The 108,283-nt window shown below is 40.8% G+C and overlaps 5 protein-coding genes across 6 annotated transcripts in view; 4 read left to right on the top strand and 1 right to left on the bottom strand.

Moving 5' to 3' along the window:
* Positions 1–29,479: 29,479 nt before the first annotated feature.
* On the bottom strand, positions 29,480–46,785 carry LOC310942867 (polyprenol dehydrogenase; the record flags this gene model as incomplete). Its single annotated transcript, XM_083908311.1, has 7 exons — positions 29,480–29,659; positions 30,336–30,543; positions 31,910–32,117; positions 32,585–32,686; positions 41,492–41,560; positions 45,265–45,372; positions 46,683–46,785. 7 exons carry the CDS (start codon positions 46,783–46,785, stop codon positions 29,480–29,482), a joined length of 978 nt encoding a protein of 325 aa, XP_083764437.1.
* A 15,003-nt stretch (positions 46,786–61,788) lies between these two features.
* On the top strand, positions 61,789–67,882 carry znf148 (zinc finger protein 148; the record flags this gene model as incomplete). Of its 2 annotated transcripts, none has more annotated exons than XM_083908334.1 (7): positions 61,789–61,892; positions 63,591–63,916; positions 65,079–65,204; positions 65,312–65,435; positions 65,555–65,638; positions 65,727–65,845; positions 66,224–67,882. In XM_083908334.1, the coding sequence occupies exons 2-7, from the start codon at positions 63,614–63,616 to the stop codon at positions 67,880–67,882; spliced, it is 2,415 nt and encodes an 804-aa protein (XP_083764460.1). In that variant the 5' UTR covers positions 61,789–61,892; positions 63,591–63,613. The 2 variants fall into 2 exon arrangements, with proteins under 2 accessions (XP_083764460.1, XP_083764459.1); XM_083908333.1 differs by having other exon boundaries at positions 65,079–65,210.
* A 5,267-nt stretch (positions 67,883–73,149) lies between these two features.
* Positions 73,150–85,579, top strand: slc12a8 (solute carrier family 12 member 8; the record flags this gene model as incomplete). Its single annotated transcript, XM_083908471.1, has 13 exons — positions 73,150–73,281; positions 73,369–73,515; positions 74,589–74,780; positions 74,858–75,089; positions 79,679–79,792; positions 79,870–79,957; positions 80,243–80,330; positions 81,119–81,265; positions 83,202–83,850; positions 83,935–84,032; positions 84,120–84,237; positions 84,866–84,926; positions 85,411–85,579. 13 exons carry the CDS (start codon positions 73,150–73,152, stop codon positions 85,577–85,579), a joined length of 2,235 nt encoding a protein of 744 aa, XP_083764597.1.
* A 1,276-nt stretch (positions 85,580–86,855) lies between these two features.
* On the top strand, positions 86,856–98,889 carry heg1 (heart development protein with EGF-like domains 1). The gene is made up of 15 exons (XM_083908332.1): positions 86,856–87,283; positions 91,515–92,712; positions 93,480–93,970; positions 94,482–94,595; positions 95,094–95,207; positions 95,286–95,408; positions 95,504–95,607; positions 95,708–95,763; positions 95,886–96,046; positions 96,420–96,554; positions 96,649–96,691; positions 96,780–96,817; positions 96,915–97,002; positions 97,643–97,820; positions 97,911–98,889. The coding sequence occupies exons 1-15, from the start codon at positions 87,013–87,015 to the stop codon at positions 98,052–98,054; spliced, it is 3,258 nt and encodes a 1,085-aa protein (XP_083764458.1). The 5' UTR covers positions 86,856–87,012; the 3' UTR covers positions 98,055–98,889.
* Positions 98,890–103,847: 4,958 nt separating this feature from the next.
* Positions 103,848–108,283, top strand: part of kansl1l (KAT8 regulatory NSL complex subunit 1-like) — a gene marked incomplete at both ends in the record, with an annotated part of 9,837 nt that continues 5,401 nt past the window's right edge. The window contains 2 exons of the mRNA XM_083908470.1: positions 103,848–104,755; positions 107,780–107,921. Of these exons, the coding sequence (XP_083764596.1) occupies positions 103,848–104,755; positions 107,780–107,921 (1,050 nt within the window). The remainder of the gene's footprint in view (positions 104,756–107,779; positions 107,922–108,283) is intronic.

Genomic DNA, 108,283 nt, shown 5'->3' with positions numbered 1-108,283 from the left:
GTGCTCATGTCTTAGCCAATCCAACTTTATTTATAAAGCACTTTTAAAAAAACATCAGAGATGAATAAAAGATGGGAACATAAGACCTTAAAGACCTAACAAACAGACAATAAAACAGTTAAGTACAGATTGTGTCCACATTTCAAACTGTTAGATGTGAATCGTATGAAAACAGAAGGTTCAGGCTTAAATTAAAGCTGACAGTCACACATTAAATATGAATGTAAAGTGGCTCATTGCACTAAAAGTAATAGAAAATGGAAAATGCTCGCTCATTTCTGCCTTTGGTGCAGCAGAACAACCTGATCACGTTGTTCTTAGACGATTTAAATGACCGCATACCTGAATTACATCTTTACTTTGCCATCCAGATGTTTTTAAGTAAAGGGATTTTTAGTACATTAACCTTTTCGTGTTTAATTCGGTTAAAATTTTTATTCCAGAATAAAATTGTTGTAATTTTATCATTTCTGGACTGCATATAACGCATCACATGGCGTCGCGAACTATCGCGCGGTAAAAGGTCGGAGGAAATGAGAATGAAATGGTGAGCAAATGGAACAATGACCTTGGAAACAGGACTGTCATCACATCTCAGGCTTTTCATGACACCAGCCTCTCTATTTAATCCGCAGTTCATTTCCATCACTGTTCAAAAAAAGAACAGAGCCCCCGAGTAGTTTACTGTGAATTCTAGCGTTCGTCTCTTAACGGACACACACACACACACAAAAAAAAAACAACACACATGCTGACGTCAACACACACACACAGAGCGTTGTGTGTGAAATATGAAAAGCTTATTCCAGGGAAACCCATCTGATATCTGCTTCAGTTATTACTATGATAATTGGCACTTCACTGCACAGAGTAAAAGCCTGCTGGACTGGGGTAGAATAATAACAAGAGACAAGGAAGGAGGGGGCACAATGCAAGAAAATATCACAACAGGTCTAATATTCACACTGACGGGATTTTCTCCTCCTAACTGGAGGAAACGTATAGGCTGTAATCATTATTCTCGATACAAGAACAGTTTGAGTCGTCTCATAAATGCCATTGTTTTTACGAGCGTGCATAATAAACGCAGGTCACTTACAGGGAAATAGAGAGAGAGAGAGGAGTCAGTGAGGATCTGCTGAGAACAACCAATGATGCTCCGTTTCACGCTTGCACTGCTTCAGCTCCTCTGGCTGACAGCCATGCAAATCTGTGCTCCTCAGAGATCTTTTCGCTGCCATGTCACAATGTGAGGTTCGCCCTCGCACACACACACACACACACACACACACACACACACAGAGTCTCACAGAGTCTCATAGAGAATAAGGCCCAGTCCCAATTCTCTCACTTGCTCTGAGAACACTTGCTATGAGTTCCCTCCACGGTAAAGTCCAAATGCAAGGGAAGATTTTCCCCTAAGAAATGGGACACCACTAGTATGCAAATTAGCGTAGTGAAGGTGTTCCCTATGTCACGCGCATCGTCGTCTGGAACACACACACAAACTTGTTTTTATATCTTACCGAGGACATATCGTTGACACGCTGCATTCTATAGTCCAGGGGTCTGCAACCTTTAGGATGAAAAGAGCCATTTTTGTCACCTCTCCACCCAAATAAAATTATTTTGGAGCCGCAAAAAAAACAACAAAATGAAGATAATAACACGTATAAAGGTTTTTATACAGACATACTATATACAATAGTAATAGTCTCTTTCATTTATTATATATTTTCATTTTTTAGACATTTAAGTTTATACCCAACCTCTAGACCCCGTAGACCTGATTCTTCCATTGTTTCATTGTTTGTGGCAAATTAATGAAATTAAAATGAACCCACTTTGAAATAAATGAAGCAAATATTTGGATTGTATGTCGTTCGTGCTCGAGAAAACGGTATGTGGATCCAAAGATGGACAGGACACATCCAAACGTTTACTGAATATTGCATTTTACATCGACGTTGGATGTGATGCACAAGATATTAAAAGACTTTTATTTGTCGCCTTGATCTCTAAAGCTACAAGGAGCCACTGCAGAGTGGCTGAAGAGCCACATGTGGCTCCAGAGCCGCAGGTTGCAGTCCCACTGGGCTAGCCCCTAACGATAACCTTAACCATTACAATTAAGTGCTTAACCCTAACAATTACCCTTACCCTAAACTAAACCCAATTCGAACTAACCCCCTAAAAAAACACTTTAAAGTTGTGGGTACACACACACTGGTTTTGGAATCTTTGTGTGGACACTCATGGACATAATGCTTTCCCTCGCCCCTTACCCTAACCTTAACTTTACCCATCACAACTAATCCTAACCCTAACCTAATTAAACACTTAAAACCAGATCTTAAAAAGCCTGTTATGGTTGTGTGGACCAGGCACAATGTCCTCGCAAGGTCAAAACTATAGCGACACACGCTGATGTGGACATTTCCAACAAGTCGTCCAAACCCAAACTGCCAACTTCAAACTGCTTCATTCACAAAACTGTTATTTATGTGGTGAAGATTAGATCAACAGCCGCCTCTTGTCCAAGGTTTTATTCACATAAACAACCCACCTGTCCACATTCCATCTTTTTTCCCCTGGCACACAGCAGTAAGTCATACGACCATGATGTAAGTTTTGTGCAGTAAATTTAAAAACCCAGTCTGATGTTTGCATCGTCCACTTTGTTGTCAGGAATCAGAAAATATGTTTTGCTGCCTACTTTTCATCAGACCTTCCTATGATTTTGTCTGTCATCGTCAGCCATGGCTGATGCATGTTCGGCTGCAAAGTTGGTTAACTTTTCCTCTCCAGCAAAATCACTTCCTAACATCTTTAGTAAAGAGGCAAAGGTTAGCACTCAACACACCTTTTTGTGCTGAGTGCCCTAACAGAGCCTGAGTTATCAGTGAGACAGCAGGCGGCTCACTGACAGCTGCAGTGTGTGTGTGTGTGTGTGTGTGTGTGTGTGTGTGTGTGTGTCACTGACTCAGCAGATGTAAGGAGACTACTAATGACGCACAATGAGTTGCAAATCATTTATCACATTAGGGGAAATCACACAGACAGAATTCTAGTTGAGGAGCGAGGGAAGTTTGAAGGTGATTGGTGTTAAACAGGACACTGAGAAGACCTCAGTGACTTAATCACATCAGGCTTTTACACAATGATAAACAGGGACAGCTCTAACAAGGGTAATTGTGAGCCTGCAATGATATGGTGCAGCATTAGAAGCCTTAACACACAGGGGTTAACCCTTAGAACACAGAGAATTTAAGCTAATTTTCTTAATTACCATGTTACATTGTACAGTATATACAGAGGCTTTAAGAATGTGCAATATAGTCTTATATCCTTTTTTCAGCAACAATATAGGCAATCTGATGTTGATGTTTTTTCATTTTCACCAACTATATAAACACACCTGAGCAAAAAGTACTCAACATTTTTAAAATTGGATTGAATTCGTGAAATTTGGAACTACGTCACAGTTAGATTTCTGCTACTTTATAATATGAACTACCAAAAAGTGTGATATAAAATGTAAACTTTGACTCAACAACACATAAGTTGTGCCCCAGGATTTCCACATAAGGAGCTGAGTTTTGTAAGAAAAGATACACCATATCTACTCAATAAAAATGAGGCAACAGATTACAAGCAATATTATTAATTAAATTTCACAATGTTTGGTATTGAGTAAATTTTAATTAAATTAGACCCTTAATAGTTACCCATTTAATATGAGTAGATCTGAATAGAAAACAGTACAGAATTAATTAAAATCTAAACAAACATATTGAGTTGATTTGAAAAAGATAATGTGTAAATTGTACTAATAAAAATGTATTTAATTCTACATATCAATGATATATAATTGATTAATAATCAACTACATTTATCTGTGCATTAATTTGAATGTATTCAATCCAATCAATTAAATATAAAAAAAATATTTCTTAGGAATAACTAGTCTATAGCCCAGAAAATACAGAACTAAACAAATACTCAAATAACATGTTTATTAACAATTAACAGCTGTCCTATTCTGTCCTATTTCAAACCAGAAATTTGAATAGGACAGAATACTGACTCCAAACTTTTTTGTAAAAACAAAAATAAATTACATTTTACACAGTGATGATGTATTTCCATGCTTGCGCACCTCACAAAGCTACTAAATTGGATTAATAATGATCTTAAAGAAAAATTCTCCAGAAGTGCATGTACCAAAACTATTTGTATGGAGTAAAACACATTTAGAACTAACCACAATAGAAATGGCATTGAAATTAGTGGGATAAGTGTCCAAATCAGTGCTAATTTACAAACATAGCAGCACTTTCAAATGTGCAAATCTCTAGCTCTGTAGAAGCTGAACATAGCACAACATGTAAACTGCAACAACAGTCTCATTTTCAAGCCAGAAGTTGCTGTGCTGTAGTCTGTAATGCTGCAGAAGATCACCCCTTGTTGTCGCTCTGAATCCAAAGACATTACACTGCCATCTCATTTGGCTGCACCTAAGGAAAACACACAGTTTTAGATATGAGAAGTGCTTTTCAGCTTCAAATTTCTGCAGATGATAATCATACCCATGTGAAAACTGAAAGCATTTTATTGAAATGAAATTTCCCCAACACCAATATAAACACCAATGTCAACATAACGTGATTTTAACCTATAATTAATATAATATATTTTCCAGTCTAAAACGTTCATGGACTGAAATTGAAAAATTGAAAATTGAAAAAATCTGTGCCGTGTTAGGCCTCCCCTCCTCCCCCCTGCTAACGTTTAGTGCTGTGGACCGGACATTACCACACTAAAATTAACAGATTTAAGCATGAAAATAAATATAATTGCGGCTCTAAAACGTAACACTGTTGATAAACTTACTTCACGTGTGTTTAGGTAAGTTACCTTCACATTTGCAAGTTGCAACACAACAGCGAAACAACAGAGAGTACTTACGTTAGCTGCCCGGGAAAACGAGCCCCACACAGGAAGTAAAGCTAACGGAAGCGCGTCAAGTGCCGTCCGAAATATAAGATGCTCTTTCAGCGATAACTCCCAATATATCTCTTTATGTTAATGTGTCTAACCTTAACATTAAACCCAATGTACTTATTTACGTCATTTTATAAAAACATACTGAGGATATATCAACACGCAAGTGACGTAGGAAGCAACATAGCAACCATGATAGCGGAATGCTAAGCCGCATCCTTCAAAATAAGTTTGACTTCAATACATGAATTCTTCCTAAATGTATAATGCAGTGTTCATATTATAGCGCAACAAAATCACACTAGGCCTACTGATGTACATTAACATAAAGCCTTGGCAACAGAAGCCAACTTTATGTTGCTGCTGAGTCTCTTTTTCTGTGATAGCTCATTTTATATTGTAATATAGCCTTCATGCGTTCTTCTTACAAGCCAGGTGATAATAAAATAAGTTTTCTTACCTTTGAGCAATGTCGAAGTAGATGAACATTCACTGTCTATGCTCCTCAAATGTCTTGTGGCTAAATGATAGCCTGCTGCATTCAAAAAATGCACACTTTGATAGGAAGTGCTTCTCAATTAAAATTTGCCTGATTACATTAATTTGAATTCACTCAATATTCAGTTTTTTTGGGATTAAGCAAACACAATGCTTATATTTTATTTAACTACAATGGGTGGATTTTATTCCAAATATTTTTATTTGAAATGTAATTAAATATTTGCTTCAAAACCAAAAACACAATTATATTAAATATATTTTACCTGATACATTAATTCAAATCTACATCACCACAGAATCGTTTCTTACAGTGTACAGTAAATTAGCAAGGGTGCATCTGCGGCACTGATCTGTGCCACGTGAGCATTAAGGGTTAAAACACAGGGTTTCCATCAGCCTGTTTTTATGTACATTTTCAACTAGAACCAGAGAATTTGAGGTGGAAAGAAAGTGGTAACATTGGTGTATCATTAATGAGGTGTGAGTTAAATGAGGCAAATCAAGCAGTGCAATGAAAACAGCAGAAACTGTGGAAAGAGGAGGACACATTTGCTTCTGCAGCATAAGAATGTGATCATGTATCAACAGCTATTGACTTTTTTGTCATCAAGTTGTGCCATTTGTCGTGAGACAGACTTTTGTGCCATCGACTGCTTATGGTGAATAATATTTGCTTTACAGCAGTTGATAGAAACACAGATGAAAATGCATTTTCTTTGACGTAATCTTAAAAAAAGTTCAAATTTGTGACACATTTTAATGGAGACTTATTAAGATCTCTTGCAGTGATACACCCACAGATGGGTCTGCTATTTTATATGCTGAACTAAAAAAATGTTCTCCCTTTTTTCTTGATTCAAATGTGTCCCACACACACACACACACACACACACCCTACAAATACAATTAGATTGATCTGGAGCTGCCTCTGTTAATTCACCTGCAGGGAGGTCAACTGAGCTCGTAGTTTATTTAATTCCCCTCCTTGATCAGTCATGGAAATGGCAAAGGACAAAAAACGCAGACAGATGACAGATAAACCACCTGATGACGACAAGATCACCAGATTGCTCCTTAAAGTAGATTCTCAGCTTTGTCGAGTCAGTACCAGAGAACACAATATATTCAGAAACTGAACTAAAGAAACAATCTGACTGAATTTATTTCAGTATGTGAACCTTGTTAATTCCTCTTAATGTATTAATTGAATTCAATGTTATTTCCTCCAACCTTTGTTCTACAATAAGGAAGACATTACTTTCTAGCACTTCACTGAAAACATCTCTATTGTAGATCCAACAAAATGTGTTGTAATGTGGCGACCATTAACTCGATATAAAGAGGTAATAGAAAAGGTCGTGCCAACACACCTGTCGTGTGTGTTGCTATTGTAGGAGCCAGTATTGAGTTCATTTGGTTTGGGTTTAGTTTAAACGATTAATGCAGGATTACTTGCTACAGTGTAATATGTGCACATTTGTCAATAAGCCCTTGCGTAAACAGCCTTATAAGGAAAGGACTGTGGTATTGTGGACCTATTGATGTGATTAGATGAAGAGTTACCGTGGACCCTTGATACCTCTGACAGCTATGATAAATGGACGGATAGGTTGATATATATATAGTAGAAAATATCTAGTAATTTACCTCTTGTAAGCTGTGCTAGGTTTGGTGTAAAGAGGTTTTTTTGACCGATATGTTAGTGTTAAATCAATAAAACATCAGCCACAACCTGGATTATGAAGGGAATATGTCTGTGTTGTTGATCGAGAGAGGCTTGGATAAATAATAATAATAATGGATAATGGATGATTATGGATGGATGGATGGATGGATGGCAAGTGGGAAACCCTTATTCACCATTAACTAGATTCTTACTAACATGACTAACATGCATATAAGTGGCATATTAGCCATTTATTAGAAAATATTAAGCATTTATTAACTTCTTATGTAGGAAAAATCTTAATTCATGTTGTAATAGAGGTAGAATAAAATGTTAATATGTGCTTAATGGCTACTAATAAAGGGCTAGTATGCTACGTATAATATACGTAGCATACTAGCCCTTTATTAGTAGGCACCTCCCCCTTTAAAAAAAAAAAAAAAAAAGTCTTACGTGGGTCTCGATTAGTAGGTCAGAACACCAGATTGATCCCGAAATATCAAATCCCTGTTTGCCACAAACGTTCATGAGGCCTTTTTGCTTGTGGTCATCACCACAGAGGAGCAGCTGACGGTTCAACACTACGGTGCTTTAGGGCTCCAGACTGCTGCTGCTGCTGCTGCTGCTGCTGCTGCTTGACCTTGATAAGAAATTAAAGGGAAGAGTCAGTGACATAAAGATGTGCTGTTGGCTTGTGCTTGTGCTTGTATAGGACAGTTTCCTCCAAGGTCAGGGAGGAGGTGGTGGTGTATGATTCATAGAATTAGTTCATAAATCATTCAGTGAGTGAGGAGATAAAAAGCCAATACCTGGACTGAGGCAGGTTTGTCCAAAAATGCTGCAGGAGGTTTCCCCCCCCCGACTGCTGAAAGATTCCTTTGTAAACACCTGCATAACACTGCCAAAATACATTCCTGGAGAAGCGTGATTGCAGTCTGATTACGATCACAGCTGTACGGAGGAGGCTGGTGTGTTTAATGGAGATCACGATTTGCATTGCATTAAAAAAAAAAAGAAGGAAACAAACATCATGAGTAAAGTAAGAGCGTGAACAGTTATTAGCTCTCTTTTTTAGACTTTTAAAGCTCAGTTTGTGTTTTTCCTTTTAAGTTAAATGTAGAAGAGAACCAGGTTCATCCATAAAACGTACAGATCATCATGCCTGAGACCAAATCTTTGCTGTATAGGTGACACTTTGAGACTAAAGGGAAAATCATGGCCATGACGTCACCAATAAGAACCCGAAATCCCGTTTTGAAGTCTCCAGAATCACGATTTGACGATTGTTGATGTAGGGCGTTTAGAAGCATTACCTGCAACCAGGCTGCTATTGGCCTTATTTGTCATTTATTTTCCTCAAATTTGGACCAATAACTCTTCAGGGAACAGTTTACTGGCCTAATATTGACTCTTTTTATAACAGTCTACAAAAAGAACACAGCATTGACCAGAACTGATAGATTTTCTGATGCAGTCTGATCCTGTTTTTCTTTACGTGAAGGCTTTTGGCCCAGTGCAAAGAATGAGTTTTGACCAGAAGGTCTGAACTCCGGGGGCTGGAAAGCGGCCAGCGCACGACACATATCCTCATTTTTATCCGTCTGACTGCTGTGTCATGTTGTTTGCCATCGTATTCGCATCGCTTCATAATCCTTTCGCAATATCTCTCACGGCACACAGAAACACCGTCAACGTATTGATGGCTAACAGACGTCTGCCTCCGACAACGCCCACCTCTCCATCTTTGTCTCGTTCCTCCTCCTCGGGTCAGTGTAGGATGAAATGCACCTGCTAATTTAGTGCAGGTTGTTTCTAATTCAATCATTAGATGCTCACAATCGCACGAGTCACACCTTCTTCTCCTCACCGAGTGTCTTTGACCTTCCCGACGCTCTGTCTCGGCAATATGTTTCATTACTGCACCATGGGGGGAGGGGGGACTGACACACACACACACACACAATAAATTTATGCACATAGATCACATATAATTGCAGAAAGCACAATACTACTGACAGGCATGCACGATTAAATCAAATTCATAAAGACATAATACCCAGCTGTGCTGCTTCTTCAATGACGCTCTCTCTCTCTCTCTGTCTGTCACACACACACACACCCTCCAAAAACTTGTTTGTATGTCCTAGTGAGGACACATCAGAGACATAATGCATTCCTCCAAGTGTCGACTCCCAGCTCTTAACCTAAACCTAACCCTAAAACCAAGTCTTAACCCACAAAAAAGCCCTTTAAAGTTGTGAGGACCAGACAAAAATGTCCTCACAAGTCAAAATGTCTTGACAAGGTCAAAATGTCCTCACAAAGACATGTAAGTACACGCATACACACACATGATGGCACTGCATTTTTCATGTGGACCCTCAAAGAAATAATACCTTTCCTACACCCTAACCCTAACCACAAACAACATTACCAGAACGTAATCCAAACCCTAACCCTAAAACCAAGTTTTAACCCTAAAAAAAGCCCTTGAAAGTTGAGGACCACACAAAAATGTCCCCACAAAGACATAAATACATGTAAGTACATGCATACACACACACATAATACCTTTCCTAGCCCCTTACCCTAACCGTAACCATTACAACTAACCTTAACCCTTAACCATAACTCAAATTATAAACCTCAAAAAAAAAACTTTAAACTTGTGAGGACCACACAAAATGTCCCTAACCTTACACAACCTGTTTTTAAAACCTAGTGAGGACACATCATAGACATATTGCATTTCTCCAGGAACTTAACCTAAACCTAACCCGGACGTAATCTGAACCCCAACCCTAAAACCAAGTCTTAATCCACAAAAAAGCCCTTTAGAGTTGAGAGGACCATACAAAAATGTCCTCACAGACATAAACACATGTAAGTACATGCATACGCACACTATATCCTAGTGAGGACACATCATAGACATAATTATTGCATTCTTCCGAGCACTTAACCTCAACCTAACCCGGACTTAATCCGAACCTTACCACTAAAACCAAGTCTTAACCCTCAAAAAAGCCCTTTAGAGTTGAGAGTACCAGACAAAATGTCCTCACAAGGACATAAATACATGTGCGCAACTGCATACACACACTAGACCTTTACCCTGTCCTTAACCATCACAACTAAATCCCTAACCCTAACCCTAAAACCATGTCTTAACTGCCCAAAAGCCCTTCAGAGATGTAAGGACCAAAATGTCCTCACTCCCTATGGTTTATACGTGTGGGTTTCTTTTTTTTATATCATCGTCTCAAAGATAAAACATACAAGATCACACACACACACACACACACACACACTGCAGAACATCAGTGACTGACAGACAGACTCTGGAGAGAAAGAGAAATGGGTCTAAGAAGTGAGGAGTCTTGATAGATTTCTGTACACCCACTCTTTCTCCAAGTACATGCCGAGGACAGAAAAACCTGCTGCAGAACTACACTTCCATAAAGAAGTGTGTTGTGATGACGATTGTGCAGGCTGTCAATGTCAAGGTGAAATCACTCAGTAACACCGTTTCAAGACTGAAATGATCAGGGATATATATATCCATTTATACTTCTTTTACAGAAGCAGCTAAAGATCATGTAAATAATACAATTTCGATTTTCTCTGAGCTCAAGCAAATGGTTTTAGATATCAAACTGTCCCTGTGTACTAACAGACAAGTGAAAACGACAAAGAGAAAGCAGTCGTAAAAGTTGTCTTTAAAGTGTGTCAGATAAACACTCCAATGAGTGATAGTTTTAGGTCACGGTTTGTTTTCTCGTCTTTTCTCTATCACTCCTGTCATTTTAGATCCTACCATGCAATGCAGTGCAATGGACTCTATTCCCTGCACCTGGTTCTCCTCTCTCTCCCTGCTCCTCCTCCTCCTCCTCTCAGCTGCAGCCTGTCTGCTCATTAGTCCTTCACTATAAAGACACTGCACTGGTGCGCGCTCGCTTCCACTTGATCCCTGTCAGGGGGTTGTCTTGTGTTTCTTTGGCCAAAGCTCTCGAGCGTTTCTTTGTTCTGTTTCTTCTGACCTTGTTAACTGTTTGGGGGTTTTCCTGAGTGACAGTTCTCCTGCGTAGATTTGACTCTGTTTGATTTTGTTTCTAACTAAGCTGAACTTTCATAGAATGAACCTTTTGTGCCAGTGTACATGACACATAGTTTGTTTAAGGTGAAGCTTTACGGCTTCAGCTCATAAAGAGTTCCATCATGGTTTAATCTATTCTAATTTAATTAGAAACAACTCAGAAAATAGTGTGATTCCCCCCCCCCCCCCCCCCCCCCCCCATCATTACCCATGGCCCAAAGGGAAATTTTAAAATAGTTTGTCTTGCCCTGACAACACTCTTTATATATACTCTGCATTTTAACATTGTCTCAGCCACAACTTGTTGAATGATTGCAGACTTTAAACCACAACTAAAGCACAATTACATCCCTGCTTTTTTAGCTTCCACTCACATAGGTTTTTGTTTTTTTTTACCATCGATTACCGATTTCCCTCCCAAAGCCACTTACATTTATGGCCTCTTCGTCTCAAAAGCACCGTCTCGGTAACTCACTTTAAAACTAAAAGTGGACACAGAGTCTGAAGCCTTGTCTCCAGTGCTGTGGAAAGTCAGCGTTTTGGTTGCTTAATTTGTCATTTCATTAAGTTTTAGATGGATGGATAACAACAGCAAGTGAGAATAGATGAATGTAAAATGCACGAGTAATCCAAACTGTATTTATTTTGATTTTAATGAAGGCGTATTTATTCTGAAGTAGTTTAAAGTCCAGTGAGAGTCGTCTGGGTCCCACTGGAATAGGATTCATGCGTTACCTTCAACACCAAAATAATATTTCACCAGACTGAACGAGTGTTTTGTCAGCTTCCCAGAGAACAATAATTATGTGAATCTTCATATAATCATGCATATTTTACACTGTTGAGATCATTGAGTTTGTGTAATTTGGTGCTGATTTACATCAATTTCCATGTTTTTATTTTTCTAAGATAATGACTCAACAGAAATGTTTTGAATTGTTTGACCTTGGCTCCATGTGAACATCATTATTATCTCTCTTTTTTTTTTGCTAAAACACTCTATTTGAGTAAATATTCTCATGTCAACACTGTTTGTATGGATAAACAACAGAATACACCATTTCCTGTATTTTAACATTGCATTTAAATGCTAAAAGCCCCTTAACAACAATGTTAAACAAGCAATGGAAGCATTAAAAAAAAAATACAAACAGACAACAATAAAATAAAACCGAGCAGTTTTGCAGAGGTGGATTTTAGAGCGCAGGCCTGTGGGTTTGCACTCTTTCAAAGTTCACCTCTATTTTTAAATATGTCAATTTGGGCAGACAGTGGAAAGCAAATTTATCCTTGGATGACTCCGGTGACTCAATCTGAATTTTGAAGGCAAAGCGCCGTACAATTTCAGACTTTTTAAATGTATGTCAATAATTTGCGAGCCGAAATATTGAATTCATTCGTTTTATGTATGATTCAGGTGCTCCCCTTAATTGTTCTGCACAGGGTTTATTATACACTATAGACATTTTCACAAAAAGGGAGGAAGGAAATGTGGAGATCTCATGAAAAGCTGTAGGCCACAGACACATGTCATCAGGGCAGATAACTTTTTGCACCGTTTTGTCCTCTAGGACACAAGCATTCGCATGATGTGTGTATCATGGGATCTAATCTTGGTTTGGCTGAGGATTATCTCTCAGGAATCACACTGAGAAGTCTGTGATGATCTGTTATTGTCGTAGCAGCGAGCTCATGCTGCGATTGCCCCCAAATGCTCAGATATTTGACTTAAGATAAAATAAGATTCACCATTTCCCTTCATAAAGATACACCAGACAGATAAAGATGGTGCGTAGGAGTGTCACTCCATGGCAAAAGTGAGCACATGAACATGCAAATTAGCATGTTTACCGCTGGTCTTATGTTCCCACTGATGCCACTGGAACTTGAAGCTGTTATTTGACCCTGGAGTGAATGCTGATTAAACACATGCTCACTTGTAGAAAACCCATTAAAACCTGGAATTTAACAGGTTTTTTGTGTGACCAGTGGGAACGGGGTATAATGAGAAGGTCATCGAGGCAATGTCCAGGACACTGCTGGGTGTCTGTCAGCGACGCTACAAAGGCTAAAAAAAAAAGAAGCGTCGCGAGAGCTAATCTAACGTCCTTATCGCGCAGACGCACACACGGCTCCAGATGACAAACGGCAGAATGTTTCTTTAAATGCATATGAGATGTGATGTGAGCATATGTGGACAGTGAAGCCCTGAGGATGCGAGTGACTGTCAGAGGTGGAGCTCGTGTTCGCGTAATGACAAATTGGCAGACTGCATGTTCATGCAGTGTCACTCGTTTATCTCTTATACACTTCGCACACACACACTCTGCCAGGTCTCTGGACAGCTTTTACTGTGTGTGTGTGCATTTGTGTCACTATCTAATGGCTTTATTGACCCGAGGCCCAAGGACACTGCACCACAGTCTAACTCAACCAAATGGCCGTTTAATGCAACAGCTCCACTCCTGCTCATTTCAACCAGTGTTCCTTTGTTCCTCACCCCACACGGCAGATGCCAGCGTCCTCCCATCTCCTCCATTCACACCCTTCCTCTTTCTTAATCTCTTAAGTAGTCTTTCGCTCATTCTCAAATTTAACATAAATGAGCAGTATAGAGGAGAGGGAATGATTATTGTCTGTCGACTCTGATGACGACGTCCACTTCTGTCTTTTAACAATGAATCCTCTGGTGGCTAAACTGTTGATGGTGAGTTGGACGCAGATACAGGAGTTTTCAGCAGTGCCGTTCTAATTGAGAGCCAAAATAATGACTACACGGCCAACTTGGTTGGCGGAGAAATTGACCAGAGAACAGAACAAATAGAAACACACAACATCAAATGTTCCCACACAGACTTAAAAGTTGATACAACACAGATGGAATTAAACTACAAAATGAACCCGGAAACTGAGATACAGGAAAAACTTCTGGACATACAAAACGTGCAGGACAAAAGTCCAAAAGTATCAAAGCACATAAGAGTCAGTGACATGGACGGTCCAATCCTGGAGGCACATGGTTCTGTCCCAAGTCCGACATCTGTATGTCCTGGTTGTCCTTCCTTGAGCATTGGGGTTCCATCCTGACATAGCTGCCTTCAGATGTGCTTACAGCCACAATGACTCTGCAGTTGTTGTTTTTTTCCTGATTATTTCAGAATGAGGTAGACGATCACAAAGTTAGTTGCTGATTGATGCACATGGAAGCCTCTCAGGGGCAGGAAGTGACGACAGCTGTAGAGGAGGGTGGTCATGCAGGCACCTTTTGTGTGGAGGTGTTTCAAAGGCTGCCGATGCACATTCCCTCGCCCTTTAGCCTAACCTTACCCATCACAACTAAATGCTTCGCCCAAACCCTTACCATAATCTACCTTTATTCTAACCCTAACCCTAAAACCAGGTCTAAACCCTCAAAAAGCCCTTTTCAGGGGTGACGGATGGCGTTTCCACACAGTGGAACGGTTTGGTATGATACGGTATGTATTCTTTTGCGTTTCCATTCCTTTCCATTTGTCGGTACCTCTCACTCGGGCTATCAGAGTAATGGTACAGAACAGCTCGATGTCATCGCTCATTGTTGGCACACACCGCTACAACATCACGCTTACGTATCTTGCTGACAGGGCCATCAAGCACAGTGCTCACCCCGCATACCAAGTAAAAGGTGTACTGTTCACAGTACAAACCGGAACATATAATGCCAGACCGAACTGGACTAGGATGGGAACACAGCAAGAATTTGAGGACCGGCCAAAATGTCCTCACTTCTTCAAAGATACCCATACAAGGACACACACCTGCCTGAGTTTGTCTCCATAGAGACTTAAAGCATTTTAGGAGAAGCAAAGATTTGAGCGTGTCCTATTCGTGATGGACCATTACTGTTGTTTTGCACAGACATAAGCGAGTAAAAACAATTCCTCCATATCACTAAGCACCCTCTCAAATGTTTTGGACCCTCACTTAAGTAAATTAACCATGACATGGGCACAGTTGCAGAGCTGTGGTATATTGTGGCACACACACTGGGCTGGTACCGTCCACAAAGCAGTGGACAGATATAGCACTTTCTTAGTCTAAATCATACAAAGAAGGGTAAAATCACATCATCTCTCTCTCTGTGTTCTGGTTGGTTGAACAAACAGCTTAACACAAAGGAGATGCACTCTGTGCCACAGGTACTGAAGTGGTAAGATATCTGTCTTTCAGTGCTTGCTTTGAGCATGTTTTATGGCAGTGATCCAACTCGGCCATCTCTTGAGATCTGGCAAAAATGCTCTTCCCTTTGCTTGGTATCTCCACCATCTTCACTTATCAGTACAGCCGACTGGAATTACACATCTTTGGTTTTGAAAGAGTGTAAGGCTTCCTGCCAAAATGGCTCTCAGGTAAAGAACCTTGCGTCCTTACCAGCGTCTACTGCTTTGTCTTTATGACAGCAATTATCACCTGGAAGCACTTGTGACACCAAATTGTATTTGTTGCCGCTCTAAAAAAAAGAAAGTGTTTATTAGTGTAACTAATGAATAAGTTATTGCAATAATTAAGTGTTTGCGTCATTGACCACTTGCAGGAAGTCTCTATGGTTTGCTCACCACCATAAGCATAAATAAGGGTTCCAAAAGGGTCCTTCTACAAGGGCTGAGGTTCTACGAGGAACCATTTGCTTCTGAAAAACCCTTTCTCAAAGAAAAGGTTTTTCAAGGGTTCTTGGTTACACTAATGGTTCCAGTAAGAACCATTTTGATCCAGAGAACCTGTTAAAACCCCTTTCCTGAATAATGGGTTTTGAAAGAGTTCCAGATGGAACCTTTATAAAAAGGTTCTACCTGGAGCCAAAACAGGTTCTCCTATGAGGACAAGCCAAAGAACCGTATATGGTTCTACTTAGCACTTTTATTTCTAAGAGTGTAGAACTGGGGAAATATTAAATTAAATATAATGAATTCCAGGATAGGGTCTCCTGTTTTTTTGGTCTAACTTTTAAAAGAGACACCTTTGGGTGGGTTGTTTCTCTTGAAGAATAGTGACGTTAAACCCCAAATCAAGAACAAGAGGAGGAACGTCATCATTTGCTCGTGTTAAATTGTCGTGCGTAACTTTTAAAACATCAACAAATGTCTATAACATGTAATTACATATCATTTGAATGTTCTGAATTGATCTTCTTATCGGATTATGAGACTTATATTCAACCAACCTGTCACACTGAGGCTGTTATTAGCACCTGCGTTAAACAATTTTTCTGGGTAATTAACCCACCAGTGGTAATTTAGACTAGGCCCTGTATTTGTCATCATCACTAACAAGGCCTCGGCTTGTTACACATATCTTTTTTTCCCCGTGCTTTAACACTGCGGCAGCTGTTGACTGTAAATCACGACTCGCGGACCTCGACCGGACTCCATTCATGTTTCGCGCTGAGCATCGATTCAGGCCGTAATTGTTTATTGACCGCGATGACGTGGTGTTTGACTTGGCATCTTCGGGAACTCCAAATCCAAACCCCCCCCCGGACGAGATGGATTGCCAGATGTGAAGCCAACGCCGCGATGTGTGCATCGCGGGTTTTCAAGGACGACGCCGGGTATAGGCCGAGGAATGCAAAAACGACAAAATATTGACCATCCGAGCAAACGAGAGAAATAAAAAGGAGCGATATACGACGACAGCCACCTGAGAGAGCAAAGGAGATTGTCATTCAGCAGGTGTCTGATGACTGTCAGGCTGTTCTCCTCCACTGCAGATGTGACGCAAACATACACTCCTCTTTTCTCCTCTCTCTCTCTCTCCGCTGTGTCAGTCTCCTCCCCCTCTTCCTCTCTCCTCTCTGTTTTCCTTTCCTTCACTGGCCTTGTCTCCTTCCCTTGCCTTCTCATGTCTTCCCACCTGTTTCCTCGGCACGTCTCTGCTCTCTGAGCATTTCTTTTTGCTCTCTCGCCCTCTCTTTCTCCACTTTCCCCTCCATTCTGCCGCCCACCTCACTTTGTTCCCCTTCTTTCCTCTCCTCTTTATCTCTCAGCAGTGATGAGTGGGTGGAGTGAAACATTGTGCCCTGGAGAATGTTGTGCCATCCGCTTTTCAAACGGGCTAGACCCTGTCTGTGTGTGTGTGTGTGTTGTCTGTGTGTACGTGTGTGTCCTTGCAGAACCCCTTTCACAATGAGAAAAATTGACATTCTCTTTTACTTGGCCTTAAATAATTGATCCAAGTTACTGGTTCGTCGTTGCTGTGCTACAGATACATAAATCTTACTTTGGCCGTGACAGCTTATTTTCTATTTCACTGGCTTTCCTCGCGTTCGTTGATATTGTGCCATCTTTCTTCTCTTTTCCTATTTTTCTTTTTTTCCGATCGCGTTCCCTCATTCTTCTCTTCCTCTCGCGACACGTCCTGCTATTTTTCTGCTCCTTTTCCGTGTCACCGTGTCAGAGGGAAAAACATCCCCCTTCCCTCCACACCATGTATCTTCTCACTTACCCTGCCTGTTCCCCCTCCTCGTCTCCTCCTTCCCTCCTCCACTCTGGCCATTTTTAGACAGTAAATCCCCATCCTCTCCTACAGTGCTCTGTGAGTATCTCTGAGTGCCTGAATGTGTATCTAAGTGTGTGCAAGTGTGTTGTGAGAGGTATTAAGGGATATATGCACACACACACACACACACACACATAAAAGCTGAGCTAGTCACCTTCTTAACCTTAATATTGTAAATGTTTAAACACACTGACTGTGACCTGATATAATAGCTCCACTACCTTTTTCTTCTTCTTTTGTCGAAATTAGATTTGAAATTAGAAAAAAAATTGCAATTTTTTCATGGAGAAACAGATGAATGTTCTAGAATCACCAAATGGCGGATGATGCAGGTGGTAAAGGAGGTTTTTGTGGTTAATTTTGTTGCTGCAGCAGAGGCCATGGCAGGGGCCCGCGGTGCCCGTGGAGGCATATCAGAAGATAAGGAGTGGCTACCAGTCACCAAGCTGGCACGCCTGGTGATGGACATGAAAATCAAGTCCCCCGGAAGAGATTTAGCTCTAATCTCTGCCCGTTAAGGAGTCTGAGATCATTGATTTCTGCCTGGGTTCTGCTTCTGAGAGACGAGGCGCTAAAGATCATGCCTGTCCAGATGCAGACGAAGGGCTGGTCAGTGTAGGTTCAAGGCCTTTGTTGCTATTGGTGACAACAATGGCCATGTGGGTCCAGGAGTGAATGCTCCAAAGAGGTGGCCACAGACTAAGCTGTCAATCGTCCCCTTTAGGAGAGGTTTTTGGGGTAACAAGATCAGTAAGCTCCACACTTTGTGCTTCTCATCCCTGCCCCCCGATGATACTGGCATCGTGTCTAACCCCTGTGCCCAAGAAGCTGCTTATGACGGCTGGTACCGATTACTGCTACACCTCTGCTACGGTCTGCACTGCCACCCACTTTGCCAAGGCCACCTTTGATCGCCAAGATTTACAGCTACCTGACTCCAGACCTGTGGGGTTTGCTTCTCCATTAGTGGTAGTACCTCGTACTTTTTTTTAAGTACCTGCTCTTGCAAAGTGCCAAGCAAGCCAACACTATACGTGGCGTCGTCAGACTGCCGTCCACTGATTGGTTCGAGTGTCTTCACAGGAAGAGGCATGAGCAAGACGTCCGACACAAGAATCAAACCGAACGGACAATGCCAAGCTGTAGATCAGTTAAAAAGACTTAAAAATCCTGAAAACTTGTGTTAATCTCCATTGTTCAGCAAGGAAATGTCTAAAATATCAATATCTGTGTGCGTCGTGTGCTATGATGACTCCACCCATGTTGAGGAGGTACTATACTGTAATGGAAAACCATGTAGAGTACCAAACTGTGTGGAGCTGCCGGGAATAAAGTGCCAAAAGTCTCCCTACCAGGAGTTCACTGACCATCTGCTAGCACCAGCTTGTCTGTACAAAGGGGACAACCTATCCAGGGAGATACCTCCTAAACTTTTTGTACAAAAACAAAATCATTGAATAAATGTTCTGAAACACCAACAAAAAAAAGGAGATGCCCTCAGACAACTGCATGCAAACCAGCAGCTGCATGTTTCTGCAGACTTTTCCCCTAACTCAAAATCATTAAGAGCCTATTCCATGGAGCAATTAGATCATTTTAAAGTAATGCAGCTTCAAAGTCATATTGATCCGCCACTGAGTGTTAATGGCAAGAATAGATTCCTCTGTCCTTGAACTGTGTAATTTGGTGAGCGGGTCGAAATTCTAGTAATTATATATATCTTATTTATATGTTTCAAGCCTTTATTCCTCCTTTCAGACTGGTAAATAAAAACGAATCAGTTAAACTGAACGTGTGATGTTAGAGTTTTCAGAGAAATTCCTAAGTGCAGATTGTTGCTTTAACTTAGATCACCAGAAAACAGACAACAACACTTAAGAGAAGCATACATTGCTGAATCCACAGTAAACTGCTATGTAGTTAAACAAATACGTAATCCACAAATATCTCTGGTGCCAGCAAATGGTATTTCACAGGAAGTACAGAGTAAAGATTGCCATCTGTGTCTCTACTGGCCTCACTCCAACTGCTGCCAATTGTGCACCTGGGTTCAAATTATATAAATCTGTCCATGTGATTGATTAAAAACCACAGAATGGTCCATAATTAAAAATAGATTGATTGAAATGCATAAAAACAAACTTGTCATAATTATAATTACAAATACGAGCTCTTTGTCCTGTGAAGTTGAGTTCAGTGATGTGTTCCCGTAGTCTGAACTCTTCTGTGTCTTTTATATTATCACTTTACAAGAAGGTAAAGACTTGACGTCGTGTGTTGTACTATATCTGTGTTTTGATGGAGCAAAACATGGAGCTGCATGGTGCAGGAACAGCAGCAGCCGTGATTGAACATGCAGATTGTGATTAAAATACAATTGTATGGCATTTATGTTTTGGCAGGAAGACAATGAATGGATGAATGAATGAATTCCTCACTACCAAAGCAACAAAGCGTCCAGAATTGTTTTCTCGTGTCATTGTTTTCACATTTGCTAACTTTTCTCATACGTTTACGGCCACCCTTGGGGCTTTTTGTGTCCTCTCCTCCTCCTCTCATCCACACCTCCATCAACTTGTCATCTTGTCTTGACAAGGTACATGTATCACTGAGCCCTGGGCTGTCAGGCCTTTCCCATAAGCCACTGCAGCTTGGAAGATTAATGGCTTATGTCTTAATGCAACACTAACAACACAGTAATAGGTGGACATGCAGACAGACTTGTCTCACACTCCACAGGAAACAAATTGTCCATTGTTTCCTTTCTGCCAAAAACAGATTCCAGCTCACCTGCTCATTCTTTCTTTTAGCCACGAGTAAACTCCCCATTCTTGTCTTGTTCCCTTTTGACTGTGTTTATACACAATTTTTTACCGTTTTCACCATATTGCTGATATTTTCCAACCCTGCTGTACGAAGGTCAAAGCCCCACGTGCTGAGAAAAGTAATCAGCGCATTAATTAGACATCTGTTAGACACGTTTGTTAAGCACATCGACCTTAGATCAGGAGACGAAACCTTTAGAGGGTTTATATAAAAAAAAAATGGTTGGTGGAGTGTCATTGGTATAAAGCCTTAATAAACACATTACAGATGTCAGTGAGCAATCGCCATCCTTCTCTCAAACAGCTACTTGAAAGGTGCCTTCTGGCAACTCACTGTGTGTTCGGAAAGTGGTGGGTGATGACAAATAACTCTGTGGCGCACAAACATAAGCGCTCGCATTTCTGCATCGAGTAAAGGCGTTAATGGTCTCACACACAGACTGTATATTAAAGGTGGATGACGGTTTCTGCCGTCGGGAATTCAGACGTCACCTGCAAACAGACACCTATTGGATGATAGGGGGTTACCCATGGCTATTTATTATTATAACAGTGCATTTTTAATGAGAAACAAGAGTTTAACTCATTTCCATCGTCATTTATTCAACTAAATGAAATGTGTAAACTGGATCTTGAGTCATAATTCACTTATTTAAGACCAAATGTAAACTGAGTCGTGTTTTTACGTTCTTGTTTGGAACACATGTGACATTAGCCTCCAGTTGTCGGTGGTAAAGTGCGCGGTTATAGTGACGTACGATTCGGTGTCAACAGACGTCCAAGCATCATGTAATTAGTGTGCTTGCTGAAAGGCAGCATACTATTGTCCTTAAGTTTCCTTATTCCTGTCTGCCAGATTATTGGCTCCTAGACCTTTTGAGATATCTCCCCACTGGTCCAATTCTGGAACATCTGGCCGGAACCGGTGTAGTGTGGAAATTGAAGATAGTGTTGCTGACCCGTGTCGTTCTTCCGCTATATTGGATTGAAAAGAAAGCGAAACTAAACTTTCACAGGTCACAAATGTTGTCCGATCTTCTAGAAACTTGACCTCACAAAAGTTACCAGAAGGATTTTGGATTTTCGTAAGTATTTGCCCGTCACAGCCAGACGAAAAACAGGAAGTTGGGTCATACATCAGGAACGCTTTCATGTATCGAAACCAAACTTTGTACATGAACTCAGGACTCCAATATGAGGAAGCACAAGTCTCTGCTCCTGATCTATCTAACCGTTTACTGACACAAGTGCAGCTCTGCCTTGCCAAGCATCATCGGGCTCACATTAGTGATATGCACCCGAGCAAGCACACTCTGCAGTTTCCCCGAGAAATGCATTCTATGCATGAGGTTTTTGTTTTGGTTGTGTTGCGATCGCCGTGTCAGTGAAATAGCGCCGCATCTCGGCTCCATGCTTCTTTGTTATGCTCTCCCCCGTAAAGAGTATGCTTTGGAGTTCCGTTCCGTCTTTTCGTACCGTCTATTTCTACGTTATTTAACATTTAAATAATCGGAATTTGGACGTTCAGAATCGTCCACGTCTGAATCGCGATGCATCTAAGGCTGGCTTTACACGACAACGATCTGAACACAGACCGCAAAAGTGGCGTTGCGTTCCCACTTGTTATTTCACGTTTAGACGAGCATCTTTTGCATTTTCAACCCTTAAGACGGGAACGCGACGGTGGGGCGTTTTTAAGATTTCCACTCTGGAGAGTGGGTTCATTTTTTTTGCCGTTTTTAAGCCCCAAAAACGCTGTCGCCGTCTAAACGAAAGGTACATCTGATTAAATATTTTGTCGGTTTCACCCGGGAGCGTTGTCGTGTAAAGCCAGCCTAAGAATCGTTGTTTTACCCCATGCCTATTGGATGATACCAGCTGTCAATCACACTGGTATCCATTTAGAAAATTGACATCATGTGCTTTTGAAGAAGACCTGAAACTAGTGATTAAGAAATTACCCAGGAAAGGTAAATAATGTTTTAAATCATGTGCGATGTAGGAAAAAGTTTTATTTGAACTATAGGCTGGATTGCTGTGAATTATAATTAGCATCGTGATTGGTTTGGCGTTTGAATGAAAACAATTGTAAAATAACATCTTATTTTACATGACACTGTACGCCTCAAGATATAAAACGGATTTAAAATAATCCCAAGCACTATTTTGCAAATCAGCACATTCTCTGATTACATTTTCAATAATGAATCATCGCCCATAAGGAGTCCTGTTGTTAGCGCCGTTGTGAAACTTTTGTAATGAGGGTATGAGTTTTTCCACAGGTGAGTGACTGTGTACAACCAGGTCCCCCTTTGAATAATACTATGAATAATAATATCTTCCCAGTCATTTGGGAGTAATTAAATAAATGAATGCTTATTAGCCACCTCCTCGTTCCTGAGCGCGCATGCAACGAGTTCATTAAATCTCCCATAAAGAATTTATGGAGGGCGAGCTGCCACTTAATGGATGAATGAGGACCTATTAATTGTGTTTGTAATGATTGGTGGATTATACTCATTTTTATAAAGCATAATTTGCCCCCAAGTATATGAGCATCAATTACTAAGACACAGACTAAATGAGGATGATCATTTAGTCATTTCAGGTTTCTCTCTTTCTCCCGCTGTCTTTTTTTCTCCGCCCGACTGAGCCGAGGCGACAGTCAATTAAAGGCTGTATTGTACGTCCTCACGTAACAAAGAGCTGAAGAGACGGCACCTCGTTCTCTTCAGTGTGTCACAGAGTTATTCTGACAAGACGCCACCGCAGACATCATCCCATCCCATCCTGCCTGTCTGTAACTCAAATGCACCTGACGATGAGTTGGTTTACACTGTTCTGTTGTGGTTTCTGTGGCTTCTGCAGCGTCGCCGCGCCAGCATGTTGGCACAGCTGCCTCGTCGAGTGTCTCAGAGGCACTTTTCCTCGAGACAAGATGACAGCTTTTCTCTGAACTCCTGAAGATAGAGAGAGAGACAGAGATGTAGCAGCCATTTGTTGCATTTTCTCTGGGTTAAGCTTTATATTGAGGATATCAGGGATCAGTCTGTTTTTTTTTTATTATTCTTGTGTTTGTCCTTTCTGACCTTCAACCAAACTCTCTGCAGCTATGTCATCCACCATTAATCAGCATTAATGCAAGCCATTCACAGTGATTAATTCATGGTGTGTGAGTGTGTGTGTGTGTAGGGAGGGACAATGAAGTTTAACATTGAGAGAATAGGACAAAAGATGACCACTGGACCATTATTACAGAATGCTAAAGTGTCCACTACTGTTGTGTGATTTGATTTAACCCTTAGTGCATTGGTTCTCAAAGAAACATTTCTGGCGGCCTACAGTAAATAACATTTGATAGGTTAATCCAGGAGGTACTAGGCTAGTTAAATGTTTATTGGACATTACTGGATACATACCAATAAGTGTAGACTGTAGAACTGCAATCTGATCATTAATATTAACACAAATGGGATTTCTTTCTGTTTTTTGTCCTTTTTTTTTTTTCTTTGGTGGCCCTTAGTCCAACGTTGGGTTCCTAAATTGGCCCTCAGGTATCAAAACTTTGAGACCCCTGCCTTAATGGATCTGTGCAGCTGGTGCACAAATGGTTATTTGCCGTGGGAATAATACACAACTCCTTGGACATCCTGGGGGTGTGTGTGTGTGTGTGTTTATAAGTCACATATTCAGGCTTTATTTCAGGCTGATATAAAGTAGCAAAAATTGTGCAGAAGTGACAAAATAGAAACGTTTTTCTTTTCTTTTTGTTCGTAAAAAAGAGCCGAGTGGTCTTTGAACTGTGACGCAATTTCTAAATTTCACACCGAATTTCAATATTTTCAGTACTATTTGCTCAGGTGTGTTTATAACGATATTATAGTTGGTGAAAATAAAATTTAAAAAAATCAATAGATTGCCTAAATTGAGCAGTAAAAAAAAGGATATAAGACACTCTATGTTGCAGATTCTTATACGGTCTGTATATACTGTGTGTAAATATAGTAATGCAAAAAATCAGTGGAAATGCTCTTCATTTAAATGCTGTGCATGTTGCAGGCGCTACAGTGACACCAGAAGATTGGAATGAGTCAGAGACACGTCGAGTGTAGCCAATCCGAGCATGTTCAGACCTGTCAAAAGAAAAAAAAAAATCACACTGGGATTATATTTGGCCTTTTGGATTAACTGTAAATTGGTCACTGAGTTCAGACTATGGTTGCTAAAGCTGTTTCTTCGCAATTCCCTCCAATTGTTTATCATTTCTGAGTAAAAAAAATGAGCCCACATCAAGATGAAACCCTTTTTAAAATTAATTTTTATAATATTTTCTTTAAATATGAATAATATTCCTTTAGCTATTCCAAATTAACGCTTGAAACGTGTTTCTACTGTATTAGTGCATTGTATAATATTATAGAATTTCGTTTTTTGTTATTGTAAAGGTGACTTTGTGCAAATACGACAAATTAAAGATCTGCCAAAGACGGTTAACTCACTCTGTCGAGGACAAAGGACGGGACAAATACGACGAGAGCGTTGAAAAAGCTTGATTAAGGCCTGAGTCACTGAGTTTTATTTATATGGACAAAGCCTAATCAAAATAATGCAAGAAACGATGTCGTACAAAACCTGCATTAAAGTGTCAGCTGGATTTATTCAAGTCGTTTGCTTGGTGGAGGCAAATATGTAAATAGGAGGCTTACTTTTGTTTGTTTTTTTTCCCCCTGTCTGAAACAACAAGGGCACATGGTTTCAAAGATTATTAAAAAAAAATTCATGTGGCAGAGCTGCCTCCATTTTCAATTTGAAGTGAACATAAGATGGCAAAAGCTTGGCAAGCAGAGCCACGGTCATTTAGAAGATTGTCAGATCAGGTATAAATCCCCGAAAAAAGGCTTCTATGTTGATAAAATGGGGCAGCTGTAGCTCAGATCGTGAAACGGGGGTTGGGTCTTTAAACGCGAGATACTTGTCCAAGTGTCCTGATCAAACAAGACACTGAGCCTCGTTTATTCCTGACAGGAAGAATGTGTTTGCGTCTGCCGACTAATCTTGTAACCTGTTTAAAAATGTCCGAATGGTTGCTTTTGATGGAGGAAAATCGAATCGTAAAAAAGGTCTGTGTCTGTCTGAGTTTCACTGATGGATCTGAGAAACGTCCTAAAAGTTCAGCGAGTGCTCGAGGCTCGTCGTCGTCTCAAACTGAGCATCATCAGACTGACGGTCTCTCACTGACACACACACACACACACAGAGAGCAAGAGTGGCACAATGATATGTTTATTGAGAGGCTCCGGAACAATAGAAAAGGTGGTGGCTGCTGCTGCTGGAATGTCACAACCAGGGACAAAAAACATGGACTTAAACTCCCTAATCTAAACACACACACACACACACACTCACCCATACACACTCCAAAGAGAAGAAAAAAACTCACAGCAACGCACAGGACAAGACCGTATCACAGGTTCAACGTGGGGAAAAAGTCACAGGTTGCACACACGGGAAGGGGCAGGTTTTTCTTCATAGGCACGGCAAAAGCAATCAAATCTCTCTACAACGACAAAATAACAGTAAAAATACAACATTTTACACATTTATTAATAAACCCCGGGGCAGGGTGGGGAGGTTCCAGATGCACTGAGTGTTTACACCGGCTTTTTCAATTGCAGCCACGTGAAAGGTCACACTCAAACCGAGGGTATATGGATACATGCGTTAAAGGTGAACGGGGGCAGTAGTACGTGTTATTTCTCTTCACCGTATACTACATGACAGTTCATCTGGCTCCCCCCCCCCCCCGTGTACATATATATATATATTATCTCTTCATACTATACATATACACATTTAGGATTTGCTGCAGAACTTGGGACCAGAACATTTAATATAAATGTAATCCCAGGTCAAGTCAGAAGAATAGAATGGCTATTAATGTGTTTTCAGTCTACATACAGTAACATCTCCACTGGTCCACACATCCTGTGGCGATGTGGCCGCTTTTAAGTAAAATAACATACGCACGATATATCACAGCACGTCACTTGACCTGTTTTTTTGTTTTTTTTTACTCTTTTTTTTTGTTTTTACTATATTTGCATTTTAAAGGTGCCATATGTAAGAATGTGGCCAGAAACGGTTACTACATTCAAATTTAAAATACCAAGGTCTTTTAGGTTTCGTTTTCTGACGTAACTGGCAACCCGGGGTTGCTCGGCAGCTGAGATTCTACTGCCTGCAATGATTGGTAGACGGCGGTAGGTGGCACCACATGCCAAAACATGATTTCAAAACATAAACATGATTTGCAGTCTGCAAAAGATTTTTTTAAATGCAAATATTTCGGCTGTACTGTTGTTGTTCAGTTTGTTATATGAACATTTTTCCTCAGTCTTTGTGACATATTTAATGGCCATTTGCTTTAGATTTATTACATAATGCACCTTTAAGTTCGCCGTGCTGTCTGTGCAGAGTGAGGAGGAAGCTAAATATATACTGTAACAAGGTAATCATCGATAATTTAGCATCCTCGCCCCCCTCTGCACGTCGACACATCACAGAGACAACAGCGACAGACCCTTCGCACTCCTCCTCACCCGTCTTTGGTGGAAAAAATGTTTCCCGCTCTCGAGTGTTAATACGTTGTACTGTAGCGGCAAAAACATGACAGCTCAGTGACAGGATTTAGCTCACACCATAGCCGTGTACTTTCTAAATGAGTGCAGCCGAGTGGTTAAGCTGGTGTTTTTTCATTTTCTGTGAAGGGACACAAGCACAAATTTGTTTCACTAGGACTAGGTTTGATTGTTTGTTTGTTTTTTTTTGTGTCAGTGTAGCCTCGAGGAGCCACAGTCAAACGAGGAAGCACCGAGGCGATAAACACTTTTGTTTCCAAGCACTTTGACAACACTGAGAAGGAAAATAACACTTAGAAACGTAAGAGTATTGCTGGTATTTAAAGTCCCCCCCTCCCTCACAACTGCTACAACAGGAATGAAAACCCATAAAACTCTTTGAATTGAAATCTTAGATGTCCCATTTGACTCATTTAAAGCTGCAGTGCATAACATTTGGTGATTTGTAAACGGAAACAGTTTTTGGATGCTGTGTCTTCGTCTGACTCTACTGAAAACTAATTATGGGTTATGAGGAGCTGTTTTTTATCATTATTATTTTTAATTTCTGAATTGTCTGGAGTTGCTACAGTACCACGATTGCTTCACATACGGCAACAGTGGTAACTTCATTTTTGACAGACACAGCAGCAGAGAGGGGATTTTAAGCCTAAACTTTTTTTGAATTTAAAGTGTAACTTTTCATCTTCAAAGCTCAAACTATTAATCACAGTGGTGATGGTGTTATGGCTGTGTGTTCTGTGTGTTTGTATACGTGTGTGTGCGTGTATATTTTCCTAATGAGTCTGGGACGAACATGTTTGTTTGCTTTGTGCTTGCCTCGATAAGCCTCTGCCTGGATATACACTACTGCTTCCAATGTTTGAGTGTGTGTGTGTGTGCCTGCGCATGTCGTCTCAGCAGATGGAGTTTGATTCTCACCACTGGGAAATCGCAATCCCATAATGCACTGGGACCAGTGCCAAATGAGGAAGCAGCAGCAGCAGCAATTAGGAACCAATCACAGCTTGAATTATGAGAGACTTTCGTGCCCTCCTTCAGTTGTTGGTCCTGCTGGACCGGCCATTGTTGTGCGCTCTATCAACATGAATTGGGTCTGGACCAATGGTTCAATGTTTAACTCATGTGCATAAAGCTCACACTCGTATCTATCGCAGGCACAGTAAACTGATTAAGACGGATGACAGAGCAAAACGGGGACAGATTCAGACTGAACGGGAGGCTGACTCCACGTCGTCGCCGTTTTGTTTTCGGAGGAGACGGGGGGGGGGGGGGAAGAAACAATATTGTCTGGAAAATCCTGGCGTCAGAAAATAACGACAAAGAAAATCCCCCAGATCAAAAACAAAAGGTGGTGCTACTGTCCAGTCTGCTGAAGAAATAGTTCCAGTTTGGCCCTGCTGTTTTGTAGAATCGCTCCTTTTCTTCGTGGCAAAGTTCCTCCGTCAGTCGATAGGAATGTCGTATCTTGGATTGCTGAGGAGTGCGGAGAGAAAACAAGCAGCTGATGTTTCTCCAGCATCTTCATATGAGATGTAGCTTGGAGTTCCAACCACAAAAACCAGCAGATGCTTCCAGTGAAATGAGTCAGACAAAAATCATGACATCACGTTGACACGCTACATTTAGGTGGGTTCATATTTTGAGAAGATCATTGTGTGACAATAAAAAGCTAAATTTCAGGTTCTAAATTTAGCTATTTCCATTCCTCAAAAAGCTTTTTAATGTTTCCTGATAATTTAATACTTGTACGGGGGGAAAAAAACAGCTTTTAGGTTTTTTGTGAGAGCCAGAATAATGATATTAAGGCAGACTGGAGCACGTGTCACAGAAGGTTTCTGAATGCGTGACAAGACTAGCTCTAATCTTAGCTACAACCGTATGCCCAGTATCTACACCCGCAAAATGACATATAACCCTCCAGTGTGTTTATTTCTGTACGTATGTTAGCTTGCTCACAGTGAAAAACAGAACAAAAAAAAACATGTCTTCCATCCCCTGCAGCCCTTCTTTGGTGGATGTGGAACACAATTTCCTTGCTATAACCAATCACAGTCCAGCGGTGGATTGTAAGACCGTGAATTGCTAACAAACACCTCGATGTGAGGGTTCGGATTAGGAGACAGAAGGTGGCTGGTCGGACCCAAAGTTAAGGGTCTGTAATGTGATGTTTTCTTCAGGGCTGAGTCCCGCTTGATCACCCGTTTATCTCACGCTACTGCAGGCCCAGCAGCTGCAGGCTGGTCTCCCATAGGCTCAGTTGCAGCTGAGGGTCAAAGGTCGGCGGCGTCGTCATCTGCCTGCACCCATCGGCCCAGTAGCCTCCTCCGCACTCCCCCTCCAGGGCTGGTGACAGGGCTGTGTGCAGCACAGTGGCAGCACCCTCTGCAGGGGTCTGTGGACGATATATACACACATAAACACTTACATACATGCACACACTTAAAAGATACAGAGACAGTGGGAGGCTCAGTTTAAGAGATATAAGAATGTGAGCGTGTGTGTTAATTTGTCACTGTATATCATTACCTTTTCTCATTACCCGTCTTTTAGTCTTTAGCAGAGGGAATGTGGGTTTGTTTACGCTCACAATGATTACATGCATGAGTTTGTGCGATGCATGTGTTTGTGTATGTGGGGCAGAAACATCCCACAGGTTGTGCTCGGAGGCAAATCCCTGTGACAACAGATTTGGACTCAAACACACACACACACACGTCACCTTCCATTAAATCCCACAGACATTAAACGCAGCCTGCAGCCACTGCTCTGAGCTACGCAAGACATGCTTTAAATAAAACACACACTGGAGAGCGCTTCCATTTTCAGCTGTTTTCGCGCGTGCACATAAATTAATGTCCGTCTTTCACATTCAGAACGTTATCTGCAGTCGAGTCGATGTTTCAGGTCACCGTGGTGACAGCAGCACTGACAGCTGCAGTTCCTTTCCAGGAAAGCAAGTGATGTAATCTGTAAAGTTACTGACATTTATCAGACCAAATGAAAGCAGGCTGAACTATGTCATCCTGATGTACGCATAATGCGACAGAACAGCGTTTTGTTTTTTTTACCCTCAAAAGAAGACGAGCGAGGGCGTTGTGTGCCAGGCGCAGCGGCGTCCAGAGGTGGCGGTACAGAGCAGTATTCACCACGCCGGGATCCACGGCACAGGAACTAACTGGGAAACCTCCACGCTGCAGCTCCTGGTGGAGGTGGGAGCTGAAGAACAGCTGGGCCAGTTTGCTTTGACAGTAAGCGGCATGGGCTGAGTAACTCTGGCTGCAAAGAGAGGACGCAAGGAAAGAGAGTTAAGATGTTTAAATGTTCAGCTCAGACCAATGACGCAGGTTATATTGCAACTTCTGCCCTTTTTTTATTCTATTGTAGTCTGACGTATAATTTAGGTTTTCCGCCAACTACCCTTGTTGTCACAGACCCTCTAATTGAGTATTTGAAGAAGGATTAGTCAATGCTGTCTGTGCACCAATCAAAGTTTTGTTAGTGAGTTCCAAAACTCATCTGTGAACGATACATCAGACGAAATATTTTAAAATATTTATATATATATGAGGCGATGGTAGCTCAGTGGTTAGGGTTTTCATCTTGAAGGTTGTGGGTTCTATTCCCCAGCTCTACTAGTCAGACCTTGGGCAAGACACTTAACCCCATGTTGCTCCTGAATGGGTGAATGGCAAATCTGTATTATAAAGCAGCTTTGAGTGGTCATCAAGACTAGAAAAGCACTATATAAATACAAGCCATTTACTATAAAGGTGATATATTGGGATATCTCATAGTAATAACAATATTATTGCATGGACAATATACCGTTTTGAGGAGTGGAAATAGGAAGAAAGGGTCAAAATGGCTGAAACCTTGCTTGTCAACTGGTGGTAAGTGATTTAAATACTGGCACAAAACTACTGTAGAATATTTCCATATTGATACAGGACTTGAAATATTATATTCTTATAAATATTATTATGATATTTTATTGTGTTACTATTTTCTTCCATCCCTCAAAGTAGACTGAGCATGAAATTAACTTCAGGATGATGTTACATTTTATGAATCATGGTACAGTAGGAGTTCCAGCGCACCATTTATCCGCTTTAACGTTTTTAATTGCATAAAGATCCACTTATCTCTAAAGCATAAGTCCATACAAACAAGAATATAAAAATATATATGAAATATGTCACGTTGACATTGAAGGTTGATTCACAGCCACAAATACCCCCAAAAGTCCACTGCTCCGTTCTAAGAAGCGGCACAATGAAGACGTTGAGAGGCTGCTGATATTTCTGGGAAGCAGTGCGGCCGGGTTGGCATGACACTGAGCCAACTGGAGGGAAAACAGATGCCCACTAATGCCAGGAGAACCTGAGGAGCCTGTGTTTGTGCACGAGCGTGCAGGTGGGTGTGACAAGTTTGGGCTACGTTGAAACATTCTTCCAAATAAAGCTCCACAGTTCCAAATATTAAAAAAAAATTGATTATAATTTTTTACAAAATGTGGTGTGTGTTTTAGAACCAAATAACTCTTTCTGTCATGAAATTTGAGCTTAAAATGTTCTTCTGAAGGAAACAAAACTGAGTAGAAAAGGTAGAACTAGATTTTCTGTGCGCATGTCATTGAACTTACCAGCTATTTAAATCATCTAGCCTGATCTCGCCGATGCGGTGGGCAGAGGAGGAGACGTTGACCACACGGGAGAAGAGACCACACTTCCCAGAATCCTTCAGTGTGTCCAGGAGTAGCCAAGTCAGCAGGAAGTGCCCTAGATAGTTTACCGCAAAGTGCTGCTCGGTTCCGTCTTCAGTCCGGCCCTCGGGAACCAGCATGACGCCCGCTTCAAGAAATCATTCATTCAAAAACGCTTTTAGTGCACATGTATTGCAACATTTCACATCAACATCTAAACTACTTGGTAAATTTAATGAGCCTTTAGTAGTAATATCACTGTATACCCAAGTGCTAATCGTCTCTATTGGCTCTGCAGGGTTTGTGTTTATAAACGGTAGGAAACACTTGTAAAAAATTTAAAACTTGACCAAATAAAAAAAAAATTAAAAAGAGCCAAAACATCCATTATTCCATCTATGTCGTGTGTGGGGAAAAATGGCAATAATACATTTTATTTTATGATGTGTGATGTGTGTGCGTGTTAAATGACACAGGCACAGTACTTGAACAGCGAATAAAGCTGTGTTTATATACTTGAAATCCTCTTCAATTCTGATCGTGACAGCATCTTAATTACACTTTGCAGACGACTATTTGGCAACCCGCACATGGACAGAACATGACATCACTCACCATTATTGACCAGAATGTGCAGTGGCAGGCTCCGCTGTTTGAAGCTTCGGGCAAACTGATGAACAGACTGCAAAGAGGCTAAGTCCAGTTTCTTGAACTCCACTGGGATGGACACACAGAGAGAAAGAGAGAAACTTGTAAACTGATTATTTCTGCTCGCCATTTTGGCCGTTAACAAGAGAGTATCAGTCATCTCTTACAGCTGGCTCAGTCGGATCATAAAGTGAGAGAGAGGCAGCATCATGTTTCTGTTAGTACTGAACATTATAGCTTACCACACTGGTTTGTCAGGCCCATTATATACTGGTATATAATGGGCCTATTATAGGTAAATCCAAAAGGGCACACCAATGTGTGGTAATACAGACAAAGATACAGAAAAAGAAATGGTTGATCTAAAATTGAAAATGTCAAAAATCTCCCCCACTTCTAATCTTAAGCAACACAATGAGAGCTCATCTCTTTGTCTACTTGACAGCGGTGATATCCTCTGCTTATCATAGCACCACACAAAGCATTAAGCCTAACATCAACAGTGTGAAATGAGGAAGCAGAAGTACCAAGTATGCTTTAAAAGGAATCCTCAAGGACCCTCTTGTTCATTTACTTGATTGACCCATATCTCCAATAAACACAGGGCGAATGGAGCGTGAATCCTGCTGGGCCTTGAATTTTGCTTTTCATATTTAAACAAATTTGACTACTTGTTACAGGAAGTTGACAAGAGGACTAGCTCGTTGCCCCCCCGATGACTGGAAGTGAGTCTGTCGAGGGTCAAATATAACGGACAAGGACAATGTGAGAGGCCTGAGAAGAAGCAAAGGGAAATTAGAGTTGATGGAACAGATAGAGAGGGGGGAGGGGGGGGGGGGAGCCACCATAGCAGATGAGATTGTAGCTGTCCCCGTTGACGGTCTGATAGCAGCCTTATCTCCAAGCCATGCCATTCACCTTCTGTTGAGTGTGCGTGTGTTCATGTGCATGTGTGAACGAGACAGCGGGGGAGAGAAAGATGGAAGGAAGCAGAATGTGTGTGCATTTCAATGACCATATGGACAAGTTTACATGTATGTGTGTGTGTGTGTTTTGTGCACGTCAGTCCTCTTCATCGGCCTCCCTTGAGGTCAATCCTTGTCATACAGGGCAGTTCTATCTACAAAGGCAGCTGGGAGTGAAACGCCATTGATCAGGCGATGCTGCCAGTCCATGGATTCTGATCCCAGGATCTTCTTTAAAGCTCAGCTTCCTCAACTCAATAACCACACACCGACAACAGAAGCCGCCTTTAGAGATACACACTCCAGAGCCGCATCTTCAGCGCCTCTGCAGTGGCTCCCTGTAGCTTTGAAAAAATAATTTTCATTATTTCTTTCAAAGTGAACACTTGGTTTCAAATTTTTGTCCACTAAAATATGCGCCACATCCTCCGTGAAACGCGATATTGAAAACGTCCCAGAGCCCGACAGACTTGTGTTTGAAATGTGGAGAGACATTCCCAGCACTTAAATAAAATAAAAATAAAGTCATTTGTACATGACGAAGTACACATCAAGAGTCCTTCCCAATCTTTGGATCCACATATTTATGCCTGCAGGTTTTCTCAAGCATGAACTAAATAAAATCCAAGTGATTTTTTTGAAAAACAATAATGGAATCCCTAAGTTTTTAGATTTCATAAATATCATAACCTTTATACGTGATCTTATTTTCATTTTATGGATCATGGTTACATTTATTTGGATGGAAAAGGCACACAAAATGGCTTTTTCAATACTAAAGGTTGCAAACCCCTGGACTAGACTTTGTCAAATATGCAAATCCAATCAGATTATACTAGAGTACAACAGAACCACCTGACTTTTCTGTTGCCTAAAATATACAACAAACTCAAACATGGGTCTACATACATACTGTAGGTAAGGTGATGCCCCAATTGCTAAAGTATCCTCGACCCTTTTCTTACTCCTTATTGAAACCAAAAAAAAGTAGAAGAATACAATAAAATAATAAGGAAGCACTGGTTGCTTCTTATAAATCCTCCTCTATCCACCTGGCTTTAACATGCATCTTGTGCCCTGATTGTCACACAGTAGATATTAAGCTGGATTACACCTAAATCTGATATTGAAATGCATGACCGAGTTTCTCTTCTGCTTGCCAACAGGACCCTATGATGTTGCATTACGCACATGTCTTACAATTAAAAGCAAACGCATTGATATGCAATTCGTGTTCTCTTCACCAACGCTTTGACTGTTTTTATTCTGAACACGTCACAACAATGCACAGGATGAAGGAGCCGTCTTCTCTCAAGTCAGCGCTCATGAGACCCCCAACAAGAAAGTATAAATAGTTTCACTTTGAGCTGTCTCATAAAAACAACACAGCAGTGATACTGAAGAATATAACATCTGGGAATTTTGCCAGGGCGACCTTTCGCGGACTTTTATTGAGCTGATGTGATAGAGAGCAGACTGAGCTGTTCTTTAGTGGCATTCATCCGTACACTCTTTCTGCACGCTTTGACATGACTCATGACATTGAGGTGAGGACTGGAGGAAGTCGAGAGCACGGGAGGCGGTGAACTAGGCACAACCCCCCCGACTGCATCACAAAGATGTGATGGTTTTTCTGAGCTGGTTTCGGCAACAGAACAAGCACCGCTGAGTCGTTAGCATCAACAAGGTCGTGATTTCATGGTCAGAGACATTTATGGTTAACTTTCTCCAAGTTAACTAGTTCCCTGGTTTCCTAATGAACATGTCTGTGACATGCTTTGGTCAAAATACCAGAAGGATGAAGCACCACAGCAGTTCTTCACACGTTCACACTTTGCTGACTGGTGGGACCTCCAGAGTCTCAAATATAAGGATTTAAATGATTAAAAAGTTGATTTTGCATAATATGGGACCTTTAAACTGTTCTACATCCAAATCCTCAATCAAACTGTAAACAAACTTTTGCCCAGTACATCCATCCTTGATTGTTAGTACAAGGTTAAACCTTGACCGGGCAAAGAACTATTTTTGGTAACTTCTGAAACAACTTCTGAAAGCTTTACTGTGCGAAATCTTAGAAACAGACGGATTTCAAAAGTATGGTCATACGGCTCGGCCTTCTCCTTCATCTACAATAAAATCTCAAAAACTAATAATGGCAAGTTGATGAAATCAATCAGAAGTGTTGGAATACATGCAGGACAGGCATCCACGAGGACCGGGATTGGGAAAAAACTGTTCTAAAATGTTCTATAATGTTCTAAAATAATGTTCCTTTCACTTTATTTGTCTTTTCCTTGCATATTCTTATACGTTTTGGGATTTTCTTTACCACAGACGGGCAAGGAACCTCCAATAACATGATCGACTGATACAGTACAATAGGTATTTTCTATTTTAATTAGGGCTGAATGATTTTACATAAATTGTTCAGAATTATTCTAAATTTCATTTGAAAAACACATTTAAAATGAGTACTGTGTACTGTGTGATATTTGTGCAGATCTGTGAGAAAAGGAGATGTTTTCTTCAGTCTGTAGAATGAGATGTATATAAGTGAGGACAATATTTAATCTAAAATGGTCGTTTGGCGACACATTATGGCTTTAAGAAAAGTCATTTTAATATATGCACACGCACTGGTGAAAAATGCAGTCCTATTTTTTTCTTTTTTTTGCAAAGAACCTCTGCATAAAAATAAGACATAGTGTAAAAAATACAACTGTAGAGAAAAAAAGGAGGAACAGAGCTTATGTTCAATTTGCAGTCCTTCAGCTGATTCACTCAATCGACAACACATTATTTCAACATTAGCTGGTTTTCGCGTCTTAAATGCAGGGATTTGCTACATTACATGCACGCGCAGTGAACACGTAAAGACTGAAATATCTCGAAATGATTCATCTACAATAAAATCTCAAAAACTAATAATGGCAAGTTGATGAAATCAATCAGAAGTGTTGGAATACATGCAGGACAGGCATCCACGAGGACCGGGATTGGGAAAAAACTGTTCTAAAATGTTCTATAATGTTCTAAAATAATGTTCCTTTCACTTTATTTGTCTTTTCCTTGCATATTCTTATACGTTTTGGGATTTTCTTTACCACAGACGGGCAAGGAACCTCCAATAACATGATCGACATTTTTCATTTCCAAATATTTCACCCTACAGTACCCTACAAAGGGTTGAATTACATCCCTGGTGCTAAGGAAGAGGAATGATGAAGCCTGATCTTGGTATCTGTCCAACTGATGAAACTCACCAAGAACAACACAGCATATGAGAGTATACTTGAGGTAACAACGTACCTGAGGACAAAGTGGGCGTGCTTACACTGTCTTGACAAGGGAGAATGGAGTAGGTAGATAATGAAAGGGAAAGTACGCAGAACTAGAGGAGGAGTGCTGGAGAATAGAGCGTGATGTTCACAGTGCATGCCCAGTGAAGCTGAGGGGGGAAGAAGCTTCACCGGACAAACTCTGTGGAAAGCCCGCAGCCTCCTGTGCATGGTAAACAAACCTGAAAACTAATCTCTCCTGGTTCAAGCTGAAAACACACTAACGACCCAATGACCCCAGGTACTGTCAGACATGGTTAAAGAGGCTGGCGGGCGTCAGAGTCTGCAGTTGTGGAGGACCACACTACAACATAATCCCAAGGTCATTAGCCCCAAAATAGCACATTTACAAAATGCCCTGACTCTAAAGAGATCAAGTATTGAGAGATGAAATAAAATAGTGAAATAAAAACATATTTATGTTAGTAATGTAAATAACATAAACGATACTGCAGAGCTCTATTCATATACACTTGGTGCACAGGTTGGCTCAATCCAAATTTGATAGAATTAACAGCATTATATCTGTGGAAATCCCTTTCATAAACAAGAGGAATTGGTATGAAGACTGAAATATCTCGAAATGATTCAATACTGAATCAAACTGAATCAGGAACTCAGTAGAGATACTGATGACCATCTATAGCACATGTGCCCGCTGCGTCATTTTAAGTGGCCCGCGAGTGATTAATCGGTCTTAAAAATCTGTGTTAAAATAGGTCTATGTTGCTTTAAGGCGTGCGTTGACCATAAACTATATTTCCCACAATGCATGGCGATTGCGTTACCCGCAAAGTGACGCCACTGCCACTAGATCACAGTGTTTCGTTGTATATGCATCATGCGACGAGTGAAATTGAATAAGTAATAAATACAGAAAGTTATTTAGCAATATGTTACGGAGTAGTTAACTTTATTTTACTTTAACTATTAGGTTAAATATTTGGTGACATTTAGTTACATTTATTCTGTATGACAGCTACATCTGGCCCTTTGCGGGTAACCATTATGCTGATATGGCCCTCAGTCAAAATGAGTCAAAAAGAAATGGAAACATCCCGACGGTATCTAATATTTGGTGTGTGTTATTATTAGTTTGACAATTGATACAGTACAATAGGTATTTTCTATTTTAATTAGGGCTGAATGATTTTACATAAATTGTTCAGAATTATTCTAAATTTCATTTGAAAAACACATTTAAAATGAGTACTGTGTACTGTGTGATATTTGTGCAGATCTGTGAGAAAAGGAGATGTTTTCTTCAGTCTGTAGAATGAGATGTATATAAGTGAGGACAATATTTAATCTAAAATGGTCGTTTGGCGACACATTATGGCTTTAAGAAAAGTCATTTTAATATATGCACACGCACTGGTGAAAAATGCAGTCCTATTTTTTTCTTTTTTTTGCAAAGAACCTCTGCATAAAAATAAGACATAGTGTAAAAAATACAACTGTAGAGAAAAAAAGGAGGAACAGAGCTTATGTTCAATTTGCAGTCCTTCAGCTGATTCACTCAATCGACAACACATTATTTCAACATTAGCTGGTTTTCGCGTCTTAAATGCAGGGATTTGCTACATTACATGCACGCGCAGTGAACACGTAAAGACTGAAATATCTCGAAATGATTCAATACTGAATCAAACTGAATCAGGAACTCAGTAGAGATACTGATGACCATCTATAGCACATGTGCCCGCTGCGTCATTTTAAGTGGCCCGCGAGTGATTAATCGGTCTTAAAAATCTGTGTTAAAATAGGTCTATGTTGCTTTAAGGCGTGCGTTGACCATAAACTATATTTCCCACAATGCATGGCGATTGCGTTACCCGCAAAGTGACGCCACTGCCACTAGATCACAGTGTTTCGTTGTATATGCATCATGCGACGAGTGAAATTGAATAAGTAATAAATACAGAAAGTTATTTAGCAATATGTTACGGAGTAGTTAACTTTATTTTACTTTAACTATTAGGTTAAATATTTGGTGACATTTAGTTACATTTATTCTGTATGACAGCTACATCTGGCCCTTTGCGGGTAACCATTATGCTGATATGGCCCTCAGTCAAAATGAGTTTGACACCCCTGGTCTATAGCCCTTATTGGTGGTGGTGGTGGTGGTGAAAGCCAGTATTTTGTCAGTATTTTGTCTATTTATGTAAGTGTAACATTCCATGACAGTTGCCATAATGCCTGTCCAGCGATGGTCGTAACAACCAGGTGACCCGTCATTACTGTGACCGTGACCTGACAGACCTATAAAGCCAGTAGAGATCACTCTGAATCACAAGTCTATTTTATTTGTATTTTTATGTCGTGGCAGAAAATGAATTGCCATAATGAAAATGTTTTAACATTTACGAGTTTGCTTTCTCTTTATTTATGAATGGCCTTCAGGGCCAGATCCAACACACGCCATGCACTGTACGTCCCAGAGGCCAAACCTAATGTATATTATGAGCTGAATCTCCCTTTTAATACAACAAACTAATGTGCAAATGCTAGGAAAGATGCCAAAGGGTGTTTGGACGGAGATGTTTAAAGCTTCTGCCTCACATACTAATGAGAATCCATTACTGTTAGACCCACACACACACACACATACCGGCAACACACTCTCATTCAGTGCACAAGCATCTGCCTACAGACACCCCTCTTGTCCCCTATGCCTCAGTGCCTGCCAATTACAAAAGAAGTAATCAATTCCACCACAGCTCCGTCCAGGGAAATCGACTTCAATGACACCAGCTACATGGCTGCTGTCTCTTTACCTGACAACCACTTACCCACAAGCAGGGACCCGACCAGGCAGCGAAGACAAACACCACAGCCGGCTTTCCAATTGATATCATGCACAACCGATATTCACCCGCACATTTGACAATGACAATAAGAGCAAGTGGAGATAATGTAAAGCTGGTGCAGAAAGACAAGAAAGAACGTTTAGTATAAAGCTTGTGTCTACAGAATGAAAAGATAAAAAAGTGATGCTTCCCATTTTAGGCTTTAACTCTGTAGCAACACAAAGAGTAAAAACAAGATTCCCCCCCCCCCAACTGTATTTAAGGAAGCTGCATCATTTTGTGTTATTCTCAAAATGAGACAAACCTGCTGTTACAGGTTCAGTGTGTGAGATTTAGTGACATCTAGTGGTGAGTGGTGTTCCTACTCGAAAAATAAATCAGTCACTGTTACTGGTGCAGGAGCTTGTAAACAACAGAAATCAGCTTAAAACGACACACACAGACTTGTTTCTGGTGCTTCCACTGTGCTCAAGGAAGAATGTCGGAGCACAATGATTCCTACAAATATTTGAATATTGTTTTTCCATGGCAGGAGGCTTGTAGTTCTGATAGCTGATGTACAGTAGCTATGCAGATTTTGGGGGTCAACACCTGTTGTTACTGCCAACTATTTAAATTATTGACATTTCTGGCCATAGTTTCATTGCATTTTAAAAATATAGAGAATATTCGTACAGATTCATTACTCTGTGTGTACTGTAATACATCATCGCATACCACAATTACAGTTGTGTAAAATTTATTTTGTTTTTGTACACACATCTATTGCACATCTGTCCTTCCTGGAAGAGGGATTCTTTCTCTGTCTCTTCCTGAGGTTTCTTCCATTTTCTTTTTTGCAAAGCCCACTGTGGCAAACTGTGATTTGTGAATTTGGACTAGACATATAAAACTGATTTAAAGACTGGACCTTCACATTTTTTCAGTACCTACTGCGACAAAACCATGCATCACAGGAATTCCTCATGGCATATTTAATTACAAAGACCTTTTCTTTTAGTTTATAGATGTGTTGGTTGCATCTCCTGACAATCTGCTTTCCAATCCAGGTGATTTATTTCCAACATTACGGCCTCGAGCAGAGCAAGGAAAAAAAAACATTCAAGATTATGTCTGGTAATCCATGTTTGAGACCCGTGTAAAATTTAGAAATTTTAACGTATCGCTGATTTTTGATTGGAGATTAAAAGCTGTTGATGCCACTCTGCAAGGTAGATTAAACTTGCAGAAAAGGATATTAGCCACATTGGAATGCATGGTGCTGTGAAGATCAATTGGATCAATATCTCAACACAGGACTCGGTAAGGGTTCGGCAGTGGGTGGTAATATATCTCTGAGCTGCTATCATTCGTCTCTTCTCCATCTCCATCACTTTTCCGCACACCTCTATTTCCCCTTCACCTTGTCTTCCTTTTTCCTATATATTTGCGCATATTTCATGTTCTCCTTCCATGTTCGACGTCTCTCCTCTCACCTCCCTCTTCCTCGCAGAACATCAACCGTCGTTCTTTTCATACTCCGCAAAGGAATCTGTCGCCTGTGTTTGTGTGTGTATATACCTGCAAGTGTGCAATTATGTGTGCGTGCACGCGCCTGGTAAAGGCTGTAAAAACAAGCCCGGGGGGACACAACTGCTGCAGCTCTGCCCTTTATCTTCAAACAGTGGCACAGCAAAACAAATGCACATGTACACAAGCATGTGTGTGTGTGTGGTTGTGTACCGACGGTGTTCATAGAGATGTTCGCAATGTTACCTCTGGCCTCTTTGTACTCTTCACAGATCCTTCTGACGGCTAGCAGGCCCTCCCGCTCATCCTTCCCACCTGATGGACGACACACACACACACACACGCAAGTAGATTAATAAAATGTCTGACAAGCCCTTAGAGGCTTTCAGAACATAATAGTGTTATCCTTTTTTTGTCACACGTGTTCTATTAATTCTCCAAAGAAATGGAAACATCCCGACGGTATCTAATATTTGGTGTGTGTTATTATTAGTTTGACAATTGATACAGTACAATAGGTATTTTCTATTTTAATTAGGGCTGAATGATTTTACATAAATTGTTCAGAATTATTCTAAATTTCATTTGAAAAACACATTTAAAATGAGTACTGTGTACTGTGTGATATTTGTGCAGATCTGTGAGAAAAGGAGATGTTTTCTTCAGTCTGTAGAATGAGATGTATATAAGTGAGGACAATATTTAATCTAAAATGGTCGTTTGGCGACACATTATGGCTTTAAGAAAAGTCATTTTAATATATGCACACGCACTGGTGAAAAATGCAGTCCTATTTTTTTCTTTTTTTTGCAAAGAACCTCTGCATAAAAATAAGACATAGTGTAAAAAATACAACTGTAGAGAAAAAAAGGAGGAACAGAGCTTATGTTCAATTTGCAGTCCTTCAGCTGATTCACTCAATCGACAACACATTATTTCAACATTAGCTGGTTTTCGCGTCTTAAATGCAGGGATTTGCTACATTACATGCACTCGCAGTGAACACGTACATAGAAACGGCATCCGTGCACACTCTTGTTTTCTCTCCGCACACTGACAGAAACACTAATCTTGGATTATCATGCAGGCTCTTTTCAAGGGCACGGCATCATTTGCAGTGATGGGCTGCGGTTCGGGGCCGGGCTGAAAGACGTGAATCCACATGTTAGAAAGTTAACATGACGCACATTGATCCAAAAACAAATGCAGATTTTTATATATAAACAGCTGTTCTTCATTGTCATTTCTGCACAATTGCTTCCGGTCAAATTCCTCCCTTAAAACAGCCAGTGATTAAAAAATACGCCCAGAGGACATCATTTGCCTACTAAATATTTTGGGGCTGGGAGCTGACAATATAAACTAATTATTTCTACTGCTCAAAAAAAATGGAAGAACTAAGTAAAGCATAGTTAAGTGCAAACTTTTTTTTCTAAAATATGTTGATTTATGGCCCTGTGATGGACTGGCACCCTGTGCAGGGTGTTCCCTCCGCCTTGACCCTATGTCAGCTGGGATTGGCACCAGCGACCCCTCATGTGGAGGATAGAGCGGTAGATGAATGAATGGATGCTGATTCACCTCTAATGGTAAGAACAGGACAAAATGCGTTCTCAACATTTACCAGTTTGGTTTACACAAATACTAGACACTTCAAATCCTGTGGTGCATGTGTCTAACCAAGTCATTTCCCATACCTTGTATAAATACTGGTCTTAAACATGTGTTGTCACAAATAAATTGCACTTTAAATACACCAAACCAGCCTGAACTCAAACCTTAAATCAGATTTTTTTAAAGGACATATTTACAAGATAGTATATACACACACAGAGATGGTCTGCTTATGTGCAAATTCAAGCTATTCAAAGAGAAACGTTCTTTCATCTCAAATGGTAAATCCACCAATATAGATGTAAGCACATACTGTATGGCTTTCAATGTAAATGAAGCTGACACTCTCATTAGTTTGTGGCTCGATTAAAACCCTTCTTCTAAACGTAAAAACATAGCTTTGAGTTCAGTCTAATCTGCTCATTTGATGTTGTGCCTTCTGTCACGATGAGCAGAGCCCCCCTGTGTTTAAAACCTGCTCAAAAAAGACTTAAAGCTCAATTACACACCCGCTAATATCCCACTCAGGTATTTGACAGAGCGCAGGCTCACACCACACACACACACTCAACCTGAAATATGCATCCACTCCATAATAAGAGAGAGAGAGATCCCTTTTATCACAAGCATTCTCACTCAATGAATTATCTCAAGAGGTGGGGGGAAATTTGACACTCAATTTGATACACTCTGAGTCCTGTGGGGATCAGCCTCGGTGCACATTTGATGGCCTGGGGGTCCGCAGCCAGACACTCAAGCTTTGTCACATATGGATTTTGTGTGTGTCATCATACAGTACACAGCGCTCAAGCCTCATTTATTCTCAGCTCCAAACCGCCATCTCCAAGGATACCCTGTAGAGACCGACTCTGGCTGTGTACACTCGGAGTGAATAAAGCAAGAGATGTCTTCAAAGTTTGGAAGCGTGTGGACTGAATGGACAATTCAGTCTCAGCCTGGAACCTTATAGCTGTTGATGCAGCAGTGTATTGTGTAGTAGTATAAAAAAATAGAGCTATTATCAGGATTATGTGATGGGAATAATCATGCCTAATTTGTGTGTTTGTGACACAGATGCTACAAGAATCTAAAAAAATCTACGTCTTATAAAAGGAAATTAGGCATTCAAGATTTTTGCTTCTTTTTGGTTTTACACAGGCAACACCATTAATATGTTGTTCACTGTGCACTGAACATGAGTTTATTTTAAGACATCTGCAGACATCTGTCCTCTCTCTGTCACAAAACAGCCAACAAGGCTCCATCTCCATTCAATTATACCAACCGGACAAATCCATTGATGAGGACACAGTGAAAAGAAAGACATGGACAAACTTGAATTTGACCATTTTACATATAAAAGTCAAATCTTTGTATTACATGAGTGTATTGTGAATTCCCCCCAAAGATTGTGCACATTTTTAGATTTTCAGACCGTAATATCTTAATCTTTTATTTATAAACCATTTGGTTTTATGTATTGATTCTCTGTGTCGCCAGTAGGGGGAGTTGCTGAGTTTGCTAAATATTTAATTGAAAGATTTTTCTGCAAGTTTGCAAATCTGGTGTCTGCTTCCATGCAACAAAAAGTTCTCACATTTAGTTTTACAACTGTATTCGTATTCGTGACAGAGTAGAATAAGTAGAATACCTTTAGTATAGTAGGTGTGTGAATGATCAATAATCATCATTATTATTGGCATTAACAGAGGGCCCCAAAATCAAATTGGAGGCTTGGGTTATCTGAAAGCCAAATTTTTAAGGAGAAAAAAAATAGATTATTAGGGAAATGATTGTCTTACGTTAAAGTAGCACCTGTCTTGTTCTCACATTGACAGACAATGATTAAATTAAACATGCTGGCAACGTCACCTTCTCGTAACAGCTCGATGCAATCTTTTCACTTACTGATCATCCAGTTGAAAACTCATTTATGCCCATTTAGCCGTGACTGGTGCACTTCACTATCATTTCTCAGGTTAATGTGCCACCACTTTTACCTCTGCTTGTGCTCCGAGTGCATTGATGAATCACGTCGTCTGCCGATGTGGTCTGTGCAGTTCTCACATATGCGCGATAATTTGTGTGATTTTTAGGTTAAAAATAATGACAGTGTTTCACTGTCTGTCAACACAAATTTGTGATTTTAATTCAGGAGCGATCAAACTAAAGAGAGAACATAAAAAGCCGCAAATGCATTAATCCATTGTTTTTAATCAGGGCTTCATCCTCTTTACTATTGTTCATTTTATCTTGTAGCTCAATGTTTTATTGCTTTAATTTTGGGTTGAATTTATTAACTGTGGCGCAACAAAGGTTATCGTTGCTTTGGTTGTCGTTTTTGCACTGAAAACAGATGGCGATGGCATGCGTGTGTGTCACTTGTGTGGTGCATTATACTGTACCTATAATAACATGCACCCCCAGTTTGGCCATGTGGCGGACCACCTCATAGCCGATTCCACTGCCTCCTCCTGTCACTATGGCAACCTTGCCATCTTGCCTGGGCATCACTGGCAGAGGCAGAAGAGGATACAGATATATCAGGAAGGAGCTTTGTGATGGGCCACTTCTTTCTTTTTTTAGTTAGACTGTTAGAAAATCTATACAGTATACATCTTTATTTATGGTACTATATGACAACTTTCTTTTGAGTTCAAAGCATTGCTTTTTTGCAATATTACATAAAACTTATGGCACTTAAGGAAGGGGGGAGAGTTTACAAATTGATAAATGGTAAATGTGAATGAGTGCAATGGAAGCAGCAAATTTAAGTACGACATTTTTGAAATTGCATGAGTGAAACATCAGTCAAGCTGTGGCAATTCACTGCACTGGAAAAATATGAGAAAAGACACAGGAGACCGTGTGGACTGATGAGGAACCCACAACATCCCTAGAACTTGACTAAGTGTCAATAATAATAAGAAAACCATGCTCAACACTCTATATACCATCAAGTTGTGATGTCTTCTTGTCTTCTGCTGAAGTGACCTGACCCAATTACGACCAATCTACTCACAACAATGGATGGAAATATGAATAAATGAACATTTTCCTTTTCCTTTTCATACATGTCATTAAAATTTGGGATTGATTTTAATAGAAACCAGTTGGAAATCAAGGGATCAGAAATGACTCAGCACAACTGTTTTGTTAAGAGCTTCATAAATTGTCTTAAATTACTGTATCAGGCTAATATCAAGATTGGGATATCAGTATTGGGCAAAAAAAGTGGTATGTCCCGTCCCTATTCATTAAACAGTACTTTGACAGATTACTATTGACGAGTTAGATGATCGATTGTTTATAAATGCCTATAACTGTCCTATAGTGATTAATAATAGACATGAACACACAATATCTAACTGTTTCTGTCGGTTTCTTTCAGTTACGTATATGTCATTGGTGCACAGTGCTGTCACTCAAGCGTCTTCATCGACCAGTACGAAGTTCCTTCCACAAAAGTGGACATTTAAAACTACGTGAAGCGGTAAACAAACGCAGACGCGTTCAAGAGTAAACTTTAAGGTTGACATGAACTGTCAAACTCTTCTGGTGAATTCGGCATATATGAGACATCATACATGTGTCACTTTCGCCACTTAAAGCTTTCACTTCATGTAGCTAGCATAGCTAGCTTAGCGTATACGTCTGTTTACACGCGAAACACCTCATAGCGACGCAAAGAATAGCAGGTTATAGCGTGTAACAACATCGTATTAGAGCGCATAACTGTCTCAGCATAGTGTAACTGCCACACAGTACACTCTGTGAACGTCCACGGCGTCGTGAATAACAACTTATTGCGAGATGAACCGACCTGGTAACCTGAAAGGTCTGCTGAACAGCTGAGTCAACAAAACCTCCACACCGAGCAGGTAAAGCTTGATAACTGGCAGAAGATGAGACCACAGAGAAAACATCTCCGTCACGGACGTGGAGAAGGAGACTGGAGAGTGAACATAGAGAGGAGGAGGAGGAGGAGGAGGAGGAGGAGGCGCGGCGAGCAACTAAAAGGCGTGGGTCCGTCTACACAGGACACGTTCCAATATAAAGTCGTCCACCCATCCTCGCCTGCGTCCTTGTCGCGCCGTTTTTCCTACACAAATCTGAATCACACACACACACACATGCATACACTGATGTTTAGACTCAGACAGTTTCTTCCACCTCAAAATAAGACTATTAAATAAATAACTCAACCAGAACAGCCCACTACAACCTACAATGCCCCCATACTCAACTATCAATCTAGGTGGGGGACTTGACTTGAGGACTTAAGACTTGCTTGAGACTTGAGTAAAATGACTTGATATTCAATTCAATTCAAATTCAAAACCTTTACCGTATTATAGAGAGCAGATACCCCCCCCCCCCCCCCAGAACCAGACTCAAAAATGTGTGGCCATCTGCCTCGACCGGTTGGGGTGAAAGGGATTAAAGAGGAGAGGTGAGATAGAGATAGAAGAGAGAGACCAGGAGCAGGTATATAACAATTTTGTCAAGTTATCAGTTTAGACAATGACTTGACTTATGGACTATTTTTTACGGTTTCTGAAATATTGAGGGGTTAATGTTGCAGTTTGCTTTAGAAACACACACTAGGGAAACATTGGGTGTCTGCTGTTGCGGCCTTGCGTACAAACCTGGCAACCGGGCTACACCAACACCAATACTTTTAAATTCTATTCTACACTTCCCACGAAGGAAGGTAAGACAGGAAGTCAGTTGTTCAATTTTGAAAATGTTATTATCTTTTATATACATATATATATATACATATATATATATATGTATATATACACATAAACACGGCAGTTTTATGGGACCATGAAGCAGTCCTTACACTGTATGAGTGATACAGTGATTCTGTTGCAGATAACACTCAAGTAGTTCAAAATGACTGTCTTTTAAAAAAATAATGTTTAAATGTGGGAAATCATCTTTATCTTCTATTTTCTTAAGACTTTACTTGTAACTTGATTTAAAGCAAGCTATACTTCACTTGCTTGATTCTTGCACAAATGACTTTGGACTTGCTTGAGACTTGCATCTCTGATATTTAATATCCTGTTCTATGTTAGAACAGGATTAATATATTATTAATATATTAAAGTCTATTTGTATTGTATGCGTCTCGTAATCTTGTATCTTGACCAGCTGACCAACACAAGTCTTTCCCCACATGTGTAAACCAGTCACATAACATCATTGATGATAAATGAGTTGACATTCGTAGCAGTGTTCTTTTTATTCCTTAGAATTTGTTTTGTCTGCACTGGAGCTTAAAATGACACACAAACACAACCCCCCTTTTCTTCTTTTTTTTTAAATTGCCAATCTGACCCTTTTTTTCCTGACTAGTTGACCTTGAAAAATAAGATCTTCTGCAGCCATCCATCACTCGGCTGTCGAGGTTGAATTACGGCGTGATGGAGGAGACTCGTTGCTGCTGTTTGGCTGCTTGATGTGCCATATTATCCCCCTCTCTGTAGATCCAGCATATTGCTCCCTTCAGCTCACTGACTATCTCATTAACTAATGCCAAAGAGGTCACACATGACGGAAGCAACACAGGGATGACACACTGGCTGGAGACATCATTTCCCAGGATGGGCTTTAAAAGCATGTTAGTGGAGCCACGTCTCTTACTTGAATGCTGGATGTTTCGATTTTTCTTCTGGGACCTCTTTAGTCGTCCACCATCACACCAGTTTACTCATATTAGAGATCAGTCGAGCTGCTGTGGTAATTAGTCTGATAGGACCTCTGCTGTATTTTTTTTTCTTTGCAAAACTAATTCCCCACAGTAATTGTGTGATTAGTGTTCAACAGATTTGTACAAAGCATGTGTTTCCGTTATGACTCGACGAGAACAATAACTCAAGTAGTTCATGTTCCGCCAACTTGAATGTTGAAAAAAATAATTACACATACTGTAATGAATAGAATTTCCTGTTTTTCCCCACATAAACGACGGTTACTTCACATGAAATGTCTTAATCATACATTTTCATGTTTATGCCATTGTCTGGAGCCGGCTTCCTCATTTCCTTCCTTGTCTCCTGATGTTTTTTGGAGAGCAGTTGTGATTGGATTTTGTCACACTCGCCTAAATAATGCATATAAATGGAAACATTTATTTACCTGATGTGACATCGACTCCAGAGAGCGTGAGAGCGTGAGAAGAGCTGAACACGGAATCGATTTATCAACCTGTTTCTAAAGCAAAGCTCTTGCAGAAAGTTCAGATGAACGCCTTGAAGTGTGCTCGCGACCGTTGAAATAATTTATCACTTTAATATTTTAAGTGCAAAAGCTGTTTTAATTCTGCATGAATGCCTCTTTCCACAGTTCAGAGAAAAAGAAAAATGACCTTTAAAGGACACCTCTGTGTGGAGACGACTCTTGGCAATCACTAAATCAGTTCAAGTGGTAAAATCAACATAAATTTGGATATTAATTAAAGGTAAACGCTAAATTAATGTGTCACATGTGGAGATTTATTCTATGTCAGGTTTGAACAAATGAACTCAGTTACATGTATGGTATGGTATGTACATTACATAACAGTCAAGCACATGACTGTGTTTTTGGGGGGGATTTAGAGTAAAGGTGCCATATGTAAGAATGTGGCCAAAAACGGTTACTACATTCAAATTCAAAATACAGAGGTCTTTTGGGTTTCGTTTTTTTGACGTAACTGGCAACCCGTGGTTGCTCGTTAGCTGAGACTCTACTGACTGCAATGATTGGTAGACGGCAGTAGGTGGCGCCACATGCCAAAACATGATTTCAAAACATAAACATGATTTGCAGTCTGCAAAATATTTTATTTTTAATGCAAATATTTTGGCTGTACTGTTGTTGTTGGTGAGTTCAGTTTGTTATATGAACATTATTCCTGAGTCTCTGTGACATATTAGGAGGATTTTATGGCCAGTTGATTTAGATTTATTACATAATGTACCTTTAAATTTAACCCATCTAATAACTCTCTGGAGCTTATTTCTCAAGATTTCATTGTAATCGCTGTTTGATTTGAATTAGAGCTTTGTTTAAAAGGAAAATACAAGTTTTCTTTGTAGATCTTTGTGTTTTTCTCTTCTGTATTTGTTTTTGTTTTTTTAAAGACAAAGTTAAATTAGTATACAATAGAGGTACTTTACACATTAAGTGCTCAGTGTATCTGTGGCTAATGCCTCTGTTCCTTTTCTTCAATAGTTTTGAATGGAGAGTTTGAAACGAATCTGAGGATCTAAGTAAGTGCTTAGCGTTTATCGTATTCAGCAAAATGCTCAATGTTGAAAAAAAAACTGAAGTGGAACAAAGATAAAGCACATGGATATCATAACTCAACAGAAAAAAAGAAAACACCCCCCAGGCCAGGACGCAACATTTATCTGACTGTTGAAGATGTAAACTACACCACGCACGGAGCTGAATGACTGGCTGCAAAAAGAGGAAGACAAAAATCAGAGCATCGTGACAAATATTTCATTCTTAATGTAAAGGTTATGTTCTCTCGTCTCCACATCACAAATCTGCAGTGATGGATTGTGTTTGAGGAGAGGTCCATATTGTCTCTGGCACTTTAAGTAGGCCAACCAACCTTCCTTTCAACGAAATTACAATAATTTCTGTTAAAGACGGTTCTGGGCGATTCACGGTGGCTCCTCTCTTTTTCTTTTTTCTTTTTTTCTCTTGGCAGGGAAATCATTAGAATTAGTGTGTGCCTTCTTCACTTTCAAACAGTTAAGGTCAAGCTGGACGCGGGCAGCGCTGACAGGCAGCGGCCCCCCCCACTTATTAAGTCTGTTTTTGAAGACAATTAAATGAGCAGCAAACGTGAAGACACCGTGTCATTATCACTAATGACTGTATGTGAATGCTGTTAATGTAGGCCCTCGAGGACACGCGTGGTCACGTGTGTGTTTTCTCTTCCTGCAGCCTGACCAGAGGCGCAGTTTGTGAACAGGCAAGGCAGGCAACTGCTCGGGGGCCCCCGAGCTGATAGGGGGCCCCCCGACACTCGGAGCCTAAGGGCTGTTTGCAATGACATCTCAGTAGGAAACCTCCCTAAAGGGGCCCCACCTCACTTTAACCTGTGTGAAGTTATCGTTCTGCAAGTTGGAAAATGAAGAAGATAATTTACAGTGTAATGCATATCTTTTTTTACTGTTTTTTTCAGTTATTTACAGTATTTTATTGTTCTATATATTTGTATTGTTTTATAATGTGGGTTCTGGATTTTTTTGTTACTACGTTTATATAGTTTTTTAATAGCTAGTTACAGTATTTTATTGTTCTTTACATTTATAGTTTCACATACTTTTTAATGACAAGGTTTTTCCATGTTATTTCATTCATTTCGAAAAAATATATATATTTTGAACTCATACATTTTTCGTTGGTGTCAGATTATTTATAACACAATGGTGATGAACACTGGTTGGAAGGAAGGGCCCCCTGGGAATGTTTTGCTTAGGGCCCCTACAGACTCTAGAATCGCCTCTGAGCCTGACGATGAGGTGAGTGGGCCTGCTATTGTTTAAAAGGAAATGACATCTCACGAAGGACTGTGCAATGATCATTACGGAGACAGTCGCCTACACACATACACACACACAAAAATAAAAATATGATGACATATGTAGCCGTATACATGAAACATGCTGGCAGCAGGACATGACAGGAAGGTGTGTGATGTAACAGCATGTGAACAGCATCGAAAATAGCCTTAACCAACAGTCACCTTGTCTTATGTGACAACCACTGTCCGCCTGCAAAGTTGTCTTTTTTATATTAATCCAGGCTGACAAGAACTCTGCAGGATCTTTCAGTGTGTGTGTGTGTGTGTGTGTGCAGAACTCCCAGTTAAAACATATTTTTTATTCTTTGTAAGAAGCATAATTCTGGATTTCTGTTTCTAATCAACTGCCACCAAGGGGAGACAGAAGGCGTTCGTGTCATATTGTGAAGAAAGAGAATTTTCTGGATCGTGTCATGGGCAATTTGAGCGTCGGCGTGCAAAAGCTCGCGTGAAGCAATGTTGTCCTTCTTTTTTCTTTTTCTCCTCTCAGTTCGAGCTGCCTGTTTCAGAGCGTTTTCCTCAGAAGAGGCAGACAGTCAGGGATGATGGACTCACTCAAAGATCAGAGTCTCAGCCATGAGCTGCAGGCTACACAGCGTCCAGTCTGAAAGAAAAGCGTGCCGGAGAAATCCATGTGGACTTGGGCAACCTGATGCACAAATATGAGTCTGTTTGAATCCATAAAAGTATAAAAATTAGGTTGCTAGGTTCCAACAACATAGAAAATACTTCCCTTCCAATGCCAAAGGATCTCAAAAGGTTTCATAAGCAGAGCTCAGCTCTTCAGCTCTATAAGAAGACGGTAAAATCCCAACACTAACACACAGAAAAAAACATATCAGACACTCAGGAGAGATGATTCAGGGGCAGATCTCTTCTCCATGTGCTGCATCGCCATGGGTGGGGAAAAAGGCAGTGAAGAGATTTAGTGATTGGTGTGTCACCTCATGCAGCAGCCGCAGGCTTTCCGTTGGGAGGGAAGCCAAAGGCCAGTTTGTAAACATGAAAGTGAAACCTCTGATTTTTTTTTTTTTTTTTTTTTGCACGTGTTTGCAGGAGCGCACATCCTGTATCAACATCCTGGATTTATCTGGGACATTTCCTCTTCTTTTTTTTACTGACTTTTTCAACAAAAAAAGACACACAAATGCCTCCAGTTTTGGGGACTAGATAAAAAGAATAATAATATGACAGTGCAGTTTTTATTAAATGTAAAAACTGTGGCTGTGGCACCACCCAAAGCCACAGCTGCCCTAAATTAACAGCATTGGTAATTATGAAAAACTTTTTTTTATGTTTCTGTACTGGTTAATACACCAGCAGCTCTTTAGCCTAAATGATGTTTTTAATGCTAAATACAATTATTATCCTTCCCCATGTATTTTCAAACAGTAAAGCACATTATTATTTATTGATTAAGATGTCAAATTATAGTTATTTACTTGCATTCCTGACCAGAAAATGTTGTTATTGTGGTTGAATGTTATGCTTGATTGTTATTTACGTTGGTGGTCTAAGCACTGTGTGTCATAAAGCATTAATAACGTATACAGCTAATGGTAATTTACATGTTATAACATCAGTCTGAGTTCAACTAAGCTTTACACAACTCGTTATTTATTTATTTATTAAGTTAGATTCTGAATCTGACTTTAGGATATTTTCATGAAATAAAATGTAAAAAAAAAAGGATGTAAACCTTGAGATGAGAGTGTATATTTGAAACTGAGTGGCCTTGTTGGGAATTTGCACTCTCTGAACGCTATTATTATTATCTTTATTATTATTATGATATATTCTAGTTGTGTGTGTGTACTACGTTTCCATCTTCTGTGCACGAATGTGTGTTTATGGCTCATGTTCAGCAAATACATCCCCGGCACTCAGTGTAGTTGTCTTATCATTAGTACAGATGTAGAGTTCAGAGCAGTGGGAGCGACATTTGCCTGCACCAAGGGACAAATATACAGACAGTATTAAAAGCACTTCATTCAACAGTCTGTGGAGACCGTGAGACTCTTACACCTCTTTCTGTGTCTCACTCCAGGGCTGCGTGAAGTAAGAGAATGTACATGGTGTATTCAGGCGCGCGTGTGTGTATTTGTTACCTTCTTTACATTTTTTTCAGACAGTCAAGGTCAATTTTTGGGGTGTGATAAGTGATATGAGCCCAAAATTATATCAAGATATTTCATCATGACATCATAATAGTAATGTTTGTGCTGATATTACACGGAATTTCAAAATAAAAGTGGTTGGCTTTGATATGGAACATCTTATTAATGATGCAAAATGTGTCATGGGGGTCAGTTCCTGTCCTTTATTTTGTTAAATGTCTTGGTTTCCTGTGTTCCTCGTGTAGCGTGTTCTGCTTTATATTTCAGGAGGCTGGGCTGGTTGGCCAGGGGCGGAGCTTCTGAGCCACTCACCTGCAACTCATCCCTTCATTTACTTCTGCTATTTATACTCTGGTTCCTGGCTCCACAGTCACCACAGTGCGTCAGGTTTACGCTCAGTGGTAACAACCCTATTTCCGTGATTCACAGAGACTCTTGCTTCTCGTATTTTTTGTTCCTTTGACACTTTTTCCCTCTCTTTTTCAGTTCCCTGGACTCAGATCGCTGCCTTAGTGTAGAGCGTTTTTATCCTTTGGCTTGATTTTGGTCCATCACCTCACAGAGTTGGAGTGAAGTATTGTTTTTAGTGGCTCTGCGTATCTCTGTTTGTGCTTCCACACTCGCACTTGCCACTATGACCAACAGAGGCCGACAGAGGCTTGTTTGTTTTTTTTTTTGCGTGAATAGCGCGAAGTCTGCCATCTCTGATTGCCTTGTTTGGTTTTGTAAATAAATTAGTTGTGGATCTGGATTTTTCTGCTCGTTTTGGTCAGTTTATCCTTTATAATCATCACAAAATGAATCTAAAAACGCACACACACACATAAATGCCTCATTATAACTCAATACTAAGACCTCTTCTCTAGTCCAGGTCCATAGCTCCATTATGCAGATGCATAAACACCCAAATTGACAACGCTTTGTTTTGGTGCATGATCATGTCAAAAGGAAATTAGATCACTCATTTGAATATAACACCAACCCCCACCCACACACACACACACACACACACACACGATTGTTACAGCGTTTAATTAAAATTCAGTTTCTACTAATATTCACCTACATTGGATGGGATTAGTGTAAGTTATTGGTTGATGGCACTTTTTCCTACATTAGAGTCCCCCCCCCCCCCCCCCCCCATGAAATTTCATTCTGGTAAAGGTGGGAAAGCCTCTAAACCTGTACCAGATCACCACGGGACAATATAAGCCTCTATTTAAACCCAGCTTAATAAGGGAGGAAAACATATTTGCATGGAGGATGATTAAAGTATCTCATTAGAATTAATGCAGGTTAAGCTTTTCCCAAAGGAAACCAGTGGAGAGATGATAAATATATAATCAAAAACCCCAGCACCACATCTGGTTTACAGGAAGAAGGACGAGCTACAGACACATCTGACGATGTGCATGAAGCGTGTGCATCAGTCCTGCTGCTCTAGATCGGTGAGTATTGGTCCAGGTTTATGAATGTGATTCATGTTTAACGTAGTGTTTCTATAAATGCTAATAATGCACATTGTTTGGGCTAGAGAGAGACTCCATTACTCTCTACGTCCAGTGGGACACACACACACACACACACACACTGGACAAAGTGAGAGAAGGAGAAGCCTGCACGCGATTTCTTGGAAAAGTGTGTGTGTGTGCGTGTGTTGATGCTCGGACACAGCGAACACGTGTCACCTCAGTTTCAGCGCTGTCAAGCTAAACTGACATAAACAGCCCCAGACGGCCCGATCAGAGATGGACTTTACATAACAGCTGAGTCACTCACAATCTATTTTTATAGGCTTTGAGGTGTATGTGTGTGTGTGTGTGTGTGTTCTTGCATGAGTATATTTGTGAGGACCAACAAACTAACCCTAACTCTAACCCATATGGAGTGAGGACATTTTTCATGTTCCATCACCCTTTTGACTTGGTTTTAGGGTTAGGTTAAAGGTCTTGGTGACCGCTCAAAGCTGCTTTACATCACAGTTTTGCCATTCACCCAAGGACACATTGGCATGTAGACTAGCCCACAACCTTCAAGTTGGACTCAATTTAGTGTGTTCCAGTACTTGCATCTTTCTGAAAGACCATTTAAGTTTTAGGCCTGCTCATATTTGTGTTGTCAGGTCACAGTGACCAGGCTTCACTGCTTTAAGATTGAAGACTCAAGAGTTTATTCGTCACATGCTCAGTTGTACACGTGTGTAACGTCACCTTGCCTGAATCACTCCTTAGACTGTGCATGTTTTAACAATAAACAGGTTAAAAAGTAAAAGAAATAACATAAAATACTCCAGGAATATACTTCCAATATAAATATTCTCGAAAGCTGCAGTTGCAGTTATGCTAAACCTAAAGTGACATTTGTTAAGGGCCTGTTTGAAATAGGACTTTGTTTTTCATGTGTAAGTATAAATAAGGATTAGGTTAAGTGAGGCGATAGACATTATGTTTATCTTTGGATGGCCTTAAGAGAGAGTGCAGTAGAGAACTGATAGGGAGGGAAGAGCAGAGATAAACTCGGTGACTGATATCGGAATGCTCCAGGTGTGTCGAGCTGTTGGTTGTGAATCAGCCAAGGTGAGCAAACCCAAGAAACAGAAAAAGGATGTGTCCTCGAGCGAGCAAAACCTGGTGGTCAAGCTCTGGAGGATTTTATGTGATTAATTTCTCCTACTGTGTAGGTACGTGCATGAGAAAGTGTTAAGTTTCAAGTTACACGGCAGAGATTCAAATATAACATCCATTCATCTGGAGCTACGCTGCCTCTGAGGTTCATTTGGTGGTGGAGCCAATCTAGAGATCAGAAAACAGGAAAAACTTTAAAAACAGCATTTCAGCGTTTCATGACAATTTTGTTTGTCATGTATATATATTTATATAAGTGTTTGATTGAAAATAGTGTATTAAGGCACGACTATGGTAAGAAAATCTGCATCTGTATGGTGGCCCTGCGGAGCAAAACACAAACGCAAATCACAAACATTTGTTTTGCGTTTGTGTTTTTTTGTTTTGCATTTGTGCTTTTTGTTTTACGTTTGTGATTTGCGTTTGTGTTTTTTTGTTTTGCGTATGTGCTTTTTGTTTTACGTTTGTGATTTGCGTTTGTGTTTTTTGTGTGTTTTGCGTTTGTGTTTTTTGTTTTGCATTTGTGCTTTTTGTTTTGTGTTTGTGTTTTTTGTTTTGCGTTTGTCTTATTTGTTTTGCGTTTGTGTTAAGTGATTTCTGTTTTGCGTTTGTGTTTTTTGTTTTGCGTTTGTGTTATCTGTTTTGCGTTTGTGTTTTTTGTTTTGCATTTGTTATTTGATTTGCTTCTGTGCTTTTTGTTTTGTGTTTGTGTTTTGTGTTTTTTGTTTTGGGTTTGTGTTTTTGTTTTGCATTTGTGTTTTCTGTTTTGCGTTTGTGTTATTTGATTTGCGTTTGTGTTTTTTGTTTGGCTTTTGAATTTTTATTTTGCATTTGTGTTTTTGATTTGTGTTTGTGTTTTGCACCTCAGGGCCACCATACACCTGTCTTATTCGGCGTTGTAGATTAGTCCTGCCCATAACAGAGGTTGTCATGACAAACACCATTAGTACTTCAATCAGTCCACAGTTTTGCTGCAGATGTTCAACGCCTGGAAGGGAAAACAAATATTTTAAAAGTGTTTGCTTATCGATATCGGGAAATACTGTTCACTCTTCACTCAGCTTTCTGTGCTGCGCTCTTCACTCTGCGACCTTAAATGCCACATCTCAGCAACCAGAATAGAAATACTGACCTTTACAGTCGCATTTATAGTTTCATAATGGGAAACATCTCTGATCTTTTTCATATTTATGAAGTTTTGTAAGTGGCTTTGGAATTCATCAGCATATATTGTACCGAGTAGGTTAACAAACCCTTCTCAGTGGCTGCCAGTTCCAATTCCTTTATTTTGGGACTTGATTCTTGATTGAACTTGGATTTATCTCTGACAACGTCTGCCCACACCCCACAGTACCACACTGAGTTTTTACTCTCTCCTGTTTAAGGGATAAATTAAAGGCAGTACTGTGATGCAGCACTGTCACCTCACAGCAGGGTGCGTCACCTGGGTCCTCTTTGATCGGTGGAAAATACGACGATGAATGGTTGTTTTTCACTATGCGATAGTTCTGTGAGAAGCTGGAAAACCTGCAGGGTGTTAAGTTACCATTTCCTGCCCAATCTTGGCACCAAGAAGCAAAACATTTTTCATGAAATAAAATTAAGTGATTTCACCATAACAGTGTCAGAGGTGCTAAATAATAAATAAGTCTACAGTTTCAAAGTAGAAGTAGAAGTCGTAGTAGAAGGCACACAGAAGCAGTCTCTAACCTGTCTCCCTAAGGCCTAGTGGCACCGTTCCTGTGCCAAATGTCACCTGCAACTGGATCCAGCCATCCCCTTTGACCCTTCAAGAAATTCATCCACTGCTTAATCCTCCACATGAGAATCCCAGATGACATAGAGGCTGAAGGTGGTGTACACCCTGGACAGATCGCTAATCCATCGCAGGGCCACATAGAGGCAAAGAATCATCCAATCTGACACCTATGATCAATTTAGAGTGTTTACCTAATCCCCAAATCTGCATGTCTTTGGACTGTGGTGGGAAACTGGAGAACCTGGAGAAAACCCATGCACACAGGGGGATAACATGCAAACTCCATGCAGAAAGGCCCATGCTGTAGAGGCAAGAGCGCCATTCACTCACACCTAGGGTAAAACGCACCTCGTTATGACTCACGGGCTAAAAGCAATCAATTGTTGTTCTGACAAACGCATTTCTCCCGAGTCAGAATTACTGTTCGATTCACTTTTTAGGTCACGCACACGGCATAAAGCGTTACTTCTGCCGTTTGCACAGTCGGTCCTCTGGAGTGTTGCAGCTCAAACGAAAACATTTCCCACAAACTCCAGTGAATTCCAACTATGGCTGTGTGTACACACACTGATCCACAGATAAAAACACACCTGTCTCACATGCTGAGCCTTCCCTGCTCCACTTCTTTTTTTTTTTTTTTACTCATCTCTTATTCTGGAGCATGTCAGTGTTAACTCCCCTCCCACACCCACACACACACACACACACACACACACACACACACACACACACACACACACACATACACACACTCTGCCTTTATTCTTTCTTTCCAAAGTGAAAAAGACACACAGTCGCAGCGTTTTACACCTTAGCAAACGCACAAACCAGCCGCAGTTGATAAAAACAGACAGACAGCAACAGTCAGACCAGAAGCTCTTATGTCACTTCCAACAGGCATTTAATGAGTGTGTGTGGGTGTGTGTGTGTGTGTCGAGAAGTGACAGAGGTCATCGCGTATTGACTCACGGCTGACAAGAATCATTTTGTAGTCAACGGGGGCATCTGCCATCCCACCAGACTCTCACTCCTTTTCTGTGCAGGAGAGCGAGCATATTATACGCAACAGTTTACAGGGCTCACAGATTTATAAGAACTGCAACACTGCGCCTGCAGCTTGGAGTAAGAAGGTTTAAAAATGTTAAAGCTTCATTTTGGATGAGTTGTGGGAGAGGCTTGAATGTTTAAAACCTCTCAGGTGTTTATGTGCTGAGGTGGTATGATGCCGCTAGTGATTCGTCACTATCCAAGTGCATTTTTTTAAAGGAATTAAGTCACAATTTCTCCCAGTCAAAATGGAATTCTCACGTACGTGGATAGCATAATTTCTTTTTTGCAAACATATGTAGAAAAAAAATGGTTTCAACTGTACTTTGAAAGTGATCAGAAAATGGGTTATGGCATGCACCCACCCCTCCTGCTCTGAAGAAATCCCCAAAAAGCAACATGTCCTTGGTGTGTCCTTCACATCCTCTACTTTAGGATTTGCGTTTAGCTAATTTTTCCTGCTCTGGTGATGCTGGAGATGATAAAACAAAAAAGAAAAGGTAATCACATCTCACATATTTAATACCTTTATGGGCCATGTGACAAAATGTAGGAAGTGTGGCTGCAATGATGAGAATTATTATGCTCCCTATGTGTGTGTGCGTGTGTGTGCGTGTATGTGCGCGTGCGTGTGCGCGTGCGTGTGCGTGTGCGTGTGTGTGTGTGTGTGTGTGTGTTATATCTTCCTAAACTCCAGTATTGGACAGCGCACGTTGCAATCACAAGCTCACAGAATGTCAAGGGGAATATAAATGCGCTATGCGTAAAACGCATTAACGTGCTATTCATGATAAGGAGTCCAAAACATGGCACAAGACAGATTAGGTAAAAACATATAAAAAAATAAATAAAAAAGACGCGCAAGAGCCAATGGAGATAATCCTGTTATCTCGTTGGATGTAAAATGCCAATATGGAGACATCAGAGACAGACAGAGATGAACTGAACATGAACTAATGCTGCAGATATACGGAGGGAGCGCAGTGTGAGGAGGAGGAGGAGGAAGATGGGGCTGCCGTGGGGTAAGAGTGGCAACCCCGGGTAAACACTCTTCTTCTTGACCTTAGGGGACACCCACGCCGTTTACCGCAGTGTGACCGGTGACCTCCCCCGCCGACTATGAATTGATAACGCGCGCACGTTGAACAACAGTTCAATACCCTCCTCCTGCTGACATTGTATAACCTTTAAGTATTTCCCCGTCAGTAGAACACCGGCTCTGTGTTGACTGATGATGATCTGTAGAGTTGAAGAGAATTAAATGTGGGGGAGCTCTGCTCATTTTATGGGATTGGGATGCTGGGGGTGCCAGCGGAGACGCACGCCGGTCATCGCCTTCTCTGACCAGAGCGCATTTGACATTACGCACAAAAGGAACACACACACGCACATGCACACACTTTAGAAACACCCACAGTAAACACAAGTAAAAGGGGGAGACACGTACACTTACGGGTTGACCCTGGACTCTGCGGGCTCCTCCGCACGCTCCATCGTAAAATCCCCCCCCCCCCGATGGTACCGTGTTACCGGAATCCTCAGATGCCGTGGTCGCAGTCCACGTCTCTGCAGATGTACCAGAGGATCACATAGAGGATGAGAAGTATGGCGAAGATGAAGAGCGCTACCAGGATGGCCTTTGTCACCGGAGAGATGATCGACTGCATGTCAGGAGCAGAGAGAGCCGGGCAGAGCGGCGTGCTTGCTCCGCGTCCGTCAGTCCTCTCAGTCTGCTGTCTCTCTCGCTCTCCTCTCCTCTGCTCCGCTCCGGTGGCAACTGTTGAGGACGGAGCCCGGGGCTTTGCCGTGCGCGAACTTACACATGTAGTGCCTGGCGCACGTGCACACGCGCTCCACGCCGCCAAATGTACACACACACACCGGCGATCCCTGGCGCGCAACGCGTGGGGGGCTTCCCTTGTTGCAGCGGCACGGGCGCGGGCGCGGGCTGACAGTCAGTCCACAGGTCCTCTCTGTGTGACCCTCTGTCGTACATCAGAGGGGACAACGGTGATAACGAGCACACGTTCGGTCAGAGGAGGCTGCGCCAAATGAACGCGGTGACATTCAGCAGGTGGACGATCGCGCTCAATGAATCCCGCAGAGACGAGTCAGTGGGAGAGAAGTCCTGAAATGCGCGCTGAGGTGCAGCTAACAGGTTGATCAGTATTCCTCGCGCTGCGTGTGTGTGTGTGTGTGTGTGTGTGTGTGTGTGTGTGTGTGTGTGTGCGTGTGTGTGGGGGTGTGTGTGTGTGTGTGTGTGTGTAGAGTGCTAAAATCACGACTTTCAAGAGAGACATAATCCATAAGATCATTAAACCAAACCCCACTGCGCCCTTTTACATTGTATTTAATTGTACAGTGTCATTAATTAAACTAATAGATTGCGGTGTCCATAAAATGTCAGAAATTGGTCAAAACAAATGTGTTTTCCCCCAATAATCCTCACAAATTAACTTGTTCTGTGTTCAAACCTGTTAAAAATCACATCCAAGAAACTATAATCAAAGAACATATAAATAAACAGGTCAAAAAGTCGTTTGATTTTGGTTTGGTTTGGTTTCTTGAATGTTTATCAATTAAATAGTTTATTATTACTCCAGTCATTGTCTAACAGTATGTACCAGTGTAATGTCAAGTATTATAAAAGATATTAGATGTAGAAGCTATTAAAAGTCATAGTTGAAAATGAGTTTGTTTTTGGAGATTAGAATCACCTTTGAGATGTAGTTCCACTCTCCACCACTAGATGGCGACAGATATAGGCTCGCATGCCTACGTGAAATCTGATGGTGTGTGTGTGTGTGTGTATGATTATTCCGCACACCATATTACACTGTAGTCTTGTATAACAATCATGACAGCCGATCGGTTCTAAGGCGGATTGAAGGTAAGGGGAGAAACACTGCAGCTGTATCGGTTGACATATCTCTCGTGTACCGCTGTCGCGAGTGTTATTGTTCGTATTAGCAGCGAGCCTGCTAGTTAGCTTTAACTTGCAGACAGGTACAGTGTGGCCTGGTAGAGCAGAGCAGAGTAGTGGCTCAGGAAGCTGGAGGCGCCAGCGCCGTAGCGGAACACCGCTGCTCACAAGTTTGGTGAAATGTGCAGACCAAAGTTTGAGTTTTGTGCCATGTGTGTCTTTGAATTCGACTGGAATGTCGTTGTTCGATGCTGCATATGAGGTGACTTGTCTTGTTGCTCGGAACATAGTGTGTCAGCTGAATATATTGCAGCGACAGACAGTCAATGTTTGCGGCAACCTGCTAGCAGTTTGCTAACTATCCATAAGCAGGCCGTAGATGTTTGTCAAATGCACGCGAGTAAATGTATGATTTCCGGTCCTGATTTTCAAGGTAAAGCGTTGAGTGACTGGGAAGTGGAGTTAAACGATGCAGAATCCACTTGGTTACAGTGACAGGTGAACATTATAGATGCGTATTATGTCTGCTTTTCGTAATGTCTCAAATCGTCTTGAATATTTTGCTTTTACTCGGCTTTTATTTTGAAGGGGCGCTTGCCTCGTTTCCTACGTCTTTGCAGCATTTTTGTTGTAAACGTGATGTTGGTTCACGTTAGCATCTTTGACAGGCGCGGCTAGCTAGCTGCCAGGCAATAGACTTATCCCGCTTAATGACACAGTGAGTGTGTTTTGGGACGTCGTGCTTGTTGGCTTAAACCGTGACAGATGCTCAACACTGCCATGCCGACTCGGGTCAGATTGTTGTAGCGACACGCACCTTACCCCCAAACGACACACAACTGCTAGGTTAGCCTGCGTTACCGTTTAAAGACCGAGCAACTGCTAGTTAACTAATGAGGTGTTGTTGTTGTTTATGTGTAACTCAGAGGAAGGGCTTTGTCAATGGCTTGTTTTGGTCTAAACATGTAAAGCGGGTTTACTTGCAACTCTTTTCACCTCGTAAATAGTCTGTTGTCGATAAAGACTGTTATTTAACGGTCTTAGCAAGAGAAAACTGATTTGTATATGTGTAAATGCGAGTGTGTGCGTGCGCGCGCGCTTATGTATACCTATAGCTATATATAGAGTTATAGATATCCAGATATAGGTATAAGTATATCAGCCACAACACCGAAACTGGTAATCGGTAACTAACTAATCGAGAAGTTGTAGCAGCTCTATACAGCAGTCAGCCACAACATGAATCGATTATTCAGTCATCGATTAGTAGTCAGCTTCTAAATTAATTAATAATTATGGAATAATTAGCCTGAGTATTTTATCAAATGGAACAAAAGAGATGTTCCCTGATTTTAGCTCCTGTAAAATAATAATGTAATTTGCTTTATGGACAAAACAGTTTTCAATTTTGAGGTTTACATTTTTCACCATATTCTGCTTTTATGGATTAAACGATTGATCAAGGATGTAATCGAGAGATCAGTTAATGTAAATTTTTAGTCGCAGCTCTACTGGGGTATATATAGGTTGCAGAAAAGAATAAAACTTGTCATCAGTCTTACTTTCATGTCATCTTATGAAAAACACACATTAAAATCTACATTCCATATGCATGATATGTAGCCTGCAAATTTCTCCTGAATAACCTCCCTCTCCCTTTGTCAGGCGCAAGAACAGCTCCATGTAAGATGAACAGTGAGGACAAGCTGGAGGGTATGCTGCTCAAGTGCAGCAGTGGAGGAATGGACGGAGGAGGGAGGGTCGGACTGGTCAGTGGAGGAGGACTGGTGGTGATGACCCTGGGTGAACGTTCGCTGGTGAACCACCCTTTCTTGGCTGAGGACGATGATGAGGACGACGACGACGATGAGGACGACGATGACGACTTGACTGGAAGCTCGCTGGTCACTCACGACCTGGTCCCTCCGGAGCAGCTGATGATGCAGGAGGAGACGAGAAAGAATGGAGGAGAAGAAGAAGGAGGAGGCGAGGTGGGAGTGCATTTCCCCCTTACACTCAACAATAAGTTGCCCTGCTTACTTCTTATGCCAGTGAGTTCATGCTGGCTAAGGAGTTGTCAGTGAAATTATCAAACTAGTTGCGGATACTGTAACAACAGCATGCAATGATAATTATTTTATGTCATTCCACACCCTCTCTGTTACAGGGAGCAAGCAAAATAGATGCAACAGATCAGTAAATCAGAGGCTTTTTTTTAACATCTCAGGTAATGACAAGCATATGACTGTAATACATCAAATAGAAAGCCTTTGTCACTCCGAGCCATCAAGGATAATATAGTGAGGGATCGCTGTTCCCAGGAGCCTGAGGAGGAAATCATCAGCTGTAATGTAAGAGAATGAAGAGAAAACATCCTGAAGTCATTTCAGTAGAGTATGTTTTTTTGTCTAAATGTGAACATTGAGGGTAACTTAGCCAACCCGCAGGATTAGAATTTATGTGTTTGCAACGACTCGAATATTGTATTTATGTTTTTTGTGGTTTTCAGTGGTACATAACGTGTACAACGGAATATTTTTTTTAAGTTAACTGCAACATCTAGCTGCCCCCTGGTAGTAGTAAAATGAATACAATCAGGTCAACTAGATAATAAAGTGGTTTTTTTTGTTTGTTTGTTTTGCTTTACCTACTTAGTGCTCTCTGAGCTAGTGTTATAAGAAAAGAAAATGCTGGCCCAGATGTTACTGAAAAAATGGATTTTCAAAATCCTGGATTGCAGGTTTCAAGTACTATTTGTAGTTTTTCCCACCACTAATTTTCTTTAGCAAATGTGTACTTGGAATACTGTTGTATCCAGCACATTATTTGCTGAAATCTGTATATAAAAGAAGTCTGACTCTCAGGCCAGCTGGCAGATGTATCCACTCAGCACGTCCTTGGTTTTTTAGGATCAGTGGGTTCCCTTCGGTCTGCTCTGCCTCCAGCAGGGAGTTATCTTTAGAAGATGCTTGAACCACATCAGTTGGCTTCTTAAACTGTGGAGTAATGGAGTAGTGAAGCAGCTGCTCAGCGGTGAAGTCCACTCACTTTGGTCGCGTATCCTCTGCCTGCCCTATTACACCTCCCTGACCTGGATAGACAAAGATGAGTGCCACATTGGTTGCTCATTCATGGTCCTACTTTTTTTTACAGGTTAACATCAAGCAGGAGCTGAAGCTGTCTGAGCCGGCGTTCCTCACGACGAAGGACAAAAAAGCAGCCAAGGACCTGATGGTGTGTCCAAAAAAGAAGAAAAGGAAACAGCGATCACCGGCAAAGGTGCAAGTGAGAGAATTTCTTAAAGGAAATAAATGTTTGTTCCCCATGACTGTCACATGTCCACAGAGACATACTTTCTAACTGTCTTTGTGTTGTTCCCATGGTAGATTCTCAGCATTGATGATGACGGATCATTGGGCATACAGAACCCCAAGTGTCACGTCTGTGTTCATTGTAATGCTGCGTTCAGAACCAACTATCACCTGCAGAGGCATGTCTTCATTCACACTGGTAGGAATTCTGGATGTCACTATGTTTTTAGTCATCATTAATACTTAATAAATTAAAAAAATAATAAAAAAATGTATGCACTCGTGTGTGTGTCTATTAATGTGTTATTTTAACTTTAGGTGAGAAGCCGTTTCAGTGCAGCCAGTGTGACATGCGCTTTATTCAGAAATATCTTCTCCAGAGACATGAGAAGATCCATACTGGTGAGTGAAGAATGTTGATTTATATTCACTAGGATTTTATTCATCCTTTCAGACTCGACAGACAGACCATTTCTTTTTATCTTTTTAGGTGAAAAGCCTTTTCGCTGTGATGAGTGCGGAATGAGATTCATCCAGAAATATCACATGGAGAGACACAAGAGAACTCACAGCGGAGAGAAACCATACCAATGTGACTACTGTCACCAGGTATGACACTTTTGTTTGATCATAAATTATTGCATCTGGAAGTGTCGCAACAGTTTAATATGGCTGATGTTTTTGGGTGCTGAAAATTTGAATTTAAGATTATATTTCTTGAAAAGACAAACTTGAAGTCCAGTAGCTACTGACTTGATGTGTTTTCAATAATTATGAAACTGGATTAACGAGAAGCTTCACAAACATTGCGAAAATAAATATGACTTATTCTAAGAACCAGAAATACATTTAGATGTAAATTAGCCAGGTTCAGTAGAATTCTGTAGAGAGGATTTGTCTTGATTTATTTGTCTGTATTGCTTCATATCCCCTTTATGTCTTTTTGCTACATCGATAACATAAACATGCTGTCTCCTCCACCTACAGTATTTCTCCCGAACAGACCGGGTTTTAAAGCACAGGAGGATGTGTCACGAGAACAGAGAGCGGAAGACCAACAGGGCTGCTGCCAAAGTCGGACCCTTGCGTGAAGTGGATTCTTTAGGCCTCTCCGCTTCTCCCAGAGAGTGTTCACTGCCCAAGAAAAAGCGGCAGAAGTGTGCAGACAAGAGTTCAGGCTCTTCCGCCGCTGTCCAGACAGAAGGGCATGCTGTCACTGTCGTTGTTGCAGAAGCGGAGGAGGAGGAGCAGCAGCAGCAGAGACAGAATAAAATTGAAGGTCTACCGCTCTTTGCTGTGTCCTCCAAAGTCAAACATGAGTACGTGATCACCGACTACTCTGTGGCTCTGCCTGAAGAAACGGCTTGTCATCACCAAGAAGAAGCAGAAGAAGTGTCATCAGAGGAGGCGACTCCTCCCAAGCTGGTCTTGAAAAAGGTCCCCAAGAGGAGTCTGAAACAGACCAGTGAACAAACTCCTCCCAGTCTGTCGACGTTGTCTTCCTTTGAGGATAACGGCAAGGTCACACAGTACACCTTTGAGATTGTTGACAAGCAAAGCCTGCTAGAAGTAGAAAGCAACACTGAACTCGAGTCAGTGGAAACCCTTCAAGGAGGACCAGCAAAGCCGGCAGCCAGCAGCACTAACTACGATGATGCCATGCAGTTCCTCAAGAAGAAACGTTATCTTCAGGCTGCAATGGCCCACAACAGTCGGGATTATGGCCTGAACACAAGCAGCATCTCCTCTCAGCCGGCTGTTTCGCAGACTGTTGTGTCGGCGGTCATTGATGAAACAGTCCCGGTCACCATCCTGGAGCCCCAACCACTCAGCACAGAGATTAAAACAACCCATGACAAGAACGTGCTACCGGATGAGGTTCTTCAGACGCTGTTGGAACATTACTCCAACAAAGCTAACGGGCAGTCGGACATTTCCTTTAGTGTGGCAGACACAGAGGTGACATCGAGCATATCCATCAATTCCTCTGACGTTTCAGACAGCAGTCCCGTGGAGAGCCTTGGGTCCTCCAGTGCCTCCGCTCCACCAGCGTCTGAGAAAGTCAGCCTCTTGCATGAATACTCCAAGTTTCTCCAGCAAGCGCTGGAGAGGACCAGCCAGAATGACAGCTACCTGACCAGTCAGAGCCTTAGCTTGGTCTCTGAAAACCCCACATTAGCTGGACAGCCCCTGTTCTCCACAGAGAAACAGTTTCCTTCTCCCAGCAGGTTCAAATCAGGGATGAGCTCTCCGCTAAGGTCCACTTTAGAGAAACCTCATTTCGGATTACTGGTTGGGGACTCCCAGCACTCCTTCTCATTTTCAGGCGACGAGACCACCTCTCCCCCCGCTGTGTCCCCAGCCGAGGAGGACTTCCTGGAGCAGGACTCGTCGCCCTCCAAAAAGACAGAATCTTCACCAGGAATACTGCAGACTTTTCAGATAAGCTCCTTCGATCAGAACTTCAAATCGAATTTCCAGACTACAAGATCTGGAACCTCGTCACAGTTTACTGTAACCAACGGACAAGTCAGTCTTCGAGGACACAGCACAGACTTCACAGAGTTCCCCTTAGTCAGAGTCACTGAGACCAGGTCTCAACTGAACTCGTCCCCTGACGTGACATCGGGTGAAACCTTTGGCTGAAGGGAATGAGGCGAGGGTGGGCGGGGCAAAATTAATTTCTGCTAATAATTTCAGCTGCACTTTATCTCACGTCTTCTGTTTTGCCAAAACATGTCCCATTGTAAATGTGTGCTCTTTTTCACAGTAGTTTGTTAGAAAAAAAAAAATCATGATCTGTTTTTTTGTGTTTTTTTTTTTTTTTAAGTTCAGCCTTACAGAATGGTAAAAAAGTAAAAACTGATAAATAATCACAAGAATTCCCCCCTGAAAGAAAACAAAGTAATGTACTTGCGTCTGGACGGATTTCTTGCTCCAGAATGTACGTGAAGCGATTAGATGGCCAAAGTGTCAAATATGGAAATATTTACCTGTGACACTGACTTTATTTTGAAAAACAAAAAAATGTGTGAATCAGTTTGCCTTGCTCAAAAGATGATCAAATGGATGCTGCTTAATGCAATATTTCCACGTATTTAATCATGGGCCCTATTACTTAGAACTATGCCTTTTTTTTCTTCTTTTTTTTTGCCTCTTCTGTGGCGAACTTTCCTCGCTGATATATCTGGATAAATTCAAGCTTCCTCTCGGAAAACATTCTATCCCAGCATGTTAACCCCCGTAACTCTACTGTATGTGAGAAATGAATATCACATAAAAAGGGGGTGTTTTTCACACAATAATGTGTCAGGACAGGCTCAGAAAAGCTTTAAATGATGTCTGCAATTTAGTTTTTTTTTTTACCATGCACAGATTGGACCTCATTAGATTTCTGTGGTGGCCCAAAAAAAAAAAAAAAAAAGATTATCATTCAAAATGATCCTAACTGAATGTCTGATTATTTTATACAAATATGACACCAGTGCAGTGTCATCTGTGCAATAAAAGATTGGGCTCTGTTAGCTTTTAAACGTTGTTCCCCCCCCCCCCCCCCGCTAAAATGTGGGTATCAAAAAGCTGCAAACATAAAATGACTGCAGGATAATTCTTCTTTTCTTTTTGATAGTAGTAGTAGTAGTAGTAGTAGTACTAGTAGTGAAATCACTTAACAAGATTGTGCTTCATATTTGCACAACATGCACATTCTTCACTACACGGAATGTAGTACTTTGTCTCACATCGGATGAGCTGCACAATTCCTTCGACTTAAAAGGCAAAAGTGAGATTTCGGACACTGACCACTTGGCCAGAGAAAGCCCTCGTGTCTGATTTGACGCTCTTTGCTTAAGACCCTTGAAGCTGCAGCTGACGTTCCGTTCATCGCAGAGCGAGACAACCGGCGCGTGATGAGAATCCTTTTTCTACCCACTGAAGGTCAAAATTGAGGCTTTTGTTTTAGGAAATCTGCATTTGGGTTTTTCCAGTTTCATTCGTTTTACATTTGTGCCTTTTATTCTTTTCCCCCCAAAATCGTATTCCTTTTTAGATTCACTTTCTCTTTTTACACAGCCGATGCTCTAAGGTTACTTATACAACTTGCACAATTACGACATACATAAGCTATATCGACTCTGTGATTAGTTGAGATCCGGGGAGCGTCGTTCAATTTTTTTGCCCATCATGTTTGATTAGTGTAGAATTGAAGGAATAATTCCGAGCTGTTATCTGTGGTTTGGGAGGGAAATATTTAAGTGGATGTTTTTTGATATTTCTAGTTATTTCTGTAGTATGCCACATCTGCGAAGCATTTTTTAAATGGTTGCGTAAAAAGTCAGTTCTGTACTTTAATCACAGTCGACTGTTTTTTTCTGTGTACATTTGTGTCTTAGGGTGCTTCTGTGTGTGTGTGTGTATATCACTGTTTAATTCTGCACCATCAGACTTAGGGTTCGCTCCCTCGAAGCTCCCTCTTGTTACATTTCTGCTGACAATCAGGGACAGGCGGCATCTGCGTTTAGAGAAATAAGAGTTATCCCCCCCTCGCTCCTCATTGAACATTCCCTCTAGAATGTATAGACAAATAACGTCCTGCTGTAAATACATTGTATATTTTTATGTTCTGAGACGTACTGTTAGATCGCGCGATAATCGAGAGAGAGGCTTGTGCAAGAGACACTCTTTGTCAGAGGAAAGGCACATTTTCACTCGCTAAGATTTGTACATGTATACATCACTGACGTTATCAGAGAAGAATTGACACTTAAGCAGTTTTAATGATGATTGGTTCAAGTGATTTTTTATTTTCTTCTTTTTGTTAATGCAGTTGATACAGCATCCAGAAACTGCTCATTTGAGTTGATTTTGAGTAATACTCCACCTAAAGTTAAGTATTTAACCTCATTAGCGGCTGTGAGCAGCTCAAACTCTTTGTCAGTTCAAGTAGATTTTGAGTGGAATATTATTTAATATTTTTGAAAAAAAAGCACAGTGCATGAGAACAATTCTGTTTTGGGGGAAATTGACACTCCCAAATACAAATTGTTAATTGCAACAGAACAGTTTAAAACTGTTAATGGAGATTCATGAACTATATGAGCAGTACTCTGGTGATTTTCTTTACTCTTAATGATATAATGTCAGAAACCTGGCCATAAGTGTCCTTGTATAAGCTAGAGAAAAAAAAATGTTTCGTGTAAAAAGAAAAAAGAAAAAAAAAGAATCCGAATTGTGAATTTTTTGATAAAAACTATTTTTGAAACATCATCTATTGCTACGCTCATTTATCTCTGTACAAGTCATTTGTGTCAAGATGTTTAGACTTTTTGGCGAACTTGAGGAGGAAGCCTCGCGTTTTCTCGTTGGCGATCTCGGGACGAGTTGAGGTTCATTTGCATGGTCTCTAACGTGTTGGGTTGAGTGAACTTGTTTTATGAATAATGTGCAGCTTTAATTGTAGCTGATTAATGTCAGTCAAGTAACCTATATAATTAGATCTCTTTTGCAATATATTATGATTTGTAAACAATCAGATTATATTGTGTTTTTTTTTTTTTTTTTTTTTGATTGTCGTGTGTGTCATGTCCTTATAAATAAAAAAATAATAATAATTCACACTATTTGAACGTGAATTGTTTTGATATTACGGGAAGGCTTTTCAGGGCTGTAACAAGCAACTTATGTCCTAAAATTAAACCTTTTTCATTGATGGATCTTTGAATGAAAGAAACATGTAATGTTCGGATTATTAATAATAGAGCTGAAATGATGAATCGATTATTAATCCATTACCAAATTAATCACCAACTATATTGATAATCAATAATCGGTTTGAAGCTTTTTTCATGATTAGAACAAGATTTGTGATCGTTTTAGCTTCTTAAATGTGAATGTTTTCTTGGTTTGTTCATCATAATTTCCAGCTTTGACAAACACTGATCAACGTTTTTTAACATTTTCTGACATTTTATGGACCAAAAGAGAAAATAATCATTAATTGCAGCTCTAATTAATATTCATAATTGATTCATCTTGCAATTCTTTCCTCGATTAATTGAGTCATCGTTTGTCCACAAACCAACGTGATTCAGTTTTATTAATTTAGTTGTTTGTTGAAAATATTCACACTTACAAAGCTGTAATGTCAGAAAACTTGTTTTAATTATTATTATTTATTATTTTTAAATCCATTCTCAAGAGTTATTGATTGTTTTAGTCATTGATGAATTGTTTCAGCCCTATTTCAATCTACAAATGAGTTAATTTAGAATTTTGGTAAACTTCATGTCACTATTTCAATGTTGCCAACAAATTACACCAAGGATTTGTCATCATGCCACTTCTTGTACCACTTAAATGTAGTAATTTGTGTAAGATATCTTGTTTTTATCTTGCACATTGTGGCCCAAAATACACTGTTTTCTTCTCTTACTTATGAAGTCCAGTCCTGTTTTTGAAAATAACTCAAAAATAAAGAGATACGTGGATATTTTTAATCAAGAGTAAACTGTATCTGCTGCTGAAGACTTTGCCAAAACCAACACAGGATTCCTGGGCAAAGTAGCAACACACCCTACACAGGTAACACACACACACACACACACACACACACACACACCCTACACAGGTAACACACACAAACTGCAGTCAATACCAAAGCAACATGGCTAAAATGAACTGATATCCTTCCACCATCTTTTCTCCCCTGTTAAGGGAACTATCTGGACCTTTGTGTGAAGGTAAGACTCGTGTTTAAACCGCGGTACAGCCACCGTCGTCGTCACATTATTTAATAAAACAATTGTTAAGTTTTAAATTTAATATATATAGAATATTTTCTCTGGTAAAGTTTAGGCGACGTCATGTTCTGAATTGAAAATGTCTTCTTCATTTCGCCGCATGCGACAAATCACTTTTAAAAAAATTAAGATTTGAAAATGTACTAATAATGCAGCTTATATTTAATTTAATGTAATTATGCTGCCGTTTTGTTTATAGTCGAGTTCCAGAGTAGCTTCGGGCGTGTTTTTCAGAGTAAACTAACTCGTGTATTTATTTTGCCTTTAAGAAACATTAAATTAGCTAAATTTTAGCACAATGTATTTAAGTCGTATCCGCTGCTACTTAAATTGACAAGCAAGCTGGTCGTAACTGAAGAGAATTATAGAAACTGTAAAGCCACACACTTTATATGATTTTGTAAAAAAATCAGGTTAGTGCTGATATTTGATAGTTTACAAATCATTGTATTATATCATTGGACTGATTTATTATTTTAACTGTTCGTACCTAAGTGTGTGTGTGTGACCTTAAACTGCGTCACACCCTGCTGTATCCGGGTGTTCACACCGGGAGAGGAGGGGCCACTAATGGCGTGACGCCCTCAAGTAAAATAAAAAAGTGTTCCTATGTCTATATGAGCAGAAGACTGAGGTACTTAAAAACAAGTGACAAAACTATAAAAACTATATATATACAGCATAATTAAGTAATTTCATGAAACATATTCATGAAAAAGTAACTGCTACAGGTGTTTTTTTATAATGTCTTTTGCAAAAGGGCAATTGAAGAAAACAACATATACAGATAAAAGAAAACAAAAAGTTTCTCCTCTCACTCCACAAGCCCACCTCAGTTTTACCAAATCCTCAGCCATATCATCACCTCTTCCCTTAATTATTCCCTCAAGTAACAGCATAATGTTAGTTATGGTGTTTGAGGAGATTCCTTTAATCCCATTGAGCAGATTCCTTTCATTCCTGGCTGCCTTTTGTCATATGATTGATTAAGTCGACTCAGTGCTGCTGCAAGTAAAAGAAGAATGTGGAACAGATAGATCTTTTTCATGCTCCTCACATTTATATTCATGTTTTCTCCTGCAGGGTCACCTGGAGGGGAAACAACTGTAGGTTACGATGGACACTCTGCCATCTGGTTGGACTGTGTATTCAGGTGACCAGGTGGGAGATGGGACAGGTCTGCTGAAGGGGGAAGTGACTGACAACCACAACACATGTGTCCATGATCTATTTCATGAGGGTGCACAGGTGAGATATTTGCCCCGATTGCACCAAAACATTTTCACTGAGGTTAGGTGATGTTGTGCTCTAATGTCTCCGTGTCTCTGTGTTTAGGATTTCCAGCAGTCGAGTCAGCCGTGGTGGAAGATCAAGCTGTTTGTGTGGGAGCCGGTGCTGTTCGGCACGTGGGATGGAGTTTTTACCACCTGCATGATCAACATTTTCGGTGTGGTTTTATTCCTGCGTACTGGCTACCTTGTGGTGCGTTCACACTGTGTTTTCACTGTGCCTTTCCCATTTCTACACCCATACCGAAACTGCACACTTTCATGTTGACTATATTGATCAGTGGCGATTGCTCTAAGACGTCAAGGGAAGCTCAGCTCCCTCTAAAATGTGGTCAAATATGTACTGTGTTGTATTTAAATTTCAACCCTAAACGTGCTCTGCGATATTAACCATTTTTGTTCGTACAAAAAAAACACCATTATAGCATTTCCGTTTCACATAATTATCACTTTTCCTTGTACTAGTTGTTCGTTTGTATAATTTATGTTTCAAAGACAAACAACCGATACTCTGATTTATTATAATTAGAAAGATAGCAAACTCATTAACTAACGTAAAACATTTTAATTAATCCTAATGAAAATGACCTGTCATATTTTATCATCTGAATGACAATGTCTTATTTGCTCCACATGGTCCAAATGAGTGTTTTCCCAAACTTTATAAAAATGACTTTATCTCTGCGGTAATGTGCAAAAGATTTGTTGATTTCATGGTCTGTCAAACTCTTTGATCATTGACTTTTGGATTGGAATGAGTTTAGTCAAGTGTATGTATTTATTGAATAATTTGGCCATTAAAACGGCAAGGAATTCACTTTTAACCTTATTAATATCCAGTTTTGTGTGCTGTCTGCTTTTCCTGTCTTTGTGGTTTTCTTGAGGCCTTGTATTTTTAGCCACAGCCATGATTAAGCATGTGTCGCCCCGGTCACTTGATGCCAAACACTGCAGTGTCGTCACACGACACGATTACAAAGACTCAGTGGTTTTTAATTGCTGCATCTGCCTGGGTTTAGCTTCATGCAGCGTGTCAATGTGGCGGGCATCCCGTGTGAGATACTCGTAATTTTTTGCTTCCTGGTTGTGCAGAGGAAAAGATTGGAGCACAGAAAACATGCTTTGTTGGTCATGATGACTTCAGAACGTCACAACCAAGGTCCTTTGCTGCCACCTTAAGCTCAAGGTTACTGGGAATTCCCCTATTTAAGATGATGATGATTTATTTAAGTGCTTGTTTATTTGTCCCCTTTTTAACCTTTCCAGGGGAACACTGGTGTCCCGCTTGGGATGCTCCTGGTCTCGTCGGTTGTGGTGGTTGCTTTGGTAACAGTGATGTCGGGGATCGGCATGTGTGAGCACTGTGGAGTCGGGAGTGGGGGAATCTACTCCATGATTTCCACTGTTCTGGGTGGCAGGATCGGGGGTACAGTGGGCCTCCTTTATGTTTTTGGACAGGTGAGTGTTTTTGAACAATGCCATTTATATTTAATTTATTTATGTTTTCCTGACCCATGATTCCACTGCCTCCACAGTGCGTGGCCGGAGCCATGTACATCACAGGTTTCTCAGAGTCGGTGGCGGAGCTCCTGGGTCTACAGTCTCAGTGGGCGGTTCGTGGTATGTCGGCGTCGGTGCTGCTGGCTCTGCTCGGCATCAACCTGGCCGGCGTCAAGTGGATTGTCCGACTCCAGCTGATACTGCTGGCTGTCCTGGCCGTCTCTACACTGGACTTTGTCATTGGCACCTTCACACACCTTGACCCAAGTAAGCTATAAGTTCATATTCCATCCATACATCCCTTGTCTACTGCTTTATCCTCCACATGAGGGTTGCAGGGGGCACTTGTGCCAATACCAGCTGATATAGGGTGAAAGGCAGGGTACACCCTGGACAGGTCGCCATCTACCATCCACTCGTATATTCACACCGACAGTCAATACAGGGTGTTCAGTTTGTTCAGAAGTAATGATGTGCAAATCGAGCCAGACAGGTTTGTGAATGCTGCAGAGACATTTTTGATAGGTTGCAGTAGGAAAAGCACAGGTGTAAATAATTAAATGAATGATGGCTGAGTTCCATATAGTTTCCTTGGTGCCAGGGTGCATTCCAGTTCACACTTATTTGAAGTGAACCGTTATCAGCACCACCTGTGCTTTTCCTGCTGTGACTGAACAGACTGAACAGAGACAGTTATCTGGAATAGTGAGCTGCTATGACCTGCTGAGACCACTAGGTGTAGCTGTAGCATCATTTATTTTAGTCTCGGTCAGTCAAGTATCCTGTTGAGAGGATTATCTCAACAGTTCCCTTCTTCATGAAATCTGTGTCTGTAGCAGTTGTTTTCTTTCTTAATATTTGACCATGTGCGTTGTGACTCTGTTAACCTTTGAGAACTTTCACTTCAACAACTGGAAACATCGATTTAGTGTTTTTTTTTCTGCTGTTGTTGCTCAAGCCAAGATGAAAACAGGGTGTGTTTATTGAGTTTCCTTTTTTTTCCTTGTTATTTTCTTTTATGATGAGGGAATGTTTGCCTTTTCAAGTCGCTTGTGTTCTTTTGCTGGCGTTTAGGAAGTCCTTCCCCACATTTCCTGTTCTCACTGATTATCAACGTCCTGTCCAGTGTGAAGACAAAAGTGTTCCAGAATTCAAAGCCAGTGTCTGTGAGATTAACACATTTCAGACAAGTGAACTGTCTCTGTACTCTACATAATAATATTAAGAGTAAATACAGGCATCCTGGTTAATTTTCTTTTTCCTCGCAAAAATTGCTTTTACTGGTAAACTTAACCTTCGTGCCACCTCCACACTTCCTTATGGCAAAGTTTGCAGTTGCTGAAGGACTGTGGGAGAACCAGGCGTAATAGCCTCTCCAGATTTTTCCAATTAAGAACCGCTGTGTGTTTTGCGGTGACATCATTGTTGGCATTGGACCAGCAGGTCCCCTAGCTAGCTGAAGCAGCTCAAATTAACCTGCACTCTCGCTGTACACTTGGGCGCAGCCTGCAGGATAAAGAGCTGCTGGTGAAAGTTATGTGGTCACAGTTTCATACCACGTCAACTGTGAACGCTTGGCAAGGATATTACAAAACTAGGCTTTTGATTTGTAGTTGTTTGGGTTTTTGTCCTCTAGAGTACAGATGAGTTTCACTGTTTCAGACATTTTTAACATGAAATGAAACTGTGTGTTTTTGCATGCAGGTACTGCATATCATAATGGATGTGTATGAACTCACACGTAGACTAAACTGGCTTCCTTCCATGAGGATCTGCTTAGTGACTTATAATGACAAGTCCTTCCTGCAGCAACTGAGACAAGTGGAGTTAGAGCTGAAAAACTGCACAGCTCCAACCACGTCGAGCGGTGCCAGGATTGTGCTTCATCATCTCCAGTTGGAATGGGGTGGATGTTTCATATCCCAGTTTAAGAATTGTAAATTATTTAGTCTGGTCAGTGACACTGCCAGTGTGTTGTTGCTCCTGCAAACACGCGATTCAACTGCAAGCTGCTCTGATTGTCGTGCTTGGATGAAATACAATCTGACATTATCCCCGTAGTTGGAGCCGAGTCCCCACAGAACAGGAAGCTGTAATGTGCTGCTTAGGTCTGGGGTTTAGGGTGTTAACCAGACTCACCCACATTTTTGGAAAATGACAAAGAGAGAAGGCCGGAACTGAGTGATCTGAGTTCTGCTGCTACTCCAGAGACCACTACATTTTGCTCTGTGATCCTACTGTAATATATAGTTTCTCCAGCATCCTAGTGGGCCTAGAATTCCCCATCTCTGCAACGTCACATTGTGCCCTGACCCCAGCTGTTCATACTGGTTAGTGTGTGAGAATAAGAGGTCAGTCAGACAGTGAGAGAGGCCTCAGATGCTCACGTAATCTGACAACACATTCCAATCTGTTTCAGAGGAATGCTCAGCTAAGAGAGGAGCCCTGCTCTGACAATACAGTACACTTGCTGCTCAGTATACTGACATTATGGCTCCTCTCACCTTAGTCTTGTCTTAAAGGTCCTGCTGTTTGTAAGAATTGGTGACATCTCATGGTGAGACTGCAGAATATAACACAGGGAGGACTGCTCCGCTCAATCCTCACTTTCCCAGGTACGTGAGGGAACAACGATTCATTTTTTTGTGTGTAGTTTTGAAATATCATTTCAAAACAAAGGCGTTGGCTGGTTTGTCTCTTCGGGGTGCTGTAGAAACATTGCACTGCAAGGTTATGGTGGCTTCCCTAAAGCAAGGCCCTGGCCTAGAGTACATTAAAAGGCTTGAAATGTGATTTTTATTTTAAAGAAGGTACAAACGTACTTATTCAATTTCTGCCCCAAAAAAACCCTCCTAAATGTGACACACTGGACCTTAAAGACTTTTTAAACCCATAAAGGACAGTGATTTTGCACTGTAGATTAACGTCCCCTCACACCAATATATGATTTAATCAGTAAACACTGGATTCTATCTGAACACAGTGGAAAAACTGTTGTGTAGCTGCCTGGAAACACTATGATTTGTTTGTTTTACTCTCTCTAAGACAGGTTAGCCCCTCTGTGAGAACATGTTTTAGCCAACTGTTCCATAAAATAAGGATTTTTCTCCGTAATTGTAAGCTAAAAGACGTGTTTCATATTGAATGGGTGCCATGTGCGTAAAATGCTATATCTATGTATAGTATTTAGTACAGAATTGGATTTTATTTATTTATTCCCGTTCCTTATTTTCACAATCAGGAGATTTTTAACTTAATCTATTATTCTACTATCTACTATTTTGATAATCGATTAATTGGTTTGAAGCTTTTTCCGTTATTAAAACAAGATTTCTGATTGTTTTAACTTCTTGAATGTGAATATGTTCAGGTTTCTTTGCATCATTTGACAAAGAAATCATTAAGAAGTGAATCATTTTGGTTTGTGGACAAAACAAGACATTCAAGAACATCCTCATCCACTAAATGATTACTTGATTAATCGTGAAAATATTCAACAGATTAATCGTTCATGAAAATAATCGTTAGTTGCAGCTCTACTTGACTTCTTGAAGGTACATATATGTTGTGGTGTTCCCACCAATCAATCATCAACCAGGTCATAACCATTGCAGGAGCATGTGGGGACATTGACTTCTTAAAGAAATTTAATGACTTCTCTCACAGTTCTTCAGATCAAATGCTTAAAAGACGGACATAATATCTAAACACTGAATTTATGTTTTTAGTGAACGATTTCCTCATTAATGTGTGAACGCCCTCCTGAACTGAATACTCGGAGAATTAGACACTGTTGGATGTCGGAGTGTGATGTTGTCATATGGGTGGAGAGCCTGTGGTGCAGACATGAACATTGACTGCCATGGATTTGCTAAACTCTAATCGTTTGCACAGAGGGAAGTCTCACTGTGTCCCAGAGAGAACACAAGTTTGGGCTCCTAGTCCCCTTTGATGTCCGTTTTTTGTTGCCTCCTCAAATTCCTATCCAGGACAAAAATGTGTGCTTGGAATAACTAGTACATCCAGCCCTTTTTGGTTTTGGCTGTTGTCTAAAACAAAATAAAAAATGTGCACCTTCACTCTCTCTTTCTCTCACTCTCTGCCTCTCATTCTCTCCCTCTCTCTCTCAAACTTGGAAGCTGTTGAGCTTCTGAAAAGGGCGGCGACTTCCTTTTGGATAAACATGTCATTAATCTGACAGAACACATTCTTTCCCATCGCAAGATAACCGAGGGGGGAAATGTCCGGTGTGTTGTAACATAGGCGGGTCCTTCAAACTTCATGGTTTAAATGGCCCCATCAATGCAGAACAATCTCCCTCACACATTTAACAAACTGACCCAGACTCAACAAACTGCTCTCGTTTTTTAGACGGCATGTTTGCGTAGTTGTTGTTTATTTTGTGTTTATTTCAAATACACTTGACAATCTGATATTCTTGCCAGGAGATCGTACTGATGTTGCTGTAATAAATGACTGTGCATCGCAGAAGCATTATCTCCTGTTGGTCATTGTTTGCAAATTGTGCATCCACATTTTAAATTGTAAGAAAGTATTAAAACGTCTCATAATCCATCGTCATTTAGTGATGCACTGATTGTGTAAGTCCATAACTGTGCACATGTGAGGGATTATTTTTTGGGGGGAAATCCCCAGGGTGCAGGCATGATGTGTTTACATTTCCAGTTAATCTCAACTTCTCCAGGAAGTGCAGTGCAAAAATTAAACTATCAAGCATCTGAGACCAACCATAATTTAAATAATAATTTGTGTATATTCTTGACAGTAGTCGACAGATCCACTCGTCGTTGGGGTCAGTGATGATTGACTTTGTATTTTGCTTCCTCCTCTTTCAGTGCATGGCTTCACTGGTTATTCCGCTGAGCTGCTCAGCAGCAACACAAACCCAGATTACACCCCAGGAGAGAACTTCTTCACAGTATTTGGGTGCTTTTTTCCTGCTGCTACAGGTAGGTGGACCCTCACCTCATCTCCTGTTTATATTTGTGGTATTGCATGCAATGATGGTGTGTATGTGTGTGTGCAGGTGTAATGGCAGGCTTCAACATGAGCTCAGATCTTCAGCGGCCTGAACACAACATCCCTGTGGGAACTCTGGCAGCTGTCTTCACCTCGTATGAAAACACCCCAAACACACATACACAACTGCATCATACAATATAATGTACAAAGTACAACTATTCAACAAAAAATAGTTGAATAGTTGTACTTTCCACATGATTAGATTTGTACTTTTTCATGTGGTATCTTATCAGAAACACAGTACAGAGAATAGACACACCCTCCCACCCACCATGGCTCTATCACACACTTAAGTTTGTGATTACACACTTTCCCTATTAATAGACACAAAGGAGTAGTTGTTCATATTTCTGTGTGGTACTGTTGGTGACCCACAGGTGGTTCCTGTATCTGGTCTTTGCCTTCCTTCTGGGGGCCATCTGCACCAGAGAGGCTCTGCGCTATGACTTCTTGATAGCAGAAAAGGTAAACTCCTCTGTTTCTGTTTCCTATCCTGTGCTGTGAGAGAGGCCCTCATTGCAGAAGGGCCGAGATGAGGGGATTCCCCCACAACAGTGTGGCGTGGTTTCGGCCAGGTTTTGTTTACTATATAATGGTTGAGACAGAAAAACCTTTACAATACTTTATATTTTCATATAAAAATAATACATAGCCACATGTGTCTGAATACTTCTTTTCCATTTCTTTGACTTAGCACTCATTGATTAGTTTGTTGCATTGCTTATAGAGCACTTTTAGATATTTTATTACATTTTGAATGCGACTTTGAAGCTCAAACAGGTATACAAAGCACATATGTAATATTAATGTGACCTGCAGTATGTATTCTCATAACAAAAATGTGTCAGACACCTCATGGACAGCTGGTGTGAGGAAGACTAAAGTCTAATTTTAGACCAAGGTCAAAAATGTACATAGAGTAAAGCTAAGCTTACCGGATTGCACAAGCTGCCAGTCAACGGTTTTTGTTTTCAACGATAAAAGCAAATGTAACAACATTAACAATCGTTAATGTATAAATTAACATAATAAAGAACTTAAGCTACAAATGACTACTATATACAGCACCATACAGTTGTGCTTCAACGGTCACTGACTCGTTTGAAGTCTTTGACTCCAGTCGTGGTCAGTGTTCTCATTGTTTTCATTAGGAGCTGCTGGCTGCAGCGGAACCGAACTGGGCGTAGCTGTTGTGAGCTCTCGACCCCACCCCATCCTCTTCCACCCTCTGTTTGTTTTCCGTCTTCCTGCAGGTCTCCTTGGTGGGTTTCCTCTTTCTGCTGGGCCTCTACATCTCCTCCTTGGCTTCCTGCATGGGCTGCATGTACGGAGCACCCAGGATCCTCCAGTGCATCGCTCAAGAGAGGGTCATCCCTGCTCTGGCCTGGCTGGGAACAGGGGTGGGTTGATGGATGAATAGAGTGATGGAACCATGAGAGGAGGGATGTGTGGGGTCACTGGAGCTGTCATTGACATCGCTGTTGTGTTGGAAATGTAGCCGTTACTTCTTGCTTGAAATTAGTTGATCATTAAAAGCAGAGCCTGCTGCAGTTCTGCTAAATTCGTACTTAAATTAAATTATTAACATACTTAGTGTTGGTCAAATTACAAATGCCTTTTATCTGTCCTGTGCATGGTTAGTGAGGTTTCACCACCTTGGCTCACTGAGTTATTCATGATTCAGCTTTCTCTTAGAACTTCATGAGACTTATTATTGCCATTTGCACCAAATGTATTTGAGTTCTTCAAAGAAGAAGGATAAATATAAAAGGAGCTGTATTACATCAGGCTTTGATACTTAGGCTTTACAGCCTAAGCAATAAGATGATTATTCCCTGCTGTAGAGACAAGATAATAACACAGGCGATCAAACCTTAGACAAGAATAAAATAATTTCACCATTCAATAACATAAATATTTTAGAAATCTTTCAAAAAGTTGTTTAAATCTAAAAATGTTGTTATTGTTAACTATGTATATATGTATATGTTACCTTTTTATACACAAATTTTAGCCGCCTTACTGGGCTTCACTCAGAAATCAGAAATTAATCAAGCTTTGTAACACAGTTAAATTTGAAATAAATGGATAACAATAATAATATACTGCTGTATTAACCATAACAGAAACATAATAATTACCAATGCTGTTCATTTAGGGCAGCTGTAGCATAATACATATATTTGGGTCGTAATAAATGTGTTAAGCACTTTTTAGCACAAGTCATGCATTTAATGCTAATATTTTCTCTGATAAACTGCCGTGGTTGGCGTTGCGTATCTTAAAAATCATAGATGCGCGCAGACAGACTGGGCTACGACTCTCTCCGGCTACGCGCACATAGTCACGTTGGCATCCTGACCTCGTCCACCTCCAGTTTTTCTCAGACTTCCCTGAATGGCAGTACTGCCTGACCCCTCTCAGCGGACTGGAATGAGGCCCTAGACATCTTGGCCCAAATCAAAGCTTCAGAACAAATGCAGGAAGGGCGACGGGGCAGGGCTGTGCTCGGCTGTGTGCTCTGGAGGGCCGCCAGGCACACTGCAGTGCTCCGCTGTGCGATATGGACCAGGGAAGTTAAATAAAAGTAGTTTCCAAAAACACACGTTAAGACATTGTTTCCATTTTGACAAAAAAATAATTACTGTAAGGAGGATTATTTTTGTTCTCCTGCTTAAACCGGTGTTTCAATTCAAATCCCTTTTGAATACACTGTAAACTACAGTAAGTACAGTAAAGATGTCCGATGCCCTTTACTGTTGTCATGAGATGACTATATTCATGAATGATGGCTAATTGTTGATAATCCATCTCATAGAAAGGGATCAAATAGTGTCTAAATCCAGCCTCGTAGGTTTAGTGTCTAAGAATTAGTACTATCTAGGGACAAGGCTGCACATTGTAACTCCCATAACTTCTTTGTTCAACCCTTCCTTTCCCAAGAACATAAATAACTTATGGTATTTGGTGGCCTTCGCAATCCATATGTCGAAAATTGGAAACACAGGCTCTGGCTCTGGTTTTATCCAGTCAGGCTGTGTAGAAACATGGCACTGCAAGATGGTGGCATCTGTCAAGCAAAGCCTTAGCCTTAACTTCAAACTGAAGGCTTATTCTAAGGCAACAGAAACCAAATTATCTTTATTTTAAAGCAGTTATACATGTATACAAACACACTTATGAGTAGAATATGTTTAAATTTAAGACTTTAATTATTTCTCTACCCAATGTCCTCAATCTGAGACTTCCCGCTCTTCTGCAGCCTCGAATTTTGCACATAGATATTATTGTGGGATGCAATGGCCACTAACCATCTTTTTTTTTACTGGCTTGCAGAAAGGTCCAAACAGGACCCCAGTGGCCGCGATCTGCCTGACCAGCCTTGTGACCATGGCCTTCATTTTCATTGGCCAGGTCAACGTTCTCGCTCCCATCGTCACCATCAATTTCATGCTCACCTACAGCTTCATCGACTACTCCTACTTCAGCGTGGCCATGACTGTGCAGCTGCAGAGGAAGGAGAAGAAGGATTCCCTCGTCATGGCCAGGAGAAACCAGCGCAAGTCCAGCAGTAGGAGCTCCAGGCCGCTTATTGAAGCCCCTCTACTGGATTATGGGAGCAGTGGCGAAAGAACACTGAGCAAAGGAACTTTATCTGAGTTCACCAAGGACATGGATCAGATCTTTCCACCTTTATCAAGTGTTGATGCAGGGCCAGTGAAGACCTCCTCCACACAAGAGATAAGCAGCAGCAAAAGTAGAAAGGTCACTGCTAAGCAGAAGCTGATGGACAGCTTTGGTTTGGACCCGAATAACCTCGTGTTCTCAGAGGAGAAAAGAGAAGAGATAAGTTCAGCTCCGCCATATGAGGAAGCTGAGCCGCAGCCAAGAAGTGTGGAGGTCAGGGACAGAGAAGAACCACAAGCCAAAGAGTGTATAAAAATAAGTTCTGTGAAGCATGATTCATCTGCTCATCCCCGCACAGGTCATGAACTTTGGCTCATGAAACATGACACGAGAGAAACATGTTGGTTTTTTTATTGACTTGATATTTTATTTTATGTTCCAGGAGCTGGAGGTAAACGAGAGCAGCAAAGCATTGACATCAAACCCATGCAGGGTTCATGCTATGCACAATACTTTAACCACTGGATTGCACTTATTGGGGTTGGTTACACACAATTCCTATACTGTCATGGAATCTTCTCACTTTGTATGTGCAAACGTTAATGTATATTATTTGTGTTCTTACAGGCATTGAGCTCCATACTGATCATGTTTGTTATCCAGTGGGTTTATGCCTTAGCGAACATCGTTGTTGCCGTGCTGCTCTTCTTCTACATTGGGAAAACAAGTCCGGGACTACCAATAGGTAACTGCACCACTATGTTGTAGTTGCTATGATCTTCTTTTTTTTGGTGCTGGTTCCTGGTTTGGCAGACTTGTATTTGTAAAGAAATTGTTATGAATTAATTTACTTTTTTTTTCTTATAACAAAATGTCTTATATTGACTGAAAATTAGGAGTTTCTGTAGGCCAGGTGATACATTATCATGTTAATCAGATTAGTCTGTGTGTTTAGCCCAAACAGCTCCTCCTCATATGCTGTTTTACATATGAAGCGTGTAGATTTGGTCCCAATGCTCCGACGTCGTGGCCTGGAAATGTAATCAAACAAACTGCCAGTATGGAGTCACTCGCGGCCTCTTTGCCCCGGAAGGCTGGCAGCAGCTGCTGTGGCGTAGGATTTCTAGAACTGGGTGTGGGATGATGCCCTCCAATGTCTCCACTCCACAGTTTGCCATCAGCTGCAAGTGTGAACCACTTGTTGCACAGGCGGCTGATGGTATGCTGTGGGTGTCACCGACTCTGTTTCTCATTAATCATATCAGAGATTTATATAAATGATTCCACTGTAAATGTAAACACTACGTTTCTTCATTTCCAATAGTTCTATTCGTCTATCTTGTTGAGCTTATTTGGTCTTTGTTTATTTGCAGGTATTGCAGCTCGCTTCAGCTTTTTCTCATGGCTCAAATCAACAGTAAAGGGCATTTACAGGTATTGTGTGTTTTCTATTTATTTTTTTAAATGTAACCTTTATTTTACCAGGATAATGCCATTGAGATTGCAAATATCCTTTCCAAGGGTGTCCTGCAGCAACAGTCACAAAAGCAACTTATCTAAATTGCCTAATGTCTAGACTAGACTAATGATTTAGATTCTCATGTAAAATGAGAAACCAGGTTCTGGAGCTAGAGTATGCTTTCAGGTATAGAGAGTGACTGATATACAAGATTCTGACCAGATTGTGGATAGAAGTACATACTGAAGTTTAGTATTTTCTTCATATGTCTCATAATCTATCTGTTCTTGTATTATTATTATAAGTCATTATAACAAAGGACATATTTCTTTCACATTATCACACTATTACTGCTATATATATATATATATATATATATATATATATATATATATATATATATATATATATATATATACATACTGCTGTATATTCCCAATCTATGTCCTCCTCTTTCAGGGGTAAAGGACCCCCCCGGGATGAAATAGTGGTGACGCCCTCTCTGCACAGGGTGGGAGTGAAAACCAGGCAGCTGACAGAGGAGAACGCCGACTTTGCCTCTCGCCACCGCTGTCACCAGTCTTCGTTTATAAAGAGCGACGAGATGTCGCGATCGCCATTTCACTGACCAAATCCGGCGCTGCTTCTGTTTTAGGTCACACAAGCTGACAGCCCTGGAAACCACATTTTGCTGCCCTTAAACTGTTTTTGCCTGTTGCCCAGTGGGTCACATTCTGCCCACACATCCATTCTAACAGAGACACGTGTGGTGGCTGGAGGGAATGTGGACTTTTTCACGAGTTGCAGTGACTGTCTCTACGATCCTAGGACTGAATGTAGCTGGAATAGTATTGTTTTCCCCTTCATGTGAAAGTAAATTAATTAAATTGTCTTGACATGGCTATAACCTCTGAACAGTTATGTGAGTGATGAGTCTTTGGTGTCAGATGTCTCAGCTGCAGGAAGGCCAGGCATCACACAGTTCATCTCGAATAAAAACCCTATACAAAGTGACAGAATAGGTTAATTAAAAGGTTTATTTTAGGCAACCCGTTAAACAATTTTCTAAAGCTAAAGATACTGTTCATCAGCGACCACCTCCAAAGTTTCCTCAAGACAAACTGAAGGCTTAGATATTATGTGGTTTTGAGTTTAAAAGTAATGAATCGAGACATACTCGGTGGATTGAGCTGCACATTCTGCATTCTTGTCATTTAATCAAAATCCTAGAAGTGGTGTCAGAAGATAAAGGTTCTCAAACAAATGCCATTTCGAGTTATTCCAGAAAATTAGTTAATGGCCATTTTTTTCATTTAGACATGATTTGTTTTAAAACACACAGAGGACTTGTTTTAGAGATTAGTGTGAAATCGTATTGTGTTGGTGACCTGTTGGTTTGTTACTCTTAAAAACAAGTCCCAGCCCTTACAGATTATCAGCAAAGCTGTGAAAACCACATCCTGTGAGCACTGAACATAGTGAACATCATTTTGTCAGTGAGATAGTCATGTTTCACATAATCTCCTCTGATAACTTTTGCATAATGTGGAACTAGAAAATAATATTCTTCTTCTTTTCTTCTTGGGAAACGTGATACTCCTAATTTTGCCACTGACCTTGATTTCTCTAAATTACACTTAAAAAATATAGGTTATACACATGCTGAGATTTTTGAAAGGCTCTGGTTTATGGTTATGGTCAACTCTTTGTTTTGCTTTGCTGTCCATGGGAATGGAAGTCAATGCAGTTGTGTCCTAGGAAGAATAGCCGCGCAAACTTGTGCGTGTGTGTGCGTGCGTGCGTGTGAGCGCGCGTGCACGTGTGTGGGAGGAGCCCGGGCTCCTCCGCTCTGATAACAGGCTGCAGCCTCGTCTCTTATCTTCCGTTACCCGCCGTCCCGAGTAGCGGCTCCACACCGGACCTGCTCCAGGATTTCATCCAATTCTTACGAAACTTCAGTGGGAGCTGAAACGTCCCTCCCATGGTGTCCCCGGGAGACTTCCACGGCATTCACTCGACTTTTCGGAAACTATCGGCGGCCGTTTTGCGGTGTTGAAAACCATGGAAACGTGGTCTGTGAATCACGTCCTCGGTTTCTCGCTGTCGGTCTGCCTCCTGCTGCTCGCTCTGCCGCGACCCCTCGGGGCACAGACCCCCAGCAACACCAGCTCGGATCCCGCGGGATTCTATCATTCAGCCGCCACACATGAAGCCAGCAGCGCGGACAACAGTGCGACCACCAGTTTATTGTCCAGCGAGAGTTTATCACCATCACAGAGGAACGTCCTGCTCACACACGCTGGTGAAACGCGCACTGCTGTTAGAAACTTCGGTAAGAGCACACTGTCACTGAGGCCTGCACTGGCAAGTGCAACCCCGCTTTCTCACATTTAAGCTAAATATTCACAAGAACAGTCTTTACTAACGTAACGTTTTTAACCTAAAACGAGCTATTATATAGGTGAGAACAGTTCGGCATGTGTGTAACAGGTGGAAAACACCGCTTCAGTATAAGTTCACGTCGTCAATGAAGACAAGTGCTTTGCACTTTTAAACTGGTTTGTTTCCCCCTTTAAGACGGTAATGGTAATAAAAAAATCCCACAAGTAACTAAATGTTATTGAAATATTGAAAGAATAACTGAAAACGAATAGGATTTAGAGCAAGCCAACAGTAAAACATAATGATGAAGTTAAAGCATCACAGAACAGGTTATGATTGAGGCAGGTATTTAAGCTAGTTAAGCTAGTTAAAGGAATAGTTCAGTATTTTATCGATGTATGATCAGTGTGTTACATGGTATTAAATAGTGTTTGCAGAAAAAAATAAGACATGCTTTGTTTTGATGTGTGTTATAGCCCTATTATAGCCAAATAATATCAAGTATTTTTGCTGTGTACTTTTTGAGTACACAGAGGATTACCCAAAAAGTACACAGTAAAAGTACTGGTACTGATTGATATTGTTAATGCATGCAGTCTGGGAAGTACTTAGTTCAGTAGTATATGAATTTTGGACTACTTATGGAAAGTAATATTTTAATTCAATGTCGAAGTAGGGCAAAATCAACTTAATCTTGTCCTCCATTAGGGATTTTGACAGAGGATTACTCGAAAAGTATACAGTAAAAGTACTTGATATTATTCATGCAGGTATTCTGATAAGTACTAAGTTCAGTAGTAGAATTTCGACTACTTATGTAAAATAATCTTTTATTTCAATGTCGAAGTGGGGCAAAATCGACTTAATCTTGTCCTCTATTAGGGATTTTGACAGAGGATTACTCGAAAAGTACACAGCAAAAGTACTTGATATTATTCCCACAGGTAGTCTGGGAAGTACTAAGATCAGTAGTATATGAATTTTGGACTACTTATGTAAAATAATCTTTTAATTCCATGTCGAAGTAGGGCAAAATCGACTTAATCTTGTCTTCTATTAGGGATTTTGACAGAGGATAATTGGAAAAGTACACAGTAAAAGTATGTGGTATTATTCATGCAGGTAGTCTGGGAAGTACTAAGTTCAGTAGTGTATGAATCTTGGACTACTTATGTAAAATAAGCTTTTTATTCCATGTTACAGTTGGGCTAAATAGACTTCACCTTTTCCTCTGTTAGGTATTTTGACAGAGTATTACTCAAAAAGTACACAGTAAAAGTACTTGATATTATTCATGCATGCAGTCTGGGAAGTACTTAGTTCAGTAGTATATGACTTTTGGACTACTTATGTAAAAGAAGCTTTTAATTCAATGTCGAAGTAGGGCAAAATCGACTTAATGTTGTCCTCTATTAGGGATTTTGACAGAGGACCAGGCAAACGCGAACCACGGCTGGCTTGACCGCAGTAACTTTACAAACAGGTTGTACCGTAAAAGTTGTCTAATTTATATTTATTTTAACTCCTCGCCTTTTACACTCCTGAACATAGGCACACAGAGTTTTTGAAGCCGTACCCCTTTAAAGGACATTCGCCTATCGGCTGGGTCTAATCATTTCTCAATCAACAAATAACCAGGAACACTGGAAGACTTTGCACATCATCATTAATGTTGATGTTAGTTATCCATTCCATGATCTTACTACTCGTCCAATTATTATGTTTTTACCATAAACAAGAGCAACAGTAAATCTAGTACTCCCCCAAGATAAAAGAAGCATCATTTGAACCAAAAGTAAACTGCAAAGTTAGAGGCCATATTATTCACCGTCATATGTGTGTTGTTTAAAGAGAACATCTTCTTCTCTTTAAACTCTAACATGACCACACTGCTGTAGTATGGTCTTATAGTGGTTTGAGACGGCAAACCTTTTTTGTGTCAACCACGAGTCAGTTAACCACAAGTCATAGTGATCTCGTGGTTAATGGTTTGGTTCTTTAAATAGGTAAAGAATCAGTTTCAGGTCTGTTTTCTTGTTTTAAAATGCTGTAATTCTCATATTAATATTATGTATGTTATAAATGATCTACTTTAACCTTAATGAAACAGTTTAAAAGAAAAGTCTACAGGTTCTGAAGTTCACTATGATGTCACTAAAGATTCTGCCGGAGGAAGGTTAGTGGAAATGAATCACTTGATTTACACATATTTGACTGTGATTCACCTTTCCTGACTTCAGGATCACACGCAGGTTCACATACTGACTTTCAAGCTTAGCTCACACATAAAATGTAAAATTTTATGTACATAATTAAGTTTAAAACGACAATTAACTGTCTTTTCCCCACCTTATACGAAGAGTAAAAATCAGTGTTTAATCATATGACATTTATAGTGTCAATTATGTATATCTGCTGATTTGAGAATAGGTATCAACTGCTACTTCATGCTTATTTGATGCTTATTATCGTGCTGAATCCACAACATAATCTTGCATTAATACCTAAGCCGCAGTGTAACAGACGCTGAGTATAACAGATGTGGAAAAAGAACCAACAGTGACTACTGTGTTAATCTGCGAGCCGAGTGATAAACAGCACAGAGAATCTGGGAGTGTCCTTCACTTGTTGCCAACACCTCGTTCCAGTCTTTGAGTTCTGCTGCTTGGACTGTATCCAGAGTATCCAGCGAGAGAAAATGAAATAATGAGAGAGACACATGCAGAGGAAGTGAGAGCGAAAACTTAAGAGTCTGGTGGCGCAGTTCCCCCTCTGGACCCTAAAAGATGTGTTGTTATTGAAGTCTGTCATTTACTGGCAGAGATGATGCTCAGACATCCAGACTGTAGTAGTGCTGCTGGAAGCTGGCCAGATAAGATAGAAGCGGGTCATGTGGCCAAAACACAGTCAATATGGACAATTATCAGTGTTGTGATTCTAATGGACCCCACAAACACTATTATTAGTACTACATTGCATTATGCATAAATGTTATATCAATATTCAATCACTGCCTCCTTGTTTAGGTGTTATCTGTACCTCATAAAGTGTTTTGTGTGGTCTTCTGCTATGCAAATCTGGCAATTCTCCTCTGTCCTGTCATCCACAAGTCGTATTTTGCCCAGAGAACTGCTGCTCACTGGATATTTTCTCTTATTCGGACCATTCTCTGTAATCCCTAGAGATGGTCATGCATCAAAATCCCAGTTTCTTCCTCATTCTGATGCTCAGTTTGAACTGCAGCCGGTCAACGTGACCTCTTAAAAACACATGCGGTTGCTGCTGTTTGATTTGTTGATAACATATTTACAAGTGGCTGGAGTGTAGATATGACATATTGAAATTTTTTTAATGAAACTTGTATAGAGATACTTTTTGTTTTTGATTTATTACTCACTCGGACTGACCGAGAAAAAGCTTTAGGTCAGAGACAGACCTCAAAACACGCCTGTGTGTTCTTTTTTTTTTTATCATGTCTGCTTGATGCTTCCATTACATCACCAGATGTTCTCAATATCGAGTCTTAAAATCTGCTTCTTGATTTACTTGTAAACACATTCCAGCGGTTTGGTTGAGACCAAAACAAGAGCTGCAAATGTTGTTAATTTTTGACGTAAACTAGTCACATGAACATGAAGGTAATGATATCCCATATTATATGATATATATGGGATATGGGAGTTTTATCTATATAAAACCCAACTCAAAAAACATCCTTCCTTTCTTCAAATTTCACCTCTGGCAGTCTGTGGGTTGTTGTACGTTATGACTTAATAAAAACAGACAATGAACACACACACATACACACGCCCAGATCCATGGTGACAGCTTTCTGCTGGTGCCTTGTGCTCACTCAGCTTTAGGAAGGAAACGGCTGAGTCCCCGCGGAGACTGTCACCACCATATTTAGGACTTAAAGCCTTTGTTAGAGCAAACCAGCTCGGGCTGCCAGTTGTTCTCCGCCCAAAAATGATTGCCCCCGTTGCAACGGCTACATCGTCTATCTATGCTCGGTGTCTCTGCAGGCTGCATGGTGAGTGCCCTCTGGTGGCCACAGCGTATGTGACTGGAACAGATGATAGGCCATTAGGTTGATGACCTGTACACATATTGACCTACTCACCAAAAATGTTGCTTGTCACAAATCTTTAATTTACAACTTTTGTTGTTTTCTCCCACAGACAGTGAGCGGACACAGACCTTCACAGAAACAAGCAGCAGCTCACAAGAGACCGGCAGTCCACTGTCTACTGAGCCACTGACCTCCAGCCTTGTCGTTGCCACCACTGATGCCAGCAGCAGCATCAGTGGGAGCAGCAGCAGCAGCATCAGAAGTAGTAGCATCAGTAGCAGCAGCAGTGGCAGCAGCATCAGCAGCATCAGTAGTCGTAGCATTAGTAGCAGCAGCAGCAGTAAGAGCAGCAGCAGCATCAGTAGTCGTAGCATTAGTAGCAGCGGCATCAGCAAGAACAGCATCAGTAGTAGTAGCATCAGTAGCAGCGGCAGCAGCATCAGTAGTAGCAGCAGCCAGGACTTTGTTAACACGGACCAGACGCCAGACGTCTCCCACGCTGTGTCCTGGAAGTCCCGAGGACAGACGGAAGACACCAGCCAACCCCTGGACAACCCGGGCATCAGCACTCTGTGGCAGCGGGACACCACGGCCGTGGCGTCGCAGACGGTCATTGACACCAGCGACAGCGTCTACACGTCCACTGCCATTAGTCGAGCGGGGGAGAGGACCCTGCTGTCTGTGACCTCGTCCTCTGGCAACAGCACCTCGTCCGCATTTACAGGCGACTCCAACTCTCATCAGCCTCCCTCGACCTGGGCTATTCCCGCCAGGTCTACGGAGACTGAGGACTACACCCAGCCGTCCCCTAGAAGTGACAGCAGGGACACAACAGACCAACACATGACCCAGTCTTTTAAGGGGACGTTTCCCGAGACCGGAACCCCGAGTTTAACCGAGCCCCCTAACGCCACACAGCATCAGCCAACCTCAGCATCGGAAGAGACCACAGAGTCGACACCACCTCTCAGCACTGACCAGTCTGACGTGTCCGTTTCATCGCCACCTCCTGTTACCTCACCTTCACGAGCTCCCACCGACACCGCGGGGACAGAGCTGGAGTCGGACACTTACGTCATGACCTCCACCGAGTCCTCCACTGCAGACCACAGCCCCAGCACTCAGAACCAGGAGGGCACAGAGGGACACTCGTTCCACAACAGAGAGGACAGCATGGACTTGGGTCTGACCACAGCGCCCACTACAGTCAGTATCAGTACTTCTGAAATGGACGACTCTCTGACCGGCCCTTCGACAGTGGTCACTGAGATCTTCCGTTACACCACTCCTGTTCCTGTAACAGAGAGGTAAGTTGAATTATTAACAGTTGTATTTTTTCCTTATCAGTCAGGATTTAACAGTATATAGAATAACCACCAGGGGGCGATTTACACAATTCTGAGGCTTCAAAATGGGAGTTATGATACTTTTAGGTGATGTGATGACTGGTTCCCTCTTCCAAAGTCAGGACGAAGGCCATTCCTTGAATGCTGAAATAAATAAAACAGCACTCTGTAAGGTCCAGTGTGTAAGAATTAGTGAAATTTAATGGGGAGACTGCAGAGCTAGCTTACGCTAAAAGTAACAACAAGTAATAAAGAATACAACAATAATAGTAATAAAAGATTAAAATTAATAAAGCAATTGAGAAAAAAAATTTCAACGGTGAAGACGATAATAAGTGTCAGTGTCGAGGTTGTAACAGTATGTATAACAGTTTTACGATGCATTCCAGTTGTACTCGGAACTTGGAATTTCCAATTCTGAAAGGTGGAGCCATCTCACAAACCTATATTCCAAGATGGCTGCCACCAGTAGAATCACTGCTACCTTTACTGTTAATTGCACTTCTGTCGTATTTGTTTGACAGTAAATCAGTCATAAACATAGTACTATTCAAATCCCTCTGATGTAAATGGAACACACCATCATTCTACGGCTATATAAAGTGGTAATATCATACTTATGAGTCATATTATCAGTTTAAACCATCCTAAATATCTTACAGTGGAGCTGTAATACTTTACTTGTCAGGAGCATGTGAGAGTCTAATTTTTTCTTCTGTCCTTCACAGACCACAAGAAACAGAAGTGGATACTTCCAAAGCCACTGCCTCCTCCACCTCCTCCACCACCACAACCACCACCACAACTCCTCTGTTTGTAACATCATCCTCTAGTTTCAGCAGCACCACTAACAGCTCAGCTCCACAATTACACACCGAGGCCACTACATCCTCCACCACAGCCTCCACCCCGGCCTCCCCGCAGACCTCTGCGATGCACCCAACTCAGCCGCCTGTGTCACCAATTCAAACGGTGGGGCCCACAACTGGAAATGCTGACCCCACTTACCCTACCACCACCCTGCAGGCAGAAACGGGCACAGTGGGGGTTGCCACCACCTCTCAGATCCAACCGATCATCACCACCAACACCCACAGCACCTCAACCAGGAGTACAGAGGCACAGAGGCCCACCACCAGGAAACAGACAACCACAGAAGCGGTGGTGACGACATCATCACCCACTCTCACACAACCCACGAAGGCACCGCCACCTGCAAGTGAGTTCATACCCTTGTTTTACTGTGCTGATATTTTTGTTTTACATGAAGTATTAGTTGAACATAGCTTCACACAGTTGTTTCAGGTCACAATTGTTGTCTAGCTGAATGTAAATACACTGTGGTAACACGCATGAAAATGTATTTGTGGAATAGTGGATGTTAGTCTGGGTCAGATTATGTCTTTTAAATGATTTCTTGCAGAATTATATGGATAATCTGCGCTAAAAGCACTGTGGGAGTTTTCACAGCTTCCATTTATTGACATATTTCATGATTGAACAACAGAGTTGAGGTTTTGTATGTGCAATAAATTTACCAACGACTTTGGAGCTGATTTTATTCTTTCCGCTTGATTTTATGAGTGCAGCTCTGTTCACAAACTTATAAAATGATGAATAATCTGTGAAAATAGTGAGTAATTTACCTGATAAACACAATGAATGTTGCTGAGAAAGGTTTTAAAAGGATAAGTTTCACAAATTTCATGTCTGTTTTCTTTCAACTGCAGGAAACTCTTGTGTGTCAAACCCCTGTATGAACGGAGGGATGTGTGTGAGCTATAAAAGGCAGCAGTACACATGTCACTGTCAGCAGGCATGGACAGGACCAACCTGCAACGAAGGTGAGCTTGTCTACTCTTGTCTTCTCTTCTCCACATGAAGTATTAGTTGAACATAGCTTCACACAGTTGTTTCAGGTCACAATTGTTGTCTTGCTGAATGTAAATACACTGTGGTAACACGCATGAAAATGTATTTGTGGTATAGTGGATGTTAGTCTGGGTCAGATTATGTCTTTTAAATGATTTCTTGCAGAATTATATGGATAATCTGAGCTAAAAGCACTGTGGGAGTTTTCACAGATTCCATTTATTGACATATTTCATGATTGAACAACGGAGTTGAGGTTTTGTATGTGCACTAAATTTACCAATGACTTTGGAGCTGATTTTATTCTTTCCGCTTGATTTTGTGAGTGCAGCTCTGTTCACAAACATAAAATGATGAATAATCTGTGAAAATAATGAGTAATTTACCTGATAAACACAATGAATGTTGCTGAGAAAGGTTTTAAAAGGATAAGTTTCACAAATTTCATGTCTGTTTTCTTTCAACTGCAGGAAACTCTTGTGTGTCGAACCCCTGTATGAACGGAGGGATGTGTGTGAGCTATAAAAGGCAGCAGTACACATGTCACTGTCAGCAGGCATGGACAGGACCAACCTGCAACGAAGGTGAGCTTCTCTACTCTTGTCTTCTCTTCTCCGTGTTTGAAGTCTGTGTATTTAAACCTTTGTGTCCTTGACGTTCAGATGTGGACGAATGTCAAAATGATCCCTGCCCACTCGGGTCCAGGTGTGTGAACACACAAGGCTCCTTCAGCTGTGAATGTCCACTTGGCTTTGACCTGGAGGACGGACGCCGCTGCACCAGAGGTATGTGTATATATATACTGTATATATACTTGGTGATTATTGTTTTTTCTTGTTCTCAAAGGCCTTTTATCGTTTCCCCCCCTTTCACGATACAGCAAAGACATTTCTGGGAACATTCAGTGTTAACAGGCAACCACAGGACGCTGTTATCTTCAAGAGTGCCACCATGCATGAGATCCAGAGAGAGATTATTCAGCTGGTGAGGGGGCCGTCTCTGCTCATCTGTGAGAAAACATTTCTAAAGTTTAACACGTATAACTGACGTACACGCTCTCTCTCTTCCTGTGTCTCTACTGCAGCTCAACGCTTCATTGTCTGTCCTGCAAGGTTACAGCCGCTCAACTCTGAATAAGAAGTTAGTTCCTGCAATCGATGTCACCTTTCTTTTTCTTGATCGTGAATCTGTTTCTTATAAATGGTGCCTCACTGTGTCGACATCTGCGACATCTGACCTCTAAACTCCCCCCCCCCCCTCAGAGAGGAGGACGGGGTCCGAATCTCGGCCGTCAACATGTTTTCCATCTCCACTGACGTGACGAGCACCGAGGTCTTCAACAGCATCCAGATGTCGCTCAGCAACTGCAGCTCCTCCATGACGCATTGTCGCATGGTCCTGCACCACCAGCTCACATATCACGGTAAATTATATTTGTTTTAAACCATGCTTTAAAGATTTTATGTGCTTCCACTCTTTAAAGTTTAATTTGTACGTGTGCTCCATTGTGCTTTTTTAATTCCAGTAAAGCACATTGAATGACCTCAGTGTATAGCAAATACATTTGTGTATAGCCACTAGAGGGCAGAAGTGAGTTGTCAAATGTCCCATTGTGGATACAAGTGTATGAAATAAGTTAAATTGTATGTAAACAGTTGGACTTTTATGGAGGGTGGTTATTGTGCATTTGGTAGATACCTGATATTGAAACACAGAGAAATAAACAAGTGAATATCTTGGGTTTCTGTGTCATTGCGTTCTTGGCTGACTGTGTTTTGTCTGCACTTGTGTTCCAGTGGAGAGTCTGTGTGTGGCTCAGAAGACTCAGTGCAATGCCGAGCGTTCCGCCTGCACAGACAACAGTGGAACAGCCGACTGCCAGTGTTTTCAAGGATACTACAAGCACAATCCTGACGACCTGTCCTGCTTAGGTCAGCTCTTTTCTCTCTGTTTCTGCTGGTTAATATGAAACATCCATTTACTTAGTAAAATATGTAGACTAATTAGCTATATGTTTTGTTTCAGAATGTGGAGATGGCTACAAGCTGGTAAATGGCACCTGTGTCCCGTAAGTTCAGCTTTATTTATGCATTTATTGCACTTATTGCATCAATGTGGTCATATTATGAGATTTAAGATTTGGTCTCTGCTTTCAGATGCATGTTTGGATTTGGAGGATTCAACTGTGGAAATTGTAAGTGTGTAAAAAAACCAAAAAACAACAACCTAAATTTAGCAGTATTGATAATGTTTCATGGAAGTCATTGTGTTAAATATTTTTTTTGTTGCAGTTTACAAGCTGATTGCGGTTGTAGTGTCACCTGCAGGGGGCGCTCTGCTCCTCATCCTTATCATAGCGCTCATTGTCACCTGCTGCAAGTAAGTCTTCTGACACCTTTCTTGTTAAAAAATACAATATTAAAACGTATATATACACTACAGTTCAAATGTTTGGGTTCACCTATACAGTTTTTTTGTGTGTTTTCCACTGTTTTTTGTTGTTGTGTTTTTTCACTTTTATTTATCAAAGGAGTTGCAAAATGAATAGAAAATAGAGTCAAGACTAGACCAGATTAGAAATAATGATTTCTATTCAAAATAGTAATTTTGCCCTTTCGTCAAAGAACCAGCAAAACTGTTTTCAGTTGTGCTAACATCATTGCACAAGGGTTTTCAAGGGTTTTCTAATCATCCAATAGCCTTCAAACATGATCAGCAAACACAATGTACCATTAGAACACTGGAGAGATGGTTGCTGGAAATGGGCCTCTATACACCTATGTACATATTCCATTAAAAACCAGCTAGAGTAGTCGTTTACCACATGAACAATATATAGAGTGTATTTCTGATTCATTCAATGTTGAAAAAAATCATCGAAAAAAAAAGTGCTTTTCCTTAAAAAATAAGGACATTACTAAGTGACCCCAAAAACACATTGTCTCACTTTGGATGGCTTGATGACAGTTTTAATAACTGTTTTTTGGTGATTTTTTTTTCCAAAATTCAAAAATCTCAGAAAAGACAAGAATGACATCAACAAGATCATCTTCAAGAGTGGAGACTTGCAGATGTCACCTTATGCAGACTTCCCCAAAAATAACCGCATATCCATGGAGTGGGGCAGGGAGACCATAGAGATGCAAGAGAACGGCAGCACCAAGAACCTGCTGCAGATGACCGACATTTACTACTCTGTGAGCAGGAGACGAATTGCACTCATTTTTTATTACTGATTTTTACGAGATTGTCAAAACTGACTTTTCCTTTTCTGCTTCTTCCCTCAGCCTGCACTGCGTAACTCAGACCTGGAGCGAAATGGCCTGTATCCGTTCCCGGGTCTGCCGGGCTCTCGCCACTCATGCATCTACCCTGCCCAGTGGAACCCCTCCTTCGTTAGTGACGATTCACGGAGAAGAGACTACTTTTAGCTGCTCCACCTTGAAAATACACACACAAACACACACACTCATTTTTAACAGGTGTGACAGTTCATTCTGTTACCATTCAGGGCTGTACATTACTTATGAATGTGTGTTCCTGTGTGTGCGTATGTTGCATAGTATGGAAGTATACATTTTTGTGTACTTTTGTGTAAACAGTTGTTGCATGTTTTACCTCACTGACATCAACTTGCCTGTACTTGACACTGCTGCTCTTTTCTTGCCCAGTAAATAGTAAACTAGTGGGTGGTTTGTATCCCACTGGTGGATCTTTGTAATTATCCCATTTATCAAATTCAAATCTTTTAACTCCAGTGTTGTGCCACTAATGTGTAAATCTGAGCAAACGGCAGAATTGTAAACTATGTGTAATCTGTACCAAAATGATCAGAACGTATCATGTTTGATGCTGAAATATGAATATGTGCATCCCACTGCTGTGATTAGAAAACAGGTTTCCTCATATTGATGGAGCGTGGCAAGAACAAACCACTTAGAGGTTGTGAGCTTTTACAATTACACAAGCATAAGGTTGAGGGACGACTTCGTATTCTGATGTCGACGTTTATTTATTCCCTGTATGTCTAAATCCACGACATAGATGGAAGAAAACTGTGGTTTTAAATGTGTGTGTGTGCAACTGTATATATGGCATAAGTGATGGAGTGTGTGAGTTGTGTGTGTGTGTGAGGAATCCTGTGTACAATGGTAATAACTGTCAATGAGTGTTTGAATGTAAAGATGTAACATAATTAGATATTTCTGACACGGAGTATAATTTTTATGTAAACTATTTCTGTCCTTTGTGTTTATAAGGTTTGTTGATTCTGGCGTTTTAGTCAGATGTGCTTATTTAAATAAAAAAAAGAATATTGCAAAGCATTTTGTAGCATTGGACTTATTTGAAGTCTCCACCTCACAACTTTTTCTATAAACCGTGTAAGTATTAGATAGTGAAGCAATTTTAGGTGTTTTCTAGCATTTACAAACAAAGTAGGATTTTTCTTTTCTGTAATAATTAAATTACGCAGGTGTTTTCAATCAGCTGAATGCCGTGGTTTCCTCCTCCTTTCTCTAGGTGGCACTGTTGGGTCCTGAGAGAGAGAACTAGAAAAAAGGAAACAAGACTTCCGCGGCGTGACGTCAGACGCCGAGAAGTTGGTTGCGTGCATAAAAATCGCGGCAACGAGATTCAAGATGGCGTGTTGCCGTGTTCGACCTAGTTAAGATTGTTGACTCCTACAAAAAGGTGATTACGTTTTGTCAAGTTGTCTGAACGGCGACTCTGTTGGCTTGCTTCTATGCTCAAAATTAGCTTTAGCTCAGGGGCTAGCCATGCTGTGCCTCATCGAAATTCTTCATTAATGTTTGCTTGTTCAGCTTTGGTTCAATTAAATCTGAATTGTGTCTAACACATCAACGGTTTACCATGGTTGAGATTAACCTAACGCCAAATAAATAAAATTAAGACACGACTGAGAGGCAGTACTTCTATAAACAGTGCAGTGGTCCGAGTTAGCGTAATTGCTAGCTTAATATTAGCCGTAACACTTTGTTGTTCAAATTTCACCAACGTAAGTCTGGTCCAATAGTGGCTTATCTAGAATTGGTTGCCAATTTTTTTCAGGTCATGGCAGGCAAATCATTGGTGTAAATATGCCTGCAATAACATTTTATTTCATTCGTTTTCATGTTTGGTTCATAAAATGTTAAATATTAGCTGTTTCTCATATGTCTGAATGATATTTTCAGTTATTTTGGTTTCAATTATATATTGGTTATATGGAGCAAGGAAATGAGGAAATATCTGCATGTAAAGATGAACAAAAAAAAATCTTGATTTTTAAATCTGTGAAACACTCAAACCAAAACAGTTAGACAAAGCAAGACTAAAAACAAGTTGACCTGGCCGCTGTGCTGTCAACTCACTGTTGCAGTCAATGTTGCTATATTATCAATACTGTTAAATGTTTAAAAGCATTACGTTACAAACGTCACAAAATCTTGTCTCTTTAGCTCTAAACTTTTAATGTAGTCTTTAAAATACAAACACTTATTTTTTTTTTCAAAGGAACAAAGGTCTTCTTCCTGCTCACGGAGACCTGGTTGGCCTCTGTCCAGCTTCAAAGACTGAGACTGGTGAGTGAGACAAGTTACTAGTTACTGCCGTGTTGGCGTCCTTGTGTGTGGCTATGTTTTGCAGAGTAGTGGAATAAACTAAATCTAAAACTTGTGTGGTGTCTTTCTTGAATGCGAAGGTCATCGTCTTCAGAACATGGATGTTGGCAACTGACTTTCTAGCCCAACGACTGAAGATTGAACGTGTGCCTGTAAAAGAAGAAAATTAAATCAATACAACTGACCATTTTTATGCAATTTCATTCGTTGACACCAAGCACTGAAGTTTGTCCTCTTCCTGTTGGATCAAAGTAGTTCCAGGGACTAAAAAAGGTTCCTCTTTGCTTAACTTTTGTTGAGCTATGCATTCAATTATTCCTCCTACTTCTGTCCAGATCTCATTTTTTCTCCCTGCAGTTGTCCAACACCCACTGCTGCTGTTACATTACTGTTACTAAAGGTAGCTGTGTCCTATTTCACTGTTTTGGGTAAGACATGTCTTTTACACTGCTGGCAAAGTAGATGACTTGAATTGCTTCATCTAATTTACCCAAATATTCATCAGTTTGCAAGACAGCACAATCATTGAATTTGACTTTCTCGTGGTCAGTAAACCTGACCTCCTAAACTTTTGCTAAACCGTACAAAAGATTGCATGACCTGACAGATTCAATAGTTGAACAACTTTATTAATCAATTTGCTCAAAGCTAAATCACTCAGGATATAATGAGCTGGTTGTCCTCCACGTGAAATTCACAAGGTAAATTGTGTCGAATCGTAAGATGCTAAGGCCTTTTGTCCTTCCCCTTCTGTGTGTGAGGAAATCTGGCCACACATCCTGACTGAGTGGCATACCATGGCTGTAGTTTCCAAAATCAGACAAGAATCCATCTGGTTTTGTGACTCAGCCTATCACGGTATGCATTTATCTTGCTCCAAAACAAATGGAATGAGCATGCGTGTCATGTAAATCACTTGTAAACAAAGCATTTGGTCAAACTGAGGTCAAGCATTTTCAGGTGTCTGCTTTGTCAATAGTCTACTGCCACATGTTGCTGAAAGCATGAGAAGCTCTGAATTGTGAAACCTCTACCTCTTGTGGATGTTGGGTGGCAGCAATGGGTGTCGTAAGGCTGCAGGGAGAGAAAATTAGATCTGGGAACAGCAAAGTGGAATTGATTTCATGCTCTGCAATATGAGGGTTTAAGCAGAGACAGTTTTTCATGCAGCCAACCAAGACATTGGGGTAAACATCATCCATAATCGGTCCAAAACTGAGGCACAAAGTGAGTGGATATTAGTTTCTTGTGGAGAATCCATTGGTGGGCCCTGACTGGATATGAGCAGACCTGACACACTTGACCAGGTGCGGTATCTGAGGGTTTTTGTCATTTTCTTGTGATTAATCATATTCTACCTTGTTTTGAAGAGGTGATGAAGGCTCCATGTTGGACACCACAACCTGGAAAAGTCCTGTCCTGAATGGTTGCGGTCACAACCTTGTGTCAAGGTGAATGTCTCTATGCCAAGGGGATGTCTTCAGGTATGTTCTTTCAGGTGGAACTCTTTTTTTAATCCATATTTACTTTATACTAAAGTGTGCTAACTTTTTTTTCCAGATGTAGGACCTAAAGCACAAGAGCCTACCAAACACATATCTCAATGGCTGCTACATCACTCCAGAGCACACGCCAGAGAGTCCTACCCAGAACCCCTTGCGTTTACTGCATAACCACACATCGCATCACAAAACACATGATGCAGCACAATCAGTCATCTTCCCTTCTTGGCAATTACAAATTGCCTGTACACCCAAAGGATTTTCACTTGCTGAGAAGATGCAGACTGAAGTTTCCATCCATTTGAGGCAAACCACTGCTCTTCCATCTAATAAGACCACACTGAAAACCTGAACCAGGAGTTTGGTCTGACACTTCCATCTGTGGCATTAGAGGTTTGTGTAAAGAGTTGTATTCTGAATGCAAATTAATTGTGAAAGGTCCCCTATGTTATATAAATGTGTACGTTGTAGTAACCACCAGTGTTTTATTAACCCTACATCTGACATGGCACACTTTTTTTTATATATATCTAAGGATTGTAAAATTATATTTATCTTTTTAGATGTTAGACATATGATGACATGGGTGACTGCAGCTGGTTGTAGAATTGGACTATTGACTTTTTTTTTTTTAAGGATGAACTTGGTCTTAAAAGAACATTTTAATATTAGGTCAGAAACCTTCAGCAAAGGCAGATTACTATGACTGTCCAAAGCATTTCTCGCAGTAGGTGCCTTTCTAATGTTCACCCCTGCGCCTCCAAATGTCTGCATGCCACTGAACAGCAAATAATAATCCAATTGTTTTCTGTGAACTCCACATGATTCTTGTTCTTCATGATCTTATCTAACTGTGTATATTCAAATGTAATAATACTGGGTTGAAATAATCAACAATTGTTTTCTATGAAGTCCACCTGATTCTTGTTATGCATGTTTTACTTCATTTTTAAACGTAGATGGAGTAGCCGCAGTGAAATACGAGCGGGATCGTTCACTCCCATGTCGGAGCTTGTGCAGAGAACTTGAAGGCATCATGACTGTGGTCCAGCCTCTCTCTCTCTTTCGGTGAGTGACTGACTGTGACTGAAGAAGTCAGTGTCAGATTGCACAGAACTGAGTTGGACTCGGAGACGAAACCGTCCCGTTTCATTTGCTGATTTGTTACGGATGAGGAAAGGAAGCATTGAAACAAAATAGAGATGTCACGTTCAAAGCCCGTTGGAATAATGATTATCAGCGATGTTGAGTCAGTGGTTTCTTTAGCTCCTGCAGGTGAGTGTGTGTGTTTGTGGTCTCCGTGTCGTAAACGTCCGTTAGCTTTACTGCTCCATCCACACATTTAAATGACAGCTAATATGTCCGCACACACTTTACTGCTGTTTAACCATTTCAGACGCGAATTGGCTTGAAAACTACGGCGACGTCTGTTGTTAAAACCTAACCCATTTGGAGAAATACCCATTTCTGGAGAGTAAAAAGTTTCGACTAATATTTGTGACCAAAAAAGTACTTGAGACTTATCATTTAAACGCTTAACTATTGACTATTGCACACTGTTTAGTTTTTGTTAACATTGTGTTGTAAACGTGTAAATATAAATAATTTTTACAGTTTCCAAACATTGTCTTAAATTAATTCTCTAAACCCATGGTTCTCAAACTGTGGTACGTGTACCGGCAGTGGTTCTCGAATAACAAAAACTAACGTCTCACCTTCTAAATAGAATTGCGCTCAACTTTATAGTGTTTATATAAAAAGGATGTCAGGTGTTTTTGAAGTCATTTGATATAATTTTCTTTAATATAAGAAAGAGTCAGAATTATGATATCCATGCAAAAACACTTCAAGACAAACAACTTGCAAATTGATTCTCCCCACTTTAAAAAAAACCTTACTGTTCCTTTAACACATACTGTCTTAATAACGGGTTTATGTTGGACTGTTATTGAATTGTGGGAGAATTTGGGTTGTGATTTTTGGACGTACAGTATTTTGAATAAATAGTGATTCATGCATACGTCCATCTCACTCTCATTCAAGGTGCAGTCTGTGCAGTTTGGCCTTGCCTGTCAAGAACATCAGTGGCTCAGAAGGCGGTATGTCCCCAGCTCTGACTAAAAACCTGAAACAGGGCCATGGCATCCACCTGTCCTCGCTTTCCTCCTCTGCCAAAGTGGACTCCAATAGGTGGGCCGTGCTAAGTACCGAGTCTGGGTCTGACATCAGATTCGTAGAAGACAATGACCCCCAGATGATGTGCTTGAACCTTTTGTTGTTTCCCTCTCCGGAGTCCTGCCTGCCCATGAGCTCCCTGAATGTCCCTGCCAAACTCATGTTGTCCAGTCAGCAGGCATCCAACAACCAGTGGTACCTCTGCAGCCACGCTTCCCTCCTCAGCGCCCTGTCCTTCAATGAAGATCAGAGAATTTCTCATCAGGTCTCCTTCTTACCAGGTGTACCAGACATGTTTTTAGGCACTGTACCTGAGCACAATGGCCAAGAGGCTTGTCCAGTGCATGGCTGTGATGCTGCTCATGAATGTGGGCCAGATGGTGGTGATGTGCATCGCAACCCTCTTACGCTTCATGCTGTTTCTCCTTTAGATTCCCAGGGTTACACTCTCTTTTTTGCCCACCAACAGACACTGTCGCAGGAGGGAGCAGCCAACGTGGGCTCTGCTCCTCCAGTTTTGGTGCCGTCTTGCGGTGGCAGGTTGAATTTTGACCAGCTGCCATCCAGATCTGTGCTGGAGGAGGCTGGTCGAAAGCAGCATTCGACACAGGCAGGGCTTTATAGCCATGCTTGGAGCAAACCATATTTCCTTTGGCTAGATTTATGCACAGCAGCGTCATCTTCCAACAAGGAGCTTGGAGAGACCACCTACCTTGGCCAGGCCGAGAAGCGAGGCCAGCAGGAGGCCTTGGACTATGAGACCACAGCCAGCAGCAGCTCAGACGATGAGTCGGAGGAGGAAAGAACTTGCAGCAAAACCGTCACTTCACCTGTGTGAGTATCCAGCAAGTTAGTTTATATTTATCTGCATTTCTGCTTTGAAATGGTGTATTTCTTAATATAACCGGTGTGTATTGCAAGGAGCCAAAGTGTTTACAGTGTGTGGCTGTCACCTGTAAAAGCTATGTAAACAAGTTAAAGAATTAGACTTTTTAGAGGTTGTTCGCATCAGGATGAGATGAATAAATCAAGTCAGTTCTATTTATAAAGCCCAACATCACAAACACAACTCCAAGGGCTTCTCAGTCTGTACAGTAAGTGACACCCTCTCTATCCTAAGACCCTTACATCGAGTGAGAAAAACCCTTGTAATACACTACAGAATATTTAAAACGGTTGCCAAAGTTTCTGATATTCAAAGTGACCTGCGCCAACTGCTATGTCTCACCTCAGGTCGCTGAGGGATCACAAATCTACATCAAAAACAGTGTAACTGAGAGGATTAACACATTAAGTTGCATGTGTTTGACATTATAATCAATCAATGTGAAGGATGACAAAATAATTGTATCGAAATAACAGTTTAAGTTTGGGAAAGCTTGGCTGTGTGAAGTGAATGAGGTCCACTCTGCTTCCACAGAATTATGCATATTTTTCTTGGCACATAGCAAAGTTTACAGTGTGGTTGTCATAAGTACAAGCTTCGTCCTCCCAGCTGCAAACAGTGTTGTGACATTTTTTCACTCTGGACATGCACATTTCTCTCTCCATGCAGCAATCATCATAGCTGAGTCAACAGAACTGCCAACTCTTTTTTTTTTTTTTTGCCCCAGGGGTAGGAAATAAACACAGACATGATGCCAGCAAGCCTGCAACATACCAGTCATTCTGAGCCAGTGTGATTCAGCTCCTTGTCTTTCTAGTGCAAACTACTTTCAGGAATGAATCTGCGTATGTGTGGTTTCATTGGACGGTCCTGCTTTTTTGTTTTTTTGCTCAAAGAATTCAGGATTTTAGGTTGAAGATTGTTCCCTTGTCCTGGAATAATTTTGAGTTTAAACTTAAAATGTCCTTTATAATGATTTAAAACATAGAATTCATTAAGTGTATGCCTAATTATTGTATTAACTTCTCAGAGGAGGTTATGTTTTTGCCTGCATTTGTCTGCCTGTGAAAGGCATAACTCAAAATAAAGTAAAGAATGGATTTCATTACATTTTCTGAGATGTAGGTTATGGCTCAAGGAAGAAAGGATTAGACTTTGATGGGTGATATGGATCTGGAGTCAGGATTTTTACTCTCTGAGTTCTTCCATTAGTTTGTACCTAATCTCCACCAAAGATGTGTTTTTTTTGCCAGCAAAGAAATTATAAATTTTTTGTTTTTATCCAGATCTGGAAAGTGACCGCCTTTGGGATTTTCTCTTATTGCTTTCTCTAGTTGTGTATTTGGTCCAAGAACTGTTTTATGATTATCTTTAATTTGACCTGTTTCAGTGGTTTTGAAGGATCAGCTTAAATTTTGTCCAAATCTATCCTTTATCTGTGCTTCTCCAGTAAACCTCCCGCGGAGCAGGTTCCTCACTGTTGGGGATATCCTTCCATGTTGGAGAAGGGACAGATTATTACTTATAATGCGGGGTTATTGTTCGACTCTAATTTCTAATGTTGACATTGCTCTTTTTTGCAGCAGTCCTTCATAGCTACAGCTGTTGCTCATTTCCCAGTGTGTTTAAATATACTGCTTGAGAGGATTTTGAAGGGCTAAATGTTGGAAACTGTGGGACACACCCAAAAACCCTAATGCCACTACAAGATCCAAGAGCCAGTGTTCAAAGAGGGAAACCCATAAGCTAAGCCTTGAACTAACTTGCTGGGGCTGGCCTTACATTTAACCAGGATTTGGCAAAGGAAAGTCATTTATTCTTCCTGTGGATGGCAGCCAGATTGTTGCAATACTTAACCCATTTTCTTCTTCTGATCCACATAAGACTTCGTAAAATCTCTTGAATTTTTCCTCATTTATATAAATCTCTGCACGGTCTGTTCATTGTCTGTGTGAGAGAGAGCACGTACTCATTATGTATCAGTGTAAGATTTAAATAAGCTCACTTTTTGTATTCCTGCTATTAATCTGCAATGTTTTCCTCTCCTTTAAATGCAAAGTAGGTGCAATTTTGTTCGGGTAAAACAAACCATGTTGTGATATGACATTAAAATAGCTTCCTTATAATCCCAAATGTTATCGTGTGTGGAGCTGCTTCCTGTCTGACCCAGCCTTTCTCCTCTGTCCTGCATCAGAGGGTGTTTGAAGTGGGGGGAGTTGCTCCCTTTCCTCGCCAAGGTCCAAGAGCACTACCATGGCAACACACACAGATTTGTGCAGCTATTCTTATCAGGACTTTGCATTCACTTCCATTAATTTGTGCTGCCTAAACACAGTGTTATCACTATTTTTAACTATAACTGGTTAATGCCTAACTCTAACCTCCACTGAAACACAATTCGTAAGAAATAAGGTTCTGCCTCATTGGTAGTGGGTTTTGGTCTCCATGAGGACTATTGGACCTGACAAGGTCAATGTTCGTGCCAGAAAATGTCCAAAAGAGGTAACAAATACAAGCATACACACACAGAGAAGGTGAACTCAACAGCCAAGTACCATGGAAACACACTATAGACACAAGCCATGTAAATCAACAGTGTTTTATTCTGTGGCCTAGATACACTTTTGTGCTGTTGATGCTAAACAATCTACTCTCAACACTCCAGCACGACTGTGTAAAAGTGGTGATACAGTATGTTTGTTGACAGAGCCGCATCACCACTGGTGTGAACCAGTGTGTTTGGTCTGTCTTTATTATCTTTGTGTTGCCCAGTCTTTGTCTTTCCACATTTTGTCTATTATTGTTTTCTCTGACACATAATTCCTGCCAGTTACATGCATATACTAAGATCTTCATACACTTCCTGTGGGTGAATTTCCATGGACATCCAAGGTTTTTTCGAGAGTGAATTATAATACAAATATGGTAGTAACTGTCCCTTTCTCTCTCCACCACCCTCACCCTCCTGGCAGCAGCTGCAGCTGTGGGAGTCGATGGCTGCAAGAGCGAGCGGAGGTGGGCAGCAGCTGGAGCTGGTTGCAGCTGCGTTTGTCCGAGCTGGAGGGGAGGATACAACAACTGGTGGAGCTCCACAAGCACATCCGCTCTAGCAAAGTAAACATTACTCCTCTCTATTCACCTCGGTTTATTGGGTCTTGATAGATTCAGTTATGTTATTATTATTGTCAACTAATCATTCAGCCTTTGTGTCTCTGTAACACTATTATTTCATGGGAATAAACTGTGTAACATGATTTGTAAGCTGTGGTCATCTTAAAATGGTTTGTCAAGCAATACTATCAGACTTGCCTACAGCAGCAATGTCTCTGTGTTTTCAGTCACACGCCAAGGATGGGAATGGATGTGAGACTTAAGCATCCTTCTTCGCAAGGATCCGAAAAAAAAATACTTATTGTTTTATTTAAAGCACAACCACCACCTGTAAAGTTTGACACCAGTGTGTGTGTGTTCTGTGG

This window comes from Microchirus variegatus (assembly GCF_963457635.1).
Source record: "Microchirus variegatus genome assembly, chromosome: 22".
NCBI lineage: Eukaryota > Metazoa > Chordata > Actinopteri > Pleuronectiformes > Soleidae > Microchirus > Microchirus variegatus.
The sequence above is the reverse complement of the archived record's forward strand: the minus strand, read 5'-3'. Positions and strand labels throughout refer to the sequence as shown.

Bases quoted from the DNA above. Each gene is read 5' to 3' on its own strand.
- heg1 (XM_083908332.1), top strand. From the start codon at position 87,013: ATGGAAACGTGGTCTGTGAATCACGTCCTCGGTTTCTCGCTGTCGGTC. The intron at 96,818-96,914 runs GTAAGTGTGTAA...TTTTTGTTGCAG, and splicing joins AGGATTCAACTGTGGAAATT to TTTACAAGCTGATTGCGGTT. The intron at 97,003-97,642 runs GTAAGTCTTCTG...CAAAAATCTCAG, and splicing joins CTCATTGTCACCTGCTGCAA to AAAAGACAAGAATGACATCA.